Source organism: Sminthopsis crassicaudata, chromosome 3, assembly GCF_048593235.1.
Source record: "Sminthopsis crassicaudata isolate SCR6 chromosome 3, ASM4859323v1, whole genome shotgun sequence".
NCBI classification, from domain to species: domain Eukaryota; kingdom Metazoa; phylum Chordata; class Mammalia; order Dasyuromorphia; family Dasyuridae; genus Sminthopsis; species Sminthopsis crassicaudata.
In genome coordinates this window covers 531,457,510-531,601,688 of record NC_133619.1, presented here as the reverse complement: position 1 = coordinate 531,601,688, position 144,179 = coordinate 531,457,510, and the positions used below count along the sequence as shown (strand labels likewise).

At 34.0% G+C, this 144,179-nt stretch overlaps 2 protein-coding genes across 4 annotated transcripts; one reads left to right on the top strand and one right to left on the bottom strand.

The window, feature by feature from the left end:
- Positions 1-26,669: 26,669 nt before the first annotated feature.
- Positions 26,670-48,788, bottom strand: KBTBD3 (kelch repeat and BTB domain containing 3). Of its 2 annotated transcripts, XM_074304359.1 has the most exons (4): positions 48,501-48,788; positions 47,159-47,256; positions 39,859-40,103; positions 26,670-34,541 (listed from the first exon to the last, which is right to left on the bottom strand). In XM_074304359.1, exons 3-4 carry the CDS (start codon positions 40,077-40,079, stop codon positions 32,936-32,938), a joined length of 1,827 nt encoding a protein of 608 aa, XP_074160460.1. In that variant the 5' UTR covers positions 40,080-40,103; positions 47,159-47,256; positions 48,501-48,788; the 3' UTR covers positions 26,670-32,935. The 2 variants fall into 2 exon arrangements, with proteins under 2 accessions (XP_074160460.1, XP_074160459.1); XM_074304358.1 differs by lacking the exon at positions 47,159-47,256.
- A 61-nt stretch (positions 48,789-48,849) lies between these two features.
- AASDHPPT (aminoadipate-semialdehyde dehydrogenase-phosphopantetheinyl transferase) lies at positions 48,850-101,716 on the top strand. 2 transcript variants are annotated; one of them, XM_074304361.1, is made up of 6 exons: positions 48,850-49,116; positions 51,968-52,193; positions 90,133-90,254; positions 90,754-90,915; positions 99,959-100,036; positions 101,159-101,716. In XM_074304361.1, the coding sequence occupies exons 1-6, from the start codon at positions 48,871-48,873 to the stop codon at positions 101,321-101,323; spliced, it is 999 nt and encodes a 332-aa protein (XP_074160462.1). In that variant the 5' UTR covers positions 48,850-48,870; the 3' UTR covers positions 101,324-101,716. The 2 variants fall into 2 exon arrangements, with proteins under 2 accessions (XP_074160462.1, XP_074160463.1); XM_074304362.1 differs by lacking the exon at positions 48,850-49,116 and adding an exon at positions 49,145-49,643.
- The last annotated feature ends 42,463 nt before the right edge of the window (positions 101,717-144,179 follow it).

The following is a 144,179-nucleotide window of genomic DNA, read 5'->3' as shown; positions in this document are numbered from 1 at the left end:
AGAGGGGAAAGGGACCTGTGTGTGCCAAAATGTTTGTAGCAGCTTTTTTTATAGTGGCTAAAAACTGGAAGATGAATGGATGTCCATCAATTGGAGAATGGTTGGGTAAATTATGGTATATGAAGACTATGGAATATTATTGCTCTGTAAGAAATGACCAGCAGGAGGAATACAGAGAGGCTTGGAGAGACTTGCATGAACTGATGCTGAGTGAAATGAGCAGAATCAGAAGATCACTATACACTTCAACAATGATACTGTATGAGGACATATTATGATGGAAGTGGAAATCTTCAACATAAAGAAGATCCAACTCACTTCCAGCTGATCAATGATGGACAGAAACAACTACACCAGCGAAAAGAACACTGGGAATTGAATGTAAAATATTAACACTACTGTCTAACTACCCAGGTTACTTATACCTTTGGAATCCAATACTTAATGTGCAACAAGAAAATTGGATTTACACACATAAATTGTATCTAGGTTATACTGTAACACATGTAAAATGTATGGGATTGCCTGTAATCTAGGGGAGGGAATAGAGGGAGGGAGGGGAAAATTTGGAAAAATGAATACAAGGGATATTGTTATAAAAAAATTACTCATGCATATATACTGTCAAAAAAATGTATAATTATAAAATTAATTAAAAAAAAAAAAACAACAAAACTTGTGCATTAGTATAAAAGGTGTATATCTTGTCAGGTTTTATCCCAGATAATTGTACTGCTTGCTTAATAGCCTTTAATAAAATTCTAGCCACAAGCACTGGGTAAGGAATAAGGCTTTGTTCTGGTTGTGCTGGGAGCTTCACCCACTCTATCACACTGTCTCCTTGATGAAGGACTGCTGTGGGTGCCTCTTGTGTAGCAAAAGCTGATATTTCCAAGAGTTTTTGAGTGATTCTTTCAACCACATTGGATAAAGGCAATTCAACTTGTCTCAAAGCCTCTTGAGCTTCTTTTGTAAGCCTGCGTGGTAAATTTAAAGGACTGTCTCCCTTTAAAATGTCATATAATGGTTGGAATTGACAGGTAGTCAAGCCTAGCATGGGACGCATCCATTGGATATCTCCTATCAATTTCTGGAAGTCATTTCAGATGTTTAGCTTCTCTGTTCTTAAGGAGAATTTCTGTACTGTAAGCACCTTAGGGTATACTTCATATCCTAAATATTGAAAAGGAGCATGTCTTTGAATCTTTTCTGAAGCTATGTGCAATTTATAATTCCTTAGTGTTTCTTTAGTTTTTTGCAGACATGCTTCTAACATTTGTTCCTCAGGTGCACATCTCAATATATCATCCATGTAATGTAATAAGATTACTTTTGGAAATGCTTTTCTTACTGGAGTAAGATCAGCAGCAACATACATTTGACACATAGTAGGGCTGTTTTTCATTCCCTGTGGCAAAACTGTCCATTCGTTTCTTTTATAAGGCTCAGCTAAGTTAACGCTGGGCACTGAAAAAGTAAATCTTTTCATATCCTCCTTATCTAGAGGGATGGAATAGAAACAATCCTTAATGTCTATAACCCACAGAGGCCATTCTCTAGGCAATTGAGTAGGAGATGGAAGTCCAGGCTGAAGAGTTCCCATATTTTCCATCTCTTCATTTACCTTTCTTAAATCAGTCAACATCCTCCATTTTCCAGATTTCTTTTTTACAACAAATACTGGGGAATTCCAAGGACTTAGAGAAGATTGTAAGTGTCCTTGGTCAAGTTGCTCCTGTACTATGTCTAGTAAGGCCTGAATTTTATTGCTACTTAAGGGCCACTGTTCTATCCACACTGGTGTATCAGTTTTCCATTGGATAGAAACAGGTGAAAGTGTTGGCAGGCCTTCAACAGCAGCTCTGCCTAAAAAACCGAAGTACTCATTTTTAACCCTAATTGTTGTAAAAGTCTCTTCCCCACAGATTGATGGGGATTTTTTCAACTATAAAAGGAGTAAAAACTCCTGTTTCACCTTCAAATATCCATCTTAAAGGGGTAGCACTAACTTCAGCTACTATTGATCCTCCTACCCCAGACATGTAGGTGTCTGCCTTAGTCTTTGGCCAGTGACTGGGCCATTTGGCACCTCTAATGACTGCGATCTGCACCAGTGTCTGCCAATCCTTCTAATAGTATGTCATTTATATAGATGGGGAGCTTAGGTCGGTCAGCTGTCACAGCTGCTGTCAAGTATATTCCTGGGTTTTGCTGCTTGGAGTCAGAAGATGGGTGACTGTCACCAGATTGCTTATTAGGGGTTTGTATCAATAAACCCGATGCTACTATTTCCCCTGGTTGATAAGTCACACATTGTTTACCTGTGTTAGTGACTGGGATATTATCTACACATTCCCCAGTTTCCCACATCAGTGTATGAATGAACACTGTCTTGTAAGTACTCTCAGGAGGTGAAATGGTCAAGCCTACTGTGCCTGGAGGCAAGGGATCCATAGGCTGGAGAGGAACAGATTTCACCTCTCCAGGACGTATCTCAGTTGTCTCAGCTGCATACAACTCTATCCTCTCTAATTGTAGTCCCTTTCTCCCATCAGGTTGCTTCCTGGCTGATTGGTCATGTCTGGGTATTGGACTTGGAGGCACTCTCTGGGTGTGGCATCGGCTGCCATCATGCCCCAAGTGTTTTTTGTCTGGGGCCCTGGAGCTGGGCCCCTCATCCTGTTTCCCTGAATCAGTCTACACTTTGATGCCCAATGGAAGCCTCTGTTGCATTTTGGACATGGGGTTTTGGGTCTTGTTTTCCCACCCTGTTTTCTCACTCTGTCTCTATGCCAACATTGAGCTTTCAGATGGCCTACTTTACCGCATTGAAAGCATTGACGAGTCTCTCTGGAAGTCCCTTGCCAAAAGGGACGCTGTCTTCCCATGTTGGGATCTTGGGAAGTCTGCACCATAGCCTGGCTATAAAAGGTATTTGTGCCCCCTATGGCATAGCATCTTATGATCTCCTCTAAAGGAGCATCCCTATGTAGTCCTAGTATAATCCTTCTACAAACCTCATTGGCATTTTCTTTAGCAAGTTGCCTTACCAAAGGGTCTGTTACTATATTTTCACCATTAGTCCGTATGACAGCTGTCTGTAAACGTGCCATAAAATCAGCAAAGGGTTTATTTGTTCCTTGTACAATTTTTGTGAAGGTCTCACCCTTGTTGTTTTTACTGGGGAGAGAAGCCCATGCTTTGATAGCAGCAGCAGCATTTTCTCAAATGCTACTATGGAGTAATTAATCTGTACTGAAGCTTCTGCATAAGAACTTACACCTGTTAGTAGGTCACAGGTGATTGAAGTATTAACTCCACTTTGACTATTTTGTTGGGCTTGAATCCTACAGAGCTCAGTATATTCAGAAAACCACAACAAGTTTTGTCCAGGTTCTAAGCACACCCTTGTAATGGCTTTCCAGTCACTAGGGGTTAAGACTTCATAAGCCAAATTCTGTAGTAACATCTTAACATAAGCTGATGTAGCCCCATAGAGAATGCAAGCTTTTTTCAGGTCTTTGAAGATGTCCATATCAAAAGGAGTGTATTATACTGTTGAATCACGGGAAAAATTTGAAGTTTGAAATCATTATCTATTTCTTTTCCATTTTGAGCCAGTTGAAAAATCGGCTTTTTGTAATCTAGTTATAGGAGTTGGTGATTGGGGGGGGGAGGTGCTGATGATCTCACCACCCCTCCCACTACTCCTCCTCCCTCCGTCCCTGAAGGTGGAGTTGATGTAGGCCTGTCAATAATCTGCTCTCTAGGCGGAGTTGAAGCTTCTTCAAGAGAATCAGAGTCATCACACCCTAATTCATCATTTAAATCCCCTTGCTCTCAGGCAAGGTCTTGAGATTGCTTATCTTCTATCTTTTTTTCCTCACACTTCCTCCTCTGTTCATTTTTAAAACTTTTCCTTCTCCTATAACTTGCTTGATAGTTTAAGTCTAATTGAACTACGTTGTATATATAAAATACCTCTGCAGAAATTGAACAAGGCCCATTTTTTGTGTAAAATTCTTTCAGTTGAAGTCCCACTAGCTTCCAATTATCTACATTTAGTTTTTCTTCCTCTAAGAACCAAGGGGACGTGTGTTTTAATGTACCCAAGAGTTTACCAATCTGTACCCAGGTTACAAGTAAACTCTGCTCCTCAGTTATCGTAATTATACTCTCTATAGCACCACTCCTGGGTGAGGCTAGTGCTGGGGTTGGAGCAGGGTCAGCTAAGGTTGAGAGAATGTCTATAGCTAACATCTGCCCCATTTCAGCTATAAGAGATTGCTGGTTTAGCCCTTAACAAAGTAAGTTCCTTATTTGTCTATTAGAATACTCACCTAATCTCCTGGTCACCAGAGGACTTCAGTGGAGATAGGGTGCCTGGTCCACGTTGGATGCAAAATGCTGGAACTCTGTCTTCCCAGAAATCAGCTGGAGTCAGGCCAGTCAAAAGTCTTTATTCTTGGTCTCTTGAGCTAGCTGTCAGGAGATTAGTTTTAGTAATCTCTACACCACCTTCCTCTCCCTCCACCACCAGGAAGGCCCTACTACTCCACCCACACACGTCATTTCCCCCTCTTTGTCCCACCAATCAAGCCAGCACAGAACAGCTGGGGAGGGTCAACCTTCAAACATGTTAATAGAGAACTGTCCAATTGGCAATTAGTCACATGTGCTCCATCATCCCAAGTACATTTGCTCAGTCAGTTCTAGCCCTTTACAATCCTCCCCATCTCAGGACTACATGTGATTATACTAACAAGCTCTTATTAAAAAAAAAAAAAAAAAAAAGGCAAATCAGAAAGAATCCAACCATAGAAAGTCACAATGGCAATAGGGAAGACTGAGGAGTTTATCTTCAGAGGAGGATGGTGAATTAAAAAAAAAAAAAAAAAAAAAAAAGTCTCTCCTGTCTGAAAGAGTAACATTAAATGTTACATGATCAAAAAAAAAAAAATTATAGAATTTGATTTAAAAATTAAATGAGAGAGATTGAGGGAAAATTAAAATAAAATAAAATAAGAACTGAGGGAAAACAAGAAGATTATGAAATGAAAGTCAACCAATTAGAAAAGGAGATCCAGAGTCTTAAAGAAGAAAATGATTCTTTGAATTGGACTAGGGGAAGCTGGTGAAATTATAAGAGACCAAGAAATAATAAAACAAATATAAAAAATGAAAAAAATAGAAGAGTATGAGACATCTTGTAAGAAAAACAACAGATTTAAACAATAGATCAACAAGAGAAAATTTAAGAATAATTGATCTACCTGAAAAGTATGATCAAAAAAAGAACCTTGACAAGAAATAATTAAAGGAAATTGTACTGAAGTGATAGAACAAGAGGGAAAAGTAGAAATAGAAAAAAAAAAAATCCACTAATCACCATCTCAAAAAGATTCAGTGAAAATCTACAGAAATTCACTGCTAAATTCCACAAATCCACAGATCAAAGAGAAAATTTTACAACCACCAATAATCCCTCTCCCTACCCCAAATAAAAAATATGCTAGAGTTACAATTAGAATTGCATAGGACCTGTTAGTAGTGACAGTAAAAGACTGCAGGTGCTGGAATACTCTTTATTAACAATCAAAAGAACTAGCCTTGTGGCTGAAAATATTACATCCAATAAAATTAAGAATGATATTGATTGAAAAAAAAAGTGGATATTTTCAGGAGACTTTCAAACAGACCTGAAGACTTAATAGAAAATTTAACATTGAGTCAATATCAAAGATTAATTTCAAGGGACTCAAGGACAAACTATGTTTTATATGTAGCAGTGTAAATCATATGTCTAAGACTGTCATTAGTAATTGAATAGTACAAAAGGAAGATTGGGGTAGAGCTAAGTTTGATGTTTTTTAAAAAGCAAAACTATGTAGGAAAAGGTAAAAACAATAATTATGCTATATGAATGAGGTGTGAGAGCAAGAACTGACACACAGGTATTATATGGGGAGGAGGCCTGGTGGTTCTGAAATCCAACTCACATCAGGAATGGGTTGAAGAGGGAACAACACATATGCAGCCAGAAGGGTATAACACCCTTCAAAATCTAAGAAGAATAAAGGGGGGGGAATAGGATAAAACCATACACAATGATATGTAAATTAATAGAAGTGAGATAAAGAGAGAGAGAGAGAAAAGGTGAGAGTGAAGATAAGGGAGGGATTCTTGGAGGGAGGGGGTAGTGATGAGATTAAGTAATAGCAAGGCAAATTAACCAGTAGTAGAATTAGCTGAGAAAGGAAATAAAAGATATATGCAAATACAATTATGATGATCAGGAGTAGAATTTATTAGGGGAAAAAAAAAGTAGGCATAGTAATCATTGATTTCAAAGTCAAACTTTAAAAGATTGAGAAAAATCTACATTATATGTCAGCCATATAATAATGTTTTAGGTGTATATGTATATGTGTATGTGACTATGCATGTATACACAGATATATGTACATAACTGTAGAGGGGTATAAACACACAATCACTCTCATATACCTCCATGTTTTAACCTACTTAGGGAAGGGGGGAGAGGAAAGAAGAAAAAAAGAATAAAGTAAAAAGTATCACAGCAGAGAACAAAGGAAAGCCTACCCAGAAGCAAAGAAAAAAGGGACAGTTATGAATACAAATGTTTTCTATTATTATATATGTTTTCTTGAAATAGAAATGTGTTATATATTTTGAATTCTCCCTTATGTTCTGTTGTATTCATAATAATTTTTTTCAGTTTGATTTTTTTTCTTTTGTATTTAAGTTTTAAATAAAGAAATAATGTGCTTCTTTTCTTTTATAGATTAGGAAATATTCTCTGAGGAATTTGTTAGTTGAATTTTGATTTGAGTTTTGCACAATGATTGGTACATAGTAGACACATAATAGGCAGTTAGGTGGCCCAGTGGATAGATACTAAGCCTGAAGTCAAGAAGACTTATAGTCTTGAATTCAAATCCACCCTCAGACACTTACTAGCTGTGTGATCCTAGGCAAACCATTTAACCCTATTTGCCTCAATTTCCTTATCTGTAAAATGAGTTGTAGAATGAAACAGCAAAACATCCAGTGTCTTTGCCAAGAAATCCCCACATGGCATTATGAAGAGTCAAGCAGAACTGAACTATGACAAACTACATAAATAATACTTTTTTTTCATCCATCCATTCAAGTAATTTACCTCAGGTCACATATATGATAAAGCACAGCATCAGAACTGAGACTTAGGTTCTTTAACTCCAAAAGTTAACTTTTTCATGACTTGTTCTATACTACCTCTCATGTGTTACCTTTTCCAAGCAACATAGTATCTTAAACTTGAAAGTTTCTTTAAAGCAAAAAATGACATCCACTTCCACAACTCATGAGGCCTTTTGGCACTCTTATCATATCACATTACTTCTGGATGTTGAAGCCTATGACAATTATTCCCTTAATCTGACTATCTGTAAGCTTAGGAGTTTTTAGTCACCCCTTCACTAATACCATAGGATCATAGCTATAGAGTTGGAAGGACCTTAAAAGCCGCCTAATACAAATCCTTCATTTCACATAGAAGAGAAAACCCAGAGAGATTAAAAATATGTACCAACATCACGCAATAAATGACAAAAGCTTTGGACCTTGGTCAATTAACTTCAGTTTACATCACCCTACTTCTCCTGACCACCTATTTTATTTCAGTACCAAGCAAGCCATGCTGGTAGTAACTAAAACATGATGTGGCCCTCTAATAATTGTTCAGCATAATTGATTAATGCTAATAAAAAAATTTGCCTAGTTTTATAACTTGGCCAAGAGCCAGCTCTGCTAGCCAGACTTAATTAACTATTACTTCTTTACAACATAGTGAGTCTTGAAGAAAGGAAGTAATTATTTTTCCCCAGAAGTCATAGCTAGTGATAGATTAAGAGGGAAATTGTCAGATCTTTGGCATGCAGTCTCAGATCTAGAGAGAATATGCATATCCAAATTTAGACTGATTATTGGAAAGGAGCCCAGATCAAAATGAATGTAGAAACTGTTGGATCACAGCATGCAACAATATGCAAATTACTTGGGGCAAACTTTGATATAGTTTTCTTTTGTGACAACAATAGTCATGTATATGTGCTTCTACTGACAAACATCTGACCTTGACTAGTTGAAATCATATTGAACGAGTATTCCCAACTTTTGTTAGGTCCCTATTAGTTGGGTACTAAATTTTGTGCCATGCACCTGTCTTTCATTGTTTTCTTTGTTGTATTTTTCCTTTCTATGGTTTTGAAGAATCAGTATTACTCTAAAGAAAGGTGAAAGAGTTGCAGCCCTTAAAGAGTGTGCTTCAGGGACTATTAGAGATATTGGAACAACTGTTAATGTAGAAAGTGAATTGTTTCAGGGAGCATGCAAACCTGCTATGAAATAGGATCAGTCATACTGAAGCACAAACCATTCTTGCAAAAAGCCTAATTAATTCTCAGGATATAAACAAAGACATTCAGATGGAGACCTGGCAGCTGGGGTGAGAATAGGAGCTATAAGTGATTCCTTTATAGTTTGAGTAAGTTTCTTGAAGCTAGAAAACCAACACGAAGACCAGTTAAGAAAATACCTTAGCATGAATACAGAGAGGCTTGGAGAGACTTGCATGAACTGATGCTAAGTGAAATGAACAGAACCAGATCACTATACACTTCAACAAAGATACTGTATGAGGATGTATTCTGATGGAAGTGGATATCTTCAACAAAGAGAAGATCTAATTCAGTTTCAATTGATCAATGATAGTCAGAACCAGCTATACCTAGAGAAAGAACACTGGGAAATGAGTGTGGATTACTTGCATCTTTGTTTTTCTTCCCAGGTTATTTTTACCTTCTGAATCCAATTTTTCTTGTCCAACAAGAGAACTGTACAGCTGTGTACACATATATTGTATTTAAGATATACTTTAACATATTTAACATGTATGATCATGACTGCCTGCCATCTAGGGGAGGGGAAGGAGGGAGCAAAGGGAAAAGTTGGAATCAAAGTTTTAAGGGACAATGTTGAAAAATGACCCATGCATATGTTCTGTCAATAAAAAGCTATTAAAAATGCATAGATGGTTTTAATAAAATAAACAGCAAGGGTGCATTTATAAGACAAAAAAAAAAGAATATTTTTAATAAAAAAAAATCTCAGCTATGAAGAAAACAAACAAACCCATGTGGAAGGTAGAAAAATGTAAAGATTACTGTAATATTCTGTTGTCTCTAAATTGTAATCGTTCTCTGGGAGTAGGTTTCTTTGGGGAGTTTCTGGAGGCAGCCTTCCTTTCAATTAAGTTCAATAATCCCAAAATGCAGACAGGGGTTAAAGTCCTTTACTGTCTCTTTCCAAATCTTATCTCCAGATCCTTTATTTTCTCCTTCAAGTCTTGTCTCCTTCACTTGGGGGTTGGCTAGCTTTCAAGGCCTCTCTCTCTTTAGTTCCTGAGAGCTCTTGTCTGAGTGTCTCCAGCCAGCACAAATGTTGAAGTTGGAATGAAATCTTGACTCCTCTTCCCAGAGAGTGGGCTTTTATATGCTCTCTAAAGGTGTGTCTAATGTGTGGACCAATGAGCACCTCCTTTAAAAATATAAACTTCTTTAAAGGTTTGAACTCCTTTAAAGGTGTGAACTAAGTGCATAAGTATCTTGTAATAATCCTAACAGATTACAGTGGTAAAAACTGGAAAAAACTTAATTTTTTAAATGTGAAATTGACTTTTTCATTTAAGACTACATCAAAGCTATTGTCAGGAGAAAGCAAGATATAACTTTAAAATCTAGGCATCTTCATCATTATACAACATCTACAGCAAAGTATATTTTAGAGATTTAAGTCATATTGGAGAGGTTTGGCTCAAGGGTAGGGAGTTTTGGAGACTCCCTTCTGGCAGTGAAGAGGTTCTCTGTGAAGGAATTTATAGACCCTAAAAACCTAGATTAATAAAAGAAGTTTATTATAGGGAAGGTTAGAAATCCTGACCGAGAGGCATAAAGTCTGGTTAGGAAAATAGGTGAGGGTAAAGAGAGTGTGGCAGTGGAAAAGAATATTCCAGTGAACAGAGCCTCCTTGAAATACCAAGCATGGCATAGCTGGCATATTTGGAACCTCTGCAAAGAGACAATTTTAGTTTAGCTCTTTTATATTGAGTGTCTTAGTGGGGGCTGGGACAGCCCAAGTTGGCTCAGACCCAGTGGGAGCTGGGAGAGCCAGGATCTCCTATTGGAATTCAAAGGGATGCTTTTTGACCAGGATTTGTAATTGAATCAAAGGCTCTGGCATCCTGGAAGAAAAAAAAAAAAAAAAAAAAAAAAAAAAAAAAAAAAAAAAAAAAAAAAAACTTGTCTGGGGAGGATATGTCTCAGCCAGAAAGGGCTGAGAATCTGAAAGGAATCACAGATCAATAAGAAATACAATTTCTTAAAGGGACCATAACCCACTTCAATATCCATTAAGGAAAAGATGAACTCTAATCAATAGATTCAAATACCAAAAAGCAGAATTATTCCACAATTTTAGAAATTCCCAGATGGGTATATAAAACTGCAGCACAGCCATGCTACACATCAGAGAAAGTTAAGATATTTATCTAAAAGTATAAATAAACATGGTTCAATGATTTGGGAAATCGCTTGATTTAATTCCCATTGAAAACCTAGGGATTGTAATCAAGAGTAGATTTCAAAAGATGGCCTTAAAACAAACAAACAAACAAACAAACAGGATATTCTTGATGTGATAAGTATAGCTTCATGATGAAGAATATGTGTCAAAATCTTGTGAACTTAATGCCATTTCATGTAAAACATATGATTATAGCAGGAGGGAAAGTCCATATTTAAAGGTTTTTTTTTTGTTTTTTTTTTCCAGTTGTAACGTATATCATATAAGCCAATAAATTTAATTATTTTACTTTGTCCCTATTAGTTCATAGAACACTCTAAAAGAAACCTTACTGTCAGGGTTCATGATCTCTAATTTCATAATCCTTTCACCACTGCCACTGAAATGCCCTTAGAATTTGGAAAAAATGATCTCTAAGGACGGTAGGTGACTTTCTAGATAGAGTATTGAGCTTTGTGTCAGAAAGGCCTTAATTAAAATCCATCCATCATATACTGGCTACTTGAGTGACACTAGCAAGTCATGTAACCTCTTTTAACCTCTGTTTCCTCATTTGCAAAAAGGAAATATTAATAGCACATATTTCATAGGATTATGGTAAAGGTCAAATGAAATAATGTAAAGTGCTTTCATTGCAAACTTTAAAACACTAAATAAATATAAACTATTATTATTTTTCTCAGGGATCAGTTCCACTCTTCTGGATTACATTTTATCACTACTACTCTTCTATATACTGACTTTATACACATGAGAAATATTAAAATATCAGAAATATCAAAAATAGCACTTCACAGATAAAAGAAATACATTGCTGATAAATCTCATTCTGAATAAAAAAGAAACCAGAACCACATATTAACATAAATTGAAACATATTCAGAGCCTAAAATTGCAATGCATCATTTGTTTAAAGTGTCTACTACTTTAAATATGCTGGCTACATTGGCTGTCCCATAAGAAAGTGCTAAGAAAATAAAGAGGCTTGTGGGTAGCTGACTTCAGGAGACATATTAAGATAGTAATTAGTTCTTGCCCTCAACCTGAATTGCCTTCCATTTCCATACCTCATTGCTCATAATGCTAATGGTTTTGTTAAGGTGATTTTGCAGATTAGATGGTATTAACTCCTAGGCTAGTGCTTTTATCATTACACTGAAATAACTTTTTACCTAACTTTCCCTCTTCTATTTGTTTATATCTTCCATTTGCTTAATCTTTTTTATGATCCCTTCTCCACAGACAACAAATCTTGTTAGAAGAGAAGCCAATGCACCTCTGAAAAAGTCTTTAAGGATTAATCAATTATTGAATAGGAGATGATTAAGATTTAGGAATACCTAGATTTAAGTCCTGTCCTTGACTCATAGTAGCTGTGTGAACCTGGTCACTTTACTTAATCTCTTCACAGCCCAGGCATTCTTTAAGACTATAATTTATAGAGAAGATGTTGACCTACACTGATAATAGGAGTTCCTTCACCTGAGAATTACCTATACCACTAGAGTTATGAGTTCAATCCCTATGCTATCCCTTTTACTAATCTAATTAAATTTGTTAGCTATGAATTTAAGCCATAGGTAATTTATAAATATTCAGGATCTAAATAAAAATAAGAGTTTTTCTGTGGGAAACACGTGAATATGGGAACTTGGGATGGAAAGCAGTTCTGCAGCCCCTTCTCATAATACATGTGTGTGTCACGTAGTATATCTGGGAAAAGCTGCTTCTTATGCTGCAAGGACTGATGGTAGAAAAATGTCCTATAATGTTGAAGGAAAAAGGAGACAAGCTATAGTTAGTTAGTGAAATTTTGCTTAAGGGTATCAAGATCCTGATTTGTTGCCCTGAGATAATAGAGTTGTCTACTGTTTTTAGACTTAACAATCACAACCATAATACTGGAAAAAATTCAGAAACCATTACTAAGACTATAAAGTTCTATGGGGTGAAGGGATAGGGAAGAAGGGATAGAGAGACAGAAAAAGACAAACTGAGAAGGAAGGGAGGGAGAGGGAGAGAGAAAAGGAAGGAAAAGGAGAGAAGGGGAAAGAAAAAGGGAAGGGGGAGGGAAAGGGAGAGAGGGAGGGAGGAGATAGGGGGTAATGGGAGAGGGGGAAGTGAAAGTCAAAAGAGTGAGGGAGGATGGGAGAGAGAGAAAGGGGAGAGGGAAAGAAGAAGATGGAAAAAAGGAGAGAGGGAAAAGCAAGGAGGAAGAGTGACACACAGGAAGAGGGAGGGAGAGGAGAAAGAGAGACAGAGAAGCAGAGACAAATAGAGAGACAGTATTTTGGTGGTGTTTTCATCAATACTGCTAATTTCAGGGAGAAATTCAGAAGACAAAAACAAATTTGGAAAATGAAAAGAACATAGCTTTTGAGAATGGGAGTTAGATTTTGGAAGCATAATTTAAAATACAGGAGAGATGGCAGATTATGATGAACAGTAAAACATTTTGCTTAGGTTGAACAAAGAGGATTTTGTTTTATTTTATTTTTTAAGGTTTGCAAAGCATTATGTTTTTTTTTATCTGTATACATATACATATTTATACACATATACATAGAGATTAGAGGGTATTTAATATTTAATTTAAAAGGGAAAGATTTACTGGGACCAAATGGATCCATTGTTTGGTCCCAGGGCTGAATGATACTATCGCCTCCAAGAATCCAGCAAACAATGTGAGTTCTCAATGACATATATACACATGGCTCAGATACAGGAGGTAGACCGAGGCAAGGGCAGAGTCAGAGTGCTGAGAGGAGAAACGGGACTCTGACAGGGTGAGATGAGCCTTCAGATATGGGGATGACATAATAAGGGGAGGCACCCCAGAGATGGGGAGAGGCACCTCAATAAGACTGTATCTCACATTCTGATAGCTTGGGATGGGGAGAGGCATTCTGATATTCTAAAATATAAGATATTTTTATCAAATGTTCTGATTAAGAGGGAGGAGTGGTTTTACAGGATTGAACAGAACAATTATAAACTGAGGCAGAACAATGAGGAAAACCAAGGCAGGACAATTTAGAGAAACAGAATCAGGATTATTAGGGAAACTGAGTCAGGACAATAAAAGAGAACTGTGGCATAACAATCTAAAAGCAACACCAATCTAGTATTTTAAATGGTTTTTGTATTCTACTCGTTTATAAAATCTTACACAAATCTCTTCAAACTCTAAAATTCTATTTTGTAATTTTTAAGAGGTCTGAAGAAAATAAAAAATTTGGCCAATAGCCCAAAGGGATAATTTTATAGCCTCTGACACTATTGCCTCCGATCATCAGAAATATAAACAAAATTTCAGCTTCTTTCTGAAGCATGGAAGGATGTGGTTTAATAGACTCAAAGATTTTTTTTTTTTTTAAAGTAGGTGTTCAATAATTATTTTGAGTGGGTGAATGTAGTTTCTATACATCTATAATGTATAAATCCATCATCCATAATCCATCAACATATATTTATTTATTTAATAGTTATTATTTACCAGATATATGCATGGGTAATTTTACAACATTGCCAAACCTTTTGTTCTAATTTTTCCCCTCCTTCCTCCCCACCCAGATGGCAGGTTGAACAATACATGTTAAATATGCTAAAGTATAAATTAAATACAATATATGTATACATGTCCAGACAGTTGTTTTAATGTACAAAAAGAATCGGATTTTGAAATAGTGTACAATTAGCCTGTGAAGGAAATGCAAAATGCAGGCAGACAAAATTAGAGGGATTGGGAATTCTATGTAGTGGTTCATAGTCATCTCCCACAGTTCTTTCACTGAGTGTAGCTGGGTCAGTTCATTATTGCTCTATTGGTACTGATTTGGTTCATTTCATTGTTGAAAATGGCCACATCCATCAGAATTGATCATCATATAGTATTGTTGTTGAAGTGTATAACGATCTCCTGGTTCTGTTCATTTCACTCAGGCTCAGATCATGTAAATCTCTCCAGGCCTTTCTGAAATCATCTTGTTGGTCATTTCTTACAGAACAATAATATTCCATAACATTCATGTACCACAATTTATTCAGCCATTCTCTAATTGATGGGCATCCATGTAGTTTCCAGTTTCTGGCCACTACAAAGAGGGCTGCCACAAACATTCTACACATACAGATCCCTTTCCCTTCTTTAAGATCTCTTTGGGATGTAAGCCCAGTAGTAACACTGCTGGGTCAAAGTGTATGCACAATTTGATGACTTTTTTGAGCATAGTTGGAAATTGCTCTCCAGAATGGCTGGATGTATTCACAATTCCACCAACAATGTATCAGTGTCTCTGTTTTCCTACATCCCCTCCAACATTCTGCATTATCTTTCCCTGTCATTCTAGCCAATCTGACAGGTGTGTAGTGGTATCTCAGAGTTGTTTTAATTTGCATTTCTCTGATTAATAATGACTTGGAGCATCTTTTCATATGGCTAGAAATAGTTTCAATTTCTTCATCTGAGAATTGTCTGTTCATATCCTTTGACTGTTTATCAATTGGAGAATGGCTTGATATCTTATAAATTAGAGTCAATTCTCTATATATTTTGGAAATGAGGCCTTTATCAGAACTCTTGTCTGTAAAAATGTTTTCCCAGTTTATTGTTTCCCTTCTAATCTTATCTGCATTGGTTTTGTTTGTACAAAAACTTTTCAATTTGATATAATCAAAGTTTTCTACTTTGTGATCAATAATGATCTCTTGTTCTTCTTCGGATATAAATTCCTTCCTTCTCCACAGGTCTGAGAGGTAAACTAGCCTATGTTCCTCTAATTTATTTATAATCTCATTCTTTATTCCTAGGTCATGAATCCATTTTGACCTGACCTTGGTGAATGGTGTTAAGTGTGGATCAAATGCCTAGTTTCTGCCATATTAATTTCCATTTTTCCCAGCAATTTTTGTCAAACATTAAGTTCTTATTCCAAAGGCTGAGGTCTTTGGGTTTGTCAAACACTAGGTTATTAGACTTATTGATTATTTTGTCCTATGGACCTAACCCATTCCACTGATCAACTAGTCTATTTCTTACCAAATGGTTTTGGTAAACACTGCTTTATAATATAATTTTAGATCTGATACAGCTAGGCCACCTTCATTTGATTTTTTTTTTTCATTAATTCCCTTGAAATTCTTGACCTTTTGTTTTTCCATATAAACTTTGTTGTTATTTTTTCTAGTTCATTAAAATAGTTTTTTGGGAGACTGATTTGTATAGTGCTAAATAAATAGATTAGTTTAGGTAGTATTGTCATCTTTATTATTAGATCATATAATTCTATAAACTGAAGAAAGTGAGATGCCATAAAATTGAAGCAGTTATTAGTTTATATTGGATGCCATATATTTGTTTAATATAGTCATTGACTTTGTGCAATTTATTAAGAATATTACTGATAAATAAGAATGTTACTGATACTGATATATCTAAAATGATGAATAAGTGTTAAAATTGTGTTACAAATGAAGGAGAGTTTTCTAGTTAAGGAGACAGTCTGATTAGTAACTAGTGCTAGGGACTTGGAGCCTGAAGTACTGAATCCTATCTCTTGACACTTATTAGTTATATGACTTTGACCAAGTCATTTCACCTTAGTCTCAGTTTCTTTCTCTGTAAATGGAAGTAACAATAAACATAGTACAGTACTGTGGTCAGGACCCAGTGAGATAGTGTATATAAAGTGCTTCAGAAATCTTAAAATCATGATATAAATGTTGGTTATTATTATGCTGATACTTTGCTTTGAAAAGGTTAATTGGAAATAAGAATGCACATTAATTTGTTCATGGAAAACAAATGGGAACATATTATGAAGTGGAGAAAGACTGAAATACTAATGTCCTATTTTTTCAATAGTGGATAAAATATGAGCCACTATTTACAAAAGGATTAACCTACTCAGGATTTCAATATGTGTCTTGCATACAGTAGGTATTCAGCAAATACAGAATTGAATCACAAAAGGAATAAAACACTTTCTGAATTGTTAAAAAAATGATTTCTATTTAATGTTTCACAAAAAAAAAAAGTTAATTAATCTTCAAGAGGAAAACATTAGAACTAATTAGATTTTTAAATTTGAAAAGCCCATAGGGAAAGGCTTCTCTTGATTAAAAAATAAATAAATAAAAAACCCAAGAACTTTGGCCAGATTTAAGGGCAGGGTAATTAAGTGCCCAATCAAACTTGAGTTAAACAAATTCCTAAATTTAGAAGAAATGAAAAAAAAAAAAAAAAAGCAAAAACCTCTAAGTCAATGAAATACACTGAAGTCTCATCTAGGCTTACATTTTGTTTTCAAATACTTACAAATAATTCTTACACAATGCAATTGACATTTTTCATGACTATTAATAAATTTGTTATCTTAGTTTTAGCCTGGTTTAAGTATTATGAAAACATTTAAAATACCAAATTTAATTAGTGTAAAGTGACTATATTCATGAATTATTAGGGTATGCTAAAAGCATTTTATAATGCATTGCAGACTTTAATTAATGTACATTATATAGAATGGTTCAGCATCATGTAGCCTGAATACTTATTACTTTATATTTATAGAGTACCTTTCTTACAAAAACCTCAAAGCACTTTACAAATACTATCTTGTCCCTTCATGCATTAGGAATATTGAAGTTATTCCATTATCTAGAAAAACATATTCAAGTCCAATACTATTATAATGAAGATGATAATGAAATCAGCTGTAAAAGACAAAGTACTTTGACTAGACTCTAATGTTCATTCTAATTATTTTAGATTGTGAACAGATGATCATGTCACATGAATATGATGATCAGGTATACTGGAAAGGAGTAGAATGAGAGTAAATTTCAGTCAACCTGTTGTGCCACAGTTCCCTTTTAATGTCCTGACCCAGTTTCCCAAATTGTCAGTTACTCTGCCTCAGGTTATAACCATTTCCTCTTAATGTTAGGATAAAGGTCTTATATCTTGGACCTTCGGCTATAATCATTCTCTTTTAATGTTTGATGGGATAAAGGTCAAATGGGATCATGAAGAATTGGACATGACTAAAATGACTGAATAACAACATTACATAGAAGGAAGCTGAAAAGAAGTGGGGATGAGAGGGCATACCAAAACTCTAAAGCTCCTTGAAGGAGAGATTATCCTTCCACCCTGCCTCTGTGAGAGACAGCCCCAGGGAACCAAGATAAAGTGGTTTATCTAGGTGGGGCTAGTTGAGTCTGGAGCTGGAGAATTCCAACCCTATTGAATTAAAGACTCATTCAATTCTATTCAATTCCAGCTCAAGCTGAAACCCAGCCCCCTTCAAGAACTGCCCTCAGCTTGTAGCTAAGGCTTCTATTATAAACAGAGACAATTTTAAACTTACTCCTTGAAGAGAATCTAATATTCCATAATAAGGAAACTATCTCTTTTCCTGGCATAGCAGCAAATATTACCCACTGGAATGATATTCTCTGTCAGCTTTACCCTTTCTTAACTCTCTCTCACCTAAGACTTCCAGGAGTTCTCAAACTACTGCCACAGGCCAAATGCCGCCCACTGAGGATATTTATGTGGCCCCTCGGGTTATAGCAAATGGGCTGAGGGGCAGAGACAGAGTGTGAGCTTTTGTTTTTACTATAGTCTGGCCCTCCTATAGTCTGAGGGACACCCCATTTAAAAAGTTTGAGGACCACTGCCAAATACCTCTCTGTTGCAGTTTCTCTATTAGAAACTTTACTTCTTGGCCAGGACTCCTTTTATTCATGCACAGCAAAGGCTGATTTCCCAATGCCAACAATAAACTTTTTATCAGTCTAGCTTTTTGGGTTTGCCTTTACAAAGGACCTCTGGATCACCAGAAAGGGGGTTACCAAAACTCCCTACCTTTTGCCAAATCCCAAGAGGATTTACAGGAAGCAAGCTTGGTTCTCTGAACCAGGAACCTGCTACTAACCTCATCATTTAACTCTCTGATCATCAGGAACCCTAATCTCAACATTTTAGTTCCTTGAATCTAATTTCATCTGGGGAGAGAATACCTAGTATGAGAAATGATGGGAAAATCTAGAGGAATGAAGCCCAGTGGGAAATGGCTGAGTGTAGATAGCTCTTCTTTCCACCATTTTTTTTTATTATAGCTTTTTATTTACAAGATATATGCATGAATAATTTTTCAGCATTGACTCTTGAAAAACCTGTTCCAACTTTCCCTCTCCCTCTCTACCCCCTCCTCCAGATGTCAGGCTTTCTACCAATTTTTAGCAGATTAGCAATTGATTACTTGGTCACAAAAATATGTTGATAAACAGACCAATCTCAATTTAGAGGGAGAACTCTAGCAGTAAATGCTACAGATCCCTATTCTGTTCAACATTTTATCAAAGATTTGGATGAAGACATAGATAATATTCTTATAAATCTCTATATCACAAAAATGGGAGAGATTACTAATAGACTGGATCTGAACAGGTTGTGATAAAGGGTCAAGCCTATTTGAAATTTAATAGTGATACAGAGCAATTTCACAAATATTTATTGATGATCTACCATGTGCCAGGCTAGAAACTGAGAATACAGACACAAAATAGCTCCTATTTTCAAGAAGCTTATATTTTATTTGGATGAATATAAAGACCCACATTAGTTTCAATGAATCAACTGCACAAGATCAAGATGGTGTTTTAGGAAGCTTCAGGATCACTATGAATCAGTTATCTTATGAAGAGAACATTCCAAGCATGGGATCAGCCATCCCTAGAGTTAGGAGAGGAAATGTAGTGTATAAGGAGCAGTAAGGAGGCCAGTGTCACTAGATTACAAGGTATGTGGGGTTATGGTGTAAAAGTAAGGAGTAAGACATAAGATATAAGAAGACCAGAAAGGTAGAAATGGGCTTGATTAAAAGGCTTATAGAGTCAAAAAGAGGATTTTATATTTGATTCTTGAGGTAATATGGAATCACTAGAGTTTGGAGGATGAAATATTCAGACTTGCTCTTTAGGAAAATTACTTTGCAAGCTGAGTGGAGGATGAATGAACCAGAGTACTCAGACCAATTCTGCAATTTATGGTCTTAGAGAGTTGCCTAAGGGAATTGAAAGATTAAACAGATATCTAACAGGCTGGTTTCTTGAATGACCCCAAATAAATCAAATGTAATTGGGAAACATTTGATAAAATTAATAAAAATAATAGAACATGATCATGTTAACATGTGACTTGACATGTAGCCTATAGAGTTTCTATTTGAGTTTGATACCATTACATTGACTTGTCCAAAATCTCATATTCAATGTGTCAGAACACAGGACTAGAACTTACATATTTCTGATTCTGAATTTGGCTGTCTACTATCTTATGTTCTTGTCACCTCAAATTCTATCAATAAAGGGATAGTGTGAAGAGTAAGGAAAGTAATCATGCCATTATTCTCTGTCCTGGTCAAATCATCTTTTCAAATATTAGAATGTAGGACTTACAGCTTTCTTACAGATCAGCTAAACCAATCGATCATTTTACAGAAGCAAAAAGTGGCACAGAAAAATTTAGTGTAGTAGAGTAAGCAGAGTAAATAACAGAGCTGGTATTCAAACCCAGGTCCTTAAATTTCCCAAATCAGTGATTGTTTTGCTTCTATATTGTTTTCTGCTCTGGCTGCTATTTTTGAAGGAATATTGATAAATTTCAGTATGTTTAGAGAAGAGAAATCCAGATGGTGGGATGGCTTAAAATCATGTCATATTGATGTGGCTGATGTAGACACCAGATGATAATAGGCACCAAAAGTTGGGGTTTGGTCATGTGAAGAATTCATACTGACCATTCTCTTTGACATAAGATAGATTTATTTAGAGGAATAGGTTACAGACAAAATGAAGGGATATAATAGATACTAGAAATGGTAAATATGAACTAGAATGGGAGAGCATATGAAAGATAAGCTCACTCACAATTACCCAGTAGAATGGGAGTCCCCCATGATGTCGGGGCAAGCCCTTTGCTGGTAGGCTAAATCCTTAAAGTGTAATGCCGGAGAAACTGAGGCAAGATAGATATTAGAAAATTTTTAATATTTTATTTGAAAGGGAGAGATTTACTGGGACCAAATTGATCCATGGTTTGATCCCAGGGCTGAATGAGACTATCTTGTCTAAGAAACCAGCAAACAATGTGAGTTCTCAATGACATATTTATACAAAGTAGCTAAACAAAGGCAGGGGAGTGGAATCCAAACTTGCAGATGAGCAGGAATCTCCAGAAAGGAACCATTAATCTAGTTCTGACAGGTTGGGGGGGGGGGGTAGGACCATAATTTCTAACAAACTGGGAGTTAAGAAAGTGTTTGGCTAGAGACAGAAAGTCTGGACTCCCCCTTTTTGAGTTTATATATTGATAATGTATAACCTCTTAGTTGTACCAGTTTTAATGAACGGGGGGGGGGGGGGGAGATTGCTAAGGGCATTGAGGCAGAACAAGTAAGGAAACTGAGGCAGGACCAATTAGGGAAATTGAGGCAGAACAATTTAGGGAAACTGAGACAGGACCAATTAGGGAAACTGAAGCAGGACAATTAGGGAAATTGAGGCAGAACAAAAGAGAACTGTGGCACAACAAAAGGAACTTAGCAAACTAAGAGAGTTAGTTAAAAAGAGGAGAAGTGGGGTTTAGAACATAGAGGGGTTAGGAGAGATATCATGTGGCATTGAGAAAGAGTCAGGAGAAAGACACAAGGCAGAGTGGTATGGCGGACTGAGCCAAAGGAAGATAGTGAACATGGAATGGTCCATAAATACATTTATAGGAAGAGTTTAACCTCAGGCACATGACTGAGATTTCTGATGGACAAGGCAAGGGGGGATTGTCCAAGACTCCTACAAAGGGTGGGTTTCAGGAGTTTGATATAACTTGGATTTCTGACTGGAGACCTCCCAAGAGAGTGGTGGGATTATGAAGCTAAATTGATCTCTATCAGTGCCTTCTCCCTGTTTGCCTCAAAGAGCAATCCTTTGGTTTCTTTCTACCCAACACACCCTTCAAGACCTCATCAATATGAGAATTATTTGGAAGAATTAGAGATGTTTGTTCTGATAAGAGAAAACTTGAGGTTGGGAAATGGGGATTGGAAGGAGTCATCATGACTGCAATTCAATTTTGCAAGAACAACACGTGGAAAAGGAATCGTATTTGTCGTGTGGAGATAGAATAACTAGAGCTAGTGAGTATTGCTAGAAGGGAACACCATTGATAAGTCATTGATTTTTCCTAATGCCTGCTATTTATTGAAGTGATTAAAAATTTCCTTTCTCATCAGAGCTGAAATAATTCATTTTCTTCCTTTTTTTATACTTTAGAAAAAAATAGATTGTTCATACACTTAGAATTACGTTGATCAAAAACCATTTTTATTGGCCATATACAGCTAATGTAACTTTCCCAGAAGTATGTGTTGAACAGCAATTTCATTTCCTAGGGGTGATTTAAAAAGAAAAAAAAAGTTATATTGGTTCCTTTTGCTTTTACTGCATACCATAGTCATTTCATGCTGTATATTCTATCTCTCAAATTGCAACAAAGAAAAAAAAAAAAAAAAAAAAAGCAAAAATAATTTCTGCAATGGCTGTGCTGAAGACATATGCAACATTTATTTCCTGTAGTTTCTTGTTCTTTTACCAAGAGGAGGGAGCTATAGTTTATTATTAGTTCTCTAGAAGCGAGATTGGTTATTATAGCTACTCAAAGTTCCTTTTCCTTTAGTGTCCTTTTCATTTTTTGTCATATTGTTCTTCTAGTTCTACTTATTATTTTACCAGTTTATACAAATCTTACCATGTTTCTTTGAATTTCTTAAATTCACTTTTTCCCTTGAACAATACTAGCCCACTCTTATGCCACAGTTTTTCTACTTACGACTTAATCCAATTTATAGGTATCCATTTTGTTTCTGACTTCTTGCAACCAGAAAAAGTGCTGTTCTCTCATTTGAACTTACAAAGATGAGTCTTCCTGAGTATGTAAACACTCATTGCCAACTGGCTTCCCAGGCATTGTGCTAATCATATTACAATTCTCTCATTTGTTGATATTATGATTCCCATTTTATGGTTGAGGAAACTGAGACCAATAAAGGTTTACTCAGGATCAAATAGCTTTTAAGTGAGTGAGGGCAAATTTGAATTCAGATCTTCCTGAGTCCAGGCTCAGCACTCAGTTCCCACACCACTTAATTTCCTTTGTAGGGAAGGATAGCATTAATTCCCTGCTGCTCACCTCATGGGTGGTCAACTGGTTTCTTATCTTCCCCAGGTCTTCCGATGTCTTTGGCTCTGATTATCTCAATCACAAAGCTACCTTTTTTAGAGGTTCTCTCACAGAACACCCGAGTCACTCAAGTATGCAGCAGTAAGTCTTTATTCTAACACTTTACATTATGGCGTTCCCTGACATTCCCTCTGCCTTTCCTTCTGGAGTTTTCCCCGAGTTCCCTCCCTGCCTTCTGCAACCCCCTTTTTATAGTCCCCAAGTCTCATGACTGAGAGTGCAAGAGTTTGAGCATGATCAGCAAGAGTGAGGACGCTTTTCCTTGTTAATGAGGTTTACTCAATACCTTCAATGCCCTATTTGTCAGGCTTGGACAGAATAAGCTTCTGAGTACCTCTTATACTCTGCTCTTGAGATCTGCCCCTGACTCTAACAGATAGGTTTTGATCAGAAGGACATTCACTTTTAAATATGCACTGAATCATCAATTTTTTTTTTTTTTTTTTTTTTTTGGCAAGAAAGATAGTTGACTGAGAAATGATCTGATACAGGCACCAACAGGCCCTTTCTGGTCAACCACAGGCAAGAAAAAACACTCAGCATACTTCATGGGATGATGTTTGTGTCATATGTTGACTTTCCTTTTAGGATATAACTTCCTTGAAACCAGGAATTATTTCATTCTGTCTTTGTACCTATAGCCCAAAGGTAGGAAAGGTACAGCTTGCAGGCTGAATAAGGCCACTGAAATCATTTGCTAAAGACACCACTGGCAGTGATGAGCTGAAGGCTAAATATAAAAACCTCCCATTGCTTGAGTTCTATAAATTGATAATTCTGTATGGCCTGAGAATGATGTTATAATCTAAATGGTCCTTGGCAGAAAAAAGGTTCCTCACCCCTATAATCTAGCTCATAGCTGAGTATCTAGCACAAAGTAATGGTTAATAAATGTTTGTTGATTGATTGGTTGATTAAGAATGTCATTAAGGACTAGAAAAGAGATGGGCTACCAAGAGTGAAGTATAAATCATGGAAAAGCATAAGTGATGCATCAATATCTATAAAATATAAAAAGAAAAAAAAACTTCTAGAGATCAAACCTATCAGATCTTTTTATAGAAGATTTAGAAGAACTATTGACTTCTTATTAATATAAACTTAGTTATATTAGCTAGTGGCCTATTGATTTCCAATTTTTTTTTTTATATTGTATCTCCATATTGCTAAAATATTTATGGCATCTATCTCCACTGCATGCATGTCTATGTATTTATAAACTGCATAATGCAGAAGTTATATTATATATTATAAAACTTAAAAATGGAAATTAAAAGGAATGATCTAAAGGTGAACCATTTAAAATATTTATTAATACTACACTTTTTTAGGCTATCAATAACAATAAAAGAAATACCTAGCTTCAATGTAGCAGTTTACATATGTCATTTGATCTTCAAAACAACCCTGTGAAGGAAGTGCTATTATTATCCAGATTTTAATTGAAGAAACTGAGGCTGAGAGCAGTGAAAAGAGTAGCCCAGGGTCACATAGCTAGTATCTGAAGCAAGATTTGAATTTAGCTCTTTCTGATTCCAAATCCATTGTTTAATCTACTACCACACCAATTATTTTTAGTAAGGTAAACTTAATTATGTTTCATTGTTTTCAAAATCTTGATTTTAGACCTTATGATTGGTGATTTGAAAGTTTGGTTTTAAATTAATTTCATTTTGATATATAGTTATAATGGTTGTCAGAGCTATAGAAGGCACCTCATCAATGTAAGAAATGCATCCTTGGCTATATTTATTCAATCATGTAGTAGAGGAGAGTTTAGATGAAGACCAACAGAGTAGAAAATAATGGGTGTGTGTCTAGCAGATGGGAGAGTTTAGGGAGATGGTTTGTTCTTGATTGAAAGGCAGCTTTTGGGCCATGTAAGTTTTGCTCCTCCAGTTGTAGATCCAGATCTCCTGAGGCCTCTTACTTATGTTGGGATTCAGACAAAGAACCAACATAGCACCAATAACAGACGGCCTTATTACTAGGGGAAGATGGTAGTGTAGTTAGGACAGGGGAATGAGGATATATTTTTATTTTGGGGGGGGAGAGGCAATTAGGGCCCATACATATAGTGTCAAATGTCTGAGGTGGATTTGAACTCAGATCCTCCTGATTCCATAGTTAGTACTCCACCATGCCACCTAGCTACCCATTTTAAAATCTATTTAGTAACAAGTAGAGAATATGGAGGAAGAACATAGGGAACCTAATTGTGTCACTGTGCCATCTAGAAAAAGGTTGGGGCAAAGAAGTAATGTCCAGTCTTTTGGTTTATCAGCTCTAGCACATACAAGTATCCTTGAGATCTGAAACCATACCATTCAAACCAATTTTCATTGGTTCACAAATCATTATACTCGTTTTAAAAACCTATCTCTCAAAGATTTTTGTTGAAATCCATTTAGGAAATGTCTGTCTTCCTTGATTGTAATTAGTTGTTCTAATCAAATGTTGTATTTGCATAATTTCAACAAAGTTCAAAATTCATCTAAAATCTTTACTGGGGAGATTTTGATACAAGTTAGAAACAATTTCTAACTCTTTAAAGAGTTTAGATGTGAGAGTTTTTTATAATGTGCTTGTATCATATTCAGAAACCCATATAGTTAAAAGTAAGTGTATGGCTTCAACAATGATACTGTATGAGGATGTATTCTGATGGAAGTGGATATCTTCAACATAGAGAAGAGCTAATCCAATTCCAATTGATTAATGATGGACAGAATCAGCTACATCCAGAAAAGGAACACTGGGAAATGAGTGTAAACTGTTATTTTTACCTTCTAAATCCAATTCTTCCTGTGCAACAAGAAATTCGGTTCTACACACATATATTGTATCTAGAATATACTGTAATATATTTAACATGTATAAGACTGCCTGCCATCTGGGGGAAGGGGTTGGGGGAGGAAGGGAAAAAATCTGAATAGAAGTGCAAGGGATAATGTTGTAAAAAATTACCCATGCATATGTACTGTCAAAAAAAAAGTTATAATTATAAAATAAAATAAAAATTAAAAAAAAAAATAAAAATAAAAGCTAAAAAAAAAAAAATATTTAAAGCAGGAAAAAAAAAAAAGAGTAAGTGTATGGGAGGAGAAGTGGCCAACAGAGAGGAAGGAGTCAAAGATAACAAGGGAATTGATAACTGGGATTACTAGAAGAAATAATGTCCATGACAGAAATTAGGAAAAGTGGTTTAGGGAGAAAAATAACGTGAAAAGAATCTTCCAAAAAATAAAAAAATAAATCACAATCTGTTCATGAATGTTCATTTGTGTAGGTCACTCTGTCCCAACAAAAACAAAATGGGGGTGAGGGGAAGGACTTTTTCATCAGCCACTACTCTGGAATACAGACTATGGGGTATGTGTATGTATGTGTAAGATTTTCCCAAGGGTGCTTGTACAAATGCTCTGCATGACCAGGTTGTAAAACAAACACAATGAGAAAGATTTGTAGCTTGCGCAATCAGCCCCAGGGGAGGCCAGATGGTAGAAAGAGCAAAATTGGGAAGTATTATAATAGGTAAAAGGGATGGTATAATTATGTTGAAAACAAACCCAACAATTGGATATTTTAGGAAGATATCTTCCCATTCTTTAAAGGTTCATCCTTTGGGATCATGACATGACAAAGAGGGATGGGTGCTTCATTTTTGAGATTATTGATATAAACAATAAAATAATCCATTTCAAATAATAAGAAGCCTCTCAAATTGACTTTATTTATGTGTAAGATTGCACATACATTATATACTTAATAAACTTTGTAGAACTTAAATTTTAAATTATACCAAAAAAATAGGACACATGCTTTTTTTTATACATATAAATTATAACATAGTAGCAATCTAAAATGTAAAATTCTGCCACATATCAAAATAGTTTCCTTCTTATATGGAAAGAAGTTGCATTATATACATGAAAGTTTATGTAATGTATAATATACAAAAGCTTGCACTCAGTTACATTATGACATGCAGATTGTGAATATGCATTTTGCATTTAGAGAAGCAGTATGGTAGAAGTATGGACCAGGAAAAACACTTAGATTCAAACTTACCTCAAACATTTATTAGCTGTGTGATCCTAGGCAAGTGATTTAATTTCTCTATGCCTTAGAAAATCAATGATTTTTAGGATCTATGATCTCGTTTAAACATCAAAAAGATGGTGTTTATAATCAACAGAACAGAGTTATTTTTATCATTTATTTGAAGTCAGTAGTTTATACTTTACAGCCTGGTCCCTCTAGCAGCCAATGGCATGCAAACAATAAGCTCTTCAGGGTTTGAGGTTCTGAAACAGAACAAAGTTAGATGACCCATAAACTGAAACTGAATGGCAATTGGGCTTAATTCAAACCTTTTGCTTCAGTTAATTTAAGTGGCCTATATATAGTTATAAACCTCTTGGTAATAATTTGTAAAAACAAACAAACAAACAAACCCCTCTACTGCTAAAAAATATCGACATATATCTGAAGGATAGAAACATAAAAGTATTATCTTTCTGATTTGACCTAATAATCTAATATCCAAAAAAACTAGACTATGTCAAAATAAGATTTGTTATAAAGACATCACAAAAGGTCTTTGGTGTTGAATTTTTTTAGGACATTAATCTGTGCTTACTAAAATCCTTAATCTGAATTTAAAATAAGAGATTTCCTTTCCATAAGAATTTAAAGTTTCAAGTGATAATATAAACCATAGATCTGATTTTAAAATTTTAAAAATTGTTTAAAAATGTTTTTGAACTTATTATTTTACATTTTTCAATAACAATTGTTTTCTTTCCTCTTCCCTCCCCAAACTGGGGAAAAAAGTAAAATCTTTGTGACAATTATGCATAACCAAACCCTATTGATTGGAAAGTAAAGACTCAGGTGCAAGATCTTGATTCTACTAATCTCAACTCCTTATTTCCCACAGATTATTTTTTCAGAAAGCAGAGTTCTAGGCCATTTGTCTTCTTTCTACTTAGTCTTGTTTTCCTTTTCTCCATTTCATTATTCATTAACAGCTTAACCATAGGGAAAGAGGAAGGTGAAACTCAAAATCATTCAGTTCCTCATCTGTGCATTTGATTATGCTATTCCATTTCCTTAATATAAGAATGAGTATAGGTTGTATTTTCAGTAATACTATTATAGTTACTTTGTCTATCATTAAACTCTGATTGTTTATAATACATATACCTACTCCTGTATTCTTCTAAACTTTGTATGAGGTCAGAAAGCAAAGTACATCATTTTATACTTGATGACCTAAGATAATATGACACCCATACAGAATGCAACTGCAATCAAGCATCAGTAATTATTTCCATTGGGAAGATGTATAATCTGTATTTCATATATTTGAAGTTAACAAGATATTAATTTCTTAAGAAGCAGCTAAAAAATTTGCAGATGCATGTCCTTCCAAAGATTACAGTCAAGTTAGAATATACATAACTACATGATTAAGACGAGAAGACCATTGGAATACAGGCTATGTGTAAACAGAAAGACTGAATTAAAACAAAGCCAAAAGCTTAACAGTCATTCTTTATAAAAAGAGATCATATGAAAAAGTTGGTATTGTTTGTGGGTGCTGCATTTTAAGAAAGTCATGGACAAATTGGAGTAGATCCAGAGGAGGACAACTATGGCTGGCAATAACTGCATGTTGATGAATAACAGAAGAAATTCTGCTTATTTAGCCTAGAAAGGAAAGCCAAAGTGGGAGTGTATTTTTTGTTTATGGATCTAATTGATAAAGAGAAATCCCAGGATGGAAATCAATACCAATGTAGATCAGTGCCCTATGTACCTGGAGAGGTTAAATGATGACACAGCTAGAATGTGTTAAAAGAAAGACCTGAAGAAAAAATGTGTGAAAAGGAAGACTTCAAAGCTAGTCCTCTGATCTGGCCGTTTTAAAATGAAGAGCTGTCATGTAGAAGAATTGGATTTAAACTCCATAGACACTGAATGAAAAACTGGGATCAGGGAAGGAGAATTATAGTGAGACAAATTTCAGTTCCATATAAGGAAAAAACTTAAGGTAGAGATTAGATAATCACCTGTCAAAGAGGCTGTAAAGGATACTCTTATATTATGAAGGAGGTTGTAATAGATGATCTCGATGACCTAACTTTCAGATTCTACTGTTTTATCATTAAGTAGGGTTCTTTGGAGATAAGTATTCCAGATGTGTCAAATGTTATCATGTGGTTAAAATTGCTTTAGGTTCTATAATGAAAACAAGTTTTAGATTGCACTGGATTTGTAGTAGTTCAAATGATTAATTTATGTCTGAAGAAATGTATTTAATTAAGCTAATTTAAGTTAAGTTACTCTACAGCACTTAAATATGATATTGTTGCTGACTTTACAAATATCCTCAAAGGGTAACTGGGGAACATTCTTCTCTCCAATTTTTGATTTTTCAAAAAAAAAAAAAATTTAATCCATAAGTAGATTGCCATTTCTTAGTTATTATCTGGAGGAAGAAAATGGGGTAGTCCAATTATGAATTTTTCTCACTGTCAGGGGTGAAAATTACTAGACAATTTTCCTTTTAGTAAACCTTTCTCAGAGCTGTTTTTGCCTTAAGTAAAAAATTTCTAGTTATAGCTCTAGACATTATGCCATAATCTTTTCTTATATCAGATCATTTAACTGGAAGGCTTCTGCCAGAGAAATGTGCCATCAACTAAGAAATACACAATAAAAGCATTAATCTGACTTGCCTTTAAAAGACATTTTTAAAAAACACATAACAATAAATTCTATTCAGAAAACTCCAAATAGCAGATTTTTAATTTTTTTTTTACTTAGAGTTTTGTTCAGATTGGGCACATATAAAAATGAATATATCACACAGCAACCAAATGCTTTGCATAAATTTATGTTACCGTAAAAATATCAGTTTTAATCAATTCCAATATAATCATACTTATAAAACATGTATATATAATGTAAATGCCAAAACATCCAGTTCTTTTTCTTAACTTATAAAAGAGTATTATATGGTTTTACCTAGTGCCAAGTTAACATGCTTTGTATTTAGCATGAATAATTACATTCACAAGTTCATAAGGTACATAGTTACACTTCAAGACATGAAACTTCTTAATAAAGTTCAAATTTGGGTATTTGTAATTTTAAGAAATGTCTTACTTATCCAGAGAAGAAATCTCATTCATGTAGGGCATAGCTGGGAAAATTACCTTAAAGGAAAAATAATTGTTACAAAGCCATATACTTTTCTCTGCAGAAAATGTACATAACTATTCCTAGGTCAGAGTTCACAGCTTAGAACTGTAGACAAAATTAAACCAAACTTTTGTTAACTGGGGCAGCAGACTAGACACTGAAAGGATATGGTGACCTGAAGCACAATTAAAGTTTTAGAAAAAGAAGCAAGGAAAGAGAGAGCCCTATTACACACATCACTAACCCATCCAGGTGTCACTCTATGACAGTACAATTTAGAATGTTAACACTGAATCAACAATTATTTTTTTAAAAATGGACCTATAACTTCACTGTATAGGAAATTTCCCAGAGAGTAAATTCCCTCTGCCAATACAGATCAACAAGTTATGAAGTTTTAGGCTGTTTTAAGAGTTGTCTAGAGCACTGAGAGATTAAGTGTTTTGCCCAGTGTCACATAAACTAGCCTGTCAGAAGACTGAATGAAGGTCATCTGGACTCCAGCCCTCTATGCTCTACAGCAGACCGTTCCTCAAGTAAATGATAACATATTCAGAGCATAAGACAACACATATGAAGGCAGAGAAATATGTAACACACTTTGGGAAGATTACCATTAAAAAGGCTAACAAAAATCATGTAAGTGCTTTTTAAAAAGAATAAACTTCATTCATTCATTAAAGTTATGGGACATCTCAAATATATCTTATTTATACAGTACTGTAGTTCATTTTAAAAGATGTCTCCTCTTGATTAAGAGGGGAGGAGTGAGAGATTTCAATTATTTTCTAGGCTACATTTGATATTTACTTTCCAACCAATGTAAACACAGGTAAATTTTCTGATTAGCTTAACTGAGTGACAAATTAAAATAATTTCACCTAAACTTTTGAGAGAAACTGGGCAAACTAAATATCAAGGGTATGCCTTTGTGAGTAAAGTACTGGATCTAGAAAAGGTCTGAATTTCAGTTCAAGATCTGAGTTTGAAGCCTGTCTCTGACATTACTACATTCATGATGATAGGCTAGTCATTTAATCTTCCTGAGCCTGTTTCCAAATTTGTCAAAAAAAAAAAAAAAAAAAAAAAAAATCTGTGCTACTTATATTACATGGTTTCTGTGAGACTAAGATGAGATAAAATATGTAAAGCCTTTGCAAACTTTAAAGCATTATATAAAATCAATTATTATTAATAAACTTTTCTTGCCATTCAGCTTTGCTTCGGTTCCTATAAGGAAAATAAAAGAATTTAAAGTTTGAGTCATATGCAACATATTTGGACACATTTTAACAACCCACTGAAAAATCATGCATTTTCAAATACTGGTTACACAAATAGTTCTAGTCCAAAAGGCTTTAGCTAATTATGATTTAGAAAGGAGGTTATTGAAAAAAAAAAAAGATAAAACCTCAAGTTAACTCAGGTTAACTTTCAAGGGAGTGAAATAGCCCCATTGAAGTACTTTAACAAATAATTTTAACTAAAAAAAAGTGATGGTTTTCTTTTATGAAAGGTTAAATAATGTTAGTCCTGAATTGCAAAATGAACTTTGAATAATATGTTTTTGAAAAACTCAATTTCACATATGATCTATTTAGTTGGAAGATCAGTTTCATAATTTTTTTCTTTACATATTGAAATGTTCATGTTCATGTTTAAGTTCATACTAAAGAAAATAAAAAGGATAAGGTTTCACTAGTTGTGGCAAAATAAATAATGAAATAAATTTCCATTGACTAAATTTATGTGACTTTGGGCAAATAACTTCATTTTATTCTTGGCTTAATCTATAAAACGAGGGAGATAGACTAGATGGCCTCTAAGGTTCTTGCCAGCTCTAGATTTATGATCTTATGTACAAATCAAATATATAACAACCATAGAACTATGTATATATAATCATAATCTTTGCAAATTAAAATATTTATATAGTAAACATTCTATTACCTGTTTTTCTCAATCACTGACCAGATCTCTTTGTTAATAGCACAGATAGGGAAAAAGCATGATAGCTCAAATAGTCTCCCAAGGTAAGCAAGGTAAGTACATAATTGTTTCCTTACAAACATCCAAAATAACTTCATCTTCCTGGGACTTTCCAGAGCCTCCTTGCTTTTTTCCAAAGGAAAAGATGTGAATTTAAGAGATCCCACCTATTTACGGACTTCTTTCTTTTCCCACTTTCCATAAATTTGTGATAAGTTTTACCTATTTTAAAAAGTATCTTGATAGCCTTTATTCTTCTAATAGCCAAGGTCAATAAGCTTTGGTTTTATTTTATTTTGAATAAAGTTCTGTGGATTATGTACTTAAATCACTGAATCATCCAAGCTGAAGATTTTGGTGTACTTAAAAGTCTTTCCAGCAGACTTGTTTATCTTCAGAATAAAATTAAATTATCCTCAGCATTGTTTTAGTGGTTTTTTAAAATACCTCAAAGCTCTTTAATCTCCTGAGTTGATCCAGTTTGCAACACCTTTATAACAAAGTAGATTGTCTGTGGCCATACTTGATATTTTGGTATTAAATGACTTCTTTCCCATTTTCTATATTCTTAAAGAATTGGTAGGTATGTATATATGTGTAAGACATACATATGTATAAATACATGTATTTAAATATAAACATCAATCTTTAAGAATTTATGTGGTGATTCTCAGTTAATCACAGTTTTTGATTAGTAAGTACAAGCCTTTCCCCAATCATGCCAGATAAAGTTTACTGTATTTGTCTTTTGACTGAAATAATTTTAGAAAGGGATTCTACCACATATTGTTAATACAAATAGGTTGAAAACCAGGGGTCTCTGTACTTATTAAATTGAATCACTTGACAGTAAAATTCAGTTAATGCCTTAGGCATTGGTGACACTTCTTCCCACTCAGATCTGTTGCTGTGGTAGACTTGCACTTCATCTGTAATTTCATCTGGAGCATAATCACCACCTAATATGTAAATTTTGTCTTCAATTCCAACTGCACCTGCATTAAATCCTGCACATTCAAAAGATCCTTCTCCCTTCCAAACACAAGTGTCTGGACAAAAACTATAAACCTTATAGGTAGAAAGGTCACATATGTACAATGTGGAATTTACTGGCACTGCTTTGATTAATGTTGCATGAAAAAATTGACCAAATTCTGCTACTAGTTCAGACCACTGGTCAATTGTGGCATTATATTTAAAAAAGCAATCAAGAGATGGGTTAAAGGCATCAGTAATCTCTACTTCAGATCCAAGAACATAAATCACATTTTGGCATGCACTTGCTTCTGGATAGTATATGCCTCTGGGTAACTGGCTTACAGATAACCACTCTTTGGAAAGAGGATTATAAGAGTCTACATCCAACAAGCTTTTAATGTCCCGAGCTCCTCTAGTCTTTCCACCTATTACAAACAATTTATTGAGAGCCACAACTGATGTGTGCATGGTTCTTGGCTTTTTCATTGCTGATACTACGAAGAAGTTATTCTTGACTGGACAGTAGCACCAAGTCTGATCAGTGGCATCATGATATGACTCAGCAATATGAAGTCGAACAGTTCTGCAACATTTCCCTTTGCAACCACCTGTCATAAATATTTTTTCTCCATAACTAGATAGACTAGACCCTGGCAAGTCAATCATGTGAGTCTGTGGCAGCACTTTCCATTTATCTGTTTTAATATTATAGCAAAATGTGTGCTGATTTTCTCCTGTTTCTTCAGTTTTGTGAACGAATATATATTTTTCAGTTGTGGATGGACGAGCATCTGGATAGAGTCCACTGGAATGTTGCACACATTTAATTGCATCTCTGATTATGTCAAAGCACTTGGTGCTTTTGAGTAAATGATCTTCAGAAAGCAGGTAGTCCTGAAGAGTCTCCTCAGATAACTGATGTAAACGTACCTTTTTCATCAAATGAGGCAGATGTTTTTGCCTTGATTCCAAGTTATGTTTGGTCCAATTAAGAACTGCTTTCAACACAGATTCTTCTTCAGGAACATTTAATTCATCTGCTTCCAAACATTTTTGTAATACTCCAAAATTAATCTCTAAAAAGTCGGTGGATTTGAGTAACAAAGAAAAGTGATGCTGTACAAATTTGAGTGCATGGTCAAACAAATGGGAAGCACCATAGCTATCTGATATTGACAACAACTGTAAACAATTGACAAGATCAATACTTTTTATTAAAAAATCACTGCAAGCTTTGGAAAGGAATGAAACTTGAAGAAATGATGACAACTGGAAGAACATTTCTACGTTATCATTTGTTATTTCCGTTTTTCCAGTATAGGCATAATCAAGAAAAGCTTTCACTGCTTTGGGGGACAAATTACTAATGGTAACACTCCCATCATCTCGTTCTTTCATGTTTACTTCAAACATAGCTCTGTAAAAACAAAAGTAATAATATATGAATAGTAAATATTTTCCTCTTTGAATTCATATTGATCTAAAATTAGAATTTTAAAATCATAAGGAACATATTTTTAAACATACTGGAATATAAAAAGTCTATTAATACATATTTAATGATTGATTAAATTATCCAATTATACATATAAGTAGATACATATGTACATGTTTGCATGCATGTGAGGTGTGTGTATGTGGGTATGTGTAAGTATAAGTTGAATTTTTTCACTTCTGTAACTCAGGACCATTTAGTAGGATGCATATTGAGAAGCATGTAGTATAGGGGGTGGGAAATTACATTTTGAGTTAGGAGATTTGATTTTGATTTTTTTTGCTCTAATACTTATTAATCTCTTCAGGTTTTCTCTTCAATTTTTCCCCTCAGGAAAAAGCTTTTTTTCATAAGAAATGTTCATGGAGAAGATAGCTTTCTTTAAGTACTATAAGGACAATAATGGGAAATAGGAATCAAATTTGAAATGGTTACATGTATTCATGGAATCATAAATCTAGAGCAGAAGGCAACCATAGATATCATCTAATCCAACTCCCTCATTTAAGAAATGAGAAATTGAGGCCAGAAAGATGAAGTAGCTTTCTTAGTGTCCCATAGTTTAAAAAATGATCTAGGATTTTAATTCAGAATCTCTGATTATAAAACCAGCACCCTTTCCACTATAACATCTTACATCCATGATGGTACTTCCATTTTCGTTTTTTTGCAAATTCTTTCAAATGCACTTAGATTGCTCTAATGCCAAGTTCAATTTCTAGTTTTAACTCATATTATCATGATGTCATTCATATAACTCATAAATAATTTCAAATAGTAACCTTTCACATAATATAGTGAACATTATTTTTTTCATTTACCTTTATAAATGTCTTCACATTTACTCTAGTATACACATATGGAAGCACTCTGGATGATTTTCTTTTGCTTTTTTTGCTGATGCAATTGGGATTAAATGACCTGCCCAGGGTTACACAATTAGGAATATTAAGTGTCTGAGATCATATCTGAATTTAGGTCCTCCTGACTTCAGGGCTGATGCTCTATCTACTGCACCACCTAATTGCCCCTGGATGATTTATTAATACAAATATTTTAATAACTTTCTTTTTGGTTTATTTCAAAACTGATTTGGTTTTGTTTCTAATTAAAATTTCTGGGGAAAAAATCTGTGAATTTTTTCTCTTTGAAGATTAAGTATGGGACTTGGCTTGGAAGCACCGGCCTATAATCTCTGCTACTATGAACTGCTTGAGTTCAGGAATTTTAAACTATAGTAGACCAAAGCCATCTGGATAGCTACACTAAATTTACTTCTGAAAGCAGGAGACCATGAGGTTGCCTATGGAGAAGTGAAGTAACCAATGTTGAAAATAGCAGTTTAAAGCTTCCATGCTGCTCAACTGGTGATATCAGATCCATGAGAGCTACTGAACTTCCAGCTTGGGTGAGACAGGGAGACCCATCTATTTCACTTCCTGTCTCTCCCACAAAGAGATCAAATATAATAAAATAGAAAGTACAAATATTCTGCATAGTGTATATTTTTCATAAATAAATAGCTTTGAATGGTAAAGTCTGATTCCTTTGAAAATATAACATTTATGAAGAAGGTACTATGTAAATTTGTTTTTAAGACTTACTCTTTTGTTTTGCTTAAGGCAAACTTACTCTGCTGTGATTAAAAGTAGGTAGGTTCCTTCTCCCCACAAATTTAATCATTTTAAATATATTTATTTTTATTCATTTCTTTTGTTTTTATATCAATTTACTTCTGAATATGGCTTCTCTTCTTCAGTGATAACAAAGATTTTAAAAAGAAAAAAATAGTACAAAAGAACTAACCAATATATTGACTGTGTCTACTGGTATACATACTCATATCCTTCACCCTAATGTTCCCTCCCCTGTCTTATGCAATGGAAAGGAGGTAATTTTTCAAGGCTAACCTTCTTTTAGTTGTATTACCTTCAGTTTCTTTTTTATGTTATTGTTCTTTCCATTTACATTGTAATCATTGCTTTGTACCTTCTGGTAACAGGTCTGCTTTCAAAGGTGATGGAAAAACAACTGAGTAAAACCTAATATATGTGAATATAAGTAATTAATATGTAACTTAAATCTGGACCAGTAGAATGAATATGATGAAGATGCCATGTCAATCTATCCTTGAAATGAAGTCATTACAGAAAAATCTCCCTAAGTTGAATTTTATGTGTATGTTATAATTAATGCTCCCAGATCCTTCTAGTCTACTTTTACCAACTTCCTATCTCATTCTTTACAATCCTCTTAACATGGGTACAATACAACTTAGTATCCTGCTGCCATAATAAAATAAGGGCCATCCAATGAGAGATTCCCCTAGCTCTCCTGTTATATTACTGAGCTAAGTCTTTGGCCTTTTGCAGTTAACATTTTTGTACCTGGGCACAGGGCATGGAACAGTATCTTTTTCTGGGACTGGAGGTAATCAAGGTACTCAATATATAAAGTGGCCAAACAGTATAAAGATAAAAACTTTATAAATTAATGAAATACTAAGAAATTAGATGTTTGTTTCAGAATAATGTATAGGAAGTTGTTTGTGCTTTGATTTTCTTTAAAAAACAGTTGTACATAATCTGAGAGAATACAGAAGGAAGGCAAAGAGAATTTAATAAATAGTAGATGTAGCAGAAAAAAAAATCAGAGAGTATGTAAAAGATGTACATTACTATTTCAGGGAGAAAAGACATTAATAAATTGCTATCACTATTGGTGGCTCTTCAATGAGTAGAAAAGAAAATGTATATTTGTATGCCATGATAGGTTAGCCTTTGAGAGGAAAGGTGGATGAGAAGCTTTTACTTTTTCCCCCTATCCTTTGGAGTAGTGAGAGAATAGAAGTAGAACATCACAATGCAGATCACACAGAAGAAGGAGTTAAAAGTTGGATCTATTCAGTGGAAAGGTTTGTCTTGAGGGCATATAAAAGATATATTTGGGATGTTTAAGTGTTTACTTTTTGACTAGAATGTAGAAAAGATAGTAGGAATATGTAACAAAGCTGGAAAGGTAAAGGCAAGATTATAGATGCCACATGTGATTGCTTAAACTTTATTCAATAGGCAATAGAGAAAATCTTAAAAGAGTTTGAGCCCAGGAGTAACATGACAAAATCTTTGGATAACATAATTCTGGCTTTAGTATTAAAGATAGATTGAAGTAGAAAGAAATTAAAGGTAGGAAGATTAGTGAAAACATCTTTTTCAAGAAATCAGGTAGATAGTTTTGGTATTAAAGGGCCTATTTTCTGATGGTATAAGTGAGAAGAACTGGGGAGATGTGTAGAAGTGGAAATAACTGGTTTGAAAGCTGATTGGATGCAGCAGCTGAGGAAGAACTTCATAGAGGTGTGAGAGAGTGAGAAAAAGGCTCTTGCAAGGATTTCTGCTGGGGTGGGCTTATGAAGGCAGAGTTTACATGCTTAGGAAAATAAATTTCTACAAGGTGGAACAGAATTAGTTCTCTGGACTAAAATTATATGTCCCTGTCAAGATAGCATTCCGGAGCAGAGCTTCTTAAATTTTTAAATTTGCAACCCCTTTTCAACTGAGACATTTTTACATGACCGTGAGTATATGAAATAGGAATAAAAACCAAACATTTATCAATAATAAATCATAATTTTATGACCCCTATAATCAGTCATGAGAGTCCACATGGAGTTATAAACCACAGTTTAAGAAGATGGGATCTAGAGAACAGACTCTAGAGAATCTGTAAAGGGGTTAAGAGTAAGAAAAAAGGTAGAATTAAAACAATGCATTTTACAAATGGGTGTTACAAATAAATATCACTAAGAAAGATTTGGATGGGGAGGAGATGATTAGGCATCGTACTCTTATATAAACTAGGAAAACAAAGTATAAAACAAGCAAAATATAGAATAAGGACCTTTAGTGAAATAAACAGGGAGAATATTTCAGGGGAATTAGATTTTCAATTGGATAGGAAAAAGAAACAGAGACCGATCACTGATCTGAAAGTATCTATATCTATATCTATCTATCTGTAATATATAGATATAGATAGATCTATATCTTTTCTTATATGTATGTGTACATATGGATATGTAGTTGGTGAACAGGACTGGACTGGAACTGGTATTCAAATTCTCTAGGCAAGTGTGGGTTGGTTATTTTTTCATTAATTTATAGCCTTAGGGAGCTGCTTAGGACATGGACAGGTTAACTGACTTCTCCAGAATCACAGAGCCAATAGATGTCAGTCAGGACTTAAACCTAAATCTTCTGGGCTTCACAGGCTAGCTCTTGAGCTACTACTCTACTACACTTCTCTTGTACGTAGCTAATAAAAGAATTAATGGAAATTGAAGAGGTATAGAAAAACTAGAAAATTATTATAACTGAAAAAATTCAAGAACTTTTTTGGTTTTGGCTGAGGCAATTGGGATTAAGTGACTAGCCCAGGGATACAAAGCTAGAAGATATAGTATCTGAGACCAGATTTGAACTTAGGCTCTCCTGACTTCAGGAGGTGCCACCTAGCTGCCCCAAGAAATTATATTTTTTAAAAGATTAACAAAATCAACAAATTATTAACTAACTTGAAGATTAAAAAAGAAAATCAAATTGCCAAAATAAAGATATGAATTTTAATTCATAACACATGAAATAAATGAGAGCTCAGGATTGCATCCATATTCTGATATATGTAAATGATACACTATAATTTCAGTAAGATTTTATTTTGATGGAAAAAGGATAAACTAGATTGTGTGTTGTCTTATTTTGTTCATTTATCAATGCCTAAGAGCCTATTTGTTAGGTTTACATATCCTCTAATAGCATTTATTAGCAGCTGGCAGAATTTCACCCTTAGGAATCAAAACATAATCACCTTTAATAAAGATAGTCCTGTACTTCTAACCTATTAAAGAATGCAAATGTTGAGGCAGTTAGTTGGTGCAATGGATAGAATGCCAGCCTTGAAGCAGGAGAACCCAAATTCAAATCTGGTCTCATACTTCCTGGGCAATTCACTTAACTCCAATTGCTTTGGGGTGGGGTTGGGGAGAGAGAAGGCAAATGTTGCAATGATTTCATGTGGATGCCTTCCCCCCCCCCCCCCAAAGCAATAAAAATTATCAAGGAATACATCACCTTAAGATGAATAGAGAATATATTTAAAACATTTATGAAACACTGACTTCCTAATACAAATTATCTACATTATCCAGAATTTGAAATTGAATCACAAGAAAACTGTTTACCTGAAAAAGTCACTGCATGCTGCTAATACACAACGATGGCATGGGATTATTTCATCTTTCACAATTATCTTAAAATCATAAAAGACATTCTTCTCTCTAAAATTCTGTAGTACATTTAAAATTTGTTGCCCATGTTCTTCAGCCACAAGACAATTGCTTTTCTTATCAGATGGAATTCCATTACACATGATCCATCTAAGGGAATTCTGTGAGCAGTCCATGGCTAATGTAAACTGTCCTTAGAACTAAAAAAGAAAAAAAAAAAAAAACTGATTAATTTTCATGATAAAATACCGCAACTTTAAAGGTTATTTATTTTTAATTGTATGAAAAGTGCTCCTTACTACAAATGAAAGCTGATGAGTATATTACTAGTTAAAACATTTACTAGTAAAAGTTTGTGATTTTACTTTTTTCCCCTAAAATATTAACATATCAATAAAAATTAATGTTCATATCCAATGTCATGTCAAAGGAATAGCATGCACATATATACCATTTTAGCATTATTTTAGTAATGAAAATTGAAAACACAGATTACAGAGCTTCTTTTGAAAGGTTAGGGATATACAAATATATATGTATATATATGCACACACACACACAGACACATACATTTTTCTAGAAGAAGTAGTTTGAAAATGTATAGAATACACATAGGAAACAAAGTGGCACAGTGTAACAGTGTATAGAGTGCTGTACCTGGAGTCAGGAAGATTATCTGAATTCAAATCAAGCCTGTGGCATTTGCTAGCTGTATAATTAAAAAGGTTAAATCACCTAATCTCCAAGTCAGTTTTCCTCCTCTGCAAATTGGGAAAAATAATAGCATCCACCTTCCAGGATTATTGTAAAGGTAAAATGAGATGCCTGAAAATCACTTTAAATGTGATAACTATTATTATTCTATTTATTCTATCTTCCTTCTTCCTTAAAATATTCCTTGATGTCATCCTCCATTCTCTACTCATTCACTGGTCTCCATTAGGCACAGCAAAAGAGGAGCTGGGACATATTCTGAAGTACTGTGTTAATGGTGAGTGGATCTGGACCAGTGAAGGACCTGAAGCAATGTGGTGAAGACAAGAGCATGTGAAGAATGTGTGGGAATGGATGAGGCAGATGAAATCTCAGTTAGGGGGAGAACAATGGGTTCTGAATCCCAGGTTTCCCTTCTCTTTCCTCTAAGTGATTACTGAAACAATCTTGGTGAATTCTGAATCCAAGATTCTTTCTTTTCCCTTCTTTCTCCATACCTACAATCATTGAAGTAGTATTGGGGAAGGGAAACAATGAGATGAAGTAGGCTTTTATTTTCTTCCAATTTTGTTATTAAATGTTTTTGTTATACTTGTTATTATTCCTGCTATGATGGGTTATCTTATTGCACAGCTGTAATATATGTGAATACAAAAAAGAAAATCATCCAAGTATTATGAATGAAATGCATGCAGGTCATGCAGACATAGGAAATTTCCCAAATATAGGTGGAAACTCAAAGAAGACATCAGAAATCTTCCTTTTACTAATTCCATAATATAATCCAGGTCAAATACCTAGATTTATATGATTAGAAGATCACTAATACTGACTCCTGGGGACTCCCACTCTCTGATAAGCAGATGGGATATAATGGTCTGGAAAAGCAGGTGAATGTAGATTCTATAACCTCTAGGATTATTTCGCTGCTGGCCTGAGGGTAGTACCATTTAGTGGCAGAAATATATACTGTATTTCCTAAATGATTAGTTAATAAATTAATTCATAGCCTGCTTCTCTGTAAGTGGCAGAAAGCTGGGGAACAAGCTCAGTGTGGATGAGTACAGCTTCAATACCATTAACAGTGTATCTCATCCAGTATTGCAGATCTTCCTGACTTTTAGACACACTATCCACTCTGCCACCTAGCTGTAACAGGAAATCCTACAGCAGAAGGGACGATGACAAGAAACAATTATTTGTATAAACTGAGCTAGAAAACCAAAAAATTAGAGAATCATAAAAGATAGAATAATATAGGCTGATAGTCAGGAAATCTGAGTTCTAATCTGGAATCTGTCACTAAATAGTTAAGTAACTGGATAAGAATCTTAGCATCTCTAAGCTATGTCAATCTCTTTGCCTATGCTTCCACTATCTACCTAAACCAAACTTTCTAAGTGAAAATATTGCTCCCTGGTTATTCTTCTCCTATGTAGAATCTAAGATCCCTTCAGGGGAAGTAAAATGAATAATTTTGGCCACTCAAAATTTAAAAAAAAAAAGTTTTTACACAAACAAAACCAATATATCCAAAATCAGAAGGAAATCAGGAGGTTGGGAAAATTTTTTATATAGTAACTTTTTCTGATAAAGGCCTCATTTCTTAAATATATAGAGAGGGAAATTTGTAAAAAATTAGAGCCATTCTCCAATTGATAAGTGGTCAAAGGTAGTTTTCAGATGAAGAAATCAAAGCTATTGTTAGACACATAAAATGTTCCAAATTACTATTGCAAATGAAACAATTCTGAACTATCGCCTAATACCTAATAGATTGGCTAACACTACAAAAATAGAAAAAAAGAGAAATGCTAGAGAGAAATGTGGAAAAATAAGTAAACTACTATATTGCTGGTAGAATTATGAACTGATTCAAGTATTCTGGAAAATAATTTGTAACTATGCCAAAAAGGTTATGCTACCATGTAAACCCTTTGACTCAGCAATACCACTACTAGTTTTGTATCCCAAACAGATTTTTTAAAAATTAATTTTATAATTATAACTTTTTTCTGACAGTACATATGCATGGATAATTTTTTACATTATCCCTCGTACTCACTTCTGTTCCGAATTTTCCCCTCCTTCCTTCCACCCCCTACCCTAGATAGCAGGCAGTCCCATACATGTTTAATATGTTAAAGTATATCCTAGATACAATATATGTGTGCAGAAACAAATTTCTTGTTGCACTGGAAGAATTAGATTCAGAAGGTAAAAATAACCTGGGAAGAAAAACAAAAATGCAAACAGTTTACACTCATTTCCCAGTGTTCCTTCTCTAGGTATAGCTGATTCTGACCCTCATTGATCAATTGGAAGGGAATTAGATCTTCTCTTTGTTGAAGATATCCACTTCCACCAGAATACCTCCTAATACAGTATTGTTGTTGAAGTGTATAATGATTTCCTGGTTCTGCTCATTTCACTCAGCATCAGTTCACGTAAGTCTCTCCAAACCTCTCTGTATTCATCCTGATGGTCATTTCTTACAGAACAATAATATTCCGTAACATTCATATACCATAATTTACCCAATCATTCTTCAATTGATGGGCATCCATTCATTTTTCAGTTTCTAGCCACTACAAAAAGGGCTGCCACAAACCTTTTCCCAAATAGATTTTTAAGGAAAAGAACTTATATGTAAAAAAATCTTTAAAGCAGTTCTTTCTGTGGTGGCAAAGAATTGGAAGTGGAGGGGATGCCCATCAATTGGGGAATGGTTAAACAAATTGTAGTATATAATTGTGATAGAATATTATTGTGATATAAGAAATGATGAGCAGTATGGTCTTAGGAAAACCTGAGAAGTCTTAGATGAATTTGAAGTGGGAAGGAAACTGTTTTCCTTTTGATTTGTGATCCCTACAGGAGTCTCAGCTCCTCCTGGGGAAGGCATATCCCCCCAGAGAAGTTATCTTTCTGTGATGCCAGAGCCTTTGATTTAATTAGAAATCCTGGTCAAAAAGCACTCCTTTGAAGTGTTGTTAATTCCAATAAGAGATCTGGGATAAAAACTGATAAGCATCTAAGCCTGGGAACCTTGGCTCCTGAAGCCCCAGGAATCCTTAAAAAGGGAATTATCTGGGTTCATTCCTTGCAGAAGGCCTAAAGTAGCTTTCTCAGCTGTTAGGACTTTCTGCCCGATGAGAAGGCATTCTCTCAGCATGAAATTTCATTTCCCTAATAGGACTCTGCTACTATAGAAGTTAGTCTCTTAGCAAACTGGTTTCTATCCAACAATAAACTTTCATTTTGCAATTGATAATTCCAGATAAGTGAATTCTTTCAGTTTAAATCTGCTGCCCACCAAAAAGGGGGATTTTTAATAACTGCCTTATTGCCACTAACCTTATCAAATTGTTAGAAAATGAAGTGACCAGGAAAACATTGTACTGAGCAATACTGTAACAATAACCGACTGTGAAAAACTTAGTTTTTCTGATCATTATCTAATTCTTCTTCTTCTTCTTTTTTTTTTTTTTTTTGCTGAGGCAATTGGTGACTTGACCAGGGTCATATAACTAGGAAGCGTTAAGTGTCTGACAACAAATTTGAACTCAGATCCTCCTGACTTCAGGGCTGGTACTCTATCCACTGCGCCACCTAGCTGCCCTTAAGACAATTCTAAAGGACTCATGATGCTATCCACTTCAACAGAAATGATTAATTCTGAAGACAGATTGAAACATACTTTTTACACTTTATTTTCCTTTTTTTTTTTTGGGGGGGGAGTTGAAATGTGGCTAGCGTGGGGATATGTTTTGCATGACTGGTTAGGGTGATAGGACTGTAGATTGATAGTGATAAGGAAGAAGTCTGATTTTTGAGTGATACTTCTGTGATAATCAATATAGACTAGACAACAATTTCCACCCTTGGTTGGATTGCATTATATTTCTACAAGTGAAGCCTCTAATCTAGTTAACATTCATATGGTGTTTTAAAAATACAATATGCTTTATATAAATTATCTGATTTGGTCTTCATCACTATATCCTGTGGTGAATTCTGCTGTTCTTACCAGAATTGCCAATACTTAACACAGTGCCTGGTACATAATAGGTGCTCAATAAAAATCTTGAATCTATTGAATCATTGAATCTATTAAATTAACAAAAGATGCTGAAAAGTTAAGTGACAAGGCCGTGATCTCACAGCTGCTAAATGTCAGAAGCAGGATATGAACCCAAGTCTTCGACTTCATATGGCATTATTCACAATAATCATGCTGCTATCTTTTCCTCTAAAACTTAAATCATGAACATGGTCAATCAATCAATCAATCAAGAATTCATAGAAATTGATGGAATGAAAAGGACTACAGAATCCAACATTCGTATTCTGAGGATACTATATCCCAGAGTGACTGTCATGTTAGGAGACACAGAGATAAGAAGAGCAAAATATGAAGTGAGAACACATAGGCTGAGTCCAGCCAACAATGTGGTTCTGTTTGACAAGAGTGCAAAACTGAAGTTCTTAAGTTTTTTGGGATCAGATAGCCCATTAACAGTCTGGTGAAGCCTTTAGACCCCTTCTCAGAATGTTTTAAATGCTATAATACAAAAGTTTAAAAAGTACACTATATTGAAATATGTATATTAAATTTAAAAGAAGTTTAGAGATTCCAGGTTAAGAATTCATAGTATAGAACATATTTGGATTCATACATACATTTACTAATCATGTGTCCTTTAGAAAATGGCTAAATTCTGAGCTAGAGCTTCTTCATCTATAAGAAGGGATGCAACTATTTTGTACCATCTACCTCACAATATTATTGTGATGATCAAATGAGATAATGTATAGGATTATAGAAAGAGATACTTTTGCCTTTGAGTCTCTCCTATTCCCTATCTTATCTCTACTCCATTTTCTCACTTCCTCCTTCCCCTTCTACACTCTTATTTCTCTTTCCTCTACCTCAATTAACTGTAACATATAACTAATGTTTAATGTTCTATCTTTGCTGAGTAAAGTGCTGAAATGAATTGTTTCTTCAACAAACCAAATTGAATAACTTTTTATGTATTGATACTTTTTGTTCCTCCTGTAGCCTTTGATAGATAAATAGTTCCTGATCTCTTGATCTAAACAGTTAAGTTCTCAACAGGTTTCAGTCTAAAAAGTGCCGCTGCTGTGTTTAAAGATGTCCAAAGGAACCAGAACAAAAGTATGAGACGCAATCCTTGACCTCATGGAGCTTATAAGCATTATATTGCTCAAAGTCCATATATCCATGGTAAATTTTAAATTGAACTATTGTTGCCCAGACAGAGCTGGTAGGCCTTTTTTTCCTCCATCATTCTCTCTATCCATTTGGGGATATTTCAAGGACATCTCTAGCAGAAAGAAGTGCAATCTTAAGGACAACATGGGAATCTAAGGCAAATTATATCCTTATTAATGTCTACTTTTATAAATATTAAACTATTTTAATTATGCCATGTGATTATTTTGGTTGTTTCAGAGTTCTAACTTCTGAGTTACAGTAATGGTGGTACCATTAACAGAAATGGATAATGTAGAAGAGGATAGGTTTTGGGGAAAGATAAGCTCTCTTTTGAAAATCATTAGTGTAAGAAGTTGGAAATGTGATTGGAACTCAGCAGAAAAATGGGGGCTGGAGATAAGAGAGAAAACTGTAGAGGTGATAGAGATAATCATAGAGACAATTGTAGACAATAAATATGTGGAACCTGATAAGATCCCTGAGAAAACATAGAAAGAGAAGACAAGAAGGTCCGGGACAAATCCCTGGAGCTTGCCATAATGAGAAATGGATACTATATCTGAAAAGAAGACAAAGAAAAAATTGTCTGAAAGTTAAGAACGGAACTGATAGAATAGTGTCTTGAAAACTCAGGGAAGAGAGAGAATCTATAAAAATGTATTCAGTGTTTGACTCTGGAAAGGTCTAGAAGATTCATTTTTTTAAAAAAGGAAGGAGTGATAAGCAATTGAATTTAGCAATAAGGAGAATATTGGTGACCTTTAAGAAAGCAATTTTAGTGAGGGAGTAGGAAACAAACAAGCCTGATAGCAAAGGGTTGACAAATGAGTGGGAGGTGAGAAAGTACAGGCAAACAGCTTTTTCCTTTCTAGGAATTTAAGTATGAAAGGAAAGAGATAGAACAATAGAACTTGAGGAGTAGGAAGAATAAAGATTTTTTTTAGGGATAGAAAAAATTGGATATGTATATAAGCAAGAGGGAAAGAGCCAATAGGTAAAGAGAAGTTGAAAATTCAGGAGAGATAATCACTCATCCCACTGACTTTCCTTAGGGTTAATTTAGCCAGCTCCTTTTCTCATTTGGAGAAGAGTTTCTTCAACTTTTTCTACTCATGATCTCTTTTCTCCCTGAAATTTTTACTTTGGGGTATATACATAAATACAATAGGTATACAAACCAAACATTTACTGATAATAAATGAAAATTTCATGACTTCCACGTGACCCATAGTTTTAAGAAGCTTTGGTTTAAGAACCATTTTTTCACTTAGTGCGTGGGGGGGTTGTTACATGACTTGCCTAGGCACACAGCAAGTAAGTGTCAGAAACTGGACTTGAACTCAGGTCCCCTTGATTCCAGGTCCTGTGCTTATATCCACTGTGCCATCTGGTTGCCTCTTCACATAAAAGGAAAAACAGGTTATAAACTGTTTTTGCACATTAACATATCAAATTTTAAAAAAATTTAAGTTGATATTAACACGTATAAGTATATTAATATATTCCTGTGTCTTACTTTCTGTGTTTACAGGAAATCTTCTATTATTTGAGGGTTATATCATATGTCTTTATAGTCCTCTCTGTGCCTATAAAAGTGCTTCATACATAAAAAGGTTTTATTTGATATATGTATATACACATATGTAATAAAGAATAATGCAGAGGAAGGAGGAAAGGAGTTAAGAGACTTAAGTGTTAGTTCTAACTTGAGAGACTGAAAGAGAAAGAGGTGGTATAAGACAACCTTCAGTTTTTTACCATAAAATCTGCATAAATATCTACCACCATATCAGTAATTCATTTCACAGCCCTTTAATTTACAAGAAGCAAAAATTTTCAAAAAGCTTTTAAAAGAATTTTAAGAAGTTTGCAACAAATATGTAAAAGGCACGACTAAGTAGAAAATAAAATAAAAAGTCATTTAGAAGGAAATGGACAAGAGAAAAAAAAAAAGTAAAATGACATCTAGCAATCATTGTTTGCCAAAAGAAATTACAACCAATTTCTAGAAAAGAGAGGGTTTTTTTTTTTTTTTTTTTTGGAAGTTTATGAACTTAAGGAGGGTTTTATCTCATGCGAAGGAATTCTGTAACAAATACTGGAAAAGACACGGATATCAGTTCGGAGGGATGATTCTTGCATGGCCTTTTACATAAAGGTCGCAGACATGATGTTATTTAGAACTGCAGCTTCAGATGCTCCTCGAGCTCCTAGGTCAGGGTGGAAAGCTCAATTACATCAAGTGGCCCGCAGTGTCAAACCAGGAGAGGGAGTTCATGGCTAACGTTTGCCTCAGTTTTAGGAGCATCAGCCGCTCCCAGAAAGGGGCCAAGGCCACCTCCGTCCCGGCATCTTTCCAGGGATCTCCGCACCCCGGGGTGGCCCATTGGGCCGAAGAGAAGGACCACTCTCGCGGCCTGGGGGGGCGCCTCCACACCATAAGGATTTGCTAGAAAGCCAGAGGGGCCCTCGGGCGGGTGGAGGCGTAGCCCGGGGTAGTGGTCGGGCCCCTCCGAGAAGCTCCCCTTCCCGAAGAGGCCTCGGGCCAAAGCAGCTCCCCCTCAGCCGGGGGCACCGAGGACCGCTCCGGCTCCCTCCAGCCCGCGCTTCCCCCCGTCAGGCACCACAGTTCGTCACTCACCTGCATCTGCGGTCTCTGGTCTCCAGCTGGGCCCGCCCTAACTCTCAGAGGCTGCACTGCTATTGGCATGGCTGGCTGTCAGCCTCTCTGTCCTAGTTCAGGAGTGGTGCAATTTCCTGGTGACTCGGCTTCGCCCCACCTCCCTAACTAAACTGCGGTCCCTGAAGTACAGCCCTTCCCCAGACCTCCGAAGTTACTGCAGAGCAGCCACGGCTTCCTCGGGCTCCACCCCCTGCTCCCGGCTGCTTTCCTTGGGAGGAGGGCAGGGTAGGCGTTCGCGTTGACGTCACGCCCCCGCAGGCCACGCTCCTCCGGGAGAGGTGGAGGCGGGACATAATGAGCTCCGTCTTTACGCAGACGTTCAGAGCGAATGCTCGGAGTCGTTGTGGGGTCGTGCGTGCGCACATCCGTGCGTGTGCGTCCCGGGCCGCGAATAGTTTCTCGGGCGCGGGCTTTGCGGTGTTTTCCCCCCATGGAAGGCGTGCGTTGGGCTTTTCCGTGCGCCGCCTGGCGCCCCAGCCGGGCCCAGTGGCTCTTGGCGGCTCGTGCAGTGCAGCCCGAGGAGAAGGATCGCATTGGCCAGTTCGTCTTTACCCGGGACGCCAAGGCAGCCATGGTAGCGACGAATGTTTGCACTTTAGCCGGAGTCGGTGTCGGGCGCGGTGTTCCCCAAACTAGCTTCCCTCCCCGAATTCTTCCCGGTGTCGGGGCGCTGGGTGTCCCTGCAGCCGCCTCCCTCTATCCTTCAGAAGCCATCGGTTAAACACCCGCAGCTTACCCAGCACCTCGGATTTATTTCTGTTAGAGATCTTAAAGATCATCCTAGTGCAAAACCCTTTCAGAGATCTGGATTTTCAGAGATCTGAGGACAGGAGACTGTCCGAGGGTAGCGTCCAACCCAGAGCTCTTTCCCTCAGATGCAGGGCTTTTATCGGTGGTCTCTTATTCAGAGAAGGCCCGGGTTGTTTCAGCGCCCATTGGCTTGGACAGTTCCAGCCCCTGCCGGAGGGGTAGCTTACCTCCTGATCGCTGTCACTGAAGTCTATAGTTTTAGTCCTTTGTCTAATGTTGTGGCCAACCTCCCCTCCCCCCAGGAAAAAAAAATCACTTGATGGATGTCTCCAGGCTAAGCGCCTACAATTTGTAAGTCCGTGGAGACCTCGTTTCTTTAAGGGCTTTAATGGATAGAACTGGCTGAGTTGCAGTTCAATTAGACACGGGTTTATTAAGCATTGCTAGTACTTAGATACAAAGAAAACGATCGCTTTCTGGAGCTTATGTGGAAAAGTAAATCGCAAAGGAGATAGGTTCTCTAGGAAGTCAAAAGAAAAACTTAAAAGGTATTTCAAATATTATCCTCTCTGCATGCACAGCAACTAGTCCTACTAGGCCTGTGTGGAGGGTAGAAAAATCGATCAGTAAACATTTTTAAGATATTCTCTTAGCATTGGGCTAAGTGCTGGGCACGTAGTAAGAGGCAAAAGATAATCCCTGTCCTCCAGGAGTTTTATCATCAAAGGGGACAGATTCCAAGATGGGGAATCTTTTTGGAATCAGTTTGAATTAATCCCAAGAAGAGTTAATGAGGTCTTGAACGAGGAGGGTGACTGAAAAAAAAAATACAAAAGAGATGATGTTGAAGTTGAAAAAAATTGGGAATCGATGATTGATGATGGGAAATTGGATGGTTTTCTTTGTGTCTCAATATCCTCAATATGTAGCAACGATGCTTAATAAACCTATCTGATGTGTGAAGAAGAAAAATAACGGACGACGCCTTGTAGTGAAGTAAAATTAATAATGACTTTTTGAAAGATAGTGCTTTTCAAACTGCTCATGGTGTTGTCCTAAGTTTGCTATATTTAGAACCAGAAGACTTAGGTTTGAATTCTGTCTCATTTACCTAATGACCTGTATGACCTTGGACACATTTCTAAAATTCTCTGAGTCTCAGTTCCTCAGTCTGCAAAATGAATTTATTTAACCAAATGACCAAATGATCCCCCTTCCATTTTCTAAATCCATAATACTTTGTAAGGGATATGTAAAAGTAATATTGGATATGGTTTTTTATTTCTATTAGTTTTCATAAGTTCAGCATTTTAACATTGTATTAAATCATCATATGATTACTATTTATTGCTAGTCAAATGTTGTTTCAGGCCTTTTTTTTTTTTTTTCCCCCTGTGTATGGCTAACCCTTGAAATATTAATCCTAATTGGATGACTGAAATGCTTGGATTTAAAATCTGTAAAATTTATTTTGCAGTATATTCAAGTATCATTTAAAAAATGTTTATTGAATAAAAAAGTTCTAATTAATTTTATGGCAGTTATAATGTGGTTATCACATTTTCTTTACTGATGAATAATTTTCCATTGTTTAATGACTTTCTTTGTGCTAGCTCTTGGCAGAAAGTATGTTGTAATAAAATTAATTTGTAAAAGTCACAAAAATTTTTACAATTTAAAAAGAGATCTATCCAGAAAACAGTTTAGTATTGAAAATGATCAATGAAAGTTATTATAGAGCAATGCAGTGTTTCATAAAGAAGAAATCAGCTTGTTCTGTAGGTGCAGTATAACTGAGTTAATATTGTTATGGTATTTGGTATATTTTCCTGATTGGCATATTTCAGTTCTTTAAGATTTTTTTCTTATTTTAGGTTTGGCAATTTAAAATATAATTTTAGTATCATATTTTGCTTAACTGTATTACAAAGAGACCACATTTCTATTGGAGTCACTTATATTGAAAAAATTAATACGAGGTAAAAACTAAAGTTTATTGAAGGTCTTCAAAATAATTCTCCTTTGTTGCTTTTAATTACCTAGTTTTTTACTTATATTTCAGATATATGAATAAATATTTTTAATTATTTGAAAATAAGTAACTAAAATGAAAGCAAAAGATACTAAGAGCTAGTTATTAAAAACAGTTCAAGGATAGCAAGTAAGAAGTTAGCTCACAAAATTCATTATTATGCTTATTGTCGGTAATGTGAGATGTTTACTAATGATTATAATAGCAGTTATTTAATATGTTAAAGTTGGTAAAATGCTATATAAATATTGTCTCATTTTATCCTCATAACAAATTTGTGAAATTAACTGCTATTATTAATCTTATTTTATAGATAAGGAAAGTGAATCAGGCAGAGGGTAAGTGATTTGCCTAGGATCACATGGCTATTAAGTGTTTTGAACTTAGGTCTTTCTGACTCCAGGCCCAATGTTTCTAGTATTTGACATGGGAGCATTTGATGTAATTTTAAATAAATATTATATACCTTTTTATATACAAAACATATGTATGGGTAGTTTTTCAACACTGACCCTTGCAAAAACTTCTGTTTCAACTTTTCCCCTCCTTCCCTCCAGCTCCTCCCCTAGATGGCAGGTAGTCCCATATGTGTTAAATATGTTAAAGTATTATATACCTATTTTAAATATCATTAAATTCATAGGTGGGTCGATTGATGATGAGGAAATTGATTGCAGAAAAATTGACCATCCCTTGGAATAATATACACTTGCAGAGAACTTCAAAAGGGAAGCCAGTACTTGTAAATGACTCATTCAGTATTCATCCAGATTTCAACTTTAATATCTCACATCAAGGAGACTATGCAGTTCTTGCTGCTGAGCCTAAGCTACAAGTTGGAATTGATATCATGAAGACAACTTTACCAGGTAATATTCCATTTCTGTAGTATAATTTACTTATCTAGTGCTTTCAGATTTCTTAATCCTAACAGTTGAGGAATCTTGGAGGAAGTTTAGGCTAGTTATTTTAAGTCTGTAAAAATGTTCCTTTGCTTCCCAGTATTTAAAAATTTTGATACAGTAGAAAATAAATTCTGGGGGAACAGTTCTCAAAAAGTGAGTAATGTTTCTCTGAAGAGTAAAAAGAAGAAAAAGTATGTTTGTAGGTATATACATTTCTTCCTTAGCTTATCAAATATTAGATGACCTTTGATTTCAGTATTTATTTTTTTTCCCTTACTAAGTTTAAAAAAGAACTTATTTCAATTCTTTGATTTGTGATCTTATTGATGTCAGTATGTTTTATATATCTTATACATATCTTCTAGATTTTTTGTTGGAGCTCTTTCTAATTCTTTTGACATTTTATAAGTACCAGTAGAACACATCTGAGTATTTTTCACCTTTAATCTCTTACCAACCCACCTTCTTTTCTGTAATGTTCTCTGTTTGGTTTTCTTGGGATCTCTGGGAATAGTCTTCCTTTCAGTTCAGTAATTAGCATAAGAGCAGCCAGGTGTTAAAGTCCAAATCCTTTATTATCTCCTTCAAAGTCTTATCTCCTTTCCTGGGGCCCTGTTAGCTTTCTTAAAGGCCTTCTGGAGTCTTGGTTTCAGTGGGGAAATTAAGGAGAGCCTGCCATGGAAGGTGAGATGAGATGAATCTGTCTGAGTCCAAGGGCTTGTGCTTCAGCCTCCAGTCTGTCTTCTTTAGCTTTCCATCTACCTAGCTGAGGCTCCTAGTTTATATGCTCTACATTGAATATAAACCAATCATTATATTACTAGGAAACCATTATTTGTTGTAAGATTAAATCAATCATACTGAACTAGAGAACTATTAATTTTCCATGCTAAACTAGATCACTGTTGTATTTATCAATTCCACTTAGTTAATATTTTGTAAGCATTCTTGTTTCAAGTTCAGAGTTCTGACCCATAACATATCCAGTTTTCTTTTGTTTTAGAACTTAAGGTGTTTACTCTTCCTGACTTCTCAAGGAGGTGAGAACCCCCAAAAAGGAGGTGATCATACCTTCACTGACTCCTCCAAAAAGGGGTGAAAACACCAAAAAAGGAGGTGATCATACCTTCACTGACTCCTCAAAAAAGGGGTGAAAACACCAAAAAAGGAGGTGATCACATCCTCCCTGATGTCTCAGGAAGGGAGATGAAAACACCAAAGGAAATGGGGAATCAAATCAGATTAGCGGGTTTCTGAAGGGTCTCACTTGAAACAGGTATACATAATATCAACATGGGAGGTATTACACATAATTACATAAATTACATAAGCACATAGTAACATAACACAGGCTAGTAGTGATGTAACAAATAACATGAATCGCCATGAGGAATAATAATGCATGTCCATGAGTCCTAGAAATAGTCCAAAAGGAATCTATTGTCCATTACTTCATATGTATAGGGAATCCAATGATTTCTGAAAGTTTTGAAGTCCTGCAATAGTCTCATCATGTGTTAGGGAATCGAATGATTCCTGCAGATTTTGAAGTTCTGTGATGTAAGGGGTTGAAAATCTTGAGTCAATGCATTGAGGTCAGACTATTGAGCACTTGAGGCTAAATACCAATTGGACAGTACTCTATAAGAATATGCTTGGAAAATGGCCTTTCCCACTATCCTGTGCTGGCCCAATCATTTGGTGTACACAGAGAATTGTGGGAGGGACTAAGAGGTGCAGTGAGACTAGCCAGTCTCACTGGGTGGGAGATGAAGAGGTGAGGTTGTGGAGATCCTACCCTGCCATTCCTTTCACTTCTACTGCTAAAGACCAAGAATAAAGACTTTTGCTTATCCTGACCCTGGCTGATTCTAAGGTATCCAGAGTTGCTAACATGGTCGCCACACTGTGACAGTCTCATTATCAGCCATGTGTCAGATGTTTCTTAGGTCTTCTTTGTTTTGAGGTTTTTCACTGTTTTCTGTCTCTCTCAAATAGATAAGGTTAATACAGATCATTGACACCCATCTGATTCCTTCTCCATCTGTAGAGATACAAGCAAACCCTTTCTCCCAAGTAGTTAACTTACATTGGAGCTACTTGCACTGGACACTGTTCTTCTGGTGGGTTAAAAAGCCTGTATTCTCTCCAGTTGTAATCACTTTCTGCTATCTTATTGCTTTTTGGCTGATTGAGCATGCCTTCATTTTTAATTTCTAAAGACTCTCTGGGTATACCTCGGCTGCCATCATGCCCAGCTGGGACCCTGGAGCTGGGCCCCGCATCTCATTTCCCTGGGTCAATTTACATTCTGAAGCACACAGTGGAAGCCTTTATTGCATTTTGGACATGGGGTTTCAGGTCTTCTCTCATTCTGTCTTCTCACTCTTTCTCTACATCTACACTGAGCTGTAAGATGTCCTATTTTTCCACAATGAAAACATTGATGATTTTCTCTAGAAGTTCCTTGCCAAGAGGGACCTTGTCTTCCCATATTTTGCATCATAGTCGGGTATAATAAACATTTATGCCTATTGTGGCATCTTATGATCTCTTCTAAAGAAGCATCTTTATGTAGTCCCATATAATTCTTTTATAAACCTCATTAGCATTTTCCTTAGCCAGTTGTGTTATCATAATTCTTATAGCTGCATTTTCTCCAATGATTCTTGTGACAGCTGTTTGCAAACGTCCCATAAAATCAGCAAAAGGTTCATTGGGACCTTGCTCTATTTTTGTGAAGGCTTTTCCTCCATCTTTTCTTGGGAGGGAGTCCCAAGCTTTTATAGCAGCAGCAGCAATTTGTTCATATGCTATCAAAGGGTGATTAATCTGTGCTATAGTGTCTGCATACTGACCTTTACCTTCTAGTTGGTCAAAGGTGATTTGTATATTAACTCCAGTTTGCTTATTGCACTGGACTTGTATCCTGCATAGTTCACTATACTCCGAAAGCTAAAACAAGTTTTGTCCAGGTTCTAAACATGTCCTTGCTATAGATTTCCAGTCACTAGAAGTTAAGATTTCATAAGCCAAATTCTCTAATAACATCTAAAAATAAGATGATGTAGCCCCATAATGAGTACAACCTATAATGTGCTGTTGTCTCCAGAAGCTGCCGATTGCTCTCTGGGAAGAGATCTGCTGTGTCAACTCAAATCTCTCGGACAGATTCTTCTTCCTGTAGAGGGCTGACTTCCCTTCCTGCAGAGAGCAGCCTCAAGTCTGGTCCAGAAACAACTCCCTTTTTCCTCCAGAGCTGCCCTCTTTATCCTCCCAGAGAATGGGCGTGGGATAATGCAAGGGCTTCTGGGAAGATTTACTTCAACCAATGAACTTGCTCCTCCTAAGCATGCAAGCTCTTCCCCAGGAAAGGCTGGAACTAGAGAATTGTCAAGTGTACCGACTTAGCACTTAGTAAGAACCTAATATCTCATTATCTCATTAGCACTTAGTAAGAACCTAACAGCAACCCTTTTTCAAATTCTTAATTTTTTCCAGATCAAAAGGAATGTATCTTCTCCTTTGTTTACCTGAAGAATCAAATTCTTCAATCACAGGGTATGCATTTATCAAATCAGATATATTCTGTCCTTTTTTTGCTTTTCATGCCATTTGTAATCTTGTTATAGGCTTCTTCACAGGTGGTGCTGATTGTGTCACTGCCCCTTCCCCTCTTCCTTCTCCCAACACCCAAGAAGGGTTAATTGAGGGGGGTAAGTTAGGGGTTGGGGAATGCCCTAATGGCTCCTGCTGTGAAGCACAACACTCCTTAATTTCATCTGCTTCGTACTTAATTCCAGTCTTGTCTAATTCTTCATGCTGTTCACCTAGTTTGTCTGTATCCTCTCCTTCCTTCTCTTTCTTCTTTTTTCTTATTCTAATACTTATTTAATTTCTTAAAGCTAGTTGTATTAAGTTATATGTATAGTGTTTTTTTAGAAATTGAATCAGTCCATTATCATTGTAGTATTCACATAGTTGCTCTCCTACTAATTTCTATTCATCTGAATTTAATTCTTTTTCTTTAGAGAATCAAGGAGATGTGTACTGGACTGTTTCTAAAAGTTCAATGATCTGCTCCCAAGTTACAATCAAATCTTGGTTTTTCATAAGTCTGACAATGCTCTCTACACATTTTCCTTGAATTGGAAAAGAAGGCTCCTTTCTAAACATCTGTCCCATTTTAGCTGAAGCACTAGTTTAGCCCTTTACAAAATTTCCTTCTTGTACTCACCCTAATTTCCAGGTCACAGATGAAGGTTCTTGGTGCCATGTTGGGATGTCAAAATGTAATGTTCTGCTTGGTTTCCTTGGGGTCTCTGAGAGTAGCTTTTCTTTCACTTTAGTAATCAGCACAAGAGCAGCCAAGTGTTAAAGTCGAAATCCTTTATTATCTCCTTCAAAAATCTTGTCTCCTTTCCTGGGCCCTGTTAGTTTTCTTAAAGACCTTCTGGAGTCTTGGTTTTAGTGGAGAAACTAAGGAGGAAAGCCTTAGTGTGTGAAATGGAGTGAATCTGTCTGAGTCCAAGGGCTTGTGCTTCAGCCTCCAGTCCGCTTGTCTTCTCTAGCTCTCCATCTACCTAGCTGAGGCTCCTAGCTTATATGCTCTACACTGAGTATAAACCAATCATTATATTACTAGGAAACCATTATTTGTTGTAAGATTAAATCAATCATACTGAACTAGAGAACTATCAATTTTCCATGCTAAACTACATCACCATTGTCTTTATCAATTCCACTTAGTATCTTGTAAACATCCTTATTTCAAGTTCAGAGTTTTGGCCCATAATACTTTTCCATTAATGTATATGTTTGATAAGGTTTGTTATGTTGTTTCTGGTTGCCCTTCTTTTTGTAAATATTGTTTCATTCTTTGTGTTTGTATCCCCAGCATCTAGCACAATACCTGGTCCATATGTGCTTAAATATATTTGTTGATTCTTTGATTTGTAATATGCATATTTAGGCCCATCATACCTTTTGGTATTGCCTCTCGAGTGGCTTGTAGTCTTAATTCTTTGACAATATAATGTTTTGTGATTTGCAGCTATTTAGTTGGAAGAATATTGAAGTTGAAAAAATTTAGAGTCATTGAAAGTACTATACAATTTTCCTAATTTTGTTGATTAATCTAATTTCGCCTACTCTATTTTTCCTTTAAATTAAGATCCTATTCCAGAATTAAATTCTGTTGTCCAATTTAATGCATATAACTGAAAAATAGTTAAGTGAAAAATAGTTATAACTCTTAATTTTCCCAGATTGCATAACTTCATCCAGAAGTGTTATTTTATCATCAGTGAATACTGGATACTACTTTGACTAGAAATAGAGTAAAAACTTTAGTTACACTGTTACCCAGCAGCGTACTTGTGAAAATAGGTTTGTATATTGCATAATACCTTACCCTTTCAATTCAAAAGCTACATCAAATTAACTTCCAAAATAACTTCAAATTTTGTAAAAGGACAATTTTTGTTAACAATAAACTTTGTCAGAGTTAAGAAATATATATTAAATTTAATTTACCCTGACAGTTTGTTAATTTTCTGATTTCTTTTTCTGTCATATTGGTTCCATCTTCAATGCATAATCAGGTTCTTAAAAATAAAATATTTAAGTTGCAAGAAGAAGTTTTGTCCCAATCTTTGTTAATATTATCATTAACAATTTGCCAAGTTTTCTCTGTAGGTTATAAATATCTTTACTAAGAAGACATCTTCTTTGTAAAACATTGTTCATCTCCATCTAGATGGAATATTTACCTTTGTTCTCATAGTTATAACTGCATGATTTTGGCATTTTTATATGTATGGTAAGAAGTTTAATCTTTCAAAAACAGTTGATTAAATTAAGAAGTTTAATCTTTCAAAAACAGTTGATTAAATTTCATTCAGTCTTCTACATTTGAGCCTGATAAAAACAACCTAACATGTTTTTGACTCTTCAACCAGAATGAAAAGGGCATTGTTGTCAGTCTTCCCAAGTTGGTATATTTGCACATAATCCTCTTCTTCTTTACCCTCAATTTGCTTTTAATGTGTCTCTACCTAATTTCTCTCTTTTTTTTTTTATCAGAATAAGAATTTGGTTAAGTGAATAAAACGAATTGTTGAATTATGGGAAGGAAATTTGAGAGGACAATGATGAAAGAAAGCATTATTTTCTAATTTATATTATGTCAAGTTAAGTATTAATTTTCATATTTAATAGAGACACTATAGTTCATTGTAAAGAAGCCCAGACTTAGAGTATCTGAAGATCTGGATTAAAATACTTGTCTCTTGCATCTGAGTTCATAATCACTCCATTAATGGTGTCTTCAGATAAAAAAATTCTGGCATAATTATCTTAGGCACAAGTTTACCTCTCTTTTCTGGGGTTGCAGTCAGCTTTGGTATTTCATAGGATAGAGATTGTTGAGTAAATGGAATGGTTTTACTACATCATTATAGAAATAAATTTTTTTCAGTTCTTTTGGAGGTCATGGAAATACCCATTTGGCTCTTTCATACATATGATTGTAGATTTAGAGCTGGAAGAAATCATAGAATCCTACTCCGTAATTGTACATCTGAGGATACTGAGGCATAAAGAGGTTCAGTGACTTGCCCAGCATCACGTGGTAAGTGACTGAAACAGGACTTGGGTTAATATTTTACTAATTTCAAATCTATTCTTCTACCCACTTTGCTGACTCTGTTTCTGTCATATCTCACTTGTAGAATTTCTTTTTCTTTCTTTTTTTTTTTTTTTAAAACCAAAGCTATACCTGTGCTTCAGTTGAGAGAAAGTCTGATCCTCTCGAGAATCCCTAGCTAAGCCAGGTATATATGGTGAGGTCGAAGGAAGGAATTCAGCAGCAGAAAATAACTGGGTTGCATTTCTGCACTGGCCAAACTGAATAGCTGAACATTTCAAGCTTTAAAGCAATGGATATATAACAAGCCTACTCATTATATTATAATTTTACCTACTCATTACATTATTGAAGGACATGTTTGTGTGACATGTTGACTTTTCAGAAAGCTTGATTAAATTTTTGTCACAATCTTGTGAGGTGAAGAAGGGTGACATTATTTTCCTCATTTTAGATAAGAAAACAGTTTTCCTAGCACAGCTAAGAACTAGAACTTAGGTTTCAGTAGGGGGCTGGTTGTTTTTCCCATTGTATCACCAAATCTTTGGAATGAATGTGCTAATTATTCTTGGAAGCAAACATCTTCATCTAAGTCAGTGCTGGGAGATGATTGAATCTAAGAATGTGAATAATATATTTGCTTTTCTAGAATTGTTCCTATAATTACTTTCCAGAAGAGTTGGACCAATTTGCAATTCTGCTCTTAGTACATCAGTGTTTTTATCTTAGCATAGCTCCTCCTGCTTGACTGTTGATGCCTTTTATGACTGACTAAATTTCTGAGTGTGAAGTAAAAATCTTAATATTGTTTTAATTTGTGTTTCTCTTAAGATTAGTGATTCTGAGCATTTTTCACAGAGTTGTTCAATTTTATTTATTCTTTTGCAAATTTCTCTTCTGTTTGGTTATCTTTTGGGTAATTATTCTTGGTCTTATTTAACAACTAGATATCTTATACCGTACAGAAAGATGGATGTGGAGTCAAGAAAATCCGAATTTGAATCCTTCCTGTGGGATTTTATGTAATAGTTATTTGTTCAGCCTCAGTTCCCTCATCTGCAAAATAATAGTAATAATACCTTTTGGACATGATTATTGTGAAGAAGTGAAATAGTAAATATTAAATTCTTTGTAGAACTTAAGATACTATAAATATGGTAGCCGTTATTATCTTATTTACCAGTTTTCTACATAATTTGGATAGCAAACTTTTGTCATGATTTTAACACTTGAAAGGCTGAATTTTAAGAAAATCTTGAAGGACCAAATTTTGTCAACTGATGCAATGCCTTCTTTTTTTCTTTAAATCCTTAAGGCAAAGAATATAGTATAATAAAGTTTTTTATTTCAAAATAAAATTATAATTTTTTTGTGTATATAAATTGATATGCTTATCTTTCTTAGGCATGACATAGCTTTCTCTCTCATTTCTTTTTTAGTTTTTATTTGTGGCACTCTAATTTGGTTTTAGAATCATTTTTAGGTTGATTTGATTTGTTGTTGTTGTTTATCTGAAGATTTATTCTTTCTTTGACCAATTATTCTCACTCAAATGACCTTAATTTGTTCATGAAAAAACTTATAAATTTAATATAAGCAACATTATCTATTTTTCTTTTGTAACCTTTATCCCTTCTTATCCCTCCATTTCTCTTAAATCAAAGTTAATTTTTTTCCATTCTTGTTTAGTTTCTTTATTATGTTACCTTTTCCATTAAGGATATGTAACATTTGGATAGTATGTTTCTTTATCAATGTTTGGCCAAATCTGATTTTTGGCAAATTGTTTTTCATTTTTCTCAGCATTTTTTTGTTGAATTAAGAATCCTTTCTTTTTTGTCCTCGTGGAATATGTTGAACCTCTCAACTTCTGTTGCTTCTGAGTTTTGCTTATCTAGTCTGTTCCATGAATTAACAGTCATTTTATAAATCAGTGCCACATTGTTTTGAAGATCAATGTCATGTAAACCCCCACCCCCAATTTTTCAATTACTTCCCTTGGGATTCTTGAGCTTTTGTCTTCCAAATTAATTCATTTATGTTGACAAATTTGAAAGAGCAACAAATCTTTTTGTAGTTTGTTTTCCATAGCATAAAATCTGTGATTTAATTTAGATACTATGATTTTTGTATGTAGTCATGAAGAATCCATTCGTAATGGATATCTCTATTTAAATATTACTTTATTTTTATAAAGAATGGTTTGTAATTTATCTATAAATTCTCAGATACTTAATACATTTCGTAGAAATTTTAAAATAATATTTTATTTTTTCCCTGATTACTTGCAAAAACTATTTTTAGGATTTATTTTTTTAGATTCTTGAGTTTCAAATTTTCTTTCTCTCTTCACCTTCCTCTCTGAGATGTTATACAATTTGATAAAAATTATGTACAAATATGATCCAGGAAAACATACTTCCATGTTAGTTGTGTTGTAAAAGAAAACAAACCAAGGCAAAAGAATAAAAGAAATGAAAAATAGATCTGCATTTAGATTCCAGCATTTCTGTCTTTAGAGATGGATAATAGCATTTTTTATTCTGAGACTTTTGGAACTATCTTGCATCATTATATTGCTGAGAATAGTTAAGTCATTCAAAGTTGATTGTCATACAATATTATTATTATCATATACATTGTTTTCCTGGTTCTGCTCACTTTACTTTGTATCAATTTATTTAAGTTTTTCCAGATTTTTCTAAAATCATCCTGCTTGTTATTTCTTACGCACACCTAGTATGCCACAACAATCATATACCATGACTTGTTCAGCCAGTTCCTAATTGATGGTTGAATATCCTTTCACTTTCCAGTTCTTTGCCATCACAAAAAGAGCTGCTATATTTTTGTAAAAATAAGTCCTTTTCTCCTTTTGGATTTCTTTGAGATAGTTTTAGTAGTGGTATGCTTTAGGCATAGTTCTAAGTCATTCTCCAGAGTGATTACTTTACAACTCTATTAGCAGTGCAGTAGTCTCATTTTTTTCCACATCCCCTCCAATATTTATTTATTTTTTATAGGCAATCTGATAGATATTTAAGGTAGTGCTTTGGTGTTGTTTTAATGTGTATTTCTCTAATTAATAGTGATTTGGGAATTTTTTTTTTTTTAATGACTTCTGAAAACTGCCAGTTCATACTCTTTGACATCAATTGGGAAATGATTTGCTTTTATATAAATTTGACTCAGTTATCTATATATTTGAAAAATGAAATCTTTATCAGAGATCATTGTTATGCATTCTCCTCCCCCGCCCCAGGTTTTCTGTTTTCGTTCTAATCTTGGTCATTGGTTTTGTTTTTGTAAGAATTTTAAAATTTCATTTAGTAAAATTATCCATTTATTTTGTAATACTCTATCTTGTGTTTAGTCCTAAACTTTTCCTTAATCTACAGATCTATCAAACAGGTAAACTATTCTCTGTTCCCCTAATTTGCTTATTATATCATCTTTTATTTCTAAGTCATGTACCTATGTTGACCTTATCTTGGTTAAAGATGCAGTTGTAAGCTCTTTGTACCTAGATTCTACAATAACTATTTTCCAATTTTCCCAATAGTTTTTGTTAAATAGTGAGTTCTTGTTTCAAAAGCTAGAGTCTTTCGGTTTATCAAATAGTAGATTATTAAAGTCATTTGCTACTATATGTGTTAGATTCAATCCATTCCACTCACTCTGTTTCTTAGCCAATACCAAATTATTTTGATGATTACTGCTTTATCATATTGATTGAGATAGCTAGGCCACTTTCCTTCACTTTTTTTTTCATTGATTACCTTGTTATCCTTGATCTTTTGTTTTTCTAGATGAATTTCAATATTATTTTTTTCTAGGTCTATAAGGTTTTTTTTTTTTTTTTGGTATTTTTATGGGTGTTTGAATAAATAATTTAGGTAAATTTGTTTTTTTGAATATATTGACTTGGTCTACTCTGTGAGCAATTAACATTTTTCCAGTTGTTTAGATATGATTTTATTTATTCACTGTTTTGTAATTCTATTCATATAGTTCCTGAGTTGTCTTGGCACATTGAGCCCCTAGTATTTTATGTTGTCCACAGTAATTGTAAATTGAAATTTTTTTCTGTCTCTTGCTGCTTGGTTTTGTTGGTAATATATTAAAATGCTGATGATTTATTTGTTTTATATCCTGCAACTTTGTTAAAGTTCTTAATTTTTTAGTTGCTTCTTTAGGATTCCCTAATTATACAATATCATCTGCAAAGAATGATAGTTTTCTTCACTCATTGCCTATCCCAATTCCTGCAATTTCTTTTTCTTCTCTAATTGTAAGAACTAGCATTTCTAATACCATATTGAATAATGGTGATGATGGACATTCTTACTTTACCTCTGATTTTATTGGAAAGGCTTCTAGCTTATCCACATACATGAATTGTGCTTGCTGATCATTTTAGATAGATGTTACTGATCATTTTAAGGAAAATTCCACTTATTCCCATGGCTTTTTGTAGCATCTATTGAGATAATTTTGTGATTTCTATTGGTTTTATTATTTATACAATCAATTATGTTGATTCTCTTTTCCTAATATTGAACTAGCCCTGCATTCTTGGTATAAATCCCTCATGATCATAGTGTATAATCCTTGTAATATATTGCTGTAATATCTTTGCTAGTATTTTATTTAAGAACTTTCCATCAATATTGATTTTATCTTTCCCTGTTCTTTTAGGCAATCTGAGAGGTATGAGATAGTTCCTCAATTGTCTTAATTTGCATTTCTTTAATCAATAGTGATTTAGAGTATTTTTTCATATATTTAGAAATGGCTTTAATTTCTTCATCTGAAAATTGTTTGTTAATATTCTTTGACCAGCTATCAATGGAGGGATTTTAGAAATGAGACTTTGGGACAGCTAGGTGGCATAGTGGATTAGAGTACCAGCCCTAAATTTATATATATATGGAAATGAGGCCTTTTATCAACCTGTAAAATTTTTTCCCCCAAATTGCTGCTTCCCTTCTAATCTTGATTGCATTGTTTGTGTAAAAACTTTTAAATTTAGTATAATTGAAATTATTCATTTTACATTTCATGTTCTCTAGTTCTTTGGCCATAAAATCCTTACTTTTACACAGATCTGAGAAGTAGACTATTCCTTGCTTTCCTAATTTACTTTTAATATCACCATTTATGTCTAAATCATTACTCTATTTCAACCTTATCTTGGTAGAAGATAAGATGTTAGATGTTAAATCAGTGCTTAGTTTCTGACATACCATTTTCCAATTTTCCCAGAAATTTTGTCATATAGTGAGTTCTTACCCCAGAATCTTGAGTCATTGGGTTTATTACACACTCAATTACTATAGTCATTGATTATTGTGTCTGTCTTGTATACCTAACCCATTTCACTAATGCATTAGTTTATTTCTTACTCAATACCAAATAGTTTTGATGAGAGCTAGGTTATCTTCCTTTGCATTTTTTTCCCCATTAATTCCCTTAAGATTTTTGATATTTTGTTCTTTCAGATGCATTTGTCATTATTTTTTCTAGCCCTATAAAGTAATTTTTTGGTAATTTGATTGGTATGGCACTGAGTAAGTAGATTAATTTAGATAGGGTTGTCATTTATATTATGTTAGCTCAACACACCCATGAGCAATCGATGTTCTTCCAGTTGCTTAGGTCTAATTTTATTTGTGTGCAAAGTGTTTTATAATTGTGTTCCTGGCTTTGTCTTGTTAAGTGTATTCCCAAATATTTTATATTGTTGTTAAGAGTTATTTTAAATGGTATTTCTCTTTCTCTCTCTTGCTTTGGGGTTTTGTTGCTAACATGCCAATGATTTATATGAAATCATTTTATATTTTACAACTTTTCTAAAGTTGTTAATTGTTTCTAGTAGTTTTTCAATATATTCTCCAGGATTCTCTAAATATCACCATCATATCTGGAAAGAAGATGGTTTTGTTTCTTTATGAGCTCTAACTCCAATTCTTTTCATTGATTTTTCTTTTTTTATTACTAAAGCTAACATTTCTAGTACAATGTTGAATAATAATAATAATCACATTTAGCTATCTTGTTGAAGTTCATTTCTATATCTGTTGAAGTAATCATGTGAGATTAATCTGAATAATTTTTTAATCTAGTGTACCATTTGGTAGGATTTGTTGAATATTATTTTATTAATATTCATTAGTGATTTTGACCTATAGGATTTTTTGTTTTTTTGGCTTTCTCTTCTTTGGGGATTAAGATCATCTTTGCCTCATAGAAAGGAAAATCAGTTTCCAGAAGGCAATAGCAAGAAAAGGATTAAATACATTCTAGGCTTGAGGAAAAAATGATGCTGAGCCACAGGGCAAAAGGTTGGATTTAGGAAACAGCAGGCTAGTGTGTGGTTAGAAGAAAATGCATGGTAGAAGTCTTTTGTGAAATAAATCTGGAAAGGGAGAGTGGATTCAAACTGAGAAGAGTTTTAAATTTATTCTAGAGGCAGTAGGAAACCTTTTTGAGAAAGTTCATGGTGTGGTCAGACTCATATTTTAGTAAGATTATTTTGATAGCTGTGTATAGAAAGTGTTGGTTTACTTCTAATAGTCTGGAAAAAATCCAGCAGTAGCAAACACTTTAAAGTCACTACTGTGTCTTAGGCACTTGAGATACAAAGATACAAGTGCAACAGTTCCTCTTAAGGAGTTTGTATTTTGTTGCAGTTTTAAGCTTTAATAGGGTAAGACAATGCTATACACACACACACACAAAGAGAGAAGGGGAGTAGTATTTTGTGAATTGTCCTTCAAATTCTACCTCATAAACATATTGTCTGTGTAACATTAGGTTAAGTCACATAACCTCAAAATCATGCAGTCTTTTAAGTTGATGAGAGTGTTGTCTTACATTAATAGAAAGTTTCTTTTCTATGAAGTTCCTGTCTTAATGAAATCACAACTTCAATTCTTATCCCAGTCCCCTGTTCAAAGGAAATCAATGAAGGCTTGAACTTGTGAATTTTCTAACTAGGTTAAAATGTCCATTAATGAAATTGGTGATGTGGGCCTGGAGCTCAAGAGAGAAAAGATAACACTAAAAGAGAAGTGCTAAAAGATTGTAAGATAGAAGTTTCATTTCTATAAATTGGCATAGCAGTCAACATTTTCATTTGTTTGTTTGGCTGAATTATAACAGTCATTAAGATAGTGGTGATTAGTACAGTATTTAAGGAACTATTTGGAAAAATCAATAAATAAAAATTTGGAGATACAGAATTTCTGTATTTTAGTGGGTATTTTTTTTGTTTGTTTTTTGTTTTTTGAAGAAAAAAGTGATAGAATCATGTAAATAAGAAGTTATATTTCCTAATTCTTCAAGTGACTTAGTTCCTTTTTTTAGTGTTGAAATTATATCATGGCTATTGCTCATGTTTTTTTCACTCCTGCAATAAGGATTTTTTTTTCACCAGATCTTCCACAGTGTGGTGCTGTTGCTCTTTGAGTTTACCTGCAAAGCTAGCCCTTTTAGAAAAAAACAAAAAACAACAACAAAAACCAAACCCTGTTTTGTTGGTTTTACTTTTATTCTTGCATGTAGTTGTTTAATCTTTTATGTTATTGAGTAAGTACAAAGTATGTGAGATGCTATAATAATTTGACGGATATATAATTATTTGATTGCTTTCTAATGATTGTGCTATGTCAGTTTTTATTAATATGCATATATTTTGAAAAATTCTCCTTGACTTCCCCAGTTGTTTTTAGAATAAATCAAATGGTTTTTTGAAGTGTATGAAATAATAATTTGAAAATTATATATATATATATATATATATTCTCCCCCCCTCCCCCAGGCTGGGGTTAAGTGACTTGCCCAGGGTCACACAGCTAGGAAGTGTTAAGTGTCTGAGACCAGATTTGAACTCCGGTCCTCCTGAATTCAGGGCTGGTGCGCTCTATCCAATGCGCCACCTAGTTGCCCCTATAATTTGAAAATTCTAACAAATACAAATGGTACTATAGCTAACAACATTCTTGACTTTTGTTTGAGCCTCTTTATTCCTTTTGTATAAATCCCAGTTCTGTGTATCTAGCACATGAAATTCAGCCTGCCTGAAACTGAGTTTGTCATTATCAGTTACTGAAATAAAAAGCAAGGTTTTCTTGTCTTCCCATTTGTGCAAGGAATATCACTAATTTTTTTTTCCCCCAGACATTCAGGTTAAAAACTTTAGTATCATAGAATTTCGAGTTGAAAGGGACTTTAGAAGATTGATTAATATACACACTACTCACTTTACAGATTTGACCTAGAGAAGATAGTCCAAAGTCACCCAATGGCAATCTTAACTTCTTTGACTTTAAATCCTTCCCCACCCTTTTTTCATTTTCAATTGCTTAAATAATTCAGAATGAAATTGCTTGAACCGCACATTCTATTTTTTCTGATTTATTACTATTATTATTATTTTACTAATCCTTATAGTACTTAGATAATTAATTGATGTCTGACTACATGTAGACAGCCAACTCAGGTATAACTTGCACACTAATAACAAATTTCTTTCTGTATTTTAAAACTGGGAATTTATTTTTATTTTTTATATTGTTATTTTTCTCCTTTCTAAATACATTATCTTGTTTCAGAGAAAATGTTAATGATATTTAGGTGTAAGTCTTCAGTGTAATCTACAAATCTTTTGCCTCTCTTTTTCTCCCTTCCTTTCTTATTCTCTTTCCCTTTTTCCTTTCTCCTCTTCTTCTTTCCTTTCCCTCCTTTTCACCTTTCATCCTCTTTTCGTTTCCTCACACTTAATACTCTTGTAGACTTCTCAACTTTATGAAGGAAAAAGATGAGAATGTATTCTTATATCTCTTCTTTTGAACCATGTTTGTTCTATCTATATAGTTTTGCTATCCTGACTTGATTTTGTATGTATAGTTCTTTTTATTTACATTGTTTTCTTCATTGTGTATATATTTTTTGGATTGTATTTACTTCATTCTACATCAGCTCATATACTTTCTTTCTGTACTTCTTTTTATTCATCACATTCATCATTTCTTCTGGCATCCCAATCAATGAGCATCTGTTTTTTTCAAGTTCTTTGCTATCACAAAAACTTCTGCTATAAATATTTTGATAAAGATACTTTCTCATTGTCATTTGCTTCTGTAGGATATAGGTCCTACCAGTGGAATCTCTGACTCAAGAACTTTATTTGCATAATTCCAAATTTGTTTTTCAAATTATTATTCTGCTTTATTATATAGGGATTTTTTTTTTTTACTTTACTGAATATTGTGTTTTTGAATTCCATTGCTTCTGATTCTCCTTCACCTAAACTAGTCAATCCATTGATCTACCTTTTTCACTTTCTTTTTAATTAAATACAAATAGTTGGGATGACTGGTACTTAATAATATAATTTGAGATTTGGAAGTCCCATTACATTGTCCTTACATCTTTTCATTATTGCCCTTGATAGTTTAGATCTATTATTCCAAATGAGTTTTGTTATTTTATTATAATTTCCCTTGTATAATTTGATTGCTAGAACATTAAAACTATGAATTAACTTTGATAATATTATAATTTTTATTTTATTGGCATGGCCCAGCAATTAATACAAAATATTTTTCTAGCAATTTAAGTTGTAACTTAATTATTTCTTAAAGGAGCACTTTGCAATTGAATTCATGTAAGTCTTTTGTATGCTTTACTACATTGGACTCCAGATAGTTTATGCATTGTGTAATTATTTGGAATGGAATTTGCCTTTTTATTGTTGACTCTTGGATTTTCTTATTATTATAACATGGAAATTCAGTTGATTTTTGAAGGTTTGTTTTTTTTGTTTTTTTTTTTATCCTGAAACTTTGCTGACGCTACTAATTGACTTGGTATCTTTTCTGATTCCCTAGGATTTTCTCAGTATGCCATTATACTGTCAGTAGATAATGATACTTTTACATTTTTATATGTCTTTATAGTTTTAATGTCTCTCATTGCTATTAAAAGGATTTCCAGTATTATGTCAACTAATATTTGGGAGGTCAGATATTCTTGTTTTATTCCCATATTTTTGTGAAAGTATTTGCTCTTAGCATATGATACTTTCTTTTGGTTTTAGAAAGATACTATTAAATGCATATGCATTATAAGTTTTGAGCATTACTAAATGTTTTACTTAGTAAAGTTTTTTAAAGTTATTCATAAAAAATGGTTTTAGGTTTTAAAAAATGTTATTAAATAAATCATTCCCCCAATGTTGAACAATCCTTGCCTCTCTCATATTGATGCAATTTAGTCATGTTTTTGTGCATGTGTACATGTATGCATATATTACATACATATGTATGTGCATTTATATATGCATATGTGCTACAGATATAAATACATAGTCACATATATGTGTATGAAAGTATTTGTGTGCACATAATTTTGTACACACATATACACAAGCATGAATACATATATATGCATTTATGTGTGCATATAGTTACATACACACATGTATACATAAAAATATTTTGCAAGCTAAATAAAAAGCTATTAGAATCTAATAGTCACAAAGTATACTATTTTATTTCAAACATAATATAAATATTGATAAAATAATTTCATTATAGTGTTCTCTCATTCTTTTTTTCTATTCTGTGATGTTTTTATATTTTAATCAGTGGGAATATTAAAGTTCTTTTGCAGCATCCATTCACATAAGAATTAGCTTGTTTTTTTCTGTTTCTTAGTTTTAATATTGCATAGTAATTTCACTACATTGATATATCAAGGGACACAGAGGAAGAAGTCCTATCTCTGGAAATAGAGAATGTGTTCCAATTGTCCCAAAGATGCACACTATCTGTGTGACTTTGAACAAATTACTTAATGATTTGGACTTCAGTTTTCACACCTGTTAATATGATAGTATTTAACTATGTGGCTTTTTTAGATTTCTCCCAGGTTTCGAGCTATGATTATTTGATTTGTTGGGCCATATTGAAAAAATAAGGCTTTGTTTTTCCCACTTAAATTATAATATAGGTACAGATTTTTATCTCTTGGTCATAATCAAATGACAGAGCCAAAAGGGATTTATTATGGAAAGAGCATTAGCCTTACATTCAGTAATCATTTAGCCTCTCTGGGACACATTAAAATTTGATGATTTGATTAGATATCTAAATTCTTCTTAAGCTAAATCTATGATATTATGATCCAGTTTAACGTCTTCATTTTACAAATTAAAAAGCAGATATTTGACCCCCTTTCCTTTTTTATTAGAGTCATTTGTGATTATATTTTCAAATTTTCACTTTTTTAGAACTTCTTAAGGACTCGAGTCACAATCATAGTGTTTATTAGGTCAACAAGAGACCTGAGATGATAATCTTATTACTAGTATTTTATTTTAGAGATTTAGAAAATATGACCTAGGAAACTTTTATGACTTATCCCAAGATCACATGACTAGTTAATAACTGAGCTAGGACTATAATCTAATTTTCTTGACTTCCACCCCATGCTTTTTTACCTTTTATCATTATGGAATTCTACGGGGTAGTTTTGTTTTGATTCATGCCTGCAAAGTGCTTTCTTTTGAACTCTTTAGGCCTCATATGTTCCAGTATTTTCTTCCTTTCTTCACTTATGGTCAGCAAAATTGGGAACATTATCTTCTTCCCTATTCTTTATCATCCTCTCACATGCCTTCTGTCACCATCTCCTACATTCCTGTCTCACAGAATGGAGTAGCTTTATTCCTAACTGTGTGGGTAAGTGAACCCAAATTGAAATCAGAAACTCTCAGAGTAAGAAAAGCAAAAGGGGGTTTATCTGGTGAGAAAGGGCAACTCCCAACAGACAAGATGTCAGTAAAGAGTGCAAAGTGCAAACTACAAAACACAAGATTATATTGACCAGAAGCTCCTCACATTTAACTTTTTCTCCCATAGTCTCGGGGAGTTAGGGCTTACATTCTAAACATAGACATCTATCCCAGAAACAAACAAAAAAATTGCCTTTTAAAGAAATTTTTAAATAAATGCAAATTAAGAGGTGATGGGAAACAGGAGGGGAATGTACATCCATGACATTAAAACACCTGCAGGTTTTTAGCTATATCTCAACTTGTTATTGCAAAGTCTCAAGTCACAATTAGGGTATAGGTTGAAGTCACATTCTTGTGAGAGGTCTTCAGTTTATCCCATATTTTACCAAAGCTAACCATTCTACTTGTTCAAGTGATTCCATTCTGTCCCATCTTCTTTTAAGAGCTTACCCCTTATTCTTTCACTTATTTTTAATCTCTTCCCATTGGCTCATTCTCTATCCCATTGCTTACAAACCTGTTCATGTTTAATCCTTTCTGAAACCCATCACTTAATCCTTTTCCACTAACTTTGGTCCTTTATCTTTTGAATCCTTTGTAGCTTCTCAAAGAGGCTGTTTATAATATTTATCTCTTTTCTCCTTTCATTCTCTATCTCTTAAAATATAGTTTTTGACTTTATAATTCTATCAAAACTGCTCTCTCCAAAGTTACTTGTTTGTCTTTCAGTCCTTCAGTCCTTCATTCTTTTTTTTTTTTTTTTTTTTGCTGAAGCTATTGAGGTTAAGTGACTTGCCCAGGGTCACATGCTAGAAAGTGTCTGAAGCCAGATTTGAACTTAGGTCCTCCTGATCAGAGCTGGTGTTCTATCTACTATGCCACCTAGCTGTCCCTTTTCTTTGTTCTTGAAGGAGATTTTGATATCACAAGGAGGTGATGCTATGACATGTGCTTAGGAGTTAAGTGAAGGTGGTAGTTGTACAAAGTCACCAGCCTTACTTTCTCCTCCAGAACCAGCTGGGTCCAGTGGTGAGATACACATATGTATGCCTGGAGATGGCCCTCAAAGATGTGGAAGACCTAGCTCTTTTAAGCACTTTTTTTTTTTTTTTTTTTTTTTAATTAAAGGCCTGGTTTTTACGAATTTTCAATTTGACTGAGGTAATGCTCATTCACTGATTAAGACAAATAAATGAGGCAAAGAATGGCCTCTTTTATCTAATAAAAATTAAAATAAAAATCAAACTTAGAGGGGTATATCCTTAGGGTTTCTGGCCAAAACAGAAACAATTGCTATTTATATTTGTTCTGGGTCTGTAAGAGCCCAAACAATGACCAATTAGGGTTTGGCCTGGGACTTATTGTTGGCCAATAATTGAGAATCAGAGTATTATCATTATGGAATTCTAGGGGGTTGCTTTGTTTTGATTCATGCCTGCAAAGTGCTTTCTTTTGAACTCTGTAGGCCTCATATGTTAAAATACTAGTAATAAGATTATCATCTCAGGTCTCTTGTTGACCTAATAAACACTATGATTATGACTCAAGAGTCCTTAAGAACTTTTTAAAAAGTGAAAATTTGAAAATATAATCACAGATGTCTAATGAAAAAGGAAAGGGGGTCAAACATCTGCTTTCTAATTTGTAAAATGAAGTGGTTTGGGTTTTAGGTTTTAAGCTGGGTTCTTAAGAAGGAAATTTAGCCTGTATTTTGGGAAGTTTCAGCAATCACTTTTTTTTTTTTTTTTTTTTTTTTTCTTTTTAATTCCTTTGGGCAGAGCACCAGCAGGTAAAGGTAGGAAACCCGCTGAAGGGAAGGAGAGAGAGAAAGAAAACGCTATGTTGCCAACTGACCTATTCAATTGGTTCCCTAGTGGGGCAGCTCTATTCAGAAGTTGTTGTTTGTCCTTCATTTTGGAAGAGGATCCTGACATTAAGGAGATGATTACATGAGGTGTAACCGAATTGGATTTAAGTGAGTGAGGGTGGCTGATCTTTTCTCAGTCCTTATTCTTTTATTTCTCTGTAAACTTTTATACTCTTGACTACTCTTTCTTCCTTGATATTCTCTTCTATTATTATTTTGGGACACCACTCCTAATTCTTTTCCTACTTATCTGATAATTCCTTCTCTGTTCTTCTTTATTTGGTCTTGGGAAGTGTGCCTTGGGATTCTATCTTGAGCTCTTTTCTCTTCTCTCTCTGTATTACTTCACTTGGTGATCTCATTGATGAGAATTAGGAAAGGGGGAACACCTTTTGGATCGCGCAAGGATAGTCCAGTGATGGCGCAAGAGTTCCCTGTAAAAGAATTTACAGGCCCAAAAACCTAGATTGATAAAAAGGTTTATTGTAGGGATTTGGAAGTAAAATTTAGTTAGTAAAGTTGAAGGTAGAGATAAAAGGGCACCAGAATAGGTCCGGTGGGCAGAAACCCTTGACATGACTGACATAAAAATGCCATGCTTAGGACTTGTGCAAAGCTTGGACTCCAAAATAGCCCCTTATATAATGGGGGCTCTTGAAGGTGAGTGGAGTTCCAGGCTCCTGGCCGGTTTTTAGTCAGGGTCAGCATTGAATAGAATTCAATGAGTTTAAACTGGGGGTTGGGAAAACCCAAGTTAGCTCAGATCTTGTGGGGGCTGGGGAAAGCCTGTATATCATTGGAATTCAAAAGGGTGCTTTTTGACCAGGATTTGTGAATCAAAAGAGCCTAGCTTTTTCAGCCATTGGGGGAGGGGGAGAGTTGAAATCAAAAAGGAATCTTAAAGGGACCTCAACCCCCATCATTATCAGCTCTCTTAGATTTAATTACCATCTGTCTGTTGATGATTCTGCTGATCTTAAAACTCACATGTCCAACTGCTTTTCAGAATCTTGAATTTCTATAAGACATCTTAAAAGATAATATATCTACCATATCCAAACTTTTGGCAAAGCTTGTTAATTTCACTTTTGTAACACCTTTTTAAAAAAGTATTTTATTTTTTCCAATTACATATAAAAATTTTTAATACTCATTTTAAAAAATTTTGAATTCTAATTCTCTCCATCTTTCTCCTGCCCCTCATTGTAAAGGAAAGCACTTTTGTATAGGTGATATGCATGTAGTCATCCAAATCATATTTCCATATTAGTTATATTGTTAAAGAAAATACAGACCAAAACAGCAACAGGAAGAAGAAAAATAAAGAAAAAAATGTTTTCCTTTGTTCTGCATTCTGACCCCCTCTGTTCTTTCTCTGGAGGTAGATAGCTTTTGTCATCATGAGTTCTTCAGAATTGTCTTAGAACATAGTGTTACTTAGAATGGCTAAACCTTTCACAGTTGATCTTCATACAATGCTCCTGTTACTGTGTACAATGTTCTTCTGATTCTTCTTACTTCATTTTGCATCACTTTATACAAGTCTTTCCAGGTTTTCCTAAAAGCATCTTATTTTTCATTTCTTATAGTACATTAGTATTTAGTCACAATCATATACCACAACTTATTTAGCCATTCCTCAATCGATGGGCATCCTTTTCCCTTCCCTTCATCTTTCCTTTCGTTCTATGCATCAAACAATTGATTTATTACTGAAGAAATGAGTTAAATATTCATATTGACATTCCTTCATTAAGTGCAGAATATATCATCCAATCAATAAACTTTTAAATGCTTGCTATATGTCAGGCACTGGGTTATGTGCTGGGACACTAGAACAAGTCTTTCCCTTTTAGAAACTTACATTCTTATAGTTATGAAAATTTAAAATAAATTGAAGTGTGACATAAATTCTCTTTAGAAAGGCAGATATGAGTAGCTGAAGTTGGTTTCATTGGATTTCTAAAGACAAAACTATAGGACTCTTGAAACTTAACTCTCCATTTTCTACTTTCCAGCACCTCCCTCTAATATAGAGAGGAGGTCTAGCAAACAACATTTAGGGATTCACCTTAGTGATCTCATCCCAGTTTAAACTTTTGGAGAATTATTTAACACTACAAAAGCTTAGAGAAAATTTGTTTTAAGCTTTGGGGAAAGGAAATTTATAATGGAGATGTTTGGGTATGACTTGAGTGTATTTGTGATTTGGTTAATACTTTTTTTTACTGCTCTAAAGAAGAGTCCACATAAGGAAATGTATTTAGAACAATAAAGTCAAATCCTCTTGTGTTGTTTAGGAAACTCTTAGCTATAGCAAAGGCAAAGTTTTCTTTCTTTCTTTTTTTTTTTTTTAACAGTTTATACCCATAAATTTTTTTCTTGTATTGTGTAGTAAAAATAAAAGTACAGAAATTCCTGTACTCCACACTTAATCTTTACAAATCATGTTTTATTAGACGCTGTTTTATGAATCAGTATTACTACAGTGCAGTATTAAAAAGAAGCTGTCTTGGTTGGAAAGGGACCCCAAAAGTTTAAGGTCACAGACCTATGTTTGAAACACCTAGGTATTTCAAAAGAATTTGCAGTCTTGAACTCATATCCAAGTCAAGGGACAAAGTTAATTGTAATTGTAATACCAATTGAAACAGGCTAAGTTCCAAAAGAATTTAGCAAAAAAACCAAGAGAAAGGAGACAGATTTACCCAGTACTTCATTAGCACTGATATGCTAATTTTGTGGCCTAGAGGTAGAACTGAGCAGGAACACTAATACATCTTCCCTAAAGTCTAAGGGAGGAATTATTATTATATTCCTAAACCCAGAAGACTTTTACAATCATTGATGGACAGATTGTAAGAATAAAAGCACTCTTAAGATTGGGGGATCTCAGGATCACTGATTCTAAACTCAGAGAATTTATCAATGACAGATTGTTAGAACAGAAACACTTTAAGGTTGGGGGGGACTTCCTTACTGCTGTTTCTCCTAGAAGCTACACTTCATTTTTCTCTTCTTACTTTGAATCCCAAATTCATTTGGGACAAAGGGATGGAGATCTCATCTTTTGGAGTTGCTTCATGTTAATAAGGGGTGTAGAGCTGTCCTTGCCTAATGGGAACTGAGGAGGGAGGAGGCACAGGACTTGAAGATGGTGGCAACAACATTCAGTGTCAAAAGTCCCATTTCTTTCCATATAAAACATGAAAGACATATTTGGGGTCAGTATAGATGTTCACTCTCATTCCTTTCCCCAATTCTAAAACTCTGGGGGCAAAATGCTCTGAACCTGGTGAAGGGTTAGAACCTCCAGTGGTTGATCTAGGGTGAGCTTAGAGGCTTCCCCCATTAGAAGGGCTATGGCAGCTAACTCTAAAGCAGGAGTGTCACCCAAAAGACACCAAATTTCTTTGAGCAATAAGCAAGAGGTCTGGGATAGGGTCCCAGGGACTGAGTTGGGATCCTTAGAACCTGGCCTCACCTTCCATCAATACACAGTGTAAAAGGCTTTAAGTAGGGCTAAGACTGGGCCAGAGATTAGTTTAGCTTTCCAGGGTCTAAAAACCTTGATTTGATCAGGGCCCCCTTTTGAGGGGAGTTGTGTCAGGGCTTTGAATAGATTCCTATAGGGGCTTGGCAATAACTAAAATTAAGTATAAAATCCAGGAAAGTACACAGCTATTTCTTTAAGGAAGGGTCAGGAGTTGATAAGGTTGCTTAAAGGGAGGTGGGAGTTAATTCATGACCCAAATACTTGGGCCTTTAAACAAAGAAATTTCATAGCCCTGGGTGGGGAAGAGGGACTAGAAATTAGGAGTTTATTTGGCTGCAACCAGAGAAGTCTCTCAGGTAGGGCTGCAAATCAAGATCTCATCTGCATACTGGAGAGCCAGGTCCTGTCCAACTATATGGGGGCTGTCACAGAAGCCCTGAGCCACCTCCATGTTATGGACATGACTGCCCATGTTAATTGGTGGGGGTTATGTATCCCTGGATTTGCCCCTTCAAGGCAAAAAGAAATTGTGAATCTTTATGCAGAAGAAAGCATCTTTAAGATCTAAGGTAGAAAACCATTGTCCCCTGGGATACTTGTACTGGGTTCATGACTTCTACTGACCATTTGTTCTGATTATAGAAACTTGCTAAAAGAGGATAAAGCAGGAACATGATTATAATAGTGTCAAAACAGGTTCTTCAGGCTTCAGCCTGAGAGCACATAATATGATAGGATAAAGCATCCTTAGATTTGTTTAACAACCAATCATGCAGTAACATTTCCACCTCATAGCTAGTTTCAGGAATAATCAGGTGAGAAACAAAGAAACAGAACTGGGAAGCTGAGTCAGAAGGATCCCACCTTAAACAGAGGCAAAAGTTATTCTCCCAACTCTTATCCAGATAAATTGTCTATTTATGACAAAGTTTAGGAAGGCATCCCTCTGAGTAATTTATGACATTTCTTTCGAATGGTGGGTTACTGACTTAATGATCAGGCAATCAAATTCAAAACTCAATATCAGTTACAATCCCAAAAGATTTTATTTCTAACAGCAAATTCTACTAATTTCAGATTAGGGTTACATAACATTATTTTTAAAAGCTTACCAGAACTTTTATATATAGGAGATTTGTTTAACATATTTTATATGTTTAAACTTATCCTGGTACAAAGGATTAATCATTAAATAAGCTTATAGATTCTTAGTAAACACATTCCTTTTTTAGGAACTATACATCCTAAATAGGCTCAGTTCTTAGGGTTGATGACCTTGCTTACCCTGATGGTTTCTAGAAAACTTGCAAGTTTACGAATTAAGTGGGGGAGTTGACAGAGACCCCAGAGAAGGGATTGAGCTTGCTGTTGCCCACCCCAACTATTCTTGATGTTTTCATGACTGTGCTGTTTGATAGCTCTCCTCACTCTGTGAAGGGGGAAAAGGTGTTGCACACATCATACTTGGAGGTGAACTGATAAGGCTTTTACCTTAACATGATGACAATAACTCCAAAGAACTTAGTTAACAATTTTAGAATTTTCCTGATAGCCAAATAGTATTTCCTTAAATAAGTTTTAGGAAGAAAACAAGACAATTCTTAAAACTGAAATAGAACAGATTTTAAAATTGACTTAACTTTAGTTAGTGAGATTACCTAAATTCTAAAATTCTGGAATGTTTAAACATTCCAAACAAACTGAATTGCCATTTGGTTATTTTTCAATTCACACAAACCATTTCTCTTTTATGAGCCAAGAAAAAGGGTTAAAGTACCAGTTTTTACTGAAAAGGCCCTCAGAAGCCTGACTCTAGATAATTCAAAGGCAGGCTATTTGTTGCCAGAATTTTTAAAGTAGTAGCAAACTGCTTTTCTATTTTTTTAAAGTTCCCAAGCTCTTAAATATTCTTTTAACACTATCAGTACAAATAGATTACAATTTACATATCCCTTTAGTGGGCTTTAGACCTTCTTTATAATTGTTTTTACTATCATATCTCAAATAACAGATTTTACTGAACTGCTCTTTCCTCTATGTACTATCCTTCTAGTCCTGGAGCAGCTTTAATTAGTTCAATTTGCTTCCAAATTACTTTATACACACACATAGAAATAATTTATCTCAACATTGGCATTATATGTTGGTCGCACACATTTAAAAACCCATGAAGTTATCAAATATGAAGCAATTATATTCAGTAAAGCAGTTAACATTCATATATCATGTTTTCTGCTAATCATTTTTGCAATCATATGACTTCACAAAACAATCATTATTTCTCTTTACAAATCAGAAAACTGGACAGAGATAAAATAATTTTCCATAAATTACACAGCTAATACATTTCTGCAACTGAAACAGAGAATGTTGGACTTACCAATTGTAGAGGCTGACTGGCTTTCTCACCTCACACTACCGTGCTGAGTGCTGCCAGAGGTACCCAGCTTCTTCCCAGGCAGCTGCTAGACAGAATCTGCTGAAGGCTGGGATGACTGGTGGCAGGATCTCCCTTTGATAGTAGTTTCAAGTACCAGGGCTCAGAGAATGCTGTCTATGGAGCCTGACCCCACTCTATCCTACTTCCCCCAAGCTGTGTTGGGGAGGTGTTTGGGCAAGGTTGTGTGGAATCTCCATGGCTGTTGCTGCTTCCTCTATGTCTATAAGTGAGGCAGAATTTGTTTCCTTACAATACTTTAGCATTCTCTTTTCTTAATTTGATATGAGATGAGAAGAGTTAGCAAACTGAGGGACTTGAGCTATCTTGATCTTGTTAGCAATCCCCACAACTGAGATATACTCAGGACCACTCAGAGGAATGAAATGGGGAAAATCCCTTAAAACCATTTGGGGTCCTTTCCCAAAAGAGCAGAAGGGGATTCTGGGCAAGATAAGAGTCAAGGAAGGGTTAGCAAAAAGTTGCTATTTACCTAGTTTGTTTTTTTCTTTTACTTTTCTTTAAGAATGGCGTAAATTCCTGGAATTTTTCCCAATATTTCAGGAATTTTTCTTGCCATACTAAAATGACTAATTATAAAACTTATTAATCATGGCTCTCAAAACTTTGAGAATCTGTTAAGATGCTATTTTAATTTTAATTAACTAACTTTGTTTCTGTAACCCCCACCTAGGCCAGAGCTGAGGTCCACAAGAAAAAGTTAGTTTTTTTTTTCCTTTTTTAAAGTGGGAATCAAGGATGTTAAGAAATCTTCCCAGCATTCTAACTACAGCATAGAAGTTGTTGGGGTTTTTTTGTTTGTTTGTTTTGTTTTTTCTTCTGGCTGGTTGCATTTTAAATCTTTCCAGCTAATAGAATCTAGCTCATAGAACAAACATGACAGAGGTGCTGCACAGACACAGATGCAAACAAAAAATGACATGAAAGAGCCCTGTCCATTTTTGCCAAAAGCCATCCTATAGCCCTTCATCTCCTCTAGCATCCCAGGGAAAGTGATAAGGTGGCAGAGGTTCCCTTTGCTGAAAACTGAAGAATTTTTAAAACTGGGCATCCCCAGTCAAGGAAAACTTGCTGAGTGTGGAGCTTATGCTGATCCAGACAAGCCTTCTCCCAGTTGCTTGGAATGTCCCAGCTTTAGGATTGAGGGGGAAAAAAAAAAAAAGGACAGAATAAAGCCAAGGTTGGCCAGACTCTCCCTGTACTGGGCCACCAAATGTTGAGATTGAGCAGGGACCCCAAAAGATTGGGGGTTGCAGACTGGTATCCTGAGGTATCTCAAAAGAATATACAGGCTCCAACCCATATCCAAGTCAAGGATCAAAGTTTATTATAATTGTAATACCAATTGAAACAGGCTAAATTCTAAAAGAATTTAGCAAAGGACCAAGAGAAAAGAGATACCTTTACCTAGTTCATTGTGTCATTGATATACTAATTTTATGGCTTAGAGGTAAAACTAAGGAGTGGTCTCAGGAAATTGGTTTTTACTGATATGCATATTATGTATCTGATAGCAATATTTGTAGGACTTTTCTAAGGCCTGAAGATTTTAGAATCGTTGGTAGATTATTTAGATAGCACTCCATGGTCAGAGTGATGAAGTGAAGTTTAGTTTTTGGGGTTCCCAGTTAGGGAACCAAAATATGATGAGGTTTAGGTTTTAGGGTTCCCTTTATTAGGGAACCAAACAACGAGGTCTAGATTTAGGGAACCAAAATGAGATTAGGGTTTCTGGTGTTCAGGGAGTTAAATGATAAGGTCTAGGTGGCAGATTTGGGTTTCAGGTACCAAATGAAGAGGTTTGGCTCCCCTGTACCCCCCTTGGGATTTGGCACAAGGATAGGGAGTTTTGGGGAACCACCTTCTGGCGGTGCAGGGATTCTCTGTAAAGGAATTTACAAACTCAAAAACCTGGATTGATAAAAGGTTTATTATAGGGATTGGGAAATAAGGTTAGAGGTCCTGACAGAGAGGCATAAAGTCTCATTAGGGAAATAGGTGAGGATACAGAGAGGGTAGCACTGGAAAAGAATATTATTCCAGTGGGCAGAGGCTTCCTTGGCATAGCATGACATATCATTGCATATTTAGAACCTCTGCAAAGAAAGGATTTGAGATTGGCTCTTTTATAATAGGAGCTTTAGCCACAAGTTGGTGTCCCTAGTTGACTTATCTACAAGCTGGGTTTCAGCTTGAGATGAAATTTGAATAGAATTGAATGAGTTTCTTTAATTCAATAAGATTGGAATTCTTTTGTTCTGGACTGAACCAACCCCACCTGGATAATAGAATGAAACTGTTTGTCTTCTTTCCTTCTGGTAGGGTCCCTCACTGAGGTGGAGTTGAAGATTTTCTCCTTCAAGAAGTTTTAGTTTTGGAGTCCCTTATTCAAGAAGATCTCTGGATCCCTAATATATCTTTTCTAAAGTCATCTAAAGAAAGAAATATTATATTCCTAGGCCAGAAAATTTTTTACAACCATTGATGGATAGATTGTCTGAACAATAGCACTCTAAGGTCAGAGGTACCTCATGATCACTGATTTTAAAGCTAGAAGACTTTAAAGAATTGTTGAGGTTTGAGAATTGAGGTTTGAGAGATTCCCCTAACAACAATGGGATCCCTTTGGGCCAGTGGAAAGTTTTGTGAAAGAATTCACACAATATATCCAGGCTTGAGGTTTGTGGCAAAGAATAGGTTTATTTACACTAAAACATTAACTTTCTTAGCCAGCAAACTCCTGATAGGAATTAGCAAAGGTGGATTGACATGCCTTCAATTTTACTGGGTTTGTCCTGGCCCCAAGCTAAGAAGTTTGGCAGAGATTTCCAATTAAATGAGATTACTTGTGGGAGTTTCCCTTAAGAATAGGTGTGGCCCCTCCCAGAGGCCAGGGAGAGTTCCAATCTCAGGACTACCTTTCCCCTAGGGTTTATATCGGGGTCTTTCTAAGGCTTCCCCTGCAAATTAAAGGGGACACAATTTATATCAGGGGGTCCCCTCAAAGATTAAAGGGGACACAATTTGTATCAGAATCATTAGAACAGAAGCAGTCTAAGGTTAGGGTACCTTAAAATTCTTGCTGTATTTTTCCTAGAAGCTGTCCTCTATCACAGGGGTTTGATGGATTTCAGACTGGATCTTCAGAGGGTGAGACCTTGGAGCTAAACCTATCTCTCTCAGAGCCTTCTGCCTATTTGTTCAGGGATCAATTCCTTAGTTTCTCTGTGTCAGAAACATTACTCAGGACCTCGTCAGGCATATACAAGAGATGTTAAAAAAAATAAATTTGAGCAGCCTTAGCAACAGACATGATTTGGGGTGGATGAGAGAAGTGAGGAATTAAGTATTTAGGGTTATTAATCCAGGTGACTTGGGGGATGGTAGTGCCCTGGACAGTAAATAGGGAGGTCTAGAGAGGAGAAATTTTTTTTTTTTCTCAAAGAGTTTAAATATATTATTTATTTACTTGATTAATTATTTATGGTTGATAATACACTCACCTGTAACAGCCTATTTCTATTTTTTTAATAAAATGTATTTTTTAATTAATTTTTTATAATTATAACTTTTTTTGACAGTACATATGCATAGGCATTTTTTTTTTTTTACAACATTATCCCTTGTACTCCCTTCTGTTCTGAATTTTTCCCCTCCTTCTCTCCACCCCCTCCCTTAGATGGCAGGCATTCCCATACATATTAAAAATCTTATAGTATCCTAGGTACAATATATATGTGCAGAACCGAGTTTTGTTGTTGTTGTTGCAAAGGAAGAATTGTATTCGGAAGGTAAAAATAATCTGGGAAGAAAAACAAACAAACAAAAAAATGCTCACAGTTTACACTCATTTCCCATTATTCCTTTTCTGGATGTAGCTGATTCTGTCCATCATTGATCAATTGGAATTGGATTAGCTCTTCTCTGTGTTGAAGATATCCACTTCCATCAGAATACATCCTCATACGGTATCATTGTTGAAGTGTATAATGATCTCCTAGTTATGCTCGTTTCACTCAGCATCAGTTGATGTAAGTTTCTCCAAACCTCTCTGTATTCCTCCTGTTGGTCATTTCTTACAGAACAATAATATTCCATAACATTCACATACCATAATTTACCCAACCATTCTCCAATCGATGGACATCCATTCATCTTCCAGATTCTAGCCACTATGAAAAGGGTGCCACAAACATTTTGGCACATACAGGTCCCTTTCCCTTCTTTAGTATTTCCTTGGGATATAAGCCCAGGAGGAGCACTGCTGGGTCAAAGGGTATGCACATTTTGATAACTCTTTGGGCATAATTCCAGATTGTTCTCCAAAATGGTTGGATTCTTTCACAACTTCACCAACAATGCATCAGTGTCCCAGTTTTCCCACAGCCCCTCCAACATTCATCGTTATTTGTTCCTGTCATCTTAACCAATCTGACAGGCGTGTAATGATATCTCAGAGTTGTCTTAATTTGCATTTCTCTGATCAATAGTGATTTGGAACACTCTTTCATATGAGTGGAAATAGTTTTAATTTCATCATCTGAAAATTGTCTATTCATATCCTTGACCATTTTTCAATTGGAGAATGGCTTGATTTCTTATAAATTAAAGTCAATTCTCTTTATATTTTGGAGGTGAGGCCTTTATCAGAACCTTTAACTGTAAAAATGTTTTCCCAATTTGTTACTTCCCTTCTAATCTTGTTTGCATTAGTTTTGTTTGTGCAGAAACTTTTTAATTTGGTGTAATCAAAATTTTCTATTTTGTGATCAATAATGGTCTCTAATTCTCCTTTGGACACAAATTTCTTCCTCCTCCAAGTCTGAGAGGTAAACTATCCTCTGCACCTATAATTTATTTATGATTTCGTTCTTTATGCCTAAATCTTGGACCCATTTTGATCTTATCTTAGTATGTGGTGTTAAATGTAGGTCCATGCCTAGTTTCTGCCATTAGAAGGGAGAAAATTTTGGGGGAAATATAATTAATTCAGTTTTGAATGTGAATTTAAGATTTTTTTAAAGGACATTTAGCTTTAAATGTTTAATAGAATTGATGATGTCAGACTGGAGGTGAGCAGAAATGTTAGGGTAGATAAATAAATTTGAGAATCTTCAGCATAGAGATGAATTGAATACATGTGAACTGATTATATCCCCATGTGAAATAGTATACATAGAAAAGAGTGGCCTGCAGAAGTGTAAGAAATGTATTTGTTTGATTTCCATAGTTAAAAAATTAAATTGGGGAAAGGAAACAAATTAGAAAATTAAAATCCACGTGGAGGTCAGGGGTGGAAAAGAATGTAGGAAAGGGTCCACAGGAGTGTAAGAATGTAAGCTTCTTAGGGGCAAGGACTGATGTGAGGTTTGAAAAGAATCTTTTATTCTTTGTCCCTAGCTTTCCACTATTATCTTCCTTTTCTAGAATGGAAGCTTCTGTAGGGGCAGAAGACTAGACTGATTGGGAAACACTGGACTCTGTTAAGTATTTGATTGCCTTTAGGCTTTCATTTTTAGAAACCCCAGCCAATGGGGAAAGGAGCCAGGGATTGGGGAGGGGAGAGAATGTTTTTTGCCTGTATGTGTGTCTCTAAAACTGCACTTTGTGTGTCAGAGACGGTGCACTCTTTCTCACGAGAGAGAAATACATTTTTTCCTACACTCATACTCTGACTCTGTTTTAGTGGCCTCTACTATTCCACATAGAAGGAATTGAGAGAATATGTATTACTGAGGAGATGGCAATTGCCAGTGTCAGAGCCTGCAGAGAGGTCAAAAAGGATGAGGATTGAGAAAAATCCCTTAGATTGGTTTTGTGAAGAGCAGTTTTGGTTAAATGCTGAGGTTGGAAGCCAGACTGTAGAAAATTAATAAAAGAATAGGAAGAAAGAAAATGAATCTTCCACTCATCTTAAGGAGGTTAGTCTCAAAAGGTAGGAGAGATATGAGAAAATAGTAGTGAATGGATAGATGAAAGCAGGGTTTTTTTTTTCTTTTTTTAAGAAACATTTTTTAAAAATTTTATTTATTTGTTTATTTTAAAGCTTTTTTTTTTTTTTTTTTCCCCACAACATGCACGGATTTAACATTGACCCTTGCATAGTCTTGCGTTTCAGATTTTCCCTTTTTTCTCCCCACCCCCTCCCTTAGATGGCAAGCAATCCAATATGTTATCTGAGAGATCACAGGCAATAAAATTCAGGTGTTTGTAATTTAGAGAACGTTTATTTACCTGCCGGGATGGACCTCTTGGTAGAGTTACATCGGGAACAGAAGTAGAGACTGGCTTATAAGCATCCTTGTTCAGCCTTGCAGTTCCAGTGACTCAAGCACTTTGTAAACACTTCCTTTAATTTAGTTTAAGCAATATTTTCTTATAAGCCTGAGGCTCCTTGACCCAGGGATGAGGGGGCCAGTCTTTTGTCCATTTCATTATCCATGAAAAATATTTCTTTTTAATACACATTGCTTCATAAATCATGTTGGGAGAGAAAAATTAGGGTAAAATAAAAAACCATGGGGAAAAAAAATGACTATACCATGTGTTGATTTACATTCAATCTCTATAGTTCTTTTTTTTCTGGATGCAGATAGTAGTTCCCTAGTGGGAATGTAGGAGTCAAGAAAGAGAAAGACTGAGTCTAGTCTATTGGGATTGTTTTGGATCTCTGAACCACTGAGAAGAACCAAGCCTTTCATAGTTAACCATCACACATTCTTGCTGTTATTATGTACAATATATTATTCCTGGTTTTGCTTGTTGCACTCACCATCAGTTCGTGTAAATCTTTCCAGGCCTTTCTAAAATCAGCTTGTTCATAATTTTTTTAGAACAATAATATTCCGTTATTTTCATATACCACAACTTATTCAGCCATTCCCCAATTGATGGACATCTATTCATTTTCCAACTTTTTGCTACCACAAAGAGAGCTTTCTATAAGCATTTTTGCACATGTTAATCCTTTCCCCTTTATAATTTCCTTGGGATACAGACCCATTAGTAGCACTGCTGGGTCAAAAGGTACGTACAGTTTTATAGTCCTTTAGGCATAGTACCAGATTGCTCTTCAGAATGGTTGGATAAGTTTACAATTTCACCAACAATGCACTAGCATCTCAGTTTTTCCACATCCTCTCCAACATTTATCTCTTTCTGTCATCTTAGCTACTTTGAGAGGTATGATATGGTACCTCAAAGTTGTTTTAATTTGCATTTCTTTAATCAGTAGTGATTTAGATTTTCCATATGACTATTGATGGCTTTAATTTCATCATCTGCAGATTGTCTGTTCATATCCTTTGACTACTTATCAATTGGGGAGTGACTTGTATTCTTATAAATTTCTTTATATATTTTAGAAATGAGAGTTTTATCATAAACATTGACTGTAAAGATATTTTCCCAGCTTTGTACTTTCCTTTTAATCTTGGTTTCTGTTGGTTGAAGGGAAGATTTTTTGAAGTTAGAGAAGAATCAGGAAGAATGCACCTAGTTGACAGAGAGCTTGAAAATAAGTGAGAGAGTAGTGATGATTGAGTGACCAATTTGCTGAAGACAGAATGAATGAAATAAGTTGGGAGGTTAGATTTAGCAAAGAGAAGGACCACATTTTCATATGAGATAGAGATGGCAAGTAATGGCAGAAGACATCTTTGCAATGTGAAATGAGGAGGAAAAGTTCCTGGCAAGTGACTTCAATTTTTTTTCAGTAAAATATGAAGCAAAATTTTCTGCTTAGTTGGGAAGGAGTTGCTGTGGGAAATTTACAAAATGAAAAACTTTGAATGAACCAATGTGATAAATGGAATAATGATTTAATTAGAATTTGTAGAAGGATTGCCTTGCAGTAATGAGATCCCACTTGAATTTATGTAAACTAGTCTGACAGTTGCATGATTTTTTTCCATGTGCACACATGTGAAGGAACAAAGGCATCATATGGTTTGAGTGATTCAAGACTGAAGCTCAATCAGGTAAGATCAGCAATATGACAAGGGAATAAGGAACTCAAGAGAAGGCAGTCAGCAGGGAGATGAACTGCTTTCCTGAGGGGTCAAGATGATGAATAGACAGGAGAGTGTAGCTAGTGCCCAGCAGTAATCTGGGAAAGAATTGAGAGATTGAAAGATTGGAGATGTTAATATGAAATCACAACTGGATTTGGAGTTGTGAGACAGAGGGGGAGAGGTGTCATGACTTGATTGTGACAAGATAAAAGGATTCAAAGTTCAAAGACATTGTAGTGGAGTGCTTTTTGTTGAAGGCAAGATTGAAAGTATGACCATCATCATTATTATTGTTTGTGGCTGAGTTGAGGTGGAGGAATAGAACATGAGAAATTAGCAATTTGAGGAATTGTAAAGTTAGTGTTTGAAGGAGTATCAGTATATATATGTTGAAGTTCCCTAGTGGGAGTATAGGAGTCAAGAAAGAGAAAGACTGAGTCTAGCATTGAACACATTGAGGAAAAAAGGGCAATAGTTATCAAAATGTTGATTGACTGGCAGATATGAATTGAGTGAACCTCTAAGGAGTAAAGGTTACTGAATCTTGGAGGGGGGGACTGAAAACTATCAGTGGAGATCAAATGGAAAGGAATAAGTAAAAGAACAGGGATTACTAAATAGTGTAGCCAGGGATACTGTGTCATCACAAGGAAGCTGTATATTTGAGTGGGAGCCAAAAGACAGTGAACAAGGAAAAAATTTAAGATGAAAATTAATTTTGTTGCCCATGGACCAGACATTCCAGAGTCCATAATGGAAGGTTTAAGTGGAGTGGGAAGTTCAGGGTTTAAAGCAAAGGGAGAGCTTAAGGGGAATACAATATAAGATCAGGCAGTATAGGATGAGGAATGTGATACTTATGGTGATTGGTGAATGTTGAGAATGACTGAAATGGGACAGTATGACCTGAGGGAAGATTGTTAATAATTATTAAAGGAAAATTTTAGAAAGATTTTTCAATGTCCGTAATAAGATTTTGGCTTCAAGCAGCACTTAATTATTTCTGATATTTCTCTTATGATATTATTCCATAGAATGCTAAAGCTTTGAGCTAATCCTATTACCTATCTCTCACTCTGCTTTTCTCCTCTTTAACCATACTTACTCATGTATGCGCAATTCATATTGATCTCTTTAGACCTCCATATTTTCTTCTTCCTTGGAGTTTTTTGTTTTTCAATAATTCACAAGTTTCTTTTTTCTTTTTTTTTTTTTTTAATTTCAGAATGATTATATTTTCCCATGTTTACATGTAAAGATAGACATTCATTTTTGTAAGATTTTGAGTTCCAATTAATTTTCTCCCTCTCTCCCCACCTCTCCCTTCCCCAAGATAGCAAGCAGTCTTTTATAGGTTTTACAGGTACAGTGTTTTAAAACATATTCCTATATTAGTCGTGTTGTGAAAGAAAAATCAAAAGAAAGGGGAAAATGAGGAAAACAGCAGACAAAAAAAAGGTGAAAATATTATGTTTTGAACCACATTCAGTCTTCATAGTTCGCTCTCTGGATGTGGAAGGCATTTCCTTACCCAAGTCTTTTGGAATTATCTTGGATCACTATATTGCTGAGAAGAGCTAAGTCTATCATACTTGATCATCAAATAATCTTGGTGTTATGGTATATAATGTTTTCCTAGTTCTACTCACTTCACTCAGCATCAGTGAATGTAAGTTTTTTCAAGCTATTCTGAAATCAACCTGTTCATTTATTATAGAACAATAATATTCCATTACATTCATATACCATAACTTATTCAACTATTCCCCAATTGACAGGCATACATTCAGTTTCCAAATCCTTGTTATCACACAGAAAAGCTGCTACAAACATTTTTGCACATGGGTCCTTTTCCCTTTTTTTGTGATCTCTTTGGGATATAGACCCAGTAGAGACACTGTTGGATCAAATGGTATGTAGTCCTTTGGGTATAGTTTCAAATTGCTCTGCAGAATGGCTGGATTATTTTATAACTCCATCAATATTGCATTGATGTGCCTGTTTTCCCATATTCCTTCCAACATTTTTCATTATCTTTTCCTGTGATCTTAGCCAATCTGATAGGTGTAAGGTCATCCCTCAGAGTTATTTTAATTTGTATTTCTTTAATCAGTAATGATTTTGAGCAGTTTTTCATTTGACTATAGAGGCTTAAATTTCTTCATCTAAAAATTGTCTGTTCATGGCCTTTGACCAATTTATCAATTGGAGAATGACTTGTATCCTTATAAATTTGGCTTAATTCTCTATTTATTTTAGTAATGAAGTCTTTATTAAATAGGCTATTAAAAGTATTTCTCACCTTTCTGCTTCCTTTCAAATCTTGGCTGAAATAGTTTTGTTTGTGCAAACCCTTTTAAATTTAATATAATCAGAATTATCCATTTTCCTTTCATAATGTTCGTTCTTATTTGATCATAAATTCCTTCCTTCTCCTAAAATCAGACAAACCATACTTTGCTTTCCTAATTTGCTCCTCGTATCACTCCTTATATCTAAATCAATTAATGACAAATTTCGACGACTCTTGAGTCTAATTCCTCTATATAATTTTACACTTTGTTAACCTAATCATATTTTTTTTCTGAATTATTAAGATACTCTCTTCCAAAATATATGCTCTTACTCTATAACTCTATAGCACTACACTTAAATTTTTTTTTTTGAATAATGTATACTCTTATGCTAAGATGTTTTAGTTCTAATTATATCATATCAAATCTGAAGACATTTAACTTCTTGAATTAAGGTTTTTAATAATCTAATTTAATACTTTTAATTCATATATTTATGTCTAGACATAGGTGCAGCTGTTATTATAATTCTTTCTGCATATTTTCTTTTGTGAATTACTGGGCTTATCCACCAATATCCTTTTTTTCTGCATCTCATTTACTTCTATTTTTCACTATCAGCTATTCACTGTTCAAATTTGTTTTTTCTGAGCCTTCTTCCTTCAGTTGTTAATAGTATTCAAAACAGCATGTGGTTCCCTTTAAAAGCATTTCTTGTCCAGAAGTTTGGGATATTTATAATAAGAGTCATTGGAAGTGTATAGTTGTGTTGATGTTAAATATCAGCTAGCCTTTGTGGGTTCTCCATTATATGCAAAAACAAGCAATGAGAAGATAACATTATTCTTCATGGTTCATGTCCTTATAACTTATGGCCACTCTAATACTTTTTAGCTACCACAGCTTTTATCTTTTTCCTTTGCGTAATATTGAAAGCATTTTAGGTATTGCCATTTGTCTTATTATTTTCTCTTCTAAGAACCCACTTAGTATGATGTCATTCTAGTAGAGACTTAAGTTCATAATAATTATCTTTGTGATAGAAATTATTTTTTAGTATTTGGTATATTTATCATTTTACAATGTTTTATTTATGTATTAAGGTCCTTTCTTCAGTCTTTTTCCATTATTTAATTTGAATATTTGAATAATGGAAAAAGGTAAAAAAAAAAACCTATTTAAAAAAAATTAGGCCATCGTGTATGTAATAAAATTATAGAGAACAATAATATATGATACAATGTTAATATGTTTAGATGTCATTTTGGAAAATGTTTCCAAAATGTTAAGACAATTAACTATAATACTATATTTTCTCAATTGGCAGGCCGAAGCTCAATTCCAGAATTCTTTCGAATTATGAATAGACAATTTACAGAGAGAGAATGGAAGACAATCAAAGCCTTTGAAGATGAATGGACCCAGCTGGATACATTTTATAGGCATTGGGTATGTTTTTATTCTGAATTTGATAATCAAAATTTATATGGTAGAGACTCATTATTTCAGATAAAAACTTGAAGCAAAAGTATTTCAGGTTATCAGAAGTTCAACTGTTACTTGATTTAAATGGGTTATCAGTTACAGTTTTGAAATTATTATTTTATATAGTATTTCATGGGAATGGAATTTGATACCACAACATTTGATGTATATTTTGGTGCAAAATGAATATTTCGCATTATTAAGGATATAAAACATATGGTATACTATATGTTACCATTTTAAAATAACTTTTTTCTTTTCATGAATCTTATGGATGAGGTCTAGAACATATTTAACTCTCTGCTTTCTATAGAATCAGGAAAACACTTTGTTGTAATAGTGTATTTAGGGGATAGTCATATGGAGTCCTAGAACCAAATATGTAGGGCCTACAAGTTTTTAATTGTTTGAAATAGCATTTTGTCTGCCACTTGCTTTAACATCAATTCTTTTGATATTTTAGGCACTAAAAGAAAGCTTCTTAAAAGCTATTGGAGTTGGAATAGGATTTAAACTACAGAGAATCGAATTTAATATATCTCCCTTACATCTGGAAGTAGGCAAAGTATATAGAGAAACAAATATGCTACTTGATGGAGAAGAAGAAGAAGAATGGACTTTTGAGGTAAGGAAATCAAATTTTTTTTCTCAATTTTTTTCTCAATTTTCACATTCTTAGTATGAACATATTAATTTGAATTGCCCTATGTATTTTGAATATTACATTTCACTTTCAAAAATAACTACTTTACAACTTCTGGAAGTTTGTACTAAGTACTTTCACTGCCATCATTGTATTCTTAATCTCTTTTAGTCTGTTTTTTTCTGCTTTCTCACTCCACTTAAATTGTTCATATTCCTTTAATCCTACACCCTCAGTGACTCCCCAAACAAATTGTACTATTTTTTTCCCTAAACTGTGCCTGGGACATGGGATGTGCTATGATTTTTGACTTACTGATTGAATATCAATCCTAAAATAGTTTATGGTTTTTCATTTGCCTAGATTGCCCTTATCTGTGCCACTCCCTACTTCACAATCTCTGCTTAACTATCCTTCAAGATACAGATCAAATGTCACCTTTTATGTGAAGGCTTTCCTTATGAGCATTATTTCTCTCCTCCTCAATCATTTCGAACATTTTATATGATTACCTTAAAAGACATTTTTCAATTTCTATATTGGTTTTTATCTTTTCCCGTACTAAATTGCAGTCATCAATGAGTGTAGAAGCCATAACTTTGTCTTTTTTGTCCTCCAGAGACAAAAAAATTTCCTTTCATAAATTAGTTGTTAATGAAATGTTTATTTTGTTATGATATAAATCAAGATAAACTGAAGCCAAAAGTTTGACGCATAATCATTTTATTGACAAAGTACTGATTTGCTATATTAAACAGCTGAAAAGCTAACATGCCAAATGAGAGCTCTCTTGAGAAGCATCCAGAATAAAAGGCAGCATCATAGATGGGAAAATAATATGATTGGTTACAGTCTGTAGCAATATAAGTTTGAGGAAAATTATGAATGGGAGGCTGGCAACAGCCCTCTATTCATCTTATTGTAAGAAGTGTTTTCATTGTTTGAGTCCATCTACAAGAATAGTTTAGTGAAAGTGGACCAAACTACCTTGAACATGCCTGAATTCTTCAAGTATAACAGAGTTCCTTGAGGCAAAAATATAATAGAACTTAACTCAGAAACTGAGTGATTTATAAGAAAGTTGATTTTCTCAAATGAAGGTGGCCTAGCTGTACCAGATCTAAAATTATATTGATAAAGCAGTGGTTACCAAAACCATTTGGTATTGGCTAAGAAATAGACTAGTTGATCAGTGGAATAGATTAGGTTCAAAGGACAAAACAGTCAATAACTTTAATAATCTAGTGTTTGACATACCCAAAGACCCCAGCTTTTTGGGATAAGAACTCACTGTTTGACAAAAATTGCTGAGAAAATTGGAAATTAGTATGGCAGAAACTAGGCATTGACCCACACTTAACACCGTACACCAAGATAAGGTCAAAATGGGTTCATGATTTAGGCATAAAGAATGAGATTATAAATAAATTAGAGGAACATAGAATAGTTTACCTGTCAGACCTATGGAAGAGGCAGGAATTTATGACCAAAGAATAGAGCAGTAGTGAACTGAACCAATTATATCCAGTAAAAGAATTCTGGGAGATGACTATGAATCACCACATAGAATTCCCAATACCCCTATTTTTGTCTGCCTGCATTTTTGATTTCCTTCACAGGCTAATTGTACACGATTTCAAATTTGATTCTTTTTGTACAGCAAAATAACTGTTTGGACAAATATACATATATTTAATTTATACTTTAACATATGTAACATGTATTGGCCAACCTGCCATCTGGGAGAGGGAGGATGGGGGGAAGGAAGAAGGGGAAAAATTGGAACAAAAGGCTTGGCAATTGTCAATGCTGTAATATTACCCATGCATATATCTTGTAAATAAAAAGCTGTAATAATAATAATAAAAATAAAGATTTTCCAAACTTTAACTCTAAGGCACATGAAACAAGACTTTAGGCAATTAAGAAAATATTGATAGTGATATAGAATGAAATCAATAGCAAAATAGAATCAATTTAATTTTCTTAATTTTTAGAAGCAAAAGATTGATGTTGAAGATGATGTTAAAAATATATATTATCCAAAAATGTTGGCAAAGTAAAGACTCTTTATAATGAACAATTTGTTGTCAAACCAATTACATCTTCAACCAATATGAATAATAAATATCAGGGACAATTTGCTCACTGGCAATTTATTTCTTGGAGAAATATACATTCAGGTTCTGGTTGTTAGTAACTTCATTTAGAACATTTTTAATTTACCTCACATCATAAAAGGAGAATTTACTTTTCAGAAAAGACCTTAGAAAGAAGTTTTATACATAGATTAAAATCTCATCTCTGGTATCTAAAACATAGTAAAAAAAAAAATATATATATATATATATTTACAATGGCACTAATTTTTTTTTTTTTTTTTTTTTTTTGCTGAGACAATTGGAGTAAAATGACTTGCCCAGGGTCACACAGGTAGGAAGTGTTACGTGTCTGAGGCCAGATTTGAACTCAGGTCCTCCTGACTTCAGGGCTAGTGCTCTATCCACTGCATCACCTGGCTGCTCTATTGGCCCTAACTTTTAAATGTTTTTATACCACAGTCTCATGAGTAGGAATGTTTGTTTTCCATGCTTTATCTTATATTGTTTTCTGTGTCTCAAAGTCAGGGAAGTCACTTGAAGGAGGAAGAATCTTTTTATTTTTATTTATATAGCTTTTTATTCAAAATATATGCATGGGTAATTTTTTTCATCATTGACAATTGCCAAACCTTTTGTTCCAACTTTTCCGCTCCTTCCTCCCACCCCCTCCCTTAGATGGCAGGTAGACCAATACATATTAAATATGTTAAAGTATATGTTAAATACAATATATGTATACATATCCATATAGTTACTTTGCTGCGCAAAAAGAACTGGACTTTGAAATAATGTACAATTAACCTGAGAAGGAAATAAAAATGCAGGTGGACAAAAATAGAGGGATTGGAAATGCTATGTAGTATTTCACACTCATTTCCCAGAGTTTTTTCTCTGGGTATAGCTGGTTCTATTCATTATTGAACAGGGTCATGTCCATCAGAATTGATCATCATATAGTATTGTTGAAGTGTACAATGATCTTTTGGTCCTGCTCATTTCACTCAATATCAGTTCATGTAAATTTCTTCAGGCCTTTCTGAAATCATCCTGTTGGTCATTTCTTACAGAACAATAATATTCCCTAATAATCATATAACACAATTTATTCAGCCATTCTCCAACTGATGGGCATCCACTTAGTTTCCAGTTTCTGGCCACTACAAAGAGGGTTGGCACAAACATTCTTGCACATACAGGTTCCTTTCCCTTCTTTAAGATCTCTTTGGGATATAAGCCCAGTAGAAATACTGCTGGATCAAAGGGTATCCACAGTTTGATAGCTTTTTGAGCATAGTTCCAAATCGCTTTCCAGAATGGCTAGATGTATTCACAATTCCACCAATAATGTATCATTGTCCCAGTTTTCCCCCATCCCCTCCAACATTCAGCATTATCTTTCCCTGTCATCCTAGCCACTCTGACAAGTGTGTAGTGGTATCTCAGAGTCATATTTTGCATTTCTCTGATTAATAATGACTTGGAGCATATTTTCATATGGCTAGAAAAAGTTTCAATTTGTCTGAGAATTATCTGTTCATATCCTTTGACCATTTATCAATTGGAGAATGGCTCTATTTCTTAGAAATTAGATTCAATTCTGTATATACATTGGGAATGAGGTCTTTATCAGAACTTTTGACTGTAAAAATGTTTTTTCCAGTTTATTGTTTCCCTTCTAATCTTGTCTGCATTAGTTTTATTTGTACAAAAGCTTTTCAATTTGATATAATCAAAATTTTCAATTTTGGGATTAATAATGATCTCTAGCTCTTCTTTGGTCACAAATTCCTTCCTCCTCCACAGGTCTGAGAGCTAAACTATCCTATGTTCTTCTAATTTATTTGTAATCTCATTCTTTATGCCTAGATCATGAACCCATTTTGACCTTATCTTGGTGTACGGTGTTAAGTGTGGGTCAATGCCTAGTTTCTGGGATACTAATTTCCATTTTCCCAGCAGTTTCTGTTAAACAGTGAATTCTTATCCTAAAAGCTGGGGTTTTGGGGTTTGTCAAACACTAGATTATTAAGGTTATTGACTATTTTGTCCCTTGAACCTAATCTATTCCACTGATCAACTAGTCTATTTCTTAGCCAATACCAAATGGTTTTGGTGACTTCTGCTTTATAATATAGTTTTAGATCTGGTACAGCTGGGCTACCTTCATTTGATTTTTTTTTTTTTTCCATTAGTTCCCTTGAAAGTCTTGACCTTTTGTTCTTCTAGATGAATTTTGTTGTTTTTTTTTTCTAGGTCATTAAAATAGTTTTTTGGGAATCTGATTGGTAGAGCACTAATTAAATAGATTAGTTTAAGTAGCATTGTCTTTATTATATTTGCTCGACCTATCGAAGAGCACTTAATATTTTTCCAATTGGTTAGACCTGACTTAATTTGTGTGAAAAGTTTTTTTGTAGTTTTGTTCATATAGTTCCTGACTTTCCCTTGGCAGATAGATTCCCAAATAGTTTATACAGAGGAATCTTTTTAAAGTTCACACTTCTCTAACTATTGGAATTCTCCAAGTACTTTTATGAATCTGAGTTCTTCTCATCTGAAGTATTTCTTACTCATGTCTTTCTATAAATCATCTGAACAGAATATATATACTATACTTGAGGGTTTACTCTAAATGTATATGGATATGAGAAATCAGTCATTAAGCTTTTCTCTCCTTACATATCCTTTAGTTCTCCTTGATTGCTAGTCACTTTGATGATTTTAAATTACTCCTTGTATGTAAGTAATTGTTTTTTTCATATTTAATATTTTTATTTTCCTGTTACATGAAAAACAGTTTTTAAAATTTCTAGATTCTCTCCCTTCTTCCTCACTCTTACACCTCATTAGAAAGGCACATGTGTAGTATTATGCAAATAATCTTTAGAGATTTTATTCAAACTATGTAATTGGATAATTTACAATTTTAATTCTTCTAATATCTTAGAGTTTCATAATTTACAACCACATTGCATTATTGGGAGAATAATAATGATAAAATATAAGTTTGGGAATGGGTCTATGACTTTTCGAATGTGACTTAACTACTCAGTTCTTCCTATTAAATTCTGAGCACAAGAGAGTGTCCTGCAGAGCCTGTTGAAGATGAGTAACTAAATCAATTGTCCTTTTAACTGCATATTATAATTTGCACAATATGCATTTTTCAACTGCTTGCATTTTTCTATATGCATTGTTAGGCTGATCTTTTTTGGGTGTTTATTCATCTGTTATAGTAAAATGAGATATATCATTTTCCAGAGGTTGACCAGTGTAGTTAAAACACCATCATCTGTAAATGAGAATATGGCATCAACTTTAAACCAGCCTTCCATTGGATATTGCATAGGATTTTATCCATAACAGGTTTGAGCACCTTTAGGAAATATATATCTCTTTGTTTTATTACTTAGTATAATTAAAGAATTATTGAAGAAAATTTTCTCTTACTATCTTAGCTTCTCAGTATATGTATTCAAGATTTCTTGTTAGAGAAGAATAAGTTAGGCTTTGTTTTGTTTTACCTAATCCAATAAAATTGAACACATTTATTAATCACCCATTCTGTATAAAGCATAATGTCACAGTTTGGGATTAATAAAAAAGAAAAATGCCATTGACAGTGTCTAAAATATGACTAGCCATGAGAAGAAAAAAAAGAAAGGAAGAGAAGAAAGGTCTCTAAGTGGGTTTCTATTCAAGACAATAGCCAGGCAACAGCTAAGTTCAGCTGTTTTAATTAAGCTGTTTGTAGAAATATGCCAATTGAAGGCTAAATACACTTGAAAAAGTAGTTCTAAATAACTAAAGAAAGGAAGCACACTGTGTAAAAGAGATTTGCTTATAAGTTCTTTGCCACAATCCCTAGTATAGCGAAAAAGCTTATTATTAGCAAATTGCTGACCATGGTGAAGTATTCATGAGAATCAACAGTTAAGAGTTACAGAATTCACAGTCTGTTTAGCTAGGTATTGAGGACGAATAATAGTCATGGTCATATTTTGCTCTTTGTGTTTTTGCTGATGGCTATGTCCATAAAAACGTGTATCAGTCTTCATATTGGGAGATGATATTTGTAAAGTCTATTACAAACCTTAAAGTGCTATATAAACTGTTAATAGTATTATGCTAAATGAGATGGTGGAAAGGTGGGGGTGCATCTTTATTCTGTAGGTTAGCAAAAATGGAATATTCTTGAAATAATGCAAGAAATACTTTAAAAACAAAAGAAAAAGAATTTAGAGAGCTATAAAAATTTATTTTGTCTTGTTGGATTCCAGGAATTTGAACCCTTTGAAGATGTCACATTTTTCCAAAGGAACAGAGGACAAAGAAATATAAGAATCAGAATAGTTATAGAAGTATTATGTGATTGGTGCTTAGTGTTTTATAAGATGAATTAATAATCAGTAAAGATTTATTAAGAATTCTGTTTTAGGCATTGACAATTAAAATTAAAAAAAAAACTTATTCAAAAGAAGTTTACATTGATTTTGATTGTTAAAGTAAATATGATATTCCATCAGTGTACTCTATGGACTGAGTGGTGTATGGCTGTCAAGTGATTATATAATAAAGTGTCTGAGTTTCTCTATTTCTGGAGTTACTACGGGGAGGTGTAGAGGGAAAAAAAGCGTGGGGGGGAAGATGGGATGACAAGAACTTTTTATAATTGGATTGTGTGTGTGTACATAATTTTCTATTTAATGCTTTAAACAGAAAAAAATGTTTCAGAATTGGAGTTTTCTCACAGGACATTTTTAAAATGTTTACATCATATGAAACTCTTTTCCAGACCACCTCTAGGATCTGAAATAGCTTTATTTGAGAAAACATTGCATTCTTACTTTTCTGTCCCCTGCATATCTTAAATATGCATCTCCTATTTCTTGAATTTCCAGAAATTTTCCATTGCTTATCAGAAAAAATGAATTTAGAGATTTAGAAACACAACTCTATAAGAAAATACCTTGCAAACTTTAAATTACATTATAAAATATGAACAGATGAAATATTATATCTAAAGAAACCCTTTACATTTTCCATAGGCTACTGATGAAATTTCATTAATAGTAAAAACACTTTAAGATTTACCTTTAAGTGGAAAGGGGATCTTTAAAAGGAGGCTTAAAATGAATATCAACTATATCATTCATGAAGGAAAAGTATCAAAATGGAATGTTTGTTCTCCTGAAATTATTTTTAAAGTTATATCTAAATATTGAAGTTAGTTTTGTTCAAAAAAGGTTGTTTGTCCTTGTCACAGTTTAATATTTTTAGTACTGATGAATAGTAGAAAGCTATATTTTTGCATCTTAAATATATTTAAAAAGATTATTTGGACATAAATCTTAATCATCATCTTCAAAAAAATAAAATAACCTTGCTGCCTGCAAGACTATTTGATGTATTTGAATAAAATAAATGAGCTTAAACTGGCAAAGTAAGTAAGATTATTTTAGGCCAATTTCAATTTCACTTTTAGTATCTACAGCTTTTTATGGGCATAAAATCACCTGATTGGAAAAAGAGATCTTTGAAAATATAGGCCTTAATGCTTTTCATTTCAACCTTTTGTACAGTGACAGTGGGAGTGTACAGTAGCAGTTAACACTGGAAAATTGCAACTTGTAACAAAGTAGAATATGACCTCCTTGGGTTAATAACAGTCATTGAATAATATCCTCTCTGCTTTTGCTCTTTAAAATTTCATCATGTCTCTGACAAGATGAAATTGATTTTGGACATCAAAATATAATTGTATCTTAGGTCTCAATGGAGATAAGGAAAAATATATGAATTGGATGAGGTATTTTTAGTACACATAGTGAAGATAAGCTGGACATTATTTTAAACAATTGCTTTATATAAAATATATAGTAGATATATAAGAATTGCTGGTTTGAATAATTCTGCACATGTATTTCTAGTGAAAACAAATCTGTCTGTCATTACACTTTTTTTAAAACAATGTTTTAGTTAAAATTTTCAAAAGATTGCTTACCTTATTCCAAATTTTCTAAAACCAAATTTTTTTTTTCAGAAATATCTCATATTTATTTTCAGTTCAAAAGATACTCCAGCAGCAATAGATAATTGTCATGCAACACTTAGACAATTTATTTAATATTAATTACTAATTATACAACCACATTTGAAAGCATTTGCCTTTTTTTGTTTGTTGATGCCTGCTAAGATATTCTTTATATGAACTAGGCATATGAAAACTCAGCTTTGTACATATCTCTCAATTTGAACAATTATTGTTTTTCATTTTTAGTATAGTCTATACTGACCTTTTAAACAATAAAACTAAATAGTTAATTTGTAGTCTTTTATGAACTTTTACTTTTTATTGCTAATAATATGTGATAATTTTCTATCTTGTTTAAAAACAGACAGCCATATAATTTTTCTTTTTAAGCCTCTTTCCCTTTGTTTCTCATTTCAGATATTATATATATAGATGGTAAGAGAGAAGAAAATATTAAATGAAAAGAAGGAAGATGAAGCATAAAAAATCTTTGTACTTTTAAAAATAATATTTTTATATTTAAATTGAAAGTTTTATAGACTAATGCTTTAGTAAAAGGTTTTCTAAATTGAAAGTTCTATTTCATTTTTAGCAGTTTTCTTTTGTTATTCTAGTTTTTTCCTCTTACAATTTCAACATCTGCTGCTTTTAATTTAAGCCCTTTGTCTTTCAGTATGATGTGTAGAAATTTAAAAAATTCTGAACACATCAGGATTTTGAATTTTGATTTTGTCTACAAAATGTGTAGTATGCTTTATCATAGTTAAATGAGTTACATTGATCAGTAATAATATTATTAGTGTAGTACAATATAGTACACTATTAAAAAAAAAAAAAAGCATATACAACTTTAAACCTGCAATAAGATGTATTTATTTGCCTTTTCTAGGAAAGCAGATTGGATGAGTACCATCATATTGCAGTTGCTCTTAAGAAACCAGATGGATTAAGACCACAGAATTCACAAGTAAGATATTAAATTCTTTTTACACAACTTTAAACAGCATCAGTTAGCATTGATTTTTATTCTGTTATGGGAACAAATAATTGGTTTCTATCAAGTTGAGTATATAATATAATTATAGATTTTTTTTCCCATTAAGTTTCATTCTTAATGCTTCTGATCAACTTTAATCAAGAATTTTAAATAGAATTTTTATCAAGTAATTCATATTTGAATATATGTACTTTATTGCTTTAAAATGTTAATTAATCTATTAGAGTAACTCACATTTTAATACCTATAGATGTGAATTCTAATTTAGTGACTTGGCTGTTTTGATCATAATAACCATTTAATAGAAACTGGGTGGAGAGTAGGCAAATCTAATATTGAGTAGAAATAATAAAATATTTATTGGGAATGCAAGTTCTGAAATTATTACAAACACTACTATATTAAATGCAATGACGACTTAGGACTATTGATATAATGCAGTTATGGAACTAAGTTTCCCAGCTATTCTTTTCCATTCCATTACTAATTTTTTTAGTGCTCTTCAAGTCATCTCAGTTAAACAAACATGTCCTTAGCACTTTGGGCATTCAAGTGCTACATATACAATGATGAAAAATGATACAATCTATGCCTTCAAGAAGTTTATAATCTTCTTAACAAGGGAAGGAGGGAGAAAGATTGGGGTAAAATAGATAATGTCCAATGACAAAGTAGCATTGTCATCATAGTAAAAGTTATCTCATGAGAAATTTTCTTCTAGAGATGCCCTAATTTGAGTATCCTGTTTCTCTCAGATTTTTAAACTTTGACTCTATATTCACTGCATAATAAAGTAAGGCCATCTGGAATTCCATTTGTTAGGTCTGTGTCTCAGAGATTTCTAAGATAAATGTTCAGGAAACATTTCCTCTCTTTTTGTAATTAAATGAATTTTGTTGCTTTATCTTCACATTTTGCATTTTTTTATGTTTGATATATAATAATTCTTGAAGTTCTAATACAGTCTCAATATATGAAGTTGAATTTAGTGTTTTCAGCTTCTGATTTTGTCTTGTTATTTCTTAACCATAAAATAGATTTTAAGATAGCACAGATTTAAATAGTGTTGCATAAACATTTTCATATTTTTAGGTTTTTTCTGAAGACCATCCTGAGCTAAATATGTCACAGTTCACTTTTTTGACATTTGAAGATTTGGTAGCATCTGTTATTCCTTTGACACCAGAAGATCCTTCTTATTGGGACAAATTTTGCTCCAAACAAGAGGAGCCACATCGAAGTAGCACAAGTTTGTGATAATGCTTAAGAAACAAAAATGAAAATGAAGATTTTTAAAAATCTCAAGATCACCAGAAAATAGATAATTAAAGAACTCAAATGGCATTTCATACAGTTGGACCAAATTCTAGGAGGTATAAAGGGAGCCATGAATGTAATTGTGATGTAGAAATAGATTTTTGATATTGCTAATATCAAAATGGGGTAGTAATTTAAGTTCAGTGCTACAATTAAATGAGTTTCTATAATTGTTTAAAATAGGTCACTATGGTCAATAAGCAAGCAAGCAAGCAAGTATTCATTAAGCACCTATTATGTGCCAGAGTGCTTTCTGCTAGTGATGCAAAGAAGGAAATGAAATAGTCCTGTTTTCTACTGGAACAAATAAAAAAATTTACTCTTTTTTGTAAATAATGTCATTATTTGCTGTCAAGCATCCTCTTATGAATTACCATGCAAAGCATATAGAATAGCAAAATAATTTTCATAGTAAAAGAGGTGTTGACAATCTTTCATATGTTCCTAAGAGAATTTTTTGACACATCTGCTCCTTTAGTTATGGTATTTTTCATTCTGTAGTACTTAACCTTACAAGATTGTTAGGTTAAATAAAATATTGTATGTAAAGTTTCAAAAACTTCAAAGTATTATTTTCTTGCCATTTATTATTAGTTTATTTTAGCTACCTCTACTTTTTTCTGGTTTTTATTATTTTAAGTTGTATTTTTCTAATTCTTGATGATTTTGAAATTTTTTTCAGATGACTTTTGATAATTTGCATTTTTTGTTTTGTAAATTGTTCATATCCTTATAGGGAATTGTAATTGGCATTTAATAAAAGTTTAAGCTGAGGTAGATCTTTGAAAAAGGTAACATTTATTAGCAGGGGTATGCTACCTGTCAATAATTGGGTCCTTTGTTTATGCCAAAGACCCCAAGGAAAAGAACAATTTCCTTTTTATAGAGTTTTGGGGAATACAGAACAAAGAATAGAGCAGAATAGGTACTGTCATAGGTTTAAGAGCACCATAATTGGTCACAGAATGAAGGTGCAGGGAACAACATGATGTAGTTGGAAGTTTGGTAATGGGGGTTAGCAGTAATTCCCCTTCTCTTATGAATCTAAGAAATGCTCATTGTTTGAGTCCAGGTGCAAGATAGCAGCCCAGATTTTTGGATAGAAAACCAAATATCCTTGCAAGATAGCTTGGTGGAGTAAAGTTGTCAGGCCTGATTGCCTTTCTTTTACACACATTCCCCAAGGTTTGCAAAATTCCTTGAGACTAGAAGAACTGGATTTTAAAATTTAATTCATTGCAAGCCAACTGAACTCAGAAGTAAGTTTAGAGTCAAAGAACTATGACTTAAAGAGTTACAGGACAAAAGCTTTTAGAGGACAAAATCAATTACTTATAAATCTGATCAGTAAGAAAATAATACATGATCAATTTTTATCTTCTCAAAACAATGGCTCAAAAATTGTCTATTGTCTTTTGATACCATATTTTTTTATTAGAGATCTTTAATGCAAGCTTTTTTCTTTCCCAAACTGGTTTTTATATCTTTATTGATTCTATTTGTGCAAAAAGTTTCACATTTTGTATAATCTTCATCACCCCTCTATGTATGATTTTTTTCCTCACAATTATGACAGATAACTTATTCTCTAGTTTTTTATAGAATGAATTTTCTCTAGTTTTTTATAGAATGAATTTTATGGTATTTAATACATTTTAATAGTATTTTATTTTTCCAAGTATATACAAAGATAGTTTTTAATATTCACCTTTGCAAACCTTTATGTTTTACATTTTTCCTCTCACCCAAGACAGAAGCAATCAGATATGTGTTAAACATGTGCAGTTTTTCTAAACATATTTTCATATTTGTCATGCTTCTCAAGCAAAATCAGATCCAAAGGGGGAAAAAAGACAATAACAAAAAAAGATGAAAATTCTGTACTTGATCCACATTCAGTCGCTATAATTCTCTCTCTAGATGTGACTGGTACTTTCTATCATAAGTTTATTGGAATTGCCTAGAATCATCTCATTTTTTGAAAAGAATATGACATTATTTTTATATTAATATCTTTTACTGATTTAGAATTTAGAATTGTTATTGTATTGTGCTGGTTAAAATATTGCCAGCTTTCCTAACAGTTTTTGTTGAATACTACTTCTTTATTCTTGGGGTGTGAAGAGAAATGAGTAGTTCATTAAGTGTGAGACATTTTTTCTTATAGGTTTGTTTATATTTTGTAATCAGTTATGTTAATCTATTTTTTTTGTTCAATCTAGTATTAGAGGTTTTGATCATTTAAGTGGGTTGTTCATATAATGATCATATAATGATCAAACTTGAGCCAAAGAAAAATGAGAAGGTATATTATGGGAGCCACATGCTAGTGACTGCTAGGGATCTATTTCTGACCAGCAGAATAAATCCCTTTATGTGAGAGGATGGAAAAGATACAAGGAGACTGAGAGGCAGTTGCATTCCCTGACACTCCCCTTTTGCCTCGATTTATTTCATTCCTAATTCACAAGCAACATCTGCTTCAGCAAAGAAATTTACATATATATTATGTGTAAGTGTATGTGGAATCTAGATCCAAGACATCATTAGTAGAAAATTGATCGGTAGCTGTTATATAGCACTTTTCTTTTTAAAAAATAAAAATTCTTTTCAATTATAAGAATTCATTCCCCCTCATTGAATAATTGAAGAAAAACAAAAACTCATTAGAAATATGAACAGTTATAGAAAAAAGGTGAATATATTTGTAGTATAATTTTTCATCACCTAGCATTTTGTTACTTTGAGTTTAATCATAATGTAGTTTCTCTTTTTGTCTATTTTCCCTGTATCTGTTTTTGCTATTTTCCCTTCTGAAACAAAATTATTTTTATTCATTGCCTTTTTTATTTAGTAGAATTATAACGAACTTTATTTTGACTTCCCATTTCTATTCTGAATTTTTTTCACTTAATATTTTATTTTTTCTAATTATAGGTTAAAGATAGTTTTCAACATTCATTTTTAAATTCCAGTTTTTTCTTTATCTTTCCTTACCATCTCCCCTCCCCCAAATAGCAAGCAGTCTGATATAGGTTATACATGTACAATCATTTTAAATGTATTTTCATATCAGTCATGATATGAAAGAAAAATCAGAACAAAAGGGAAAAAAAAAGTGAAAGGAAAAACAAAAAAGTGAAAATAGTATGCCTCAATCTTCATTCAGTCTTTATAATACTTTCTCTGGCTGTAGATAGCATTTTCCATCACAAGTTTATTGGAATTGGCTTGATTACTATATTATTGAGAAGAGCTAAGTCTATCATAAGTTGATCATTGCAATGTTGTAGTTACTGTGTACAATATTCTGATTCTGCTCACTTCACTCAGCATCAGTGAGTGAATGTAACTCTTCCCAGATTTTTCTGAAATTCATTTACTCATTATTTGTTAGAAAACAATAGTATACTATTGCATTTATATGCCATAAATTATTCAGCCATTCCCCAGTTTATGATCACTGAATGTATCTTTGTGGGAAGCTAAGCAGCATGGTGAGATAGAATGATAGGCTTAGCATCAGAAAGACTTGATTTTGAATCCAGTCTCACATATTTATTAACTGTGTGACCCTGATTATGTTGTTGTTCAGTTATTTCAGCAGTGTATGACTCATCATGACTTAATTTGGGTTTTTCTTGACAAAGATACTGGAGTGGTTTGCCATTTCTTTTAGCTTATTTTACAAATGGGTAATTGAAGTAAATCAGATTAAGTGACTTGCCCAGGTCTCAAAATCCAGTAGAATCTGAGGCTGGATTTGAACTCAGATCCTTTTGATTCTATGCCCAACATGATCTACTGCTCCATTAGTCACTTAATCTGTTTGCCTTTTTCCTCATTTGTAGAATGAAGATAGCAATAGCACCCACTTCCTAGAGTTGTGAGAAACAAATGAAATAATAAATATAAAGCACTTAGCACAGTTCCTGATATGTAAATAAGTGCTATATAAGTTGTTTTATTATTATTGCTATTAATGTTTTTAGTATGGTTTTTGTGTGCTGCAGTTGTTTGAATTGTTTTCTAATTCATCCTGTAACTCTTCCATTTTATAGGCAAAATAATGAAATTAACATTCAGAAGTCATGATAATTTCATTTTCTTGTCTTAAAAGGCTTATAACAGCTCTCTTAAATACAGCTGGTATGGTGGTGTAAATGACTAACCAGAGTAAAAGGAGATTTATTTAATTTTTAATGATATAATTGTCAAATGCAGGACAAGAATACATACTGATAACTGTGGTTTAGTGTCCATCCTTTCCATGGGTTTTGTTTTGTTTTTCCCCTCACTGGGACAAACCTCAAATGGTGGTATATGCATATGTATTTTGTATTACATAATTACCCATGTAACTAAGATTTTGCTAGGTCCATGAAGATTCAGGGACCTTCAATTGGGCATATTTATATTTCTGTCAGATTCCTAGAAATTGCATCATCAGTTCAAGAATTTTCCTTATGCGTTAAAAAACCAACCAAACAAACAAAAAAAACCAAAAAAAACCCCGTCATGCTCCTCTTGCCCATATAACAGGTATTACTGGCCTGCAACATCCACCAATTCTATTGTGACTTGTAATTCTATCTACTCCACAACCTTCGGATTGCCATAAAATTTTATGGGGCATCTCTCCTTTATATATAGTGCTTATGACACCTCTTCCCCCAAATACTTCTAATTTTATTTTTTAAAAATAGCAATCAAGAGGCATAGGAAGTCCTTTTTAGATAGATTTAAATCTTACACATTTTGATCATGTAATCCTAGTTAAGTTATTCATCTTCTTAATGCTCTGGCCTAGCATTTCAAACAGACTACCCTTGGCATCAATGTGTTTCACACACTAGGAACACATCCTGGACTACTTTCAAATGTAATTGAGAAATATTTAACAAAATAAATAAGAATACACTAAAACATGGATAATATTAATATGTGGTTTTCTAAATCAGTAGTAGCCTACAAAAATTTTTATGTATGGGTTTTGTTGTTCATGTTTCTTTTTTGCCCCAAGTCTATTTGAGTTTTTTCAAACTCAAGTAGAGGAGCTTAGGCTCTCTCTAAGTAGTAACTAAGCAACTCTCAAGGTGCAGAGAAGGTGTTGCCCTGTGGTGGTAGAGGGATTTTCCTCACCTGGCAGTTCCCTAGAATACTAAAATCACAGATCCAGTCTTTATCCCCTAAATAACAATCAGTAATAGAGGACTCACAACTTCTTTAGCTTGAAAAAAATCTGTATTCCTTTTCCTCTCTGTACATATAGATGATGTCTAAGACCCAGCTACTGAATTAAATGGTTAGGGTACAAAGATAATACATTGATATGGTTCTTGTTCACAAGAATATTATAACACATTAAATTGAACTGAAAACTAGTATTGTTTTAATACTATTCTAACATTAAAGTTTTTTTTTTTTTTGTTATTAATTGAACCATATTGACTTTTCCCTCTGATGCTTATCTTATTCAAGGAGGCATTAACTTTCACTTTAGTTTCAGATGTGCTCTATAATCAATTTCATCTATTTTCATTTTTTCTTTAAAGCTGCCTAGCTCCTACATCTAGCTTTTATTTGAGTTTCAAGTTAATAATCTCCTTCTTTCCCCCTCCTTCAAAAGAAACAAACACAAAAAAATAGCTTATGATAGAATAAAGTTTACTTTTGTTACCATAGGCTTCTCACTATTTCATGATGCATTTTGGAAGCTCCTTTTTGTGTAGTTATTTGTATAATTTAGCCTGCTCAATGTATCTGTGAACTAAATGCTTTCACTACTTATAGATCTTATTGGAAAGATTTGGCACTTTTCCCGCTTTGAGCATGTTAAAACTTACTGCAGTATTTTTTTTTTTTTAATTAATGTGATGTTTAGTCTCTGAGAGGTAAAACCTGCCTCTCCTTCCTGTTTCTTTGTTTTCCTTTCCTTCTTGATTTTTTTTTTTTCAGGTGTGTGCTTGTTAAAACAAATGATTTTAGTTAGTGAGATCTCAGGAAATTATAGTGGGGGATTTTTGAGAGCAAACACACTTCCTTTAAAATAAAAACTCAGCATATTTCACTACTGAGATAAAGAAGGAAAAGCATTAGTTCTCTCTGCTTCTCCCTTTTATTCAGCTGTAGGAAAAAGACAAGAAAAAACTGAATCTACTTTAGGTTCTTCTGACAATGCCTATATGGGTAAACTTCAGTGACCAAGCTCCCTGCTTTTGATGGGAAGCACACAACAGCCAACATATCTTGGGAGTATCCAGTTGTCAGCTTGATTCAGGGAATTGTGATTAGGTAAAAGTGACAGCACTGAAGTTAGCTTGACTAAAGATGAACTAGCATCTTGCTCTAAGATTAGATCTGAGCAGCTCAGAGGCTCTACAGATAGTTCTTCTGCACTTTATAGAAAAGAATATAATGTAGGAAGGCTATACCATCTAAATACCTGCAGATTATTCTTATAGTAATTGATGGAAATTTAGTCATTTTTATGCTGGACACTTATGCAAATTGCCCTTTAATTTGATTATAGTATCTTGCTTAATGGCAAAAGCTCAGACTTGCAGTGAGAGAAACAGGTTCTTCTGCAGCAGAAGGAGAAAGAAAACTTCTTAGTGATAGAGCAACCAATGCCTTGGCCACAGCAGAAGAAAGACTCTGATCAGAATCTAGGAAGGTCTGGTCCAAACCAGCATCTAGACAGCCTGAGTAAGTCTGAACTACAAAAGGAAACATGGCCAAACAATTCCTACAAAAGGTGGGACCTTATCTTACCCTCTACAACTATCTTTGTAACATCTCTCTTATGGTCTTCCTTTTCTTCTCTGATGTTACCTCTACCCTGATGCAGTGTAGACCTCATCAACTTATACCTGGACTATTTGCAGTTGCCTGCTAATTGGTATCTCCACATTCCAGTCCATCTTCCACTCAATTATCAAACTGATTTTTTTCTATAGTTCAGGTCTAACCTTATGTTGTTCCCTTATCCATTAAATTTTAGTAACTCCCTATTACTCCCATAATAAAATATAAATCTTTTTTTTAAATTTCTAAATCTAGTTATTCCCTACCTTTCAAACTTCTAACATAGTCTACATCTTTTGTCCTTGCTATTCCATGAATACAGTATTTCATCTTCTAACTTGAGACTTTTTCCACTGGCTATCTTTCATTCTAGGAACACGTTCCCTCCTTATCTTTGTCTCTTACTTTCCCTGGTTTCCTTCAAATCTTAGCCAAAGAAAGTCCCACCTTCTACAGAAGCCTTTCCTGGTTTTCATTAATTTTAGGGCCTAATCTCTTGATAATCTCTAATTTAAGTTGCATATATATCCTGCATAAAATTATTTGCATGCTCTCTCCCCTTTAGCCTTAGAATGTAAGGCAAAGGAAAGCAGAGGCTTCAAACACTTAGTAGCACTATGACTTTAATCAAGTTACTTAATTTGCTTCAGTACATTGCTGAGAAGAGATGTCTATCATTGCATAATCTTGGTGTTACTATGTACAATGTTTTCCTGATTCTGTTTACTTCACTCAGCTTCAGTTCATGTATATCTTTTTCCAAAATTTTCTGAAATCAACCTGTTCATCATTTCTTAAAGAAAAATTATATTCCATTATATTGATAAGCCATAAATTATTTATCCATTCCCCAATTGATGGATATCCACTCAATTTTCAATTCCTTATAAAAAAGCCTCTTCTACACCAAAGAATGGCTTAAATGGCTACTACCTGGAAAGAATTTATAGAAGAAATTGAAGAAGACTTCAAAAATCAAATGAGAGAGATTAGAGAACAATTTTTAAAATCTAAGAAAAACAAGATTATGAAAAAAATTAACCAATTACAGAATGTTAAAGAAGAAAATAATTCTTTGAAAATTAGAATTGGACAAAGGGAAGTCAGTGAAGTTATGAGATCAAGAAATAACAAAACTAAATATAAAAAATGAAAAAATAGAAGAGAATATGAAAGATAACAATAGATCTGAAGAACAGATCAAGAAAAGAAAACATAAGAATAATTGGACTACCTGAAAGCTATGACACCCCCCCCCCCAAAAAAAAAAAAAACTTTTGACACAAAAAGGCAAAAATAATACAAGAAACATAAGAACATAAGGGGAAAATAGAAATACAGAAAACTCTACCAATCACCACTTCAAAGAGAACTTATGTGGAAAACATATAGGACTATTATTGCCAATTTTTGAAACTCCCAGATCAAAGAGAAAATTTTGCAAGAAGGAAAAAAAAAAACAAAAAACATATGCTGGAGCTACAGTTAGAATTGTAGAGAAATCAGCTGCAGTAAAAAACCACAGGTCTTGGAATAATATATATTGGGAATCAAAAGAAACGAGGCCTGTGGGCAAACATATTAAATTCAGTAAAATTAAGCATAATATTGAACAAAAAAATGGACATTCAATCAACTTAAAGATTTTCAGGACTTTGTCTTAACTACACCTGGATTTGATAGAAAAAATGTAAGAGCCAATATCAAAGATTAATTTTAAGGGACTTAATATGGACAAATTGTTTGCTTTTTTGTATGCAAATATTTACCATAGGTTTAAAATTAACATCAGTAATTGAGTAGCTTAAAAGAAAGATTGGGGCTGAGTTGAGCATGATCTCACTTTAAAAAAATAAAATCTAGGAAAAGGCAAAAACAGTAATTATACGATTGAGGTGCAGAGCATTAAAGGGAAGAAGAGAGCTGGTAGATCATGGTATATTTATATCATGAAAGATATAGTACCTTCCAAATCCTAAAAACAAAATAAGGAGGGAAAAAACAGAATAAGGTTAATAGATTTATGACAGTGAGACAAGGTGTATAGAGCAATGTGAAAATTATAAAGAAGGGGGATAAAGTAAGGTACAGAACGGTATTTAGATTAAAGAGGTTTGGACAAGATGTGTAGACTAATGGAATGAGATAAGGAAGGGTGTAGAGGATAAATAGAGGGAAAATGGGAGGGAGGGAAAATACATAATTATTATTGTGAAAAAAAATTATAGTAAGTTCTTTGTTAATGGCTTCATTTCTAAAATAAAACAAAACAAATAAGAAACGTCTCCCAATTGATAAATGGTCAAAGGATATGAACAGGCAGTTTTCACACAAAGTAATCAAATAAATCTATAGACATATTAAAAAATGTTCTAAGTTACTATTGCTTAAGAGATATGCAAATTAAAACAGCTCTAACCTACTACCCCATACTTATCTATAACTCTCTCTTTTCACTCTGTCCCTCTTTTTTTTTTTTTTTTTTTTTTTTTTGGCTTCTGATTCTTCTCCCCAAATCTGCCCTCCCTTTTACGAGTCCCTTTTCTTCTCTTATTACATTCCCTTTCTACTTCTCTGTAGATAAATTTATGTACCTGAGTGTGTATGTTATTTCCTTTTTGATCCAATTCTTATATGTGAATAAAATTCAAACATTGTCTGCCACTCCCTCCATTTTTCCTCTACTGTAAAATCTCCTTTATGTTTTTTGTGAGGTAGCTTATCCCATTCTGCTTCTTCTCTCCTCCTCTCTCCCAGTATATCCTTCTTTCTCACCCCTTAACTTTATTTTTTTAAGATATAATCTCATCTTAGTCATCTTTCTTTCTCATGCCTTAATTTTATTTTTTTAGATATCCCATCAAAATCAACTCGCCATCATGCTCTCTGTCTATGCATACTCCTTCCAACTTCTCTAATAATAATAAAGTCCTTAGAAGTGTATCATTTTCTGTTATGGGCCAGAACTCTGAAACAAGCATTCTTACAAGGTGTTGTCAGGGAATTGATTAGACAATGGTTATCTAATTTAGCATGGTGATTAATAGTTCTCTAGTTCAGTACATGTACTTAGTACTTAATGTAGTTCTATAAGATTCACATCTTTGATGTAATTAAAATAGAGCATATAAAGCTGGGACAAATTCAGCCAGAGTCAAAGCCAGAGAAGACGAGGAATGGAAGTGGAAGCTCAAGCTCTCAGAGCCAAGGAGAGACATTCATTCCATCTTCATTAGCTTCATGGTGGCTGGTCTGTAATCCTCCTGCTCCCTCCACTGAGTCCAAGGCCAGTCTTAAAGGCTTCAAGAAAGGGCCCCAGGCAAGGAAACTAGATTGTGAAAGAGATAATAAAGGTTTTGGACTTTAACACCTGGCTATTCTCGTGATGATTACTCTATTGAAAAGAAGGTTGGTCCAGAGACCTCCAGAAAACCAAACAAGAACATTACATTTTGGCGTCCAAATGGGCTAAGGATTTACAATCAGCAGTCCAGATTGACACAATCCTGAATTCAGTGGAAAAGTCTCCATGACCCAGAAATTAGGGTGAGTACAAAAATAGACAAGAAGGAAATTTTGTTAAGGGTTAAAGTAGTGTTTCAGCTGAAATGGGACAAATGTTTAGAAAACAGCCTTCTTTTCCACCTCAAAGAAAATGTGTCAAAAGCTTGATAAAAAACCAAAGTTTGATTGTAACTTGGGTGCAGATCATTGGACTTTTAAAACGTTACAGTATTCCTCGTCTTGGTTCTCTAAGGAAACATAATTAGATCCAGATGAGTGGAAATTAGTAAGAAAGTAACTATGTGAATACTACAATGATTATGGTCCTAATTCGATTCCTATAGAAACCTATACATATAACAATACAATTGGCTTTAGGGAATAAAGGAAATAGAATAAGGAAAAAGAAAGTGCAGGAGGGGAAGAACACTGACAAATTAGGTGAAAAGGATGAAGAATTAGACAAAAAAGAGTTAAGTACAATTTGATTAAATTAAAGAGTGTGGTGCTTCAAAGCAGTAGCCATTAGGGCATTCCCCATCTCAGGACCTATCTCCCTCAATTAACCCTTCATGGGTGGAGAGAGGAGGAGGGGGAGGGGCAATGACACAATCAGCACTACCTATGAAGCAGCCTATGACAAGATTACAAAAGTCACTAAAGTTAAAAAAAAGGACAGAATATATATGATTTAAAAATAAATGCATACCCTGTGATTGAAGAATTTGATTCTTCAGGTCAAGAAAGGAGAAGATACATTCCTTTTGATCTGGAAAAATTCAAATATTTGAAAAAGGGTTGCACTGTTTATGGGGCTACATTGTCTTATGTTAAGATGTTATTACAGAATTTGGCTTATGAAATTTTAACTCCTAGTGTTTGGAAATCTATAGCAAAGACATGTTTAGAACTTGGGCAAAACTTATTGTGGCTTTCGGAGTATAGTGAACTATGTAGGATTCAAGCCCAACAAAATAGGCAAACTGGAGTTAATATACAAATCACTTTTGACCAACTAGCAGCTAAAGGTAAGTAAGCAGTTGCTATAGTACAGATTAATTACCCTTTGATAGCATATGAGCAAATTGCTGCTGCTGCTATCAAAGCATGGGGCTCCCTCCCAGAAAGAAAATGTAAAGGGGAAGCCTTCACAAAAATAGAGCAAGGTCCAAATGAATCCTTTGCTGATTTTGTGGGATATCTGTAAACAACTGTCATATGAATGATTGGAGAAAATGTAGCTACAAGAATTGTAAGACAACTTGCTAGAGAAAATGCTAATGAGGTTTGTAGAAAAATTATTCTAGGACTCCACAAAGATGCTTCTTTAGAGGAGATAATAAGATGCAGTGCCACAGTGGGCACAAATGCCTTTTATACCCATGCTATGATGCAGAACATGGGAGGACAGAGTCCTTCTTGGCAAGGGACTTCCAGAGAGACTCATCAGTGCTTTCAGTGTGGTAAAATAGAGCATCTGAAAGCTCAATGTAGACATAGAGATAGAGTGAGAAAATAGGGTGGGAGAACAAGACCCAAAACCTCATATCCAAAAATGCAATAAAGGCTTCCATTGGGCCTCAGAATGTAGATTGACCCAGGGAAATGAGAGGTGGGGCTCAGCTCCAAGGCCATCATAAAAAGTGCAGAAAAGTAGTATTTGTGTGTGTATAAATATGATCAAATCAACTTGAGAAGAAACTACAAATTACTGAGAGGATTGGACAGAGACCAATCTCAAAGACAAAAACCCTGACTAAAGATAGGGATGGCTTCAAAGCTCTTCAACAAATCAATTACGATGTAGAGAGCCAGAACTCTGGAAAAATATACTTTAAAGAAGTATACTTGAAACAAGGTATTAATTCAGAGGAATTGATGAGATTATTTATCTAGTTTACATAATAGTTCTCTAGTTCACACATATTCAATATACTGTAATAATGTAATTGTAATAGGATATATAAGAATTGGGACAGGAAGTCAGAAAGAAGTCGGACTGGAAGACTGGTAGACTACTGAGGGAGACTGGGTCAGACTATGATAGACACAGACTGTGAAGGGAACAGTAAAGAGTTTGGACTCTATTATTGTCCATTCTCGTGGTGTCTATCCTGCTGAGACCAAGGCCCTTCTGGAGGACCTCCAGAAAGCTAGCCCGAACATTAAATTTTGTGCCCAAAGTGGGGCTGTGTATTCCAACAGCTCCCATGTATTCCAAAATATCACACCTGAAAGTGGAGTATAAGAAGTACAAGAATTAAGAAGCAGCAGCAACATTCCAGAGCTGTTTGTGAAAAGGATCCTTCCAGAATTCCTTCAGTAACCCACGGGAAAGGAAAGGAAGAAGAACCCCATTTTTAGTTGGGGTAATTAAATGGGCTAACACATCAAAGGGCCAAGCCAGGAAACTAATGAGAGACTTAAATCCCTGTTCTGACTAAAGTCCTCTTCTCCATTTGAAAGTTTGCCTCAATCAACACCTGCTACAACTATCCAGAGGTGATAGTGTAACTTGCATTCCTCAGTGTGCAGATCATGCTGTGGGGGAAAAATAGCAAAAAATAAAAAACGGAATTGTTAAGGGACAGGTCAATTCTCTAAGAGCCTTCACAGCTGTGGATCATAACATCTGAAGGAGTTGCAGGGCAGCCTTTGCTGACACAGGTGTTGCGGACTGGGAATGAGATAAATTGGAGTCAGAGGGAAGAGGAGAGATATCAGACAATGCAATGGCCTCTCAGTCGGAGAGGTCAGAGTACAGAAACTGACTCTTAGTCTCCTTGTATCATCCTCTCACAAGAGGAGATCCATTCAGCAGGTCTGGGTTGAATTTCCAGCAGCCACTGTCAGGTGGCCCCGGAAATACAACAAATTACATGTAGTTGTTTTCAGGACTTTGAAAGATAAAATTATGAAACTTTTAGTAAGATAACTAAGGGCTTTGGGACAATAATGTAAGGATATTTGAAATCATACTGTAGCTTATGTCTGACTTCATGAACATCCTTTCCCCAGATTACTCCAGCAGATCTGCTTCAGGGGCCTTCTCAAGCTATTAATTCCTCCACCACTATATCCCCTTCTGATTAGCTAATTGTTCTTCCAAACCTCCAGTTTTCTGGAGAGACAGATAGACGCACACACATGCACACATGCACAGGAACAGTTTCTGGAGAGCTGGAGGCTGAACTACATTTTAAAATATGAAACATAACTGGCTTTATTCTTTCCCCAATGGAAGTTTGGAGAGCAACTCACTAGTCAGAAATGGGGGTTATAGGGGTGGAGACATTATTAGCTTGAGAAGGCTACTGGAGCAGAGCTGCCATGGTACTGATACCAAAACCAACAAGAACCAAAATAGACAATTACAGACCAATCTTTCTAATGAATATTGGTGAAAAAAATTTTATTCATTTTTATTAAAGCTTTTTATTTATAAAACATGCAGGGGTAATTTTTCAACATTGACCTTTGCAAAGCCTTTTTTTTCAAATTATCCCCTCCTTCCCCTCAGTCCCACCCCTAGATGGCAGATAGTCCAATTCATGTTAAATATGTTTAAATATATGTTAAATCCTATATATGTATACATATTTATACAGTTATCTTGCTGCACAAGAAAAATTGGATCAAGAAGGAAAAAAAAACAAAACAAAATGCAAGCATACAACAATAGAAAGAGTGAGAATACTATGTTGTGGTCCACACTCAGTTCCCACGGTCCTCTCTTTGGGTATAGAAGACTCTCTCTTGATCACTGAACAATTGGAACTGGTTTGAATCATCTCATTGTTGAAAAGAGACATGTCCATCGGAATTGATCATCATATAGTTTTCTTGTTGCTGTGTACAATGATCTTTCTCATAGCATCAGTTCATGTTAGGCTCTCCAGGCCTCTCTGTATTCATCCTGCTGATCATTTCTTACAAAACAATAATATTCCATAACATTCACATACCATATCATACAGCCATTCTCCAATTGACGGACATCCATTCAGTTTCCAGTTTCTTGCCACTATATAAAGGACTGCTGCAAACATTTTGATGCAAAAATTTTAAGTAAAATATTAGCAAAGATATTACAACAATTTATCAGCAAGATAATACACTGTGACCAAGTGGGATTTATACCAGGAATGCAGGCCTGGTTCAACATAAGGAAAACGATGGGCATAATTGACCATATCAATAATCAAGCTAACAGAAATCATATTATAATCTTAAGAGATCGAGAAAAGGCTTTTCATAAAGTACAGCACCCATTCCTGTTAAAAACACTAGAGAACATGGAAATAAATGGAGTTTTCCTTAAATTGATAAGCAATATTTATCTAAAACCATCAGCAAGCTTTGTAATGGGGAGAAGCTAAATACATTCCCAATAAGATCAGGGATGAAACAAGGATGTCCATTATCAACAACTACTATAAATCAATATTATACTAGAAATGTTGGCTCCTTAAATTGATAAGCAATATTTATCTAAAACCATCAGCAAGCTTTGAAATGGGGAGAAGCTAAATACATTCCCAATAAGATCAGGGATGAAACAAGGATGTCCATTATCAACAACTACTATAAATCAATATTATACTAGAAATGTTGGCTCTAAAAATAAGAAAAGAAAAATAAATTACAATAGATAATGAGGTGAGAAAAAAACTATCACTGCAGATAATATAATATACTTAGAGAATCCCAAACAATCATCCAAAAATCTACTTGAAACAATTAACAGTGTTAGCAAAGTGGCTGGCTATGAAAGAAACCCACACAAATCATCAACATTGCTATATATTACTAATGAAATCCAGCAGTAAGAATAAGAGAAATTTCATTTAAAATGTGTTCACAAAATAAAATATTTGGATATCTGCCTGCCAAGATAAACCCAGGAACTATATAAACACAATTACAAAACACCTTTTACACAATATCTAAACAACTGAGAAAATATCAGTTGTCATTGATAGGCCAAGCAAATAAGATAAAAATAACTATATTCTATCTAAATTAGTCTACTTTATAGTGCCATCCCAATCAAACTGCTAAAAACTTATTTTACAGAGCTAAAAAAATTAACAATTAATCTGGAATAATAAAAGATCAAGAACATCAATGGAATTAATGAAAAAAAAAAATACAAAGGATGGTGGCCTAGGAGTGCCAGACCGATAACTCTATTAATGAAGTAGTGATCATCAAAACCATATAATGATCCATATGTGCAAAAATGTTTGTAGTACCTGTTTTTGTGATGGCAAAGAATTGAAAAATGAGTAAATGACCATCTATTGGGGAATGGCTATTGGGGAATGGCTAATAAGTTATGGTAAATGAAAATAATGGAATCTTATTGTTCTAATAAAAAATAAACAGGCTGATTTTGAAAGGATTGGAAAGATTTACATGAACTGATGCTAAGCAAAAAAGCAGAAACCATGAAACAATTGTACACAGCAACAGCAAGATTGTTCAATGATCATTTATGAGGAACTTAGTTCTCAGGGGTTCAGTGATTCAAGGGAATGCCAATAAACTTTGAATGGAAAATGCAATCCAAATAGAGAACTATGGAGACTGAATTTATATCTTCCCCTTTTTTTTCCCCCTTCCTCTCCTTTTTCTTCTGTTTTTTTTCCTCTAATGTTTTTCCCCTTTTGTTCTGATTTTTCTCTCAGTATAATTCATAAGGAAATTTGTAAAAAAAAACCCAAAAAACCAAACAAACCCAAATATGCATGTGTAACCAAGAAAAATGTTTCTACATGTAACTGGGGACAAAAAAATTTTTTTAAAGTTGTTTTCTTCAGTACATATATATTTTTCATTTTGCCAAGTTTATTTTAAAAAAAATTTTTTCAGCATATTTTCCCCATTTCTCTAAATATATTAAGAAGTTGTTTTCTTCAGTCAATATCTGAGCTTCCTTTTCCATGTTGTTGACTTTCCCCAAAAAACTTTCATAATTCTCCTACATAGTTCTCATTTCTCCCCATCCCCATTTTCTTCTCTCTAAAAAAAAACAAAAAAAAAAAAAAACAAAAAAGAGGTTTTTAAAAACTTTTCCAAGAGAACCTTTTGAGCATAAAGATCACTTCACATTCTCATTTGAGGCTTCACCTAACGACATTTTTGCCTTTGTTGTACTCTTCTGGGTTTGTGTTCTAATTCTTCCTATATCCATAGTACCTTTCTTTGGTCAAGAGCTAGCTCTCTTTGCTCATTTTAAAAAGTTGAGGGTGCTCCTAGGGCACAGAGGAGATTATCCCAAGCTTATTTTACAAAGGAACAGGAGGATAGGAGCCTCTCACTGATTGCCTTGGGGCTGGTGGTGCTGGGTGGGCCTGGCCAATTCCTGCATGTTTTGCAGATGTTCGAGAGTTCACATTTTGCCTTTTCTAGTTCTGTGGGAAGTCTCATAGCTGGCCTGATTCATTGGCCTAAACTAGGACAGAGTAGCCAAAACTGCTGTATTTTGGCTAAGAGCCTCTTAGTAAATTCCCTGCCCTGAGCCTCCCTGCATTTGGTCTCTCAGTGCAGTGCCTGCCCTTGGCTGTATTCTCCCTTGCTAAATGACATAGATCTTTCCTAAAGTCCTTCCAAGATATCTTAAGCTGGAAAATTATTACAATCTAAATGTTTGTGGATTCTATCATTCTAAAATCCATTCAGAGACTTGATCTAATGTTGATTCTAGGGAAGCTTGGAGAGAGTTTAGGCAATGCCCTCTGCCATCTTGGCTCTAAACTCTCTGTTTCACAAATTTCACAATTTTAAATGGTCATCTATTATCTGTTTTAAATATTCTGCAATTCAGCCCAGCCTGTTTCTCATACCTGTTTCTCATACCTATTACTCTATCTCTAGGCTTTGCATTGGTTATCCACACATCTGGATTGTATTCCCTCTTCATCTAGTTTCATAGAATTCTTTGCTTCCTTTAGGTAACTTGAGCAACACCATCTATATAAAATCTTTCCTAATCCCATTAATTCAAGTACCTTTCTTCCCTAACCATCCCATATTTCAGATATGAAATATGTAAGCACTTTTCAAGCTTTAAAAAGTGCAACATAAAATGTTAGCTATTGTTATTAATAACCATCTTGTATTTGTTTTGTGCTTATTCTGTATAAGCTTGTATATTCTTGTCTCTCCTGATATTATGTAACATTCTTTTTTTTTTTTTAATTTTTTATTTTATTTTATAATTATAACATTTTTTGACAGTACATATGCATGGGTAATTTTTTACAACATTATCCCTTGCACTTACTTCTATTCAGATTTTTTCCCTTCCTCCCCCAACCCCCTCCCCCAGATGGCAAGCAGTCTTATATTGTTAAATATATTACAGTATAATTTAGATCAATATATGTGTGTAGAACCGAATTTTTTGTTGCACAGGAAGAATTGGATTCAGAAGGTAAAAATAACAGTTTACATTCATTTCCCAGTGTTCCTTTTCTGGATGTAGCTGGTTCTGTCCATCATTAATCAATTGGAATTGGATTAGTTCTTCTCTATGTTGAAGAAATCCACTTCCATCAGCATTCATCCTCGTACAGTATCATTGTTGAAGTGTATAATGATCTTCTGGTTCTGCTCATTTCACTCAGCATCAGTTGATGTAAGTCTCTCCAAGCCTCTCTGTATTTCTCCTGTTGGTCATTTCTTATAGAACAATAATATTCCATAACATTCATATACCATAGTTTACCCAACCATTCTCCAATTGATGGACATCCATTCATCTTCCAGCTTCTAGCCACTATGAAAAGGGCTACCACAAACATTTTGGCATATTATGTAACATTCTTAAGAGAAGAGACTTTCATTTATTATCTTTATATCCCTAGTATCTGATGCACAACAGGTACTTGACAAATGCTTTCAGATTTATTGACATGATATGCCAGACAATGGGGGAATAGTTCTAGGCTAGAAATTAATTCACTTTTTTTTGGCCATAACTATCCTCATGTTATTTTAAATCCATAAAAATGTTTGCCTAAGATGTTTTCTTCAGTTAAAATTTAATTAGTTTTAAAAGATTCTACTCTATCTGGTAATATTTCAAATATTTAATATTTATTTGCATTTAGGCTTATAAAATGTTTTACTGATACACATGATCAAATCAAAATTATTATAATAGCTCAAATTTATATAACACTTTAAGATTTGTGATACATTTTTTGTATAAAACTGTGAAAAGTTGGTAATGTAAGTATCATCCCATTTTTAAAGATAGGTAAATAAGGTGGATCTGGCTCACACAGTTGGTAAACGTCAGAATTGGGTCTTAGATCAAGGTAATATGACTTCAAGGCCAAAATGCTTCCTTTAATGATATAGCTACATCATATTTACTGAGAATCAAGTCTATAGAACTTTGCCTTAGAGTATATTGGTTGCTGCTGAATACTCATTATGACTTTGGTTCTTAATCAGATAAATCAATAAAATCCAGGACTATCAGTCATTTTGAAAACTAACTTAAGAAAATGTGCTTTGCAATAATAAGACTTGAGAATCACAAACTCACAGATAATTATGTTAGGTTTACATTGCACTAGAAAACCGTTTTAATATCTAGCAGGAGAAGGTGGAAAAATAGCTGTAGCCATTGGTATCATGTCAGGTTTGCCTGGAAGTTTCCTTGTATTGAAGATTTATGGTGAGACAGCATAACACATTGAATAGAATGATGGGCCTAGAGTCAGGAAAACTGACATTCAGATACTTGGTGTCTGATCCTGTACATGTTGTTTAACCTCTCTCAATTCAGGTTTCTCTTCTATAAAACTTGTAGTACTGACCTCAAAGGACACATTCAAGTGAGATAAAAAGCACTTTACAAACTTGAAAGAGTTATATAAGTGTTAGTTATCTTTTGTTATTGCACCCACTTCTTCAGGGTGTCTGAAAGTTTCTAGCTTCTTTCTGGTTCTGTTCTCTATTCCTTCTCCAATACTTTATTTAGTGTGAGGCTTCTGACTTGACACAACCCTCCCTCCCTTAAATCCAGATCACTTGCATATCCCTGATATTATAGTCCTCTCTTAGAATGAAGGAAAAACAACAACTTCACAAACAACTTTAACATCTTTATGTTGATGATTCTCAAATCTACAGGCCCCAGTTTCTCTTTTGAAATCCAATCGTGTTTCTTCAACTGCCTTTTAGACATCTCAAAGTGGATGTACAATAGACATCTTAAATTTATCATGTTCAGAAGAGAACTCATTATCTTTCCCTCTCCCCACCTTTTGTCTTCCCTATTATTATATAGGGCAGCATCTTCCTCCCAATGCCTCACATTAATCCAGGAGTTATTCTTTGTCTCTCACTCCCCATATCCATTTAACGCTTGTTGATTTTGCCTTTGCAACATCTCTCAAAATCTCAAATATCTTCTTTCCTTTGACATTGGCACTACTCTAGTGTAGGCCTTCACCACCTCATGCCTTGGCTTTTTGTAATATCCTGCTAGTAGGTTGTCCTGTCTCAAACTTCTCCACTTCAATCCTTTCTCCATTTGGACACTAAATAAAGTGTTTTCTAAAATGCAGGTCTAGATCTGATCATGTTAAACTGGAAACTGCTTTTCCCCCTTCTTCCCACCACCAATAGCTTCCTATTGCCTCTAGGAACAAGTACAAAATGCTCTATTTGATATTCAAATATCTTCTTAACTCACCTCTTATCTTCCCTGTTTTCTTACACTTTACTCTTTGAAATGTATTATTTTATCCAACGACAATAATCTACTCACTCTGATGTTTAAAACTTTTAGAGATATAGTTTCTGGATAATTAATCTTTTAATTAATAATGCTAGAAATGTATTAATAAAATAAAGGGTTATTTGACTTTCTCTTAGACTATAGATGAATCATAGTAGTGGTCCTTGAAAATTTACATGCCCTTGGAAGAGTGAATGTTCCTGAATGCAATCAACTCTGATTGGTTAACAATTAATGAGAGAAAATTAATATTACTATGAGAAATGGTCCTGTTTTAATGAAGGGCTGGGGGAAGGTAACTTTGATTATTTCACTTACTTCCAAATCATCCCCAGCCTGAGCAAAACAAAATGGTCCCAGAGTTTCACTTTAAGTCCTTGTCAGGTTGGGTTGACCTACCTATATTGAGGAGAATGTTAATCCTATCTACCATCAGTTTTCTCTTTCAGAGGCTGAGCCTTGAAAAGAAGACTTTAGAAAAAGGAGAACACTGGATGTCCCCAAATCATCAATTATTTTTTGCTTGTTTAGCATGATGGTGTTCCATATTGTTTACTATTTTAAAAAAAATATTCTTTTATTTTTCAAAATACATGCAAAGATAATTTTCAATATTTACCCTTGCAAAACCTTGTGTTCCAAATTTTTCTCCTCTCCACCTCCTCCCTCCTCTAGATAGAAAGTAATTCAATATAGGTTAAACATGTGCAGTTCTTCTAAACATATTTCCACATTTATCATGTTACACAAGAATAGTCAGATCAAAAGGCAAAAATAATGAGGAAGAAAAAAAGCAAGCAAACAACAACAACCTAAAAGGTGAAAATACTTTGTTGTGATACACATTCAGTTTCCATAGTTCTGTCTCTGAATGTGGATGACTCTCTCCATAACAAGACTATTGGAATTACTCAGAGTCACATCATTTTTGAAAAGAGTCATGTCCATCAATGTTGATCTTCACATAATCTTGTTTTTGTTGTGTACATTGTTCTCTTGGTTCTACTCACTTAACATCAGTTCATATAAGTCTCTGCAGGCCTTTCTGAAATCAGTCTGCTGATCATTTCTTATGGAGCAATAATATTCCATTACATTCATATATCATAACTTATTCAGCCATTCTCCACTCTTTTTCCAGTTCTTTGCCACTACAAAAGGTCTGCTGCAAACATTTTTGTACATGTGGGTTCTTTTCCCTTTTTTATTATCTCTTTGGGATACAGACCAGTAGAGACACCACTGTATCAAAAGATATGTCCTTTGGGCATAATTCCAAATTACTCTCCAGAATGTTTGGATCAGTTCACTACTTCACAAACAATGCATTGGTATCCCAGTTTCCTGCATCCCCTCCAACATTTATCATTATCTTTTCCTGTCATTTTTAACTAATCTGAGAGGTGTGAAGTAGTACCTCACAGTTGTCTTAATTTGCATTTCTGTAATCAATAATTCAAATAATTGATTATTAATAATTATTTCTTTCTAGGTTGTTTCACAAACAAGTCACTCTATCTTAGCTCCAGGCTTTTTCTCTGGCTGTCTTCCAAGTTTGCAATATTCTCTCTTCTCCAGTCCAATCACTGACTTCCTGGTTTCCTGTGAGTTCCAACTAAAACCTCACTTCCTACAGGAAGCCTTCCTTAACTTCTCATAATTCCAGTACTTTCCCTCTTTTACTAATTCTACTTATTCTATATATAGCTTGCTTTGTATATGTATCTTTTTGCATATTATCTCCCCCACTAAATTGTAAGTTCCTTGAGATAGCAGGGACTATCTTTTGCCTCTTTTTTGTATCCCCAGTACTTAATACAGTGCTTGACACACAATAGACACCTAATAAATGTTTATTGAATTTAATTAAATTATTCATTATTGTTATTATTCTTAACAGTTTTCATTTATGAGAAGCAACATTTATGAGAAAAATTGAAAGAAAGCTAGTCTCTGAGTCAAGAATACTTAGGTTCATATCTCACTTCTGACCCATATTACCTTTACAATCCTGGGCAAATCCATTAATCTCTCAGTGCTTTGGCACCCCTTTAAGACTCTTGAGATGCTGAGAAGGTACCAGCCTGTATTGGTAAAAGAAATATTTACTTGGAACTCTGATGAAATTACAAATCTAGTTGGAAAAAAAAAAACCCAACTAAGTGGGTATGTAATACTTAAATGCTTATAAACAAATTGATATTTGATTTAACAGTTTTCCAAGTGTTTTCATATAATTTATTTGATCTTCACACTCACCATGTAAGATAAACATCATTACTTTCACTTTACTAATTAGGAAATTTAAGCTCAAATAAGTTAAATCATTTGCCTAGAATCTTATGACCAGGATTTGGCAAAACTATGTCAAAATGTTCTGAATCTTAAAACTATTTGCTTCCCTTCTGCTGTCAGGCTAACTTTCAAATGTTGACAATTAAATTAAATTAAAGAATAGCATAACAGCAGTTTAGATACTAAGAAAAGAGCACACCATATTAAAAGTTAAAAGATCCTGGCTCAAACCTTTGAACCTGCCACTTCCTTTTTTGTGTTCCCTTGGACAAGAATTTTACTTTTTGGATCTTATTTTTTTCATCTCCAGAATGATGTCATTTAACCAAATGTTATTTACCAATTTTCAGTATGTACTCCTCTAAAATAAAACAAAAAAATGGTCAGTAGACTAAGGCTTTCATAGTCTATGATGTTTTTAATACCACTTGAAACAGATATAGAGATAGTTGTAAAGTTCTTTTGATTCTCCCTCTGCAATAGTTTTCACATTCATTACCTCCTATTTCCCATGGCAACCAAGTTGTTCAGGCCATCATTTCTTCTCTCTAAACTATAACTTCTTAACTAGTCTCTGTTTCTCTATCCTGTCCTTTTATACATCTTTCATAGTGCTGTGAGGAAAAACGTTACTAAAACATATCTGATCACTGACTTACCCTCGACACCTCCCCCCCCAAAAAGGATAAGCTCCCGTTTCTGATCCTAACTCTATTGTATCATATCAGTTTTATATTACTCACTTTCATGTACTCTGTTACAGCCAAAATGAATGGCCCTATCCTCTGATTCTCATTTTTTTGGTCTATCCCCTATTCCTAGAATTCTGTTCCCTCTGAATCTCTCTCTCCCTTCAGAACCCAACCCAGAAGCTACTTCCTTTAAAACATTTTCCCGCTTTTTCAAGTTTTTAATTGCATTTTTTTCCTGGGCCTCTGTTTTATACTTTTTCCCCTTTCAATGAAATCATAGTTCTGATATACTGACTCTTCCTACTATTAGATTACAACTCTTTTACAGAATATAGTCACTTTTTAAAAATTGATGGTGCCTTATACATAGCATTTGATTAATAAACAATATACAGTATGCCAAAAATCTTAAATTTTTATCATAGCTTATAACCTAAAACTTTTGGGACATTCTATATTTGCTGAATTCAACTGTCATATAAAATATTTGCTTCCCTTCCTCTCATATTAAAAATAATCTCATGCCTTTCATATTCTTTATTCCTCATTTATAGTAATAAAGAATATGAAAGGCATGAGATTATTTTTATACTGTGTATGTGCTCAGCAGCAGAGATTAAAGATATTCCCATTATATTAGAGATGAGCTTGATTTGGTTGTTTGTTGCTGGTCTAAGAGCTGTTTCTGAAAATGCACTTGCATGGAAGCTACATTTAAAAAAAGATCTATAATTGACTCAGAGGGTTAAAAGAGGCCTTAAAGACCTATTAGTATAACCTTTTTTCCTTTACAAATTAGGAGACAAAGCCAGAGAGGTGAAATTCCTTGTCCAACATCATTAGCTATTGACAAAGCATAATTATTTTATAATTATGAACTTGTAAAATACTATTTTATTTAGAAAATAAGATAAATTGATAAGTAACTCATTTCTCTAAGAAAATCTTTTGCTTTTACCTATTATGCCATCAAACGATTCAGTAGCTATGCTTATCCTTCAAATAATCACTGTGTTCCTCTGATTCTTCTATTCTCAATGAAAAGAAAGTTTATTATTATTATTATTATTATTATTATTATTATTATTATTATTATTATTATTATTTTTGTTAAGGCAATTGGGGTTAAGTGACTTGCCCTAGGTCACACAGCTAGGAGGTATGAAGTGTCTGAGTAATTCAGGTCCTCCTGAATTCAGGGGGAAGAGAGCCATTAAAATTTAAAGGGGACATATGTGACATGGCCAGACATAAGTATCAGGAACAACACTTTGTCAGCAAAGCACATCAGAGACTTGACATATGGAGAAGAAATGTGAACCCAGATCTTCTGATTCCAAAGCCAACACTATCTCTTAGTTAGCTTAAGTTGTTCACTAGGTGGACCTTTCAGGTTTTAGTCAGGAAGTCTTACATCCAGTTTCAGCTTCAGATACTAACTAGCTGGATGACCCTAGGCAAGGCATTTAACCACTATCTTCCTTAGTTTTCTCCTCTGTAAAAAGGAATAATAAATAGCACCTGTGAGGCAGCTAACAGCTGTTGCTTCTAATAATTCACTATAGGTACATCTTGCCTCTTATATTATCTAAACAGACGAATAAATTTAGAGGGGAAAATACAGAAAGTCCACTGTCACGATTATACAAATTATGTTTTCTCATGTTCTCCATCAATCTTATACTGGTTAAAACAGAAGGTTTAATAAGACTTTGAATATCACTGTTTCTGTTTATCCAACAGATTTGTCACTCTCCTGCTGGCAAGCTGATTAGAGGTGACATTCAGGGAGCTAGACAGCCATCCAGTAATGAATTGCAGTGTTCAACTCTCTCTTTCTTAAGTATCACTGAAATAGGACAAAGTAACTTATTTATTATCTACTCTTTGAATCCTAGGATTTGATGTTCTGAAAGACAGTTTGTGAAACAGAATTTCTAGAAGTATTAAATCTCATAAATACTAATAAGGCCAATTCCAGAGTGCAGAATTTAAATAAAATGTGTAGGAAAATTACTGTGCCCCAAAGAATAATTCTGAACCCAGACAATGCATGCTGCTTGGATTTGTGCTTTATGTACTTGAAGAAGCAAAGAATAAATGAGAAATTACTTGTACTTTCTTTAGTGCTCAGATTTTTTTTATTTATGAAAACCTTGGTAGAATGGAGAATATTAAGTTAGTACCAAATTAGGTATTTGTACATGCATTATTATTTAGCCTGTTTCATATTATATTGGCCTCTATCTTAAAAAAAAACAAACACAAAACTTTTTAAGGGATTAAGGATGGTATGTTAAATCTAAAATAGCATTCTCTATCTTTAAATACAACAGCTTCATGAAGGGACAATTCAAAAGCTTTTCCTTCTATGCTTGGTTCTTCTCTTACAAATTCAAATATAACTGGGTTTTTCTCCAACTATATTTTTGCAAAGTTAAAAGACATTTAATTTATGCAACATAAAATGTGTATATATAAACAAAAGACATGGAAACTTCATGCTGATGGTGATGGTTTGAGAAACTATCATAGTATAATGGAAAACACTTGATTTGAGAGTCAGAAAATTTGGGTTGAACTCTACCACTTACTAGTTGTATCATTTTGCTTGGGTGAGTTATTGACTTCTCTGCACTCCAGTTTTGTTGTTCATAAAATTATGGGGTTGAAATAGATGATTACTCAGTTCTTTCTCTGTAACATTCTTTGATCATATGGTATTGCTTCAATTCTAGTTATTAGACATGCATTTATTAAGTACTATGTGCCAGACACCATCAAATCTTAAAGCTGATTCCAAGGGACCTTGGAAAGTAAGACATAACCAGATCAAGATATAGAAATCAGAGCTTGACATTAGTTTGTCAGCTATACTATCCAAGGTATAGGTAGCATTCACTATCTACGGTATTCCCAATTTTATAGCTAGTTTTATAACTACAGCGGCAGTACATTTAAAATAATTAAGCCTCAATCCCTAACTAGTCATTAACTCCTAAAGTGTCTTATTATCTTCAAGATTTAAGAGCTCTATGATTTCTAATGGTTGAAGAAAGAAAGGAGTCATGGTTATTTCTCTCACTTGTATTACAGAGGAGGAACTTAGGAGTAAGGTGGTCACATTTCAAGAAAGTGATACATGGCTCATATTTATCTTGTGAAAGCCTTAATCTCACCAAAATCATCTTTCAGATTTCCTGGAATTTTCAATATAACAATAAGGCAGGAACAGAGAATGCCAAGGCTGTAAAGGAGCAGATGAATTATTATGGATGATCAGGTTCAGGACTTATTTTAGGATTTTTTTTTCCCTGTGGAATGATGAGGGAAAAAAAGCTAGTTAATGATACAATTGGGAAAAAATAAACTTGCTTGCTGTTTATTTGAAATTAGAGTTGGGAGAGAATTAAGATTGAGATATGAATGAAAATCTGAGGAGAGGGTAAAGAGAAACTAACCTATTCAGCTTTGAACTCTCTAGGACCAAGAATACTCATCTTTCCTCCAGCCATTTTCCATCTTGGTGCAGCTAGTTTACCTTCCAAAAATGAACCAAAGAGACCATACCTAGGAAACATTAGCTTTGATCTCCCTAGGATCATATTTCTGCACCCTGGCTATTTTCCATTTAGCCCCTCACATGCCCTTTACTCCCTTTTCTATATCTTGCTCTTAGAACTGAAATAATGTTCTTTGTTTCTGGCAACAGTGTGTCAATGAACCACCCTATTGTTCCACTTACTATCTGTATCCTACAGAAGGCCTGGAATGAATTCTGGTAGCACCAGGAAAATGAGAATCACTATATAGAAGCAAAAATATTTATGAATGAGGACCTCTTATGTTCAGCAGCAAGGAGAAGCTTTGGTAAAGACCTTGAAAAATAGCCATTTTATAGGGATTTCCCACCATCATTAATAATTTATATAGGGGTTTAAGAAAGCCTAATTTAAGTAGCCTCTTTTTTAGATAACTCTTAAGTATGGGGCCTAGAAGAATCTTAGGATAGTTAAAGATATAGGAATTCACTTCTCTTTATGGCTAGGTTCTTGGCATTCCACTATTCAGAGGGAAGGTGTGAAGTATAATTCTGTTTCTTAGAGTCAGACAATAATTTTTCCTACAACTGAAATCAAGAGATATCTTTTGTTTACCTTGTCTATCACAAATTCTCTAATTCCTATATTATCCCGCTAACTTTTCAAAACAAAACACTTTCTTTATCATCACTCACCTGTAAGTGTTGTAGCCCTCTTCACATTAAAATATAAGCTACTAGAGGACAGGGACTATCTAATTTTTTATTTTTATACCCAGTACTTATCACAATGCTTAGCACTGGTAAGCATTTAAAGTTTTTGTTTGCTTGTTGGTTCTTTGTTTTTCTCCACTTCACTCAAGAATATAGAATAATGTATATATTGTAATGATAAAAAGTAGCAAGGAAAACTGATTTATAACTATTCTGTTGGGTCAGTAAACCCCAACAATTAAAGAATATGTAGTTATATAGATTGTTATATTTAACATGTTTATATGGGCTCATGTCCTTTCTCTAATGATAACTTGAGCATCTAGTTTTCTGTGTCTTTGGATTCTTTTATAATACTATTTTGAGTGTATAGAATTATTCAGAATGACATCTCTCGACATAGTTTGCCCATGACCCAGTCTTGCATTATGTTGCTGGAACCTATAAATATTGATGTAGGGAGACTGAGAACATACAGTACCCTTATAATAAAAGTTAGTGGAGGAATCTTAAAACAGAATTAAATTTATCTTTGTACAAAAATATTGTATATATTAGTCTTTTAAAGTAAAATATTAAGCACTGGCATTTCTTAACAGAATTCCTGTCTGCATTGTGGAAAACAGAGTTTGGAAAATACTGGATTAGAAATCTAGATAGGTTGTCTTATAGATCCCCTCATATTGAGAAGCAAATTGAAGTTCAAAAATCTTGAGTGAACAAAAATTGACAACATATTAGGGCATAAAGATCTTAAAATCAAGTACAGAATGGTAGAAATATTAAATGTGTTCTTTTCAGATCATGATGCAATAAAATTATGAATAATAAAGGGCTGTGGAAAAACGGACTAAAAATTAATTGGAAACTAAATTCTTTAATCCTGCAAAATGGGGTGGGTCAAACAACACATCATAGAAACAATCAATAATTTCCTTTAAAAGAATGAAAATAATGTGGCAAAATACCAAACTTTGAGGATGCAGCCAAAGCAGTTCTTAGAGGACATTTTATATCTTTAGGTACTTATGTGAATGAAATAAAGAGAGAAGAGATCAATGAATTGGTTATGCAACAACTATAAAAACTACAGAAAGAAAAAGTTAACACCCTCCCAATTAAATACCAAATTTACAATTCTGAAAATCAAAGGAGAGATTAATAAAACTGAAAGTAAGAAAACTATTGAACTAATAAATAAAACTGAGTTGGTTTTATAAAAAAGCAACAACAAAATAGATGAACCTTTGGCTATTTTTTTATTAGAAAAAAGAAGAAAACTAAAATACCAGGATCAAAAATGAAAAAGGTGAGTCTATCTGCCAAGACAAACCAGGAACTATAAGAACACAATTACAAAACACTTTTCACACAAATAAAAGTCAGATCTAAATTATTACACCTATCTTGCTCAACTGCATGTCAATAAATATGATGATCTAATTGAAATGGATGAATATTTATAAAAAATATAAATTGCCCAGAATAATAGAAGAGGAAATAATACTTGAATAATCTCCTTTTAGAAAAAGAACCTGACCAAGACATTAATGAACTCCCTAACAAAAAATCTTCAGGGCCAGATGGATTTACAAGTGAATTCTATATCACATTTATAGAACAATTAGTTCCAATATGATACAAACTATTTGGAAAAATATTGAAGTTCTCCTAATAAATTCCTTTTATGATACAAATATGGTTCTGATACCTAAACCAGGATGAGCCAAGACAGAGAAAGAAAATTATAGACAAATTTCTTAATGAATTTTGATGTAAAAATTTTAATTAAAACATTAGCAAAGAAATTAAAGCAATTAATCACCAGGATAATACACTATGACCAAGTAGGATTTATATTATGAATGCAGGCCTGGTTCAATATCAGAAAAACTATTAGCATAATTGATCATAAAAACAACCAAACTAACAGCAATTATATTATTTCAGTAGATGTAGAAAAAGCCTTTGGTAAAATACAGCACCCATTCATATTAAAAACACTAGAGAGTCTAGGAATAAATGGAGTTTTCCTTAAAATGATGAGTAGCATCTATCTAAAGCCACCAGCAAGCATTATATGTAATGGGAATAAGCTAGAAACATTCCCAGTAAGATGAGGGTGAAACAAGGAAGCTCATTCATTATTACCACTATTATTCAATATTGCAATAGAAATTTTAGCTTTAGCAATAAGAGAAGAAAAAGAAATAGAAGGAATAAGAGTAGATAATGAGGAAGCAAAACTAATACTTTTTGCAGGTGATTAGAGAATCCTAGACAATCAACTAAAAACTATTAGAAACGATTAACTTCAGCAAAATTGCAAGATATCAAACAAATCTACATATATCATCAACATTTTTATATGTAACCAATAAAACCAATAGCAAGAGATAGAGAAATTCTACTTAAAATAAATGAAGATAACATAAAATATTTGGGAGTCTATTTGCCAAGACCAATTAGAACCATATGAACACAATTACAAAACACAAAATCAGATCTAAACAAAACAATATCAATTGCTCATGGGTAGGCCAAGCTAACATTATGAAAATGGCAATTTTACCTAAATTAATCTACTTTTTCAGTGTCATACCATTCAAACTGTTAAAAATTATTGATAGATCTAGAAAAAAAATTAATCTGGAAGAACACAAGGTCAAGAATATCAAGGAAATCAGAATTATTAGAACATTATGAAATGCAAAAAGAATAATTCTGATTACACTAAATTAAAAAGGTTTTGCACAAACAAAACAAATGCAATCAAGATTAGAAGGAAAGAAGAGAGTTAGGAAATAATTTTTACATCTAGTGTTTCTGATAAAGGCCTCATTTCTAAAATATATATAGAAGTGAATCAAATTTGTAAGAATACAAGAATAATTCTGGGAATATGACAGAGTAAGTCAATAAATTTCAATCTCTCTAGATTTCCCCCACAAACTGAGTAAATTTACACCTCAGGGCAAACACAGACTGGTGAGAAATCAAGAAAATTTGGGACAAAATGAGATCCTGCTGGTACAACCAAAAAAGATCAGAAAAAAAGACCACAGGTTGTCATTAATCAGTGTGAAACACAAACACTTCCAGGCTAACTCCATAGAAACATTAAGTGGGGAGCCCAGGGGCTAGTTGACTTGGCTGGAGCCTTAGCTGGGAAGAAGCACAGAAAATTTCATCTCACAGACTGTCTTGGAATATCTGAGTCTGGGAAGATGGAGAGAACTTCTGCTGCTTAGGAATGCCAAGCCCAGTTGTGCTGTAGAGATGGGTTCTCAGAGTGCCCATTATACCCTGTAAAGGCAGAAGCAATGGGGACCACATTTACAGGAGGGTAGAGTTTTGGTTTGGGGTTCCAGATCAGAGGGAAGAATTGAAGTGAAGCAAGAAACACCATTCTCCAACTCCAAGATTAAAGGTGCTTACACTAATACTTATTTAAAAAAAAAAAAAATGAACTGGCAAAGTAAGAACCCATCCATACAAACTTATTATTGGTATAGAGAAGGGTTCATCTTCAGAGGAGTATACTGAAAAAAGCTTTTTCTACCCCCAAAAGTAACATTAAATGGCTCCCTGGTTAGAGAGAATTTATAGAAGAACTAAAAAAAAAAAAAAAAAAAAAAAAAAAAAAAAAAAAAAGAATGAAAAAATCAAATGAGAGCACAGAAGAAAAACAAAAAGAACAACAAAAAAATCCATTCAAGAAAAATAACATTATTTAAAAAACTTAACCAACTGGAAAAGGAGATACAAAATCATAAAGAAAAAAATAACTCTTGAAAATTAGAATTGGGTAAGGGAATTCTAGTTAAGGTACAAGAGACAAAGAAATAAAACAATAAAAAGATTGAAAAATAACACAGAGTATGAAACATAAGAAAAACAACAGATCTGGAGAACAGATCAAGAAGAGAAGATGTTAGGATTCTTACAAGGTGCTTAGTCACTGGAATGGATATAATTATCTAATTTAGCTTGGTACTTAACAATTCTCTAGTTCAGAGTTCACACCTTTCACACCTCTAAGTAAGCATACTTTTAAGGAACTCCCACAAGCCTAGGGAGTACCCACAAGCCCATTCTCTGGGAGGATAAAAGGAGTCAGGATTCAATGGGGAGAGTCAGAGTTTGGATTGGGCAAGGAGAGGACTTCCTGAAAGAATTTCAGGGAAGCTCAAGGAGATTCAGAGAGCCAGAATTTAGTGGATTCTCAAGTCTAGGAGATTCACAAGTCTAGGAGATTCGCAAGTCTAAAGGAATAGCCTGCTCATGAACTTCCCGGAGATTCACAACTAGGCTGGACTTCTGGGAAACCCACAATCCCACACTCTTAGAGGCAGAGTCTGATTCATTCTCCCATCTACCTTTATGCTGGCTGGAGTCTTTGGATTCAGAGGGAGCTAGAGACTGAAGCTGGCTGGAGACATTCTAACAAGAGCTATTAAAGCTAGCCAGACCCCAGGAAAAGATTTAAGACTTTGAAGGACACAATAAAGGATCCGGATTTTAACTCCTGGATGGATTTGGGATTATTGAACTGAACTGAAACTAAGCTGCCCCCAGAAGCTCCCCAAGAGATCTCCTCCTGGAGAATGATTACAATCTAGAGAAACAGAACATTACAAGAAGACATAAGAATAATTGAACTACCTGAAAGCTGTGACCCCCTCCAAAAAAAAAAAAAAAAAAAAGAATCTTCGCACAATAAGGAAAAAAATAATCCAAAAAAAAAAAATGTCCAAACATGAGGGGAAAGTAGAAATAGAAAAAATCTACCAATCACTGTTGGGACCCTGGTTCTCTTAGAATCAGCCAGAGTCAGGATAATTAAAAGTCTTTATTCTTGCTCTTTTGCTGTGGAGGTCAAGGGATTAGATCTAGCAATCTCCATACCTCCTTCCTCTCTCTCCACTGCCAGGAGAATGAATCAATTTCCTCTTCCTATTCCACCCACTCATGTCACTTCCCCTTCTTTGTCCACACCCACCGATCCAGCCAGCACAGAATAGTTGGGGAGGGTCATCCTTCAAACATGTTAATAGAGAATTGTCCAATTGGCAATTAGCCTCACTTGCTCCATTATCTAAATGCATTTGCTCAGTTCTAGCCCTCTACAAATCACCACTTCACAGAGATCCTTTGTGGAAAACGCATAAGAATATTATTGCCAAATTTTGAAACCCTCAGCTCAAAGAGAAAACTTTTCAAGAAAAAAGGAAAAAAAAATTAAATATGCTGGAGCTACAAATAGAATTGTACAAGATTTAGCAGCAGCCATAATATAAGATCACAGGTCCTGGAATCATATATATCAGCAATCAAAAGAATTAGATCTGTGGCCAAAAAGTATATACCCAGCAAAATTATCCATAATATTGAATGAAAAAAATGGACATTCAATGAATTTGCCGATTTTCAGGACTTTCTTTGAAACCAAAAACAAACTTAATAGAAAATTTAACATATAAGAGCCAAAATAAAAGAATAATTTCAAGGAATTTATCATGGACAATTATTTATATTCTTTACATAGAAATGTATACCATATGTTTAAGATTTACATCATTAATTGGGTAGCTCAAAAGAAAGATTGGGGCTAAGTTGAGTATGATCTCATTCTAAAAAACAAAATTGTCAGGATGTCTAGGTAGCACAGTGGATAGAACACCAGCCACAAAATCAGGAGGACCTGAGTTCAAATCTTGCCTCAAAAACATAACACTTCCTAGCTGTGTGACCCTGGGCAAGTCACTTAACCCCAATTGCCTCAGCAAAAACAAATAAAAAACAAAATTGTCTAGGAAAAGATAAAAGTTGTAATTATATTATATAAATGAAGTACATGGGAAGAATAGACACAGAGGCATTAGAGGGAGAAGGAGGACTTATAATTATGAAAAGCTTCTCATATTAGAAATGGGTTAAATAGACAAACTACATTTATACCATAAAGGGTATAGCACCTTCCAAAATCTATAAAGAAATATGAGATGGGTGGAGGGGGAAGTTAGGAGGCAGTTAAACAATAGCAAAACAAATTGAGAAGCAGAATTAAAGCAGAAGAGTTAGTAGGGATAGGAAAGAAGATAGGTATAGATATAGATGTGGATATAACAACAGGGATCAGGAGTAGAATTTATTAGAAAAAAAAGTACAGCTAGTAATCATTGATCTTAGATAAAGTTAAACTTAAAGATTAAATCAAAAGAGAAATGTACATTATATATCAGCCATACTAATATTGTTTTGGATGTGTGCTTACACGTAAATGAGTATGTAAATATATGGATTTGGGTATATATAGATATGTATGCTTGTTGAACTATATATGTATATATATATGTGTGTGTGAGTGTTTGTGGGTGAATGTGAATGTGTGTGTGTATAAATCTAATATATATGTATATTTATGTGGGGGGTATGAATGGTATCTGTGCATGTGTGTGTATATATATGTATACATAAATATATCTGTGTTTAACTATAGCTATTTGGGGGAGGTTAAGGGGATGAAAAGGGAAAAAGAATAAAGTAGAAAAAGTATGCAGCAGAGAACAAAGGACAATCTACAAGGAAAGATGGAAATTCATGAATATAATTTCTTCTATTATATATCCTTTCTTGAACTAGTAATTTATTGTTATAAATTTGAATCTTCCCTGATGTTCTGCTGGACACATGACATTGTTCTGTTGTTTTCTGTTTTATTTTCCTTTTCTGTTTTGTTAAATTAAAGCAAAGATAAAAAAAAGGCATTCTCCAACTGATACAATGGTCAAAGGAAATGAAAAATTTTCAGATGGAAACATTAAAGTCATGAAAAATATGCTCTAAATCACTAATAATTAGAGAAATGCACATTGAAACAACTCTGAGATACCATTTCATATCTATCAGGGTAGATAAGATGACAAAAAAAGATAATGATAAATGTTGGAGGGGATGTGGGAAAACTGGAACCCCTATGCATTATTGGTGGAATTGTGAATATATCCAGCTATTTTGGAGAGCAATTTGGAACTATGTCCACAGGGCTATAAAACTGAATATACCCTTTGAGCTAGCAGTGTCACTCTTTGTTCTATATCCCAGGGACATCATAAAAAGGAAAAAGGATCCACATATTCAAAAATATTTATAGCAACTCATTTTGTGGTAATAAGAATTTGGAAATTGAGTAGATGCCCATCAATTGGGGAATGGCTGAATAAGTTGTGGTATATGAATGTAATGGAATATTATTGTTCTATAAGAATTGATGAGCCGATTGATTTCAGAAAAGCCTAGAAGAACTTACATTTGCTGATGCTGAATGAAGTGAGCAAAACCAAGAGAACACTATAGACAGTAATAGCAAGATTAGTGATGATCAACTATGCTAGACTTAAGTCTTAGCAATACAGTGATCCAAGACAATTCTGATAGAATTGGGATAGAAAAGGCCATCTACATCCAGAGAAAAATCTATGGCGACTGAAGTGGATCAAAACATACTATTTTCACTTTTTTTTGTTTGTCTTTTCTTTCTCATGGTTTTTCCTTTCACAAATGATTAATGTAGAAATATCTTTAAAATGATTGTATATGTATAACCTATATCAGATTGCTTGTTATCTTGGGGAGGGGTGAGGGAAGGCGGAAGGGAGAAAAAAAATGGAACTCAAAATCTTACAAAAATGAATGTTCAAAACTATCTTTACATGTAATTAGAAAAATATTGAGAAAAATAAATGAAAAAAAGAAAAGTATTGTTATTTTTATTTAAAGTTTCATGTTAAACATCATACAAGACCCATTAAAGTATATAGAAGTATAAAAAAGAAATCTTGAATGAGTTCATCAGGATCACAGGGCTTACTTTTCTAGACAATCTCATAGTTTTTCGCTATATCAATCAAAAATTATTTATTAAATGCCTACTATGTTGGGGACTATAATAGGAACTAATGATTTACAAAAATAAAATATAAGTATCCTTTCCATATAGCAATTTTCCCTGTCATGTTTTCAATACGTTATGGGATGGCATAAAACATTGAATTGTTCCCTTACTATTTTGTGTTAGCAGTTAAAAAAATGCTTTGCAAATTCCAAAAGTCTTAAGATAGAGAGAGCCATCTACACCCAGAGAGAGGACTAGAGGAATTGGAGGTGGATCACAACATAGTATTTTCATTTTTTGTTGTTTGCTTGCTTATTTTATTTCTTTCTCATTTCCACCCCCCACACCTTGATCTGGTTTTCTTTGACAGCATGATAAATGTGGAAATATGTTTAGAAGAATTGTACATGTTTAACATAAAAAAAAAAAATGTTGTTAGCAAAAGATTACCTTTAAGGTGTAGTTGCTTCTGGACAATGCCCTGGGCTACCCAGAACTCTGAAGGTATTGATATCATATCATTTCACCTTGAAAGAATTGAATACTTCCAAATCCTTAGAACTAGCTCTGAAAACAGCAGTGCAAAAAAAGCCTGAAGCTTGGGACAGCAACCCTACTCCACTGCCACACTGAAAAAAAAGTCCAACGTTAAGTAAAGATCAAAATCAAGAAATAGGCTAGAAAAATGAGCAAACAAAAAATAATTTTATTATATAAAGCAATTATAATGGCAAGGAAGGTGAAGAAACAGATTCAGAAGAAAGTTTTGTCATAACAGTAAGAAATGACAATAGTAATCTGTTGTTTAATAAACCCCAAAATCTAAGTTTTTAGGGAAAGAAGTTGCCATTTGACAAAAATTTCTGGTTTGAACTTGAAAGCGGTTTGGCAGAAATGAGGTAAAAAACAACATTTCACAATATATGACAAAATAATGTCAAAATGGATAAAGTTAGATATTATAAGTAAGTTATGGGAGTATTGAAAAAAATTACCTGTCAGATCTATGGATAAGGTAAAAGTTTATGACAACACAAAAAAGAGATCATTAGAAGTAAAATGGATAATTTTGATTATATGAAATTCAAAAGGTTTTGTACAAATAAAATCAATGCAGCCAAAATTAGGAAGAAAACAGGAAATTAGGTGGGTGTGGAGGTGCTATTTACAGTGAGTTTCTCTACTAAATATCTTGTTTCTCAAATATATAGGGAACTGGGCCAAATTTTGAAAATAAGAGATGTTTCTCCAATTGATAAATGATCATAAGGTATAAAAAGGGAATTTTCAGAAAAATAAATCAAAGCTATCAATAGTCACATGAAAAAATGTTTTAAATTACTATTAGTACTTACCTCATAGATTGTATTAAGGCTCAGATTAGATGGTTATATGACACACTTTGCAAACATTAAATTGCTAGGTAAATATTATTGAAAGTTTATTAATAACTTTCCCATTCAAAAAACAGAAAATATGACAATTTTTTTGTCCTATTGAGCCTCTCCTAAATTATTTTTTCTTATAACCTAATTATATTAAGAAACCAAATTCTGGTTTTCCATTTCATTCAAATCCTTTAGTTTATAGCAAGTGAAACAGAAATAGCAAGGTCTGATTCTTAGTTCTCTTGGTAGTAAGACTTGACATAATGCAGCTCATCCATAGTTTAAATTTGAAGAGAGTTACTTACTAGGAACACTGAAAGGTCACGTGATTTGTTTTTGTTAGGTGATGCAGTGGATAGAGTTCTGGGTCTGAAGACAGGAAGATATGAGTTCAAGCCATCCTCAGACACATATTAAAGGCACTGTGACCTTAGGCAAGCCTATTTGTTTCAATTTCCTCATCTGTAAAATCAGCAGAAGAAGGAAATGGAAGCCTACTCCTGTATCTTTGCCATGAAACCCCAAGAAGGGACTATGAAGATCTGGGTAAGACTGAAAATGGTTCAACAACCATAGCTTGTAAATGATATGTATCAGAAATAGTACTTGTTATAACCTTCACTTTATATATTGTTTCCATTTTACCTTGTTTATAGCTTGTTTGTACATAGTTATTTACATGTTACATTTCCTATTAGAGTGAATTCTTTGAAATCAGAGACTCTCTTTTGCTTTTCTTTGTGTACTTAGTACTTATGACAATGACACATTAGATATTTAATAAATGTTTACTGAATGGGTGATTTGAATCCAAGTTTTCCTGACTCTTGAGGATAAGATCATCTAAGGAAGATGAGGAGAGATTGCTCTTCAGTTCCAACAAAATATTTTGCTTTTTTCCCCATTCAGAAGTTTTTTTTTCCAATAAAAAAACTTCATTATAGCATTAAATTATAAGATAGAATGATATAAAGATCACATATAATACATATTTATATTTGTGAGATTTTATGAAATATGCTTATATTTCTACATATTAGTCAATTTACATTATAAACTTCACACCTAATACTGTTTTAACAAAGTGTTTTAACTTGTTTCCTTCAATGAATGACTTAAAAAGAATGGGGTAAATAGCATATATTTACTAGAATGAGCCACTGGAGATCTAAATAACCCAAATGTGTTATCTAAATTTTCCTATTAACCTAGATTTTCCCATTCAAATTAATTGGACATATCTCTCTGAATCTATAATCAAGGAACTGAGAATCAGGAATACTTATTTCCACAGGTAGCATCCCCTACATGTTCACACTTCAGTGGGTTGTATACATCACCTATATGTGTATTTTATGCAAATTTCAAAAAATATTGTTATTGTTTTTCCTAAGCTCAATTATTCCCCCATCATAAGTTACTGTTTATTAAACATAAAAATAACACCAAATTCTAGGTTTTATAGACAACTGAGTCTTCTGTATATTGGGTAAAGTCTGAAAAGTTTTTCAATGTATATATTTCATAAGCCATGTTCCTCATAGCTCTTGAAGTTAGGAAGACCAGGGTCTTCTCTGATAAATAGTAGTTGATGAGATCCCAGATCAGTGACTTAGACTTTCTAAAATTCCAGAACTTCCTGGGTTAAGAATTCTTTACTTTTTTGTGTTATGGACTCCTTTGGCAATCTGGTGAAGCTTTTGGATTCAAAACAATCTTTTAAATGCATACAATAAAATACATAGAATTGCAAAGAAAAACAATTATATTGAAATAATTATCAAAATGTATTTTTAAAAATCATAGACTACCTAAAAAATCTCTATACCCTTTGGTTCCTGTAGGCCATAGATTAAGAATCCTTACTTTAGGTATATCCACTCAAGAATAGTCAGGTTGTGGCCTGCCTCAGCAGAAAGAATTTCCAAGCTTGAAACATTTGTCCTCATACACATTGATGATTTCTCCCAATATCTTAATCCTCAAAAGTAGAAAAAGGAAAAGAAGAGGAATAATCATTTATATAATATCTATTGTTACAAATATGCACTCATCTGATACAATTTTGTGAGGTAGGTGCTTTTACTCCCATTTTATATTTGAAGAAGCTCAAGCAAACAGGTTAAATGATTTTTTAGGGTAGAACTGGTAGCAAACGCCTTACTATGCTTTTATGATTCTAGACATAGTTATTAATGTGTGTCTCAAAAATTCAATCATTGAAGATTTTCAAAGGATATACTAGGATGTATAGAAAGTAAATTATAAAGCTATAGTACCAACATTATAAGGGATTATCATCTAGGTTAACTTGGATAGATAATAAAGAAAAATATAAAAGTGAAACATAGCAAACTTGCATAGCCACCTAATTTTGATGGGCTAACCCAGGCATTAAGAATTTGGGGCAATTCACATTCTGTGTTGACTGCATAACTATCCTTCCAATCACATAGCCTCCAAATTTTGAATCTTTCTGCATTTCGTTTTGTTTCCAGATAGGATTTAGAGGTGTCAGAGTGAGTTTACCAAATCAGATCTTTTAATTCTGGTTGGAGAATTTTCCTTTCCACCACTTTGTTTGGTATGAGTAAATTGTCTTTAACCTTTAGGTGTTGAACATGATTAAGTAGAAACGCAGAGATCTACTAGCTATAAGGCTTCTCAGTGCAAAGTATTCTTTTCCTGCATGCAAAGACTACTAAAGTACAGCTTCCTCATTAAGAATGCCCTGGCCAATCATCAGATCTTAGGAACATGTCCCAAATTTCTATGTATACTGACCCATGGTGTGTCGAATGAACAGTGCTTAGAACCATCTTCAGCATCTGGTCAAAGAAAGGAGACTTTGGAGGAAAAAAATCTGAGTTGATTATCTGCTAGGAGTTTTAATTAGTGAAAAGAGATTAAGTTCTTAGCTTGGGAAAAATGCCCCATATAATGCCTTCTGCCAGGTGCTTCATTAAATGATTTTAAATAGCCACTTGTCACTGAGACAAACTTAAAAAATCTATTAGCTTGCTGTAAGTTTTATTCAATTACTTGTCAAGGCAATTAACACAGCATAATATTCTAATCAAGAATACTTTAAAAAATAATTCAGTGTAGGTATTTGTATTTTCTCCCATTATACATATTCTCTCCAGAATGCTTGAGTCACTTCACAACTCTACTAACTTTTCATTAGAGTCCCAGTTTTCCCACTTTTCTTCTAACACTTTTCATTATCTTTTTTCTGTCATCCTAGTCAATCTGAAAGTATGAAATGGCACCTCAAAGTTGTTTTAATTTTCATATCTCTAATCCATAGTGATTAAGATTATTTTTACATGATTATGTATGTATATGTGTATACACACATGCATATTGCTTACTGTCTTCATCTGAAAACTACCTGTTCATATTCTTTGATTATTAATTCATTGGGAAATGTCTTACATTTTTATAAATTTGATTGTCTTGAATATTTTAAAAATGAAGCCTTTATCAGAAACACTGGATGTAAAAACTATTTTCTAGCTTTCTGTTTTCCTTCTAATCTTGGTTGCATTGGTTTTGTTTATGCAACAGCTTTTAAATTTATTGTAATGAAAATTATGCATTTTACATTTCAAAATAACCTCTACATCCTGTTTGGTCATAAATTCCTCCATATTCCAAAGATCTGACAGATAAACCATTCTTTGTTCTCCTAAATTTCTTCTTTTATCATCTTTTATGTCTAAATCATGTATACTTATCTTGGTATAGGTTGTGAGATATTGGTCTATCCTAGTGTCTGCCATTTTTGTCAAATAGTAAGTTTTTAATCTTAGAAGCTGGAGTCTTTATGCTTATCAAACAGTAGATTAGATCAATATTTTTCCAGTTGATTAGATCTTACTTTATTTGTTGAGAAATGTTTTATAATTGTGCTTATGTAATGCTTGTCTTTGTTAGTAAACTTTCAAATATTTTATATTGTGTACAGTTATTTTAAATGGATTTTTTTTTCCTATCTCTTGCTGCTGGGTTTTGTTAGTAATATATAAAATGCTGAGGTAGGTTTGTTTTATATCCTTCAACTTTGTAAAATGGTTAATTTTTCAAGTAATTTTTTAGTTTATTCTCTAGGATTCTCTAACTATACCATCATATCATTTGCAAAGTTTCATAGTTTTGTTTCCTCATTGACTAATTATTTAAAATTTTTTTTTTGGCAGGGTATCATTCTATCAAAGTCACTTTTTATCCATATCCTATGTCTAAACGAACTCCTAATTACTCTTGTAGTAATAAAATTGATAAATTACAAATATCATCTTGTCATATAAAAGTCTGTCACTTAATCATTGAATTTTTTATGTTTTTTATTTTTATTTTTTAACCTTTGTAAGTTTATCTTGAATCTTGTATTTGGAATTAAGATTTTTTTTTTTTTATAAAGCTTTGGTCTTTTAATTAGAAATGCCCTCTATTTAATTAAACACCCATTTTTTCCCCTGACAGATTATTTGCAATGTTGATAGATAGGTGATTCTTGGTTGTAATCCTAATTACTTTGCATTCTAATATAACATACTCCATTGTCTTAGGTTCTATAATGTGGAAGCTGCAAAATCTTGTATAATACTGACTGTAACTCCATGATATTTCAACTGTTTCTTTTTGGCTGCTTATAATTTTTTCTCCTTAATCTTTGAGCTCTGGAGTTTGACTTTTCCTTATAGGTTCTTTCAGGTATGATTTGTGAATTCTTTCTATTTCTATTTTGTTCTCTAGTTCTAATATATCACAGCAGTTTCCTTTGATAATTTCTTGAAATATATTAGGTCAGTTGTTTTCCAGTGAGATAGTTCACATTTTCTTCTATGTTGTGACTTTTTTGATTTTGTCTTATCATATCTTGATGTCTTTTCTTAAAGTTATTGGTTTCCATTTGTTCAATTCTCATTATTAAGAAATCATTTTTTTTTTCCCACTGAGCTTTTATATTTCCTTTTTCATTTGGCTAATTCCATTTTTAAAGGATTTATTGACTCTACATGATTCTTTTGCAATGTTCTTATTTATTTTCCCACTTTTTCTTCTATTCCTTAATTTGCTTTTTAAAAATCCTTTTACACTATTCTAGGAATTCTTTTTGAGCCTGATGCCAAATTACATTATTAATTTTTTTTTTTGGTAAGCTTCACATGTAGCCATTTTGACAGTATTATCCTCTTTTAAGTTTATGGCTTGATCCTCCCTATCACCAAAGTAACTTTTTGTTGTTGTTGTTGTTTTTTGCTAATTTTCCTGCCTTTTTTTTTTTTTTTTTTTGGATGACTTGGTACTTTTGGTAACTCGATACATCTTTATGTGAGACTTGGACATTGGTCTTACAGTGTCTGAAGCTTCTTGTTCTGGGGATTCTGGGTCTTATTAATGACTTTCACTGGATTTGAGGGCTTAGCTACTTTCTTTCTCTGGAAGGTAGGCTTCCTTTTTTAGCTTGTACTGGAGACTCCCAGTTGATCTTCTCTGTATGTGAAGTGTAATTGCTGGCCTGCATCAGGTTTGGGGGCCTTGTTGCTAGGTTGCTATTGTAACAGAGTTTTTTGGTGGCTTACTCTGGAGGAGGGCTCTTATTGCTGATCTGCCTCAGGAGTAAGGCCCTGTTTTGCATTACTGTGATTTATTGTTGTTTTTCCTTTTTTCTTGATAAGGACCATGTTGTCAGAGAGGTAATGCCATAACATTCAAGTGAATTGGATTTAAGTAAGGGAGGGTCTGTGCAAAGTCACCAGTCCCATTTTTTTTCTCCAAAGGTATCTGGGTTCAGTGTCAAGATATAGATCAGGATGACTAGAGTTGACCTGAATTTAGTGGGTTGCTATGGAAACAAAACTGTTCTGCTTGTATACCCTGAGGGAATGATTTTGTTGCTGATCTATCCAAATGGGTGTGGCCCTGCTTCTGGGTTGCTATGGAAATAAGATCTCTTTGCTGGAAGGCCCAGGTGTGGTGTCTCCCTATTGATTGACCAGCCCTAGGGAGGGCCTTCAGTACTGGTCAGCAAGCCTGACTGGTGACTTGCTCTAAGGGTGTTGTCACTGTGGTAGAACATTATGGGGCTGCAGAGACAGCTTCTTTAACTAGGGAGATGCTGGTTTGCAAGAGGATAGGGGCTTGCTGATAGATTTCCCCAAACTTGAGATCTTGCAACAGAACCCTGAT

Excerpts from the sequence above, each read along its gene's own strand:
- KBTBD3 (XM_074304359.1), bottom strand. The coding sequence starts at position 40,079 with ATGGACTGCTCACAGAATTCCCTTAGATGGATCATGTGTAATGGAATT. Across the intron at positions 34,542-39,858 it reads GCATGCAGTGACTTTTTCAG|AGCTATGTTTGAAGTAAACA; the intron begins GTAAACAGTTTT and ends TTGTTTTTACAG.
- AASDHPPT (XM_074304361.1), top strand. The coding sequence starts at position 48,871 with ATGCTCGGAGTCGTTGTGGGGTCGTGCGTGCGCACATCCGTGCGTGTG. Across the intron at positions 49,117-51,967 it reads GGGACGCCAAGGCAGCCATG|GTGGGTCGATTGATGATGAG; the intron begins GTAGCGACGAAT and ends TTAAATTCATAG. Across the intron at positions 90,255-90,753 it reads ATACATTTTATAGGCATTGG|GCACTAAAAGAAAGCTTCTT; the intron begins GTATGTTTTTAT and ends TTGATATTTTAG.